Source organism: Lipophrys pholis, assembly GCF_963383615.2.
Source record: "Lipophrys pholis genome assembly, chromosome: 5".
NCBI lineage: Eukaryota > Metazoa > Chordata > Actinopteri > Blenniiformes > Blenniidae > Lipophrys > Lipophrys pholis.
In genome coordinates, this window is record NC_137628.1 from 27505638 (window position 1) to 27649816 (window position 144179).

The 144179-nt window shown below is 42.4% G+C and overlaps 1 protein-coding gene across 1 annotated transcript; it reads left to right on the top strand.

The window, feature by feature from the left end:
• Positions 1 to 11309: 11309 nt before the first annotated feature.
• Positions 11310 to 120516, top strand: grin2ab (glutamate receptor, ionotropic, N-methyl D-aspartate 2A, b; the record flags this gene model as incomplete). Its single annotated transcript, XM_080464618.1, has 20 exons — positions 11310 to 11327; positions 12120 to 12326; positions 38379 to 38606; positions 38718 to 38876; positions 89150 to 89316; positions 89433 to 89567; positions 89669 to 89768; positions 91870 to 92075; positions 97211 to 97325; positions 97406 to 97608; positions 103930 to 104098; positions 105995 to 106148; positions 107883 to 108008; positions 111657 to 111886; positions 112650 to 112810; positions 115147 to 115334; positions 116108 to 116346; positions 118099 to 118282; positions 118649 to 119429; positions 119520 to 120516. The coding sequence occupies 20 exons, from the start codon at positions 11310 to 11312 to the stop codon at positions 120514 to 120516; spliced, it is 4767 nt and encodes a 1588-aa protein (XP_080320744.1).
• Positions 120517 to 144179: the final 23663 nt, after the last annotated feature.

Genomic DNA, 144179 nt, shown 5'->3' on the forward strand with positions numbered 1-144179 from the left:
CCGGCAGCGGCTCGAATAACTTTGAGTCGAAACTTCATAAAAGTTTCAGTTTTCTTCTTAAATGTTAAAAGAATAATTGAGCATTCAGGAAAACAATTTTTTTTTTGCAGGAAACAGGTGTTCTGGCTTTATCCAAAAAGATAACTAAACCCGCTGACCAGCACTTGTACCATTTACCAGAGCTTGTTTTGGAGGGAGGCTGTGTTGCGTTGCTAGGCAACCATTACAAATGCAAACAGCAGGGTTTAAAAAAAAAAATAAAAAATTTTATTAAGTAGGTCTATGCTCAAAATTTGGAGTCACTTCCCTTTTTTTTAACGATAGGATTCAGATTACATGCACAGGCAGAACCCTAACATAACCCTAACCCATGCAAATGCAAACTTCAAAGCAACCCCGGATTTGACCTGGGGATAGCTACCAGCCAAGTTCTAACCACTATATCCCACTATACGGCCTTCATTTAGACATCACAGTCACAATTTTACAATGCTTTTATGATCAATATACAAGTACAATGAAATTCAAAATATTTTTTCCTGTGTTCGTGCAGACTTTTTGTGTTGGTTTGGTTTTAGTTTAATAAAAAGTATGGCTGGTGTGTCAGAGTTCTGACTCTGTGCCTCTGTGGGGGAACCTGGTGGTGGCGGCGTGCTCAAATGCCACAGTGACCCCATTGGTTTATGAAATGAAGACAACCTACTCTTCTGTTGAAGTCAGGATATTTAAATGTGAAGGAACAAAAAATTAAAGCAAAATATTAAAAGTATCATGTAAAAGTAATGCCACGCCCTTCCGTCAAGCCTCCATGCCGCCACTTGTTGAAATAATATTGATGGTAATAACTTTATATGACAAATTTTAAAACAAAGTCACAAAGAGCAGAATTAATATGACATAAAACCACATAAAACCCTCGGTTTGAGACGGAAGAAAGCAGATTATAAAAAGAAAAAGATCACGATCTCGAAATGTGTGTTTTCTAAAGAGATTTGGAAGCGGACAGAGATGAGGCCTAATTTCCTCTGGCAGGTCATTCCAGAGTGACGGGGCTCTGACAGAAACGGCCCTGTCGCCCCATTTTAATCTTATTCCGGGTATCATTAACAGAGACCTGTCAGAGGACCTCAGGCTGCGTTTTGGGACATATTGAGTGAAACACTCAGTGGTGTGCCCGGGGTCCAGTCCCAGCTTCACCTTCAACGTAATAACTTCAATCTTTACATCACTTCTCCACTGTACTGGGAGCCAGAGCAGCGGTGCTAAAGATTGGGCGATGTATTAGGTTTTCTTTTTTGTTTTTTTTCAGCACTAGTGAATTATCTAGAGTTTGTTCATATTTGACAAACTGGAGCACAGGGAATTGCAATAATCTAAACATAATGGATGCAGCAGTTTCCAGGGTTTGTGGTGACAGAAGATTGTGGATCTTAGAAATTTTAAGTAGCTGCAAAACCATTAAAAAAACCTTCATATACAAGCTTTGGCTTATTAACTTTATGCAGTTTTTTATTTTCTCCACCAATTTGCAAGTTTATGTAAGGTGCATTGCTGATAAGGTTTCAGGCAGCGGGCTCAGGCAAAGTGGACCTCCAACTAAGCTAAGCTTCTGATACAGCTGCTTTCTGCTAACTCGGCAGTAAATATATTCCAGGAAGACTCGTGGTCCCGTCCAGAGAGGTGGTTCAACCTCTGGCTCTGCTCGTCACCTTGAGCAAAAAACCTGTGGTACACCGATGAAGGATACCATCACCATCACTGTGTGAATGTGACTGACCACGTGAAGCACTTTGGATTTGTCTGGTATTAACCACTTCAGCAGTGTCAAAGTGTGTCATCCATTTACCGCACGGATTCCCAATCAATGATAGCTTTTGATTTATTGACTGCTCTGCCAAAGGTCTGCTTTAAAAATCCATAGCAAATATGTTTTGACAACACAAACCACAGCTCTAATAAAAACAACCAACACACACTGCTATTGAAAGAAAACTTCAGCTCACTGAAGGAAATAAGTAGAGGTTGTTACATTTCTGAAGCCGTGAGGCCAAATACAGTGAGAGGTCTCCCCAATGTGTTGCATCAGTGTCTCCACAGCCAGAGACACAAGTCTAACAGCAACAACGCAGCAATAATTTGAAGCCAACTTGCTGGACCCAACTGACTGTGCTCACGTTCATGTTGTTTATTTCATACTAAATGAAGAAATTGCGTGTGGATAAAAGAACATTCAAGTTTGAACAATTTCGTTAAACAGCGACAATGACCCACTCTGACACGTCTTCCTTTCCTGCCTCCTTGCAAGTGACGGCAGTGAATTTCTGTCTATTGGAAGTCAGGACACAAGAGAGGTTTGGGATTTACAGTCAGTTTTAAAGTATGATGTGTTCAGGTTTTACCTTGAATTAGAAGTCTTATATTTCGCCAAACATTGTCTTAACTATTTTTACTACATTCACTTATAAGTACATGTTTTATTGTCATTGTTTCCTTTTCGTATGATTTATTTCCAATAATTAAAACTCATGAGGAAGAAGGCATGCTGATAAATGCCCTGTGTTGAACCCCCTGGCATTGAATTAGCATTTCTAGAAAGCAGTGTGATTAGCTGCATCTGCCATATTTTATTCCTTTAAGCCGAGACCTTTGCATGGATGGACTTTTTTTTTTTTTCACTGGAAGTCATGCAATATAAAAATCACCTTAACTGTGCAGTTGTTTTAATATGACTCTATATATGAGTTCTAAATGGATTCAGACTATGAATTATTCAAATTCCTGGACTTAGCCTGTGCCAAATAACTTAACTCCACTTCATAAAATAGTAAAATTGTGTACCTAAGTAATGAGGAGATTTTCTCATTTATGCATATTCAGCACACCTGCTTTTTTTTTTTTTTAATGGTTGACGCTATTTTTTTTGCAATGAAAATTAGGGAAGATTATTTTCACGCAGACAGGTCTAGCTTGAACTTAAAAACTTTCTAAATCCTTATTCGCAATTAATTATTTAATTATTGACTGACCTTTGAGAGTTTGGGATAATTGCTGATGTAGCCAAGTGAAAAAGACACAGCAGTGCATCACTCCCAACTAATTGATTTGGCCGCTGCACTCGTGAACTTTTCAGTGTGATCAGCACTGTGACAGGAAGTAATCAGCCATCAATTTCTGAGATGAGTGGCTTTCAAAGGCGCCCATAAATTTGAATGGTTGATGATGGCGCAGAGGCAGACAGACGAGAAGCGGCCCTGAAGCTCTCCTGAGATCCGAACGCCGCACACTGCCCCTCTCCGGCTGGAAGCAGAGTCGACTGTGGGAGAGCTCATTCCAGGTCACCCACTCACTCTCTGTGGGCGAGAGAGGGTGGAGAGTGCAAGAGGGGGAGGGAGACAAAGTGAAAAAGACAGACTAGAGAGCGATAGAGAGAGGGTGAGAAAATATCCATAACTCAGTAAATGCCAGATCTCACATCGTTCTGTTCCAGATAGAGGGCCTTGAATAAATTTCACTTTATTTTGTTGCCATTTATTGACGGAGTGATTCATTTCCTGAGTCTATATAAAGCCGTGTACTGTAGCTACAATGCGGTGCGTTCGCAGTGGCAGTGCCTCGTCTGAGAGGAAAAATGATGAGCAGTCATTGTATAAAAGAGAAGTTGGTCTTGTGGGCTTGCCTCTCCTCTGAGCTCATCGTGCAGCCGTGAGGCTGAACGCAGCCCACCTACTTTCTTTACCAACCAGCTAACTGCCGGTTGCCTCGAAGTTTACCAGTGAATCATGCCTTTGTGTTTTTCCGACAATCAAAGTCCTGATGAGTGTCACTTAATCTCCCGTTTCTCATGGCGCGAAGTGCATTTTTAGAAACGAGGCAACTCTCTTCAGATGATGGGATTTGGGGGTCAGCTGTGTACCTCGCCCTGGGTTGCTGATTGGCTCATATATTGTTTTTATGTGTGTCAATGTGAATGGACAGAACACTGAGAAAAAGTGTCATCTCGCACGGTTAAACAGTGAATGGGCTTCACTTATATAGCACATACTGTATTAATGCTTCAGCAGTCTCAATGCATTTTACATGATCAGTCAAATTCACCCACTCACACACACTCACCCACCCATGGCGTCAGCAGCCAGGCATAGGCACCAGTACACCAGTGGAGTCTTTGACACATATATAGTGTAGGATGGGGGATCAAACTGCCAATCTTGACATTGAAAGAAGACCCGCTCCACACAATCCGAGCCACAGCTGCCCCAGTCGATTGATTTTTCATGTCCACAAATTACAGAAAGCAAATTTACAGATGGATACCCTATACTCTCTCCAAAGGCATTCTGGGTAAATACATTCCAGTAGTCGTGGTGAGCCAGTGCATATTCTACTAGCAGAATGGTCGAACATGTGAAGGAGCTGCCTAAACCTGTTAGAATCAACAATCCTTAAAAACGCAGTGTGTCTCCATCAGTGGATCCCGAGGCATCGCCAGGCTAACTGGGCGATATGATTCCTCCATCTGGGTCAGGTTCTCTCCTTATACCCTTAAATGGGAATCGGAAAAGCTGAACCTTTACACCCCTATTGGCTCCAAAAGTATTTGTAATATCACCAATCTCACTTGCAGGTAAATTCCTTCAACTCAGACAGTGTGGATCGGCAGGGAAAAAAAGTGTGCAGACTTTCCAGCACAAAAACGGTCAACTATTCGACAGGAGTTGTCTATCACTGATTTACCTGCATCAATCGCAGGACTGTTAATAATGAAATTAAGCCTGGATGAATTTTTCATGTAGCTCCTTTCATCTCGGCACGCTGGGATGAAAGGAGCTACACATTTACTCACTGTCACACTCAGAGTCACTGTTGATGTTATTAGTAACACCTGTCCTGATAAGACAAGTGAAAATGTCTAGTGAAAAAAGATCATTGATCAAGACAGAAGATGATTTCGTGGTGGCAGAGTGCGTGTCGGATAATCGGAGTGAAGGTGCTGCCCAAATATGTACGGAAAAGGCCATGGAATCCACAATACTCGTCCAAAAAGCCAGTTGCAGGGTGATAGTAAAAATATAACCAAATGTGTGCCAATAGGTCTTGTTGTCATGGAAACAATGCATTTTTTACTAGAAAGATTTTTAAGCAAACTTGACAGTTACAGGCTTTTATGGAGGGGGGTTCAGTTAGTGATGCAGCTAATTAGCAGGGTGGGCTTTAAAAGATTTCCATATTAGTTGCATCAGCAAGCGGGGTGTGTGTGTGTGTGTGTGTGTGTGTGTGTGTGTGTGTGTGTGTGTGTGTGTGTGTGTGTGTGTGTGTGTGTGTGTGTGTGTGTGTGTGTGTGTGTGTGTGTGTGTGTGTGTGTGTGTGTGTGTGTGTGTGTGTGTGTGTGTGTGTGTGTGGGTGTGGTGAGGGTGGGGGAATGGGGGGGGCTTCTTGACACATGGCTAATTTTTCACAGTGGTAATGTTTCATTATTGGCGAGGAAGAGAGTCCTAAAAGTGGAGTAGTTTTGTGCCTCTGCATGGTCTGATGTCATGTCTTATCCAGGAAAAAGAAGCAAAGCACCCCATTAACTGAAGTGAGCAAAAAAAAAAGCCCAAAAACATTTTCACATTAAAAAGTAACAAAAATCTACTTCAAAGCTTTTGTGATAATTTTCTTCTCGGATCCGAGCGATTCACCCAGAAGCTGTCCTCTGTAATCCGGAGCAGATGCATTCTCAGAGGGAGCGCTGGGTGTTTGTGTGTCCAAACCAAAAAGAATTAGTTGGTATCACTGACATATATCCAACCTTCTTCTTCATGTCTTCCAGCTACAACCACAATCGGCAGAACAACATCATTTCGACTTTAAACGTAAACAAGCAAATCGTCACTCAACTCCTTTATTATTATTTGACAGAAGTCACCAAAACGTGACTCAACCTTGTATCTCTCTCACTTTCCCACCAAACTATCCAACATGAACTGTCCATCTAATATGATTTGATCCTCTCAGTGAAAACCTCATCATCCTGAGCTTTGCCACCTCCAGGCCAGCCTCCTGCCTTTTGGTCAGTGCCAGCATTTTATTTTTTTTATTTTTTTTATTTTTTTTAACCGACAAAGTCTCACTATGGTCCTACTGACCTTTTCCTTCAACCAAGCTGGGACCCCTTCAGTCGCAAATCATCCCTGACACTTGTCTTCTTTTCAGTTCATGTCCTCCTTTGAGGTAATTGTAAGACGTTGTGAACATTATCTGTCATCTAAGACATGATTTAAAAGACAGCCGAACTGTACAATGTGCATTTGTTAGTTTCCAGGGGAGTCGTTTAACACACGGTTCTTCATTATAAGATATCAGCGTTTGGGGCAACTTGTCTCATACAGGTGTGCAGAGTTTGGATTGTCTCCCTGAGCGTGTCTTGGGTTTCATTGAGAAGTCCCACTTTCCACAACAGACATGTGATTTTAAAGATCATATGCTGTACACTACCTCAAAGTGATGAGCCTCACCAGTTAAGATTTGCACCAGTTAAATTGATTTAAATGACATGTTTCTGCACTTGTATTTGAGCACAGCAATTACATTTTTTTACTTGGACTGCAAAAACTGTGTTACACACGCTCTACATGCAGTTTTAGTAATTTTGCTACCACGATAAGCCCATACTTAACAATTTTCACTTGAAAGTCACATTTTAGGATCAATTCAAGTGACGTGTGAGCGACCTTTTAAAAAGTGAAAGCTATAAAGTTGGGAGAAGGTACAATTATTCCATTCCTGGAGGACTGAAAGGGAAACAAATAGTAAAATGCAAAAAAACAAAACAAAAGGAAAAACATAAAATGCACCTTTTTCCGATGAAGATGAGTGTCTCTGCTCTGACTGTATGGAAACATTCACTATCAGTAAATCCAAGAGAGACTTGAATCCAGGTTATGTTTGACATTTCCGAAGTTGGCGTGAAATGATTCCCAATTGGGACTCATTTATTGGCCACATGCCACAATTTATTAAAGTTTGATGATTAGTCTTTGCTAAATTTAATGAGATATTGAGGCCGAAGAAATGGCTCTTATTTGTTACTATTCATCCACTGTTGGGACAGCATGTGACCAATTCCCAGTCCCTTTTTAAATTCCCATACATCTGAATAGATCTGAATTGAAATAAGATGTGAAGATGAAACGAAGATGACATGGTGCAAAGGTATTCTGCAGATATACTATAAGGCTACTTATCCAACTTGTGTCATCAGTAGAAATACAATTCATTGGCTCCAAGTTCATTCTGCAGAAATAAGAACACCTCAAGCATCCAGCCAGGGTTTATTGTACTTTAAGGATAAACAACAGTTCCTGAAAATGATGGCGTGGCTAATATAGTAAAGCCTGCTTGGACTTATCAAGAGACCGAATGATTTAAATTAGTTTAATAAAATGTTTTAAAACAACCTCTGTGCAGGTTTGCTGAGAACTGATGCTGCCTTGAAAGCGGAGGGTGCTCAGACCAAATGGTGATTCATCCAATGCCTTTTCACTTTGCAGCGTGCATTAAGTGATTAAAAACAGTAAACTATTAACACATCTTTTGTGAAAGCACTCTTGCAGATGCCGTCCGAAACTTTTACATAATTGTACAAACAGTCTATACCTGAGACTTTAATCTTTCATTTGCTGCACCTGGATCCATGTAATGTTAATTCTGAGATATAAGGACTCTGGATGGTATGACAACAGGCCTCACTCTGTCAGCCTGAATGAGTGGCTGGCATCCCGGAGCAGTCAGCGTGGCCAGTTGTTTATGAATGGGGGCTCTGAAGTGCAGCACCGTTTGCAAAACAGAAGCCATGTGTATCTGGGTTGCTGCCTCTGCCATAACAAAAGTGGTGACACTGAAAAAGTCAGTTACCATGGATACAAATATTGCCCACATCATTTTTTTTTCTTCTTCTTCTTTTTTTGGGTCCTTGTGTAATCATTTTCTCTTCCCCGTAATTTATTTATTTATTCCTATTAATCTATTTATCAGTATGTTAGTGTGCCTGCCTGCTGATTTCGTAGTTGGAGCCACTTTAATTGGACTTCTGTTCCTTTCTTCTGATTCATTTCAGGAATATTAAAGTACTGGGCTTCCACTGTTAGCCAAAGAACATTAGAGGAATAAGCTTATGTCGTGAATAATTATACAGAGTAATAACAAAATAGTTAGCACTCTGTCGACACACTACGCAGTGATAATAGGTCTCCCTTGTTTTGCAAATATTTCATAATTACACTCTGCTACGACCTGCTTGCAACAGCCTTGTGAAATTTATACCGGGGAGTGAAAATGAAGAGGTGAAGCCAGCTCATTAGGGCGCCTGGATGTCGAGAGCCAGATCGGAACCTGAGCTAAGTGTCTGCATGTTGTGTCCAGCGTTGTCTCCGCAGCACGACATGCCCGGATAACTTCTGTTCAATGGGCTGTTGGTCCATGAAAGATGCATGGCGACTGAGACCAGCAGTTATAAATCAATTATAAAATTGGGGACGCATGTTCAGACAGTTCCAGCGCCACTGACTCCTCTTCTGTCTAAAAACCTACAATACAGACAAGGCAGCGCTGACTCACTATGCTGTCCAAGTGTTTGTGCTACTGTGCTCCAGATGAATGCATACTAAATGAGAGAGGGAGAGAGAGAGAGAACGAAGGAGAGATCCTCAGCTCTCTGCACAGAACCCTGACAAAAAGGTCGTGTCCCAGAAATTACTATAGGGAGGTCTGCAGGCATGCATATCCTTTTTCTTTTTTCTTTTTAAAGGACAACTTTTAAATGCTTACTTATGGTAGCCTCGGAAAATCTATGATTGCATTTCCTTGGCAACAGCTTAGTGTTTAAATATAGAATGAAATAAGCTTAGTCCTGCTCCATTGAGGCTAATTTCTGGTGAGGCGACTAAGAATGAAAGTTATTCTTAATGGCATCACACAACATCTCTCCACTTCCCCCCAGAGGAGTGTCCTGGACCTGGCCTGTCCCAACAGGATGCCTCTAATGGGTAAATAGCAGGGGGGAAACTGTGGTGGGCGGGATGGGAACAAAACAGGTTTATTATATTTGGAACCCCAGGATTTTTTTTTTCCTCAAAAGAAAAGTAGACCATTATCCACTCTTCCTGTGGTCTTTCTCCACATTCCTTTAATGTCCACGTTATGCAATCGTGTGTTTCTTTTATTCCAAGCCTCAGACGTTGAGGAAGATAGTCTTCAACAGGTGGAGATTTTTTTAAATTCATTATTCCTGGGATGGAGAAGGAAGTGGTGGTGGAGGCAGAGGAAGAGGGCAGCGAAGTGTTTCTTAATAATAAGTCCTCTGATCTGATTACACCACTGTGTTTGTTGCCTCAGAGGGTAAGTCAGCTGATGGCAGCCAGTCCTAGCAGAGCCCCGGCCTGCTAACATGACCCCATGCTGTATCTACACCATCTGTCTGCAATGGGACTCCAAGGCAACACTCAGAGGGAGACGCAGGAAAGGGAGGAGAGGGGGAGAGGGGGAGAGGGGGAGGGGGGTGAGGGCAGAGTTTTGTCAGCGTTCCCTAAGGACCCCATGTACTGCAGTTTTGATCTGCTAATTATGTTTAATTGAAGCTGTGTAATTCAGGAGACTTGCTTCTATTTTCCCTTATCTTACTCGTAGCTTTTAACAAACTCCGGAGCTGACGCGTTAACATGACACATCAGCAATAAGCATTTCAGTGCAGTCTTTTTCTTCTTTTTTTTTTTATGGGATTGGCGTTTTAATTTTGAGGAAGAGTCGGGTATCTGCAGGAGGACCACTAGATTGGGTTACAACAGTTGAGCGGATATTGAAATGTTTTATCTGTGCGCAGTTGAGGAGGAGCGGAGGCGCGAGGCGGCGACTTTGACGCTGAGACCGTCGTCACAGCGCGCGCAAACACACGCACGCAAACACGCGGATGCTCACTCGCACGCACGCCAAAACACGCAACAGTGACAAAGACGCGCCTGCCTGCCTGAGCACACGCGCGCGCGCGCGCGGCTCCGTTTGGCGATGTGGCACCAGGTGATGCCACAAGACGACGGGTGATGCTTTGCGCCTTTCTTGTTTTGTGGAGAGTCGGGGAGACGACAGCGCCAGGACAGGCGACAGTCAGCAGAGCCGACAAGGACAGACAAGGAAGCGACGCGTCAGTTTTAACGAGCTGTGAAGTTGGAGGCGCTTTTTTGGGGGGGGGGAATGGGGGGGGTAGACATGGCGAAATTCACCTAGCACGCGCGTCCTCTTAACGCGCCACGCATCTTTCTGATATTTTATTATGGGATTATGAAGTCACTCAAGTCTACACCCCCCAGAGACCCCCATCCTCCTCCTCCTCCTCCTCCTCCCTCATCGCTACCTCCTAGACCCCTTATATGTTTAATTAACCAGGCTGATGTGTAAGTACCTTCAGCCAGCTAAGCGTGGGCGGGTGGGCTGCGGGGTAAAGAGGCTGCTGGAGAATATTTCCTGATTCCTCTCCGTCCGGGCGCTCGGTCGGGCTGCCGCGCGCCACCTCAGCCGTGCAGCGTGAGGCAGCTACAAAAATAAACTCGACCCGTTTAAACTTGTTCCGAATTGTTTTGGGGTGCTTTGGAGCGTGTGGCAAAGGCAGAAGCGGAGAGAGGGTGAACGAGGAAACAGAGGGAGAGAGAGGGGGGGGTGAGAGAGCGAGAGAGAGAGGGGGTGAGAGAGGAGTGCGCGCGTGTGTGTGGATAAATCTGCGTGTGTGTGTTTTGATGTTATTTGAGACGGAATCCCCCCTTCAGTCTCCAAGAATCCGCGAGCGGCGCGAGGAGGAGGAGGACAGGAGAGGAGGAGGAGGAGGAGGAGGAGGCGCGCGGACCTGTCCACGAGCCCTCACTGCGGAACGCGCGGGGCTGCCGCTGGAGATTCCAAACCAACGGGTATTTTGGATGCTGGAGTCTTGACTGATCCCCCGCGCGTCAGCGGCCGCTTTTCTCTCCCCCGTTTCCCCGCGCCGTTCAATGGACGGCGTTTGACATCTTCACCGAGAGGAATACTATCCAACAACCGGAGAGGGGGAGAGAGAGGTGGCGGTGGAGTGAAGGGGGAAGGAAGGTCTTCAGAACCAGACAGGTGGATTTATCCTTGTGGCTGTGCCTCTTTTTTGGGGGGGTGGGGGGTGGGATTGGATGGAGGAGAAATTGATGGATTAATCTGAGCCAGGAGGAGAGTCGAATGTGAGTCCCCACTCCTGCCGAGGGCACCCGAATGGAGTAACAGGCTGCAATGTCATCTCCACCTGGCTGCCTGGAGAGATGTGTCACGGGAATGGGGTGAGCTTAATTAGTGTTTTTTGGGGGGGGGGGGGGGGGGGTGGGGGGGGAGTTGCTCAGAAGTAACTCTCTCCTCTCCGGAGGTGACGCGGTTTCAGTAGGTTTTTAAAAATATCTGCTGCGCGCGCGCACACACACACACACACACACACACACACCTTAAAGTGGAGCAGAGGCATGGTGGCGGTGGTGGAAGGCTGGTTTGTGCTCCTCTCCGCTCCTCCATTCGTCCGAGTCCTCGACACACAACCTGCTGCATGCCCTACATAGAGGAGCCCGGAACCGGAGCGAGGAGCGTGAGGGGAATATTCGCAAATGAGCCACAGGCTGTTTTTACTCTCCCCATAACGCACAGACTGTGTGTGTGTGTGTGTGTGTGTGTGGGGGGGGGGGGGGGTCCAAATTTATCTTTCACCTGCACACCTTTGAATTTAACTTGTGTATTCCTCACACAAGCTCTACCTCCAATAATCCCCAAAATACGCACAGACACGCGCGCGCACTTGCGCTCGGACGCATAGCAGTGGGCTCGAACCCAGGCACGCACGCACACACACACACACACACACGCGTGAGCTGGCATTTGATGCCATCCAAAACTGTTAAAATGCTAATGAGTCACGAGGAATATAATGACATCGGGTAATAATGTTTGGAGCTCATATTCAGCCTGTAGGCGCGCGCGTCCATTTGTAGAAAACAGTCAAAGTCAACAAGTCTGCGCAGTTGAGAGCTGCGGCGCAATAAAGCAGTGATATTTCTCCTCTGTTTGTTCCCACTTCACCCCTCCAGACCAAGTTTGAACACTTTTCTTCTGGTTTCACTGACGCTGTGAGAAGGAATCAAGATGCCAGTGAACGGACGGGTCACGGTGTCGGCCTGCGCGGGCCCGCACACCGCGACGGCACAACTCAACATTCATCGCACGGACTCCGCAGAAGAAGGCGCAAAAGCTCCGCGACCGCAAACCTGCAGCAGCCGCGTTTTGTGACACCGAAGGTAAGAGGACAGAGGATGGAAACTGCGATCAGGAGGAGGAGGAGGAGGAGGATGAAGAGGGGCACGGTGGTGTGGGGGTGGAGAAGACACACACACACACACACACACACACACACACACACACACACACACACACACACACACACACACACACACACACACACACACTGGAGAGAGTCAGAGAGAGAAGAACCTGCAACGCTAAGCGGCGCTGTTGCATCACATTATCCACGGCTGCTGATGAGAGGCCCGTGTAATGAATTCATATCTCAAATTACAGTTTTCAGCCTTTGAATGCAGTCACGTTGTAGAAACACATTTTCTTCCGTTTTTGCTCCCGCTTCCCGTGCCAAGTCTGACACAGGAAGTGTCTCTCCTCCTCCTCCCAGGGACACAGAAGCCTACACAAACACGCACGCACGCACACATGCGCACACACAGATGTTTCACAGGAGTAACTATAAAAGAGTATGGCCGTCTAACATGCCACAATATACAGCTTGCCCTGAATCCCATAAATCTCCATCATGATCTCTCCACCCACACCTCCGTTTTTTTTTTACTACTTAATTTTGAGTGTGAATGAAGCAGCATCTATCATGATCATTTAGGGCAAATTATCATTCATGCCTTAGCAGACTCTATTGTGGTGTTGGAGGGAACAGAGGAGCGAGGGAGAGGGAGAGAGACTGATGATGTGCTCAGCAGTAGCCTATTTTCTTGAATAGTGGGATGACACAAAAGGAGATCAACTCTGTAGGGCATAAACGCAATAGAGTGGGGAGCAGTGAATGTCTAGAGCTGTTGCTATCTTCATTAATATAAATATCTTTTGCAAAGCTGCAGTGAATTCTGGGTGCGATGTCATAACACCTTTAAAACCTCAACAGTATTTTAGAGTGGGCCTACTTTTTTTTTGTTGCCATCACTCCAGAGAGCCTTTCCTGCTCAGCTGGGCCTTGTATTTTCATCTCTCGCAGTCGGCTATTAAGCAACTTATGAAACAAAGCTAAACGGGAGATGCAGAAAAATGCATGAAGAAAATTAATAAAATAAAAAACTCAGTGATGTGATGCTTACCATATTTGGAGTCCCATTCTGGCTCCAGCATGACACAGTGTTGAAATGATGTGTCGAGATGCATCTCGCTGAGCTGAACCAACTCTATTATTGGCAAAGCAGGTAAAGTACTTCAGAACCCACTGTGTCGAAGCCGCCTGTCAGTGTTGTCAAAAGACGACTGTGTTTTTCTGTTTGTTCGCCGTTTAATCCATTTAATTTCTTACACTGGATGTGTCAAAACATTTCCTTTAACAAGGCGCCTTGAGAGCATTGTGGACCCCGAAGCAAAAATAAGTGATATCCACGCCGAGGTTAAGCTCTTGTACCTGAAGATTGACTGGTAGTGTTGTGCCGAGGAGGACACATCTTTACGCAGGAGAGTCATTTTGAGGTTTCCAGCAGAGAAAAGTGTGTGTTCTCACTCCTCTGTGTCATCTTGGCCTCCGTGTTTTGGTTTTTAATATTGTGAGAGACATTTTTAGAGTCGGTGCCCAAAATTAGCCTCAAAATCTACATATGCCTGCGGGGGGGTTCGGGAAGCAATCATGCACAAGTTTGTTTCTTTTTCATGAAACATACATGGGGGATTTTTATTTTGTACCTCTGCTGAACCAACTTCAGAAATGTTACAACCAGTTTTTGCACATTTGCTGTGACGGAGGCGCATCAATGTCTCTTTGGTCATGAAAGATATTTCCCGGGTCACAGAACTATTGCTGTCACATGTACTTGAGGTTACTCTGTGGTATTAGACGCGTTGTTCGCATAGTCAAGTGGTGAAAGGCTTTAGAGTCACAAACATGGGGATAAAGCCTACTAAGAATCTTCACATTCTCCCCTTTTCTCTTCTCCTTTGTGCAGGATTTTTACATATTGAGGATTTTAGGTGGGAGTACAAACACAAGATTGCAAGCTGGAGCTTATGAAGAATGATTATAAAGATGCTTAGAAAAAAAATAAAAAGCAGAGGTGGAATATGCCCCTTTCTGTCCCGCATTGTAGCTGCATTTGTCCTGAAGGAGGAATTGACATATCCTGTGATAAGGGCTACAGCAAATAATCCCCTTATCTGCACAGTTTTTGGTTGGAGCTCAGAATTCACGTCGCTGACAAGCTGCGGGTTTGAAAATATCCACTCGCTGTTGGGGTCTCGCCTGAAACTTTACCAGCCCAGCCAGTCACCGAGCCTCCGGCGCGGCCTTCAGCTGTCATCTTCTGTGTGAGGGATGTTTTTTTTCTCAAAGTCAAATAAACCTGCTACTGCCCTGTTTGTCTTTTGCTGCTGGAAATAATCTCTTAGCAACAACAACCATCTCCAAAAATGTCATCGCACGTGTGGCTGACAAATTTAGCCCACATATCCGTTCACTGGTTTTCAAACGTGGAGTCCGGTGCCGTGCTCTCACAGCTGCTTTGTTTCTACATGCAATCACAGGTCAAATGCTGCTGACGCGCTTCTGGAGAGGATGAAAATGAGTGTTTTCCTTCTTCATTTTCCCGGGAATCACCAGTAAAGAAGGACTGAGTGACATATGATAATGAGTCATTTGAACCCCGCTGATCTTCTGTATGTTGATGTGTGATAGTGCCATCTCAGACGCAAGCTAATAACCCAAAAGCCTCTTACAAATGTGCACTGTTTAATCATTTAATCAAAACACAGTCGGTGTTCTCATTTAATGAGTTAGTGAGCCATAGTGATTTTAAGTAGGGTTTGACTAATTCACATTTTTAAACTGATCTTTTCAGAATATAAGTTGACAGTATATAGGCTGTTTTATGAAAACCCTTTCGTCTCTCTTTTCTCTATATATTGTAAACATCCCATTTTTGTTTTGGGATTAAGGAGGAGTCGCGCAAATTCTCTAGTTTAACGTGAAGCCATAATGAAACTACCTGAGCTCACGATGAACCGCAGGACCTTCTTTGGATTTACTGAAATTTTAATCAAAAGAGAAGTTGGTTTAACATTTGTAAGAAACATTTAAACAACAATAGCGATCTCGTGGAAGTGTTTTACTTTATGAGCAGCAGCTGCTGCTTTAACACCAACACTGAATCTGTTGGCGGTTTGACCTGCATATGGGCCACTGACTAAATGGCTCTAGCTTGTGCACACCTGCTTGGGTGAATTTTTAATGGTTTTAAAGTGTTTCCATCTGCTTCAGATTTCAGATAAATCGCATCCAGTTCCAGCATAGTCTCTCAAAACTTTATGGATTGGATTCAAGTAATCGGATTGGAATAAATCTAGAACAAAACTGATAAATGATATTCCCATTGCTCTCATTGGAGCAATGATATTCTCATTGCTCAGGCACGGATTTGGATTTGAAAGAAAGAAAAAATAAAAGTAAACCTGACTTTAATCGATCTCAAAAGTTGTATTTTTTCAGGACTTGAAGGCAGATAGTTTAGATGCTGAAAATCAGGATAATCTTCATCCTACTTGAGAGGCGGTTTCAGGGAGGATTTAGAGACATGACAAGCATAATGGAGCTGTAACCAGCAAATTGCAATCTATGCGTATTGGGTATGAATTAGCATTTCATGTTTCTATTTTAATCAAGAAATCTGTCAAAACAGTTTCATCCCAAATGCCTCAGTTACAGATGGAGGAACCAGCTGGGCGCCTGACAAAATGGTCCTCCAATTTCATTCTCCTTTTAAAATAGATGTCTCATAATTCATCTTCCTATAGCATTGTGTTTTACTTTTGGATTGTGGCTGTCATTCAGGAGCAGCTCGCATCCATCAAAGACGCAAACTCAGAAACAGTGTTTTATTCAGCATTTCTATTCGGCCCGCAGACAGCTGATTGGCTATAGAGAGGGCTGTTATTGCTGACATCATCAGTTTAATTTACAGCGAGATGAAGGTTAAAGGGATGTGAAGCAATTTTCATTGATCTGTATTGACGGACTGATGACAACATCCAAAGGTCTCAGTGGGCAATGATTGAGCCAAATGAAATGGGCAAATTTTGCCGGTGAATAGCAAAAGCTATCAAGTTTAGGGAATGACTCAATAGAAATATCACCAAGACGTTAAAAAAAAAAAAAAATGTAATTACATTTCTGTCATGAGCTTTATTGACTCAAAATTGAGAAACGTGGTCAGCATTGCTTGTAACTTCCTGTTATTGAAAGCTAAAGTTGCATGGAAAAATACATTATTCATGTAGATCCAGTCAATGGTGATTTGTTTTTGCCACTTTGCTGTACCCTACTGTAACTCCCTTAAATGTCACTGGCATGAGCTATAATGGTTACCGATTACCAAGTGTTTTTTTGTATTGTAGCTCCTCTTTTGGTCTCTACCACTCTAGAGATGTTGTCTGTCTCTCTTTAGTTGGCAAATACTCCTCACTAAGCACAGGCTCATAAAAATCTTTAATATAGCTGCTAAATTGTTCAAAAAGCACATCATTTTAAAGGCTTTTACCTCCTTTATATCTTTGTAAGAACTCCCATTTTCTAAGTTAGCATCTAAGTTAAGTCTGAATTTATTTCCAGGCGTCATACAATGGGGAAAAAAAAAAAAACATTTCAAGATTTTTAAACAAAATAAAATTTTGCTCTGTTGTGCCTATATTTTGGATTCATAGTGCAGGGTCGCACTAAAATCACAATGAAAATGTTCACGTTGCTCCTGAACAAATCTAATAGACCAATGGATCAACATAAGGATTTATTTTCAGAGGTGCCTCAAGCAACTTAATGAAGTAAGTCTAGTATGCACTGATTCTAATGACTGTTTTGGACTCCAGGGACTCCCTCAGTGAAATATATGGCACTTGTTAGAGTCACTAACTGCCAGGCAAATAGCACACTTTGGATTGATCAGAGGTTGTTGTTGTTTTTTTCCCTCCACCGAACAGCTGCCTGTTGTGGCTGGAACTGAGCTTGATGAGAATGGAGGGACCGGATCAAAACAGCACAGTTGCAGGAAGGAAAACCAAAACAACGGATTGCACTGAAATACTCTAAAGCAACTGTAAAGCCACGACATTAGTCTGTGCAGATGTATCGCCTTTTTTAAAATCTGTAACATCGAACGGGGCCATAATGCTCAATATTGTGGTGGGAATATTTACCAGAGCTGCTTTATATCCTGAGCAAGTCGTTTGACATCGTTGACCAAAGATGCCATGTGCTCTCCTTTGGTATCAGTCTTTTCCTCTCTGTGGCAAACTCAAGGCTTTCAAGATGGTGGGTGTTTCATTTTGGATGGTCACCCCCCACTGTGTCTATCTGAATACTGTGCTTTTGAATTAGCTTGATTAGTATTTAGCACAACATGTGGCTTTGAGAGTGAAAACATTTCCAGCATCCTGGGAGGCTTAGTTGTTACCTTAAATGATGCCTTTCACACTTTGTCAGTCTGAGTTTTTTTTTTTTTTTTTTTTATCCGAGCACAAAAAGAGGCTTAGGAGTTACCCGAGTGCAGCCGCACTGGCCTTGTCACTTTGGCCAACTTAGCACCCAAACCCATATTCCAATTTTCTGCTTTCACAGACACCAGATTTGGGTTCAGACCAATATAACGCTGTCCTAGTTAAGACACTCTTTAGCTTTTTAAATCCAATTTGAGTCAGTTTTCCATGGGTATGAGGAGCAGATCAGTCACGTAAAAGCATCAGTATTATTTCACCACAATGTGTCCAACAGGGATCATTGTGAGGGGCTGAAGTCTCGCTGAGTCCATGAAACGTGGCCTCTGCTCTCACATTTCCATGTATCACATATGTCATGGCACAATTAGCACAGTGTGTGACTGGGATGATTAATGCATTTTTTTTTTAACAATGAATCAGACGTTATTATACGTAGCAGTGGAGATAAGGCGTGCACAGTAGGGTTTTCTTTAAACAATGGCATTATGGAGCTGCAGAGTCTTTTTTTTTGTTATTTTTTCACTGTCGCACCATCACTCTGTTGGCAAAAGAGGGTGCAAAAAGAATAGTAAATGTAATTCTCTTGATAACCCAGCAGCTATTACGAAAAGGAAAGGCTGGCAGTGTGTGCAGAGTACTAAGTGTGCCAATGATGTTAAGTCTATAAGGAATTTCATCAGTCAGCTTTAGCCCAAGTAACATGGCTTAGTTTGTTTTTTTTCCGTAGTTTTTTTTTTTTCCCCTCAAGTTCACATTGAATATATTTTTGCTTTAAAAGGAGAGCTGACAATTGGGGGTTTTCACTTTCAACTGTGATGTGTGTACAAGAAAAACCTGTTCAAGGATTACAGCCTCTTTTGTTTGGCTACCTAACATTTTTACTGGAATCAACTGTGGAAGCCTTTCTTTTTTTCCCCCTGTGTCAAAAAACTAAGTTCATATTTATGGTCTGATTATCTCCAAGATCTTGTGACATACATTGGCCTTAATTTGACACAGCTCCTCTCTGGGGTCGTGCACGGGAGGCTCATGAGCCGCATGTTTGACTCTGCACAAGCTTCAGAGCTGATGCAAGGGTGTCAAAGTCATTTCAGTTCTGGCGTCACAGACAATATCCACATACACAACCTAATCTCAAGTGGGCCTGACCAGTAAAACAACTGCATAATATTTTTTACATAACCACAACTTCAAATGTATCCCCCTTTGTTTTGGTACAATTCAAAAATAAGTACAATATGGATTTTTTTTTAACGACGTCTCCTGATAAAATGGTGAAAAAAGCTTGAACTATTATTTGCAGAGGGCATTAAAAGAAAAAAAGAGGTTCCAACTAAAAATCCAACAAATGGTTCAAAATGATTTTTGCAGTCTAGCGCATACATGTTTTACAACTTCGCTCTCACAGTATTTTAATTGCTGGTCGTAAGAAAGCTCGTTTTTACGTCTGCTCCTCTTCCCAAAACTGTGAACCAGAAACTGCAGTAATTACTATTCTGAGCTGAAAAACGTTTTCTTTGTAATTTTAACACTTTGAGAAGCCATCCCGTGGACTGGAACGGACCAATTTTAGCCCCCAGGTCTTATGTGTGACACCCCTTCCTTAGAACAATTGGGGCAATGCGATTCAAACTCCCACTTCCAAATCACAGACTTTCTCTGCAATTGTATAAACTACCAACATTTTTGTCAGGGGCCATTTGGTCTGGTTGTGTCTCGTGAGGCCAAACTTGGTCCCGTCTTCTCCAACAAATCACTGTTTCACATTAAATATACTTGCGTTCACAAAATACATATTTAACAATCAATTAATGTAATGTTGGTCAGTAATGTAATATATTTGACAATTTCAAATGCAATCAAGCCAGTGTAATAACTTGGCAATGGTGCAATTGGATATTTGAGCAAATATTGTATACTCATTTTGTCAATAATCAAATACATTATTATATGATGGAATATCATTAAAAAAAATCCTTGCAAAATGGAGCCATTGTTATCATGATACATTAATAGGGCTGTATATCTTAGAAACAAAATTGTTTTATTTTTCAGTTTTGTGCAGTTTGCCTATCAAAAATAGGCATAGTGGATAGAATCCATTCATTGAGGATATATACTATGTGGCACTCTATTGGCAAGTTTGTATTACTTAATTGGCTTCATTCCATTTAAACTGTGACATTGTTCCGTTATTGGAAATGTCATTGACCATTATTACATTATTGGTTGTTTCATCATACAAAACCTTCATGGTTCCAATCAGTTCAGCCTCATCCTGGAGGAATCCTAACATGACATGGTCCCACTTCATGCTCATCCTCCAATGTTGAATTCATAATTAAAGCAGCCACTAGAGGGAGCCCTCCCGTATTATATTTGAATCAGATGATGTTAACTTTTTTTTTTTCCTGGAGAATTACCGGGTAATTTCGGGTAAATTACATTTATTTGTGACCAGCAAGGTTGAATAAAAATCTGCCTCACGAGACGAATCTAGTGTTATTATAAAAAATAAAAAAAAGTAAGTGATGGACTATTCTCCTTTCAACCCAACAATAATCTCTTTCTAAACCTTTTTGGCCTGAGCCTCACAGATCCTCTAGAAAACAGTTCATATCTCAGGTACAACAAAGAGCTTTGACCAAACAACAGTATTTGAAGGCCTGGAATGAAAACGCCACCTGTGACAAATTACAAACAGACTATAAACCAACATTTCTTTGCCATTGCATCTATTACTTCTGTAAAAGGCAGAAAATACATAATTTAGAACACAGTTTAATTGTATGTAGATGCAATTTTTAGCAGACAGGGTTGCTTGTTAAGTGTCACTTCTGTGATTATGCAAATTGGGAAATTATGTAAATGGGTTAGGTGGAGCTTGCAGATTTGTCAACCAAAATGGCCCTTTCCATATGAGGGGAAGCGATGCTGTATGGCTCCTGCTTCTTGTTTTTTTTTTTTTTGCTTCACCGAGAAAGCAGTGAGCTTCAGCTTCATTTCATTGGAGGGATTGAATTAAATATCCATAAAAAGTCAGAAATAAAATGCCTTTCAACTTATTGCAGAAGTATTTGTCTATAGAGATGCGGTAATCTATAACTTGCATGCATATCTGTCGGTGGTTCAACCACAGATTGAGCTCCACCACCTGCAGATATGATCTGTAGTCACACATTGCAAGATTAAGAAGGTTAAATAGAAAAAGAAGAAAAAAAAAGCGATATCTTTTCTGTAAGCCAGTTACAGTCAAATGGCTAAGTAGCTGTCGACACATCTGGCCATGTTCTGGTAATATGCGCCGTCCAGCAAGCCAGAGTGTCAGAATATGTGATTCTACACGAGGACGTCATGACCTGCAATCTGTGGTCCGCTGCCATATCCGTGTGATTTCTCTCCTTTTCTTGTCAGTGCGATAGCCCGCCCTGTCAGCCCGTCTGTCAAAGTCACTGTCAACCTCCCGACACAAGAGTGACTTTACTGCTTGATGCAAATGAAGTTTTAGATGAAATGTTTTTTTTGTTTTTTTTTCGCTGGTTGTACAACCAAGAACAAAACCACAAGTAGATGATGAGCTCGGGGAGATAAAGAGGATGACCATGATCATGTCTTTATCGTGGCGTCTGTTAGTGGGGAAGAGACTGATCGGTGTATTTTAGCATCAGTTATACATTTTGTTGTTTTGGACATGGCTTCTTTTAAAAATCTTGTCCAAAAAAGAACTTCTGCAAAATTAGACTCATTAATCCACTATTGATTAGCTTTAAGTAATCCATGCCTCCATTGTACTCACAAATGGTGTAACTTTGTGTTTTTTCCTGCATCAGAGGTCTCTCTTGCCTCCAATTTGTAAAAACACAGCACCTTGGAGCCTTCCTGGGGCACTGACTCCTGTTTTATTGATTCTGCCCTTGTTGTTTTTTTCTTTTTTTAATGTTATTTAACCCGTTTGTGAAGCGCAGTATGGCTGTGAATGTGCCTTGCCGAAATAATTATTACTTTAATTATATAATTGCAGAAGCACTCGTAAATCTGTTCGGCAGTAATTGCATTTTTATAAAGCCCAGGACTTGATTTAAACGCTGCGCTGTGGTGCTTAGGTAGATTTTTACTCTCACGCCAGTGCACCAGGATATGCTGCTTACCTCAGAGATACACACACCGATTTGATAAATCCGTAAACAAACAGATATCTGCACTGCGTGGCTGCTTCCCTATTTCCAAATCACAAGCGTGTACTAATGGAAGCCCATAAAAATATGACATGGTGATCAAACATTGTGGAATATGACAACATTAAAACAACTAAATGCGCTGCGATTGACTCTGCCCTCCCGATTAAGTGGTGTATTTAAAACAAACCGTCAGTAAAGCAACCGAGACGTACAAGCAGTCGGGTTTTTACTGCTCATCAATCTTTGTTGATTTGGGCCAGATTTCCACATGAATAGGACCTTGATCACTCAATGATTTAGTGTGTCAGCGTCGAGTCGGTTTAATTTTGTTTCCCCCCTTGACGTGATCTTGTTGGAGCCTCTGGCAGGCGGCGAGATGTGGACGGCCAAAAATATTCCCCAAATAAGCACAAGTCATCCAAAATATATCACGGCAGGTATGACGCTGCCCTCCGCCCGGGCGACAGGTGCCGCCTCAGCCAGACGGCGCTGGCGGGGATGTGGGACTTTCTGAAGCCTCTGTCTTCTTCTGCCAAGCGTACTTTTTAACCGCAGTGAGCGTCACATCAGAAAACATATGTTGACCTGCCACTGGTGCTCAAAGACGCATGATCAAGCTTTAATCTCACGTCACAGACTTCTGAAGAGCAGCCACGGTATACGTACGCGCTCCCGTCACATATGTGAATTATTTCACAGTCAGTGGGTCTGTAGCATTGCTGCCCGTTGAATTGACAACTTCATTGCATTTAAACAGGCGGTGGGTCTTCTTAATGTAAATGTTTGGCAATTACTTAAAAAAAAAAAAGAAGAAAGAAAGAAACATGACAGGACAATTATATAAAGAGCCATGATAGGGTGTCACTACACTGATGAGATGGAAATAATAATTGCGCCCCCTCAGCTCTCTCGCAGCCTTCAGCGCTGATGGATTTCCAAACTTATTCCATTGAAGTCCTAATTAATAGTCGTTGTTAGCTTGAAGGATGCTCCCCGCCGCTCCTCGGCTGCAGATCCTAATATGGTTTCACATAACTTTCGCAATTTATTGAATTTTTGCTGTTTTTGTAATGTTTAATAACACCCAAGTAGAGAATGACCAGATATTAAGTTCTGCCTATAATTTCATCATTCTCTGTCCCATCAGGAAGAAGTTGATAATATGATAATTTGATCTTACGAGACGACAGAAGTTTGCGATGATTTAAAGCCGTGATCACGAAACCATTTGCAAATGTCAAAGAAAGTTATAATTAGAGAGTTTGTAGAATCTACTACTAATTTATTTATAATTGTTGTATATCTCCAAGCTGGATTTATTGACTCTGCATGCATTTGACATTTGTCACAATGACGTACATTTGACATTAGCCTGCAGTAATTGTGATTAATATCCCTTGTGAAGGTGGTAAATATGATCTACCTCCACACATCACCTTCTTACCTTAGAGGCAATCTGGAGGGCATTTTCTATGCACTTAATTTTAATTAAATCATCCGGTTGTAAATCTTAATTGTCATTTCATGTTTCATATCTGTCAATTTTTAGAAAATATTCATATATACAGTATTTGTTTTAGGGCTTGGAAAAAAATTTATTCAATGGATTTATCGAATTTGAAGCTAAAAACAATGCATATTATGCAAATTCAAGTCCCCCCCCCCCCCCCCCCCCCCCAACAGTTTTGACATTTTTTGCATTCCATTCTACAATTCCTCGTGGGTTTCCGTAGTTGCTGTTGCGCTTTTGCTTTAACCTGGATTAAAGCTTGAATTTATTGAACGACAGAGCCTCATTTAATTTTTATTTTGTAATTGTTTAGATGAATTTTAACTCTGAAGACAATATATGTGATGTCTGTGGTCATTTTTAAGTACATTGAGAAAAAAAATTGGAAAAAGAATCAAATCAATTCTTTAAAAAAATCTTGGATTAATCTTGAGTTTATGTTTTTTAGGCCAAATCGCCCAGCCCTAATGTGTTTTAGATTGTATTGTTCACAAAAGACCTAATTTTAGTGGAAAGGGGTGGACGTGGGAATAAAAATGTCCACAATATATTTATAGAGCGTGCTATCACAAGACAAATCTTTGCAGGAGACGTTAGGTCATTCCCAATCAGGTCGTGTGGTTTATTGATTTAGTTCTCTTTGTATCTAAGAGATGATGATTTAACCTTGCGCCTTCAGCTTTTTTGTGACTCGCACAGCTTATAAGATTACTGTCGTGACTTCCTCCTCGAGAAGTGATTCTGGACTGGAGCTCATTCAAACATGAGACCGACATGTCAAATTGGCAGCACATTTACATTATGATGTGCATGTCTAAAAGGGGCTCGAGCGCAGAGGCATGAAAGGAAACAGAACATAGCACATGGACGCACATTTTTATGGTGGAAAGAGGAGGATTTTCAATGCAGCTTCTGCACACATCAAGCTCAAATATCACGTGACATAAATGAATGTGACCAGCCGGGAGGACTCTGATTTAAATCACAAACAAGATAGAATATGATGATCTTTTTTAATCTTGCAGCAATATGAAGGCTCTTCAAAATTGTGGTGGGTTATTAAATGTCTCCGCTGTAATCAATAATAGATTGCTGAAAAGATCGGTACACTTGTCATGCACCGAAATGGGAACAAATTCAGTTTTTGGTTAAAAATTCAAAAGGGGGTGAATTTATTCCATCATTACATCAGATTGTCTAAAAAGGCTCACCAATGATTGTCTACAACCGCCCTGTGTCACTTTAATGTTTCAGGTCCTCTCAATAATTGAAGGCTAGAAAAATCCCATCGCGTATTCATAAGGATGGCCCAGTCTCCACTCTGCATACAGCACAGTGCTCTCATCCGCGTGGCGCTCATCCAGTTTGGGATCAGCTGTACGTTTAACATGCACATTTAAATGCATTAACTTACATGTGAGCTTTGCTACAACAAACGGCTCTTTAAGAAATGTATAAAGAGTGCTACCTTGATGTCGATGCAGCAAACAGTCCTTGGACTAATCTGGGTTACGCCGTTATTATACATGCAAACATTCACAAGTTAGACTTCTGCCTCCAAAGTTCAGCATCGGGTAGTGCAACTCTGATGTAAAATGAAGAGGAGCTTATTAAATTGCTATTTGCATCTTGAAAGACTATATACTTTCCTACCTTTGCACAACTGCATGATATCTTTACTCCCACCCCCACCCCCCACCCCTCGGTTACCTCTTGTCTTTGAGTCTCCTCATAAACTGCATCTTTCTTGCTACTGTTTGACATCCTGCTACAAAAACAAAGTCAAGTACACACACACACACACACACACACACACACACACACACACACACACACACACACACACACACACACACACACACACACACACACCCACAGTCTCCGGATGAATAGAGAAACATGTCCTTTCTGCTTTTTTGGCTTTGTCCTTATTTATTTCCATTGAAATATAAATGACGTGACTCTTGTGGATATTTTCTCTGCGCATTACTATACATCATACCACCAGCCAAGCAAAAGGGAGAGATGGAATTGGCCAAAAGTCCCCCCCCCCACCACCACCACCACCACCAACACATCTACACACAGTCCTCTGCATTGCTGAAATTTTGATGTGGAAAAAGGCTGTTGGGATGTTAAAAGTCTGTGTCAAGGGGAGCAGCGAGTCGCAGGCCTTTTTCTTTTTTTCTCCTCCTTTTTCTTCTTTTTCATCGTAGACAAGCAGGGAGACACTCGGAACTTACGTCAATCTTGAACAAATGAAAATGTGATATTTCAAACAAGCCCTTTTCACCAGATTCGCTGTTGAATCAAGACAACAAACATTTGTGTTTCGCAATTCACTGTCTGGGTGGGTGGATAATGATACACAGTGTGCCTCAGTAAATGCAGAGCAATCTCTCGGATTATAAGCCTCGGCACTCCCAGGTCAGAAAAGAGGCGTAACTAAGTATGTGACTTGAAAGTGAACCTGCATTAAGATTATTCGAGGCCATGGACTGCAGCTTTATTCAACTAAAAACATTTTTTTTATGGTATCCATTTGTGGATTTTATTTCAGGTTGTTTTTGTTTTTTTAACCCACTTTTGATTATAATTCTATTTAGCTTCCTGGATTTATTTTGATTCATGTGTTTAGAATTGTAAAAAAATACAAAAAAAACCACACAACAAATAAAACTTTCTGTTTCGTTTTTCATAATAACATGCAGTTTTTCCATTTTCTAGTTTGCATGTTCTCCTAGTGTGTGCCAACTTTCCCTTGCAGTCCAAAAACCCACGTTTGAGGTTACCGAGTCACTCTTTATGGCTTGTAGGTGTGAGTGTCTGTCAGCTGGGCTCAGCCCCAGCACCTCATGACCCTGAAATGGATAAAGCAGTGAAGAAAATGGATGGAAGGATATCATAAACGGTCTGGGATATGAGATTTAATGGCGCGTCCAGTAAAAAGGTGGCTAACTAACCTGTATAAATCACAGTGGTTCCCTTCAGATTTACGTCTGCAAAGGTCTGTACTGGCACAACAAAGCTGACTTTCACCGCAGCGTCTCGCTGCAATTGACTGTTTATTTCTAGATCTCAGTGTTGAGTTATAACTGTCTGCAGATACATTATCAAAAATAGAGAAATGAGGAGTTACGGTTACATTTATTGAAAAATTGCTGTTAATGTTATGAGATTGGGTGTATTGGACCCACTTATTAGCCGGTTTTTGGCCTGTGTGTTGTATATTTGACAGCCTCTCTGGAAGTTTGTATGAATTTCAATCGTGATTCAATCAATTTTATTTTTAATGAATACAAAATGAACTGATCAATAAACATCCCTCATGCCATTTTATTGATATATCTACACCAATTACTGATTTCCAAAGGATTTCTAACAGTAATAATCGACCCCATACTTGGAATGACGTCCCAGAAGTGAAGACAGTCTGTCCTCTCTCTCCCTGGCTTGTTTCAGGTTTTAAAAAGTGTGTTGCTCCAACCAGCCAATCAGAGATCAAACCCTATATAGTGTCATCGGGGGTTTAGCCAATCCCAATCAAGGTAGGCCCTCCCTTTGACCCTCCCACAATTAGGCAGCTTTGCTCTGGCACATGGCACCACGAGAGGAAGTACTTCCTCCTCTTCTCAAGATGGGCATGTGTGGGCGGAGCCAGTCCAGCTCACACAGATACAGCAGATTCTGAATGCAGCTCCTATGATCCAATATTCAAATGGAGGAAAATCGAGGAGAAGCTGGATTTGGTGAAAAAAACTTTGAATACAACGGTTTTGCACCAACAAGACCAAGTGAAAGTGTTGAAAAGCTGGATAATATGAGCTCTTTAAAGTCTTTTTCTCATGTGATCACCAACTTGATTGAATCATTTCCAAATTGATCTTCTGAAACATATAATGTCTTTGAAGTTTAATAGTAAACTCTTTAAACTTCAAGTTAACGTTTAAGTTTTTAATGTCTCCATTTGTGTGACAGTTTTAATAAAGAAACAAGATTTAATTCAAACCTCTTGTTTTTTAGTTGTTTGTTTCCTTTTAGCATCATTGTTCTTGCGTTCTTGGCCAGGCCTCCCTTTAATAAGAGATCTATCATCTCAACAGTATTTACATGGTTAAATAAAAGCTTGGAGATTAAAAAAACAAACAAAAAATCCTGTTATCATGATTAATTAGATAATATGAAATGAAATGGCAAAAAATTATATGGTTCATGCAACGAAAGGATTAAATATCACATTTCACTAAACAAATACCAGTTATCATTAAATAGAAACAACAATAAAAAGAGAAAGATCCTATTAGAGAACTTCATGTGGTCCTCTCCTATCTGCTTGAAATAATAGTGAAATTGGCTGGGTGCGCCTCCGTGTACAGCTCTATTTAATTAAATATGACATGCTCAGTCCCCCACTGGAAGCCAGTGAAGCTGTAAGAAGTGACAGTTGCCGACATGACTGTGAGCTTTAAGTGACTCTAACCAGTTGTTGGCCTTTTTTCCTCCTCCGCTGCTTTAAATTTATGTTGTAGATGTTTTCTTATGAGTCCAGCACATGGATTAACGGCGTCAAATCAAAACAGCACAGGATCAATAAAAGTATCCTGTTCACTCGTTAAACCGCAAAGTCTTGTCTGCACATGTTAAGAGCGCAAACGTGTGGGTGTGGATGATTTGGAGTTGTTTGTCAGATAATTACTTTTTCAATGAGCAGCGTACAATGAGTAATTGATTGCATTTTTCAAGTAAATGACCCAGCACTGGAAGCAGCGTCCTGCCAATGCCGTTTTCATTTGACGAACCGATACGTTGATTTCGGAGTCGTTGGGTCTGTATGTTGACTTTCAGCGGCTTCGAACTTCATTGATCTCATTCACGCTTGTCACCATATTTGTCTGCCGTGTTATTTTGCAAACGCATTATGTGTGGCTGTGTAGGTAGATGAGCTCCCCCGGTATTTATCTGGCACTGCTTTTATACATATATATAAATTATTTTTTTTTCCCCAATTCAAAGAAAATTTGAGGATAAATGCATCGGCTCATTTTCAAAAGGGGGCTGACCTCGGTGTCAGTTGAGTTTCCAGCTGGCAGAAGTCGTTGAGCATAAAACCAACCTTTCTAAATCACTGAGCAAATCTGCGATGTGGGCAGAGAATCAGAGGTCTGCAGGCAGGCTTTGCTGTAGCAGCACCTCATTACCAGATCATTGTAAAGAATGCAGCCATTCAAAATACCTCCTGTTCTCACGTCCAGGTCGGGGCCCTCGCTGAGTCCCATCTTTGATCTAGACAGGATGGATTTGCTCCTGCTGCCTGACAAACAGGTTCTTCTTCTGTTTAATTCAACCAAATGTCTCCGGCATCTCCTCCATTTGCTGTTTCCAGTTGTTGCGCGACGTGCGGCACACACGTATCTGATATGTTCTTGGAATTTAAACACATTGATTGTATAGGCGGCAGGCACTCAGTGAGATACTGATTTTCTATAAGGTTGATACAAGTCTTGTAAGTATTTGTGTACCTATGATGCGTGCAGTAATCATTTTTGTTTAGATGCTGAGATCACGGTTTTGTTTTTATTTATAAAACATCTGCAGATATTGAACTGCACACACTGCTGGTGTAGAAGACGAATGGAGGCGGCAATACAAAGCATTTTGTTCTCGTCAGATTCTTTTAATTTGAAATACCTGTTAGCCCTTTATTTTTAATCTGCAATTGTCGTAACATGTGGTTCATCTCATTATTTCAATTGGACTTTATTACACTTTCAATACATTCTTTTAAAAAAAAAAAGATCACCACGTATTTCTATCTTAATGCTTTCTTCTTGAAGAGATAAAACCACTTCAGTTCCACAAGGGCTTGTTGGAGCCCGATTCAACAATGACCCAAAATGTATGAACTACCCGAATTGCTATAAAATATAATGGAATAAACCCCAAAATGTAAGAACTGGTCAATAATGTAACAAAAGTACTGAGGACAAAATGGAATTTTAAAAAAAAAATGAAGAAAGCCCAAAATGGAATAATTGTCAATAATGTTAAAAGTTTTTATAAGAACTTATACGTGATCTTAATATGTTTAATGCTTATCCATTACTTTGTACTGAGGATTGGAGACATAGATTACAGATTATAGAGAACTGAAGACTATTAATTACTTGGGCAACAGCAATCATACATAAATACCATAAACTGTATAGAGATATACGTATAAACAAATAGTCCAAACTTTTACAACTCATTTGTTCAGTGTTAATCAAATGGAAGCAGTTCAAGTTTAAGTCCAAACTATTAATCCTTGACTCATTGACGCTAGTTTCTATTCTCGTGAATGGATGGCGCATGCTTATGACGTTTCATTCTTGAGGGATCACGTCGACCCATGTAAATCACAGGCTGCAATTTTAATCGTGCAATCTGCACACGGCAGACTTCAAGTCGTGTCCAGACTTCATTAGATTCATGTCACACAGTGTGACCAGCTGTGAACTTAACTGAATTCACGTCCCAGTAGAAACTGCTCATGGCTGTTAACGTCAGCTGCCAGTGCAACATAATATATCTGGTGACTTTTTATTTTTAAATTTCAACTTCATCATCTAAAATTGATTACGTGCTAAATGACAGCTGGATGAATGTTTAGCTGTCAATGGCTGAGCCATTATTCAAGTGTATTAAATGTTGCTCCTGTGTGTGTGTGTGTGTGTGTGTGTGTGTGTGTGTGTGTGTGTGTGTGTGTGTGTGTGTGTGTGTGTGTGTGTGTGTGTGTGTGTGTGTGTGTGTGTGTGCCTACTCTCAGCACTTAGTACTTGTCTGCCAGCTTTCTCCCCGTGTCTCTCTTCCTTTAAGCCTCACAGTTCGAAATCTTTGCTCCAAGGTTTCTATACGTATCACAAACCCCTCCACACACAAACAAGCACATTCAAGGTAGATTTTGTACTCTCCCTGTAATCTGCTCGACTCCTTTTATCCTTTGTTGTGCCTCTCTTAGCATTGTCTCCGAGGAGTCCATCACTGATGATACGCTGGTTCTGCACACATGTATTTTCTAGTTAAAATCTTTGAACCTTACATTGCAATGTCTAATGATGCGCCTTCAATCCATTACAATATTCACACTCGTAAATCTTCCAAACACACATAAAGTACATACAGCAACGTGAAGGTACTGTGGATGTCATTGTTCACCACCTGCTGCTTCACCTCCTCCAGGCCCCATTGCAGGCAGTTTGTGACTTGCCCACCCCAGGCAGACGCCACTGTTGCTTTTCCACGACATTAGTGACTCTGGACAGCTGCTCTGCTCCCATCGTTCACACATCAGTGCTGCGGTGTGAGGTCGTGAACACCACACGTTATTCTCACACCATGTCCAGACTCCATACCGTCGTGATCTTGCGTGTCAGTGATTTGAACTGTGTATCCGTGGCGATGCGCTGCCGTTGCTGTTAAACTACAAGTTTGTTAGACTGAATCAAGTTTTTTGTTGGCAAATGCCAATCAGGTAGAGTTTGTAAAACTACAGTCAGTTTTAATGCACAGAAATTTTTTTGATCTGGATGCTTCTTTTTTTTTTTTTCTTCGATTCCACACCTTTTTAAACATTTTCCTGAAATATGCCCCCGAAGACGTCACACCGCCATCTGCAACTTGTTTTAATTATTTATTTATTTTTTATTTTCTGAGCACAGACTGCGCAGTAATGTGCCGAGCATGGTTAGCTTCTCACAGCACTGTTGCAGCCAAAGAAAACTAAAGAAACAATAAAGGTGGGTGGCCAACTCTTCTTTTTAACTTCTGTACTCTGAATCTTTCCAGAGACTTAACACTGAACTGCTCTCCTCCAAAAAGAGACACACAGTTCTGATCTTCAGCACACAGAAGACTCTCTAAATATGCAGTTTATGCAATTTGCTCTAAGAAATGGATACGTTTACCTTTTGGGGTGCATATTTCTGATACAATCACATGCAAATCATGCATTTGTACGAGCCCTGGCCTGAACACAGATTATGCACTGGCTGGCAGTTTCTCAGGACAACGCTGCTGACTTGACGTTGTCAAGTAAAAAGTGACAAGACCATTAATTTATCCCGATGAGCATGTTATTTATCAAACAGATGCACCGGCCTGGAAACACAGTTTGCCTGTCATCTGAGAGGCAGCTTGCATGCATCTAGTCAAGTATGCTGTCCCTCTTCATGCAAATGCATTTAGCATTTAAAGGACTGCACAAATACAAGAGGGGAGATTGGATAAAACGTGACTGGCTGCACACCCCGGCACATTTATTAAGGCTGAACCAATATTCAGGGGGCCACTTTTACTGGATGAGCACAACTCTTAGATTTGAAATGGTGCGATTAAGGGCAGTTATAGTGAGGTGAACAAAATTAATAACTGTGCATTCAACAAAAAACACCATGACAGCAGAAATGTGGTGAAAGCAAAACTGAATTACTTCCATATAAGAATGACAGAGAGTGCAGTAACCATGTCGCCTCTTTTAATAAGAAAGATTGAATGGAGAGTTATGGCTTTCTCATTTAACCAGAACCCAACATTTTCTGATTAAAATTCTGACACCCCCCACCACACGCTCCCACCCCACCCAGATTATCCCATGACAGCAGCCACTTGGTTTTACCTGGGACCTGTGTAGTTAAATGTGATTCTGTTGCATACCAGTAGTGCCACATTTTATGGAGTTTTCCTCAATGGCGTATTTGCCACATTGCCTTTTCATTTCACCACCAAACTGCATCTTTGGAGATCTTGTTTACATGCAGAATGCACCTAAAAGACAGTCCCAGTTACTGATAATTAGCTGCTGCCTTCTTAAATCAGACACTAATTTCATGCAGATTGCCAGTTCAAATATGTACATAAATCTGGCCCTGACACCCAGAGTTTGGAGCTGGGTATTATGGGGATTAACAAACCAAATGGAAAGAAAACAAAGAAAAGACATGTGATTGGGGAAGGGGGGGGGGGGGGTCACTAAGGGAAGAAAATGGGCTGGAACGATGTTAATGTTTGCGTGGCTTTTGTGATCCACTGCTACCACAGTGGCTGTGTACGAGTATAATGCTGGATCATACCAGCATTATTGTTGTTCAGCCCTGTGACTGTAGAGAGCTTACAGCCAGCTGTTTGCTCATATAACACAGAAGACGCACAGGTGTGGGATTATTGGGAATGTTTGTGTTGACTTTTCGTCTTGTGTTCCTACATGCACCCCAATAGGCTCAAGTTCAACACCGTAAAAGCTCCTGTAACTAGAGGATGATGAAGAGGAGTGTCGTGCGTTGCCTGAATAGTTTTACTGGTTTGTTATTGTATCGGCCTTGTCTTCCCTCTGGAGGATCCCATTCCGTTTTGATTTTTGCTTGCAACTGCGCAACCACAATCAAAAGGCGTTATAGAACTAACCTATATAATCCAATGTTCAGCTCATATCTCGCAATAAAGATTTGTTTAGCTCAGCTTGTACGGAGATAGAATCATGGATGTGGGGCGTAAAAAAAGAATCCGATTAAAATGTGATGTGAAACTGTAATAGTAGACAAATCAATGCTGGCTGAGTCTTACAGAATTTATTATCATCTCCATATCAACATATTTGGCCATAATTTGTGCACCTGAACAGTCACACAGTTACTTATGTAGGTTTGAACTTGATTCACTGTTTTTTAAAAGCCTTTAGACATGAAAAGAAAAGCTTTGAGAAGAGTATCACTTTAAAACAGAGGTGCAAAGCCCATTTCAATCAATGGGTCTGGACCAAAGAAAAAGTCAGCCAAATAACCCATGAATAATATCCACTTTACATTTGTTTTAGTGTATAGGGAAAGTGTTAGCATTTAATGCTATTGAAATGTATTTTTCAAAAGTGAAATTTAAAATCGAGTCACTTTTCATGCTTGTTTTCACAAACTCACATTTCAGATTTAATGCTAATGCTCCTTTCACTTGCAAAAAGGTATCGAGATTTCTCTGCAGCACCTTGCTGGATTCGGCAGATGTGGGTGTCGGTGTTGTGTTATGTTTTCTGAGACAATGTGTTTCAGCTTCAGTTTGATTGGGTATTTTCTTGGTAGTTTGATGCCAGACGCTCTTACACAAGCAGCACGGTCGACTCACAGTTGACAAATCAGGAGGAGCAATGAATTTTGTCAAAAAATTAAAAAAAAATTGCAGTTAAAGTCTTTGTAATTTTTTTCTGCTTTGCACTGTTATCCATTGGGCTGTTTTGGGCCCTCGGGCCATATGTTTGACATCCCTGCTTTAAAGTATTTTGCATATACAACCCAATAACGTGAGCCTAACTTGTGTTGTCATCCAGAGACGCTACGCGGAGTCGCTTCATTGACGGCGAACGAAAGAACGAAAGTGTGGACTGATAGATTTAAGCAATTACACCCACATGAGCTTTATTTAATGGGAGTTAGGGCTAACATTGTTGAACCAAAAAATGCGTTCACATCCGAGGAAAATCACTCTGGGTTGTGCTACAGTGTGCACAAAGACTTCCTCTGATTCATTGTCACTGAAGCCGCTTGAGGGCCTCTTAATGCGAGCCTCCACTTGAGCATGGGGTATGTTGTCTCCAGCTTTGACAGATATTGTTTTCCACAAATGTAGATTTAACTTTAGCCACAATGGTAAGAAACACTTCTTGCGCAAGGCTCACAACTGGCCACAAAAGCTCATTTTTACTTTCTTTTATGTCAGTAAATTAGCTCCTGGGCAAGAAACAAGTTCCATTCTTCATTTTAGTAACTACTGTTCCCTGCTATATTTTCAACATTTGGCACGGTTCAGTATCATGGCATTAGTCACCAGATGTGATTTTAAATGCAAATCCTGCGAGACAACAGGAACCCTTGGTGACCGAAAGTTTTATTGTTTTTATTTTTTTTAAAGCTATGTTGGCCATTTTGGAAACTGGCAAACCGCATTCTGGCTCCTAGTTATGTTAGCTCTGATGCTAACTCCAGGGAAAGTTAGTGTAATCTTGTCCCATTGGTTGGGGCTGACGTTAATTCCCTGGGACAGGAGTGTAGCGGTGTGTGATTTAGCGGCGTATGCTAAGTGCTGCTGGAGCTGCAGGCTAGTCTGTGGGCACCAGGGCAGAGAGAGCAAGCTGGGAAAGTACTGACTTGACTAACTGGCCTGATTAGACCGGGTGTGAGATGACATGGATAAGATACACACACACACACACAGACACACACACTAACCCAGCCCGGAAAGACAGATTGGCAGAATTAAAGAAACCGTGTAAAAAAATAAATTTAAAAAAATAAAATCATGGAAAAATAACAATGGAAAAGATCAAGAGGAAATGAAGGGGTGAAGGAGTGTCGGCTCGCACGGATGCAAAGTTTGAAAAGGGGCAGAAGTGAGGATGAAAAGATGTAGAGACAGTAGGTTAATTTTGTGGACGTGATGTTTCCTCCTGGGGTGTTTTTCAGCTCTGCTGGACTGTGGTGGTGTAAGAAATTGGCTGAGATGCAACGTAGCATTCGCATCATGGTTTCATTAGCTCTCATTCAGCCTCAGGCATTTCACACTGCATTTCCTCTACTCATCTGCTCCTCTCAGATCCGCTCACATTACAGGAAAAGGTAAGACAGAGTACGCTGAGACTGGAAACAGGAGCTTTGACTCCTCTGAATTAGACTGGAAATTGGTGAGGATATAAAGTTGAAACAAATGCTGTTTTTCATCTTTGGAAATGGTGTTGATTGATGTAGACACTTGTGTGCCTTCAGCGATCTGGGATGCCCCCCCCTTTCTATAACCCCCATGAATGAGGTAAAATCAGATTACATTTATTTCAGGGTTATTTTATCCATTAATAGCTGGCACTTTACTGTGAACACTGCCTACAGGCAGAGATTATGTTCAAATAAAGGCAGACAGTGGAAGAGAGATTTGGGGCATCTCATGAAGCCCGATTAGAGGTTTAGCTGGAATAAAGTTCAGTTTAACTCCGGTGTCCTAACGATCGCCCACTCTGAGACTGAATTGAGTGATTTTTGAATGGTAGCGGACAGAGAGAGAGAGGACAGCGGGATCGCGGGCCCAGAAGTTCATGCCTATCATGTAATCTTTGCTTTTGCACTTGCGACTTGTGCCAATAATTAAATTCAACTCTCATATCTTCGTCACACTTTTTTTTTCCAGAGATAAATACAAGCCAATCTTTGAGAAACCCGGCGCTTAATTTTACCGCACTGTGTGTTTTTGAAGACATGCTCTGCATACGCAAGTCTCTCATATGCCGCTGGTTTGAAATGTAATCTGTCAACGACAAGGTAAGGTCTTTTTTTTTTCACGGCGTGTGATTCAATTTCTCTCCAACAAAACATTGACGGCGGGAATCATCATCTCTTCCCTGTCTTACACATGCGAAACACGAGCGTGTAAATTTCATACAGCTGCAAAAGGAGTCGGACAATAAAATGTAAATAAGAACAAGATTCGGGTCTGCAAATCTCATAAACATACATTTTATTCAGTACGGATCAAAGATAACATGTGAGATGAAGGAAATTTTGAATATTTGATGTAAAATGTCAGCTCTTGTCTGACGTGACGTTCAGGCTGCCGACAGTCTTGGTATTTCTCGGACACAAGGTTCCTGTACGTTGTATTTCTTGTGTAAAGGCAGTTTAGCACCCAGACTCTTTTACTGTTATGTTGCTGGTTCAGCATTGTTAAATAAGGCTTCCAGTGTCATCTCAATGGGAACAGATGCTCTGAAATCTTTTTATAGAATTGATGGTGCTTTTAAAGTGTACGCTGCCCACGCCATAGGCACTAATGCAACCCCACCCCAAGTTGTTGCTCAGCTATTGGTTCTTGTATATTTTCTATTTTTGTATCATAATTATTAAAAATAATTTGATAAATTTGACAGGATAACAGTTTTATATTGTGTCTGATTCCATTTTAAGTAGGTTTTGGCCAAGATCTGATCCTGGTGTATTGTGTTCAATTCCATCTTCGTCTGTGAATAATACAACTTTATCTTTTATTTATGGGTAACCCGATGGTCTGTGTTTGGCGAAAATGACTTCTGGGCGTGTCCATGACTTCATTTCGTGGTTTCCTGAAGAGTCATTGCAGTGTTTTCTCAGTGCTTTTTCCGATCATCACTCTGTAATAGCCTGAAGCTTTGCCCCTTCCCAACATACTCTGATTCATTTGATGACCTCACCTCTCCAACACATCATCAAAGTCTTCAACTTCACAGTTTAGCACTGCTGGTCTTTGTTCTGGCCGCATGCAATGTTGGCCTTGTTTTGAAAAGATTGATAAACCTCTGCTTAAGTTTACTTCTCTTACCCGAAAAAGCTTTTTTATACTGTATGTCCAGTCATGCAACTTCCTTGCTTCTAATTAATGTATTTGCTTACAAAGTGCTCCTCCAGCTGTTTGTAATTGGTACTACGTCCTTTTCCTGCCTTTTGCTGCCCTCATCCCAACCCAACATCAAATGAAAAGATATTGACATGAAATGAAATGCAATGAAATTGCATTCTGTTTATTAACATTTCACACATCATCGGCACCTTTTTAATTAGTGTTGTAGTTAGAAATAATACAAAAAATATCAAAATGATTTAAGATTTCTGGAAGAGTTCACTTGGATTATTTGACTTCGTTTTGTCTCCACTTTCTTTGCGCCGCTGCCGTCCTGTTTATTAAGTATCGACCGACTCTTTGTGCCATCTGTCGCCACACATTTTAGTTGAACAAATCCTGAGACACTTACTGTGTGACAGTGCATGGTAGGCTGCTGAGAACAGAGAGAAACTTTTGAGGTAAAGAAGCTTTGTTTCTAAGCAATGGGCTGCAAAAGGAGAAACAGCTTGGTGTGGCCTGATAAAAGAAAGAGAGACGGCTGGAGAGTTTTGAAAATTCAAGAAGGAAACATAACTTAGGAGAACTTGATTTTTTTACAGATATCTTCAACTAAGGGACTGTCATACTGAGGGAATCGAGCCAGATTCTTCCGGAGGTTTTAAATGATGTAATTCAAATGCTGACGTGATCATATCATCACTTTAAAAAGGACTGAATTCATGTGTCAAACACACAAATAAATACAGCATATTACAGCACAATGTGAAAGTGAGCATCAAGTAGAAATTACAGATTAAGATTGGTCCAATACGTGGAAAACAAACAACTCATCCACCAACTACGAAATCTAGAGGGGATTCTCCTGGAACAATCTTTATCACTCTAACATTAAAAAGTAAACGGCAACATGCACAATGGGTCTGCTGGCAAAACTGTAGAATTTAGTTCTTTGGAAGTGACAATTTCTCTGGGCACTTGTGTGAGTGAAAAATTAAGACAAATATTAAGATAGGAACACCCCAAGAGTTGTTTGGTCCTATATCTTTGTAAAAATGAAGGAATTGTCTGACAGAATGACAAAAATCGGGTAAAATTATTGTTGGTCGCAAGCAAGAAAGCAATCATGAGAAATTGTGGGAAGGAAGCACCTCCAACAAAGGATAAAGCTTGTGAGAGACATGATGGAAAAGCTAACACACAAACTCAGAACACAAGAAGCACAACTGGAAAACAAAATTGAGGAAATTTGCTAAAAAAAGCCAATACTGGATTCGGAACAATGAGCCACGTATAAACGAGTCTTTAAGGATAGTATAACATGAAAGTGGAATTGATTCTTTGCCTTCAAGTTTGTATTTATGTTTGTATATGAAAAAGTTGTTTGAGAATAAAGATTTAAGTGGGAAAAAAAGAAGCTTCGTTTCAGCTTTATGCGAGTTTGTAAGAGCGTAGTAATAAATAATTGGTGTTTCCACGTCTTTGCATTCATTTCTGTTTCTAATTTCATATGTGTGTTTTCACAGGGTATGATGGGTGTAGTGGGCTGGATGCTGCTCCTACTCTCTCAAATTATGGTGCCTCCTGTGGCATCCCAGAAGCCCCCGGGGCTCAGCGTGGGTGTGATCATGGGCCAGACGCGTCTCGTCACCGATCAAGAAGTCCGGCCGCCTCGACGCCCCGATGACGCCCTTGATATCAACGTGGTCAGCCTGAGGATCAACCAGACGGACCCAAAGTCTGTGATCACACAGGTGACTAATGCACATCCTCCCTGTCCAGCGGTGTGACACACACACACACACATACCTGCCAACTGTCTGACCTTTGTTTGACACGCCAGTTTGTTTTTGTTGTGCCCCAAGGTGTGCGAGCTTCTGTCCCGCACTCGTCTCCACGGCATCGTGTTCGCTGATGGCACCGATCAGGAGGCCATCGCCCAGATCCTTGACTTCCTGTCCGCTCAAACACAACTTCCAGTCCTGGGGGTCCATGGGGGCTCCTCTATGATTATGGCTGACAAGGTGAGCGACATAAAACGAGCAAAGACTGATTCAGGAGCACACGTACATGAATACTCAGAGAAAACATACTCCCACGTCACTGTGTTCCTGGTGTTTGTTGTTCAGAAGTGAAATTAAGGAGCTGAAATCTGTCCTCTGAGACGGCTTTAACTTTTGAAGGGTGATGCTTTTCACCCGTTTTCAGATGGCTTGATGGCAATTAGCGCAGACACTTATATTGCGTTGACAGATGTGGTATTTAGCAGCTCACTCCACCTGAAATGCAGCTAATATTTCAATGTGATCCACAAGGTTACGTCATGATATAAATAATCCACTCAACACAACATATATTATTGTATTATTGTTTCCACTCTATAGATGATTCTGCTATTATGATATAATGAAACAACTTCTGCCTCTCATGGATGTTTGGAGTTTGTGTCATGAGTGGATGTTGCAGATTAGAAAATCGGCGCAATGGGAGGTTTTTGAAGTTTTGCTTGTGCAAAGTTGGCGACTGCATCAGATTCCTATTTGTTTGAACTTCATTCGTATTTGTTCTGTTCTTGTGAGCTACACAGAATTTAAATCAGCCCCCGATTTGATGGCTGCTATCACCCTACGCAATTTTATGTTAATTAGCACTTTTACAAGGTCATAAAGTGCACGAATAAAAGTAAAGTATTCACAAGGTTAGTAGAAGTCTTTGCACAGAACATACAGCATTCTCTGGTACATAATATTTTTTTAGTAGATGATCAAGCATTGTTTAAATATGAGAGAGAGAGAGAGAGAGAGAGAGAGAGAGAGAGAGAGAGAGAGAGAGAGAGAGAGAGAGAGAGAGAGAGAGAGAGAGAGAGAGAGAGAGAGAGAGAGAGAGAGAGAGAGAGAGAGAGAGAGAGAGAGAGAGAGAGAGAGAGAGAGAGAGAGAGAGAGAGAGAGAGAGAGAGAGAGAGAGAGAGAGATCCTGAGCTGCCTTATGTCTCAAGCTCAGTGGGATGCCGCAGAAGTAGATTCCTGATTTTTAAAAGAAGAAGAAGAAGAAGAAGAAGAAAAAAAGAGATATCCTTTAAGATTTGGGTCTCTGTTTTATTTTGCTGTGATGCTCAGCACAAAGTTGGGGATGTACATCTCATTCTGAGCTGAATTCTCTCCCTGGTACTGACTCTGTAGACCTCGCTGACTGACAGACGGACTGGAGTAACTCTGATAAAAACACAACTGGTTCTTTAGCTTTCAAATCTCTCCGGGCGCAGCAGCCGAAACACAGGAACCAATAACTGCTTCAATGCAGTGCCCGTTTGAAGTATAGTTGATGTGTGTGTGTGTTTGCAGGGAGACAGAAAAAGACTGGGAGGATGTGAGGTAAAGGCGACAGTGGGAATTGGCTTGAAGGTTATGGGAGTGCGTTTGCAGCGTGAAGGTCACTGACTCGGGCGCCCCTCTGAGCATATAATGACAGGCAAAATAAATAATGTTTTTCTTGGCCTTCAATCACTGCTGTTAATGTGCCATTAAACCAGGTACTTGACCCCCGACTGCTCTAATTGAGGAGCTCGGTGCCCAAAAGTACAAGAATATGGTCATTCTGAGCAGCTCCCAGGTGTGAGTTTGAGTGCATGTAGCCTGTAACTAACCAGTCCCCCGCAACTGCTCCTGCAGGGCTGTACTGTAAATAAGAGGGGAAAAAAAAATCTGTCTCTCTGCCTACCTGCAGCAAATTAAGGGCAGCAGCGGCCCACTGGCAGGCAGGTATGAGAGCTCAGTGAGTCAGCAAATCATTGCTTTGTTGGTAGTTTGTCTGAAATTGTGACGTGTCTGGTTGGTGGAGTTCATCTTTACCTGGAAGGAGTTCAACTGTGTGGGAGAAAATGTGCAAGGGGACAGTGTTGATAACCCTCATCCTCCTCCGGGCTCCAAATGTGAATAATTCCCTCTTCTTTTTTTTTTGTTTTTCTGGTGAATTTATGATCAGGACCAAAGCCAAGCATAAGCCTCGTTTTCTGTTGATTCATTGGAATAAAAATGTCATAAACCTCAAACATTTTTAATCAATCCCACAGAAGCACTGAGGGGAAAGAGTTATCTTTTTGCTGTAGTTGTAAAACTGACACGGATTGGCACGATTTAAGACGTCACACATTCACATTAGTGCGCAGAAGACAATGAGGTTTTACACTGAATACAGTCAGTAAAGAGTTGTTGGTTTGAATCCTTGCAGTAGAACACAACACAGAACAGTTGTGAAGTCAATATAGTTTGGAGTTTGAAGGATAGTTGGATGACAAACCTGCAACGTTATCCAGTGCTTTCTTTTCAAGGCTTCTATTCTTACATGTTGGTGAAAGTGGCTTTGTTTTTCAGTTTGGCTTCACCATGGCTTTTCAGCAAATCAGGAGTGGGAGATGGAGCCATAGCCTCTGTTGAAGTCAATCTGTGGGGCCCCCGGGGAAAGAAATGTTGGAACCCACTGACCTAGACGACCGTGGTTCGGGTTCTTGATGGATTGAAAAGAAAAGTTTAGTTTACATCATGTTTAAATGCTTCAAAAAAGTTACATATTTTTAGTTTCCTTTTATTAAAAAGTGATTTTACACCTCAGATGTTTTCCAATAATACACATGATGCGTTAGTAGATGTTTGTTTGGCTGTTTTATACCAGTCTAACAACTTAATACTTATTAAGAAATAATATATTGACTAGAATAATAATAAATACTTCACAAAAATCTTTGAAAAAGAAAGAATGTATTTTCCAAACAGACTTTAAAGACATACATAAATACTAAAGTATTGCGGGGAAATAAAGTGGTTGCCTGAGCTGGGTATGATTTGAGACTGTCACGGCTTATTAGCGACTAAGGTGGCCTGCGCAAAAAAAATAGCCATAGCGCAAATTCTGTGACAAGACATTTATCAAGATGTGGCAGCCAGTGGCTGTGTAGATGCAGCACACCGCTCTGAGCTGGATTTCCTTCTGCCAAACTAACAACATCTGAACTGACTCATTAATTCTACTGTAGTCCTATTGCGCCCTGGCAGGGTTTATTTTTCTTTTGGGGACAGGTGTGCATGTTTTCTTTTGTGGATTTATTACAACAATAGGCATATTTTCTTACAATCTCAATAAACACCTAAAGATACAAAATAGGTTGGATATTTTTACTTGATAAATGACCGAATTGCTATAGTTTTTCATGAACTTTCCGTGACGTACTGTGTCGTGGCCCTATCTAATCTGGTAATAGTGCCAGAAATCAAGATTATTATGGAGGTGATGAGGCCTGTCACTGATGTTGACACGTGCTTTGCACTCGACTCGCAGTCTGTGTTGGTGACAACATCACAATAACCTCGCTCCCGCACCTCTCTCGGCTCTATTAGCTCCCTAATAATGTTACAACATCAAACACCTTTAAACATCAAATGGTGTGAATTCTGACAAAAATAAATTGGGAGCCGATCCCCAACAAATATAATTTGTGAAAGAAATTCTGGCTCTATGTGATACATCTTGGCCGTGTGAGTTGCTTTCGTACCTGCTGTCACTTGGTGCAGCGATAATCTGTAGGATCGAAATAAATCCCAGTGGGCTGATTGCAATTCCGCTTGTTTACAGCGGACGAACAGACAATATTGTGCTTTTTGCAGCCTAAGCGGGTACAGTTTTGCGACCACACACACACACACATTCACTCTTCTAAAGTTTATACTCAAGGAGTGAAAAAAAAAAAGAAGCCTCTCATCCCATGGTACCTTCAGTATCCTTGCTAGGCTCAGTACTATTCCAGACAACAGGTTTCAGATGAAGAGCAAAAAACAGAAGGAAGAAGAGGATGCCAAGAAAGAAAAAAAAAAAAAAAAAACTTCTGTAGGCAGGCAAGTGCTCTAAAATAATAGATATATGTGGAGGTGGGCAGTGCAAGTGTGAAATTCTTGGTGTTAAAGCAGTGTTAAGCTGCCAAAATGCAAACTTAACTGTCAAGATTATGTCATATTTTAAGTAAAGGCTTTCTCTAGTTGTCATTCTTATTTGCTCTATAGTCGCCCTCATTGCCGTCACCAACAGGAACAGGCACAACAGACATGCCCCAAGAACTGATACACAAGGTTGTAGAAAACCAGTAGGGAACTGCAAAGACTACTTGTTTTAAAAAAAGGTTTTTCTTTTCTTTACTCTCAGAGTTCCATTGTCTGACCTCAGGAACGGTTTCACTGTTCATGCCAGCTATTTTTTGCTTTTGTTGTTAAGTTGTTTCTGCCAGTTGCCACTTTTTGTTGTCCTTGTCAGAATTTTGCTTTGAGGTCTTTTTTTTTTTTTTTCCTAATCTAATACACCAAAAACAGATCCCCTTGCTTTGCTTTGTTATCATAAAAACTAACAGAAGAACTTTTGGTCCTTGATGTTAGTGTTTTGAAAGCAAGCTGAAATCACTCGGCCTGCAAGGTCTAAACACTGAGATCCTCAAACCTAAAGTTTTATTCCCATTACCGCTGTGTGAGACGCTGTTGAATTTACAGGGCGGGTGACGTCGCAGTGAACTGCACAAATTCACTCAGGTTTTTCACTCCAAGCGACTACGTTTCATCCATCAACCTATTTTCTCGGGTACAACAGAGCGCTTACAGTATGTAACGTGCGATATTAGAACAGTTTCATCCAATACACCAGTTCCAGTTGAGTTTTGTTTTGGACACAAACAGCAGAGTCTCCTGAGTAAAAGTCTTCCTTACTCAGGCTTCCTCTTCTCCACGTCTCCAGACGTCCTCCTTTGGTCTTGTCACCGGTGCCAAAAGGCACCTGGTGCGTATCTCCCAGGCGCCAGCGGCTTTAACAAAACAACAGCGTGTGACGCCCTGGGAGGAAGACTGGGCTGCAGTCAAGTTGGGTATTTTTGGTTCTTGGGTCCCTGCGCTTTTCTATATTCACTTTGAACTAAAATGATGTTAAATTATCTGCAAGCGTGCAAAAACATCGGGTAGCCTGCATGCATACGCAATCAGAAAAAAAATAAATGAGCGTACCTTTAGGAGCACTACTCTTGTCACTGGGATGGTACCGTGAGCTGATGTTTCTGTCCTTCACACTGAATACTCAGTGTCTATTTGCACCCGAAGAGTAAGAAGCAACATTACATGAATGCAGAGTTTAATTCTGGGGCAGTGGTGAGCTACATGGTAATGCTGCTGGTGACCCTCAGGTTCAATCCTACTGGCCCCATTGATAAACAAAACTTGTTTCGAGTGGCGGTTTGCTATTGTGACCTTGGAAGAAAACAGCCTAAAAAACATCATATTATGGAGGCGCATTGTTTAAGTCGCGACCTGGGGTGAATTCCAATGACTCGTTGTGGTGACCTCTAATATTCACTTTAACTTTTTGGGAACAGATGTGTAAAGCTTTGGCTCTTAAAATTTTACTTATACTTAATCTGAGATCAAATATTTGCCCTAAAACAGTATATTTGAGACTCTATTCGGATGGATGTTTGTAAAAGTATAAATCATAAGTCATTTTAACCTTTTTTTTCTAATTCGTTTCAGTTTGTAATAAACCCTTTTATTCCTCTCCGATCACTATTTCGAGGATTTGACATCCATGGTTCCTGTATTCCTCCTCTGTACATTCCATAACCAGCGTGTTCATATTTCTAACATGAGCTTCTGAATACCATACAGAACATAGTAATATTGAAACTCTAAACACAGAAAGCTGAAGTTGTTGTAGTAAGGGCAGAATTACTCACCCTAAAGGGTTAAAATCACAATAAATCCAATCAATTAAATTATAAGATGCCTAAAGTAAAAAAAAATTAAAGTAATTTACGAACCTCTCATAGTTACTTTTACAAAATTTTGTTTTTCAGTTTTTTAAAAGGATTCAGTTGCTACACCTCATATTTAACTTCTAAATTTGAACTTTTAAGAAGTAATAAAGCCCCCCTGCAGCCAGCCACAGACTACTTCCCCATCCTGGAAGAGAAACAGCTGGATTAATATCACCACAGACTTGTCTCCTGTCCTTCTCAACGTCCTCTCCGGCCTCTGGCCGCTCCACGTCACTTACAGCGCACGTGGGAGTGTAACAATCAAACGTAATCTACAGATTGTGATGAGAGAACCATGTATAGGGAACACGAAGTCAACGTGGAGTGAAGGGTATGTGAAAGCCCAGGAGAGGAGTGGGATTAGTTTGGAATGTTGTACTTCCATTATGGCGGCTGCTTTGGGAAATAAGAAATGTTGTTGGCTTTAGCTCAGCCCCGTATGTGCTCCCTCGTCTTCTCGCCAGCCACGCTCATCTCCTCGTTTGCCTTCCTGGTTTCTCAGTGTGTGGGGGATAGAATGTGGGAGTTGGGGGGGTGGGGTGGGGTGGGGGTGGGGGGGTCACAGTGTGTAGCATAAGAACACGAACACGCTGAAATGGAAGGTTGTGAATTAAACATGCATGTTCTTTCTGCTTTGCTCTGCCACTGTGGTGGGATGCTGGCCTCGGTGTCTGTGTATTTGCGTGTGCGTGTGCGCGTGCGCGTGCGCGTGCGCGTGCGCGTGCGCGTGCGTGTGCGTGTGCGTGTGTGTGTGTGTGTGTGTGTGTGTGTGTGTGTGTGTGTGTGTGTGTGTGTGTGTGTGTTCCAGCCTGGGATGTCCCATATCAGTAGGGGCCATTTGCCTAGGATCCTCTGCTGAGTCGCTTTAATATTTAACACCTGCTCCCCTCACCTGCTGTCACTTACAGGAGTTACACTGCTGTGTCACTCACTCACACGGTCTCTCCACACTTTCGCCTCTAATTTTTTTCCCGCTCTTGTGCTGCCTTTTATTCCCTTCATGTCATCCTGTCTCCTGGATTCTCCGCCTGGTCCTCCTCCGCATCTTTCTCCTTCTCCCCCACGTTTCCATTTGCGCCGCCACCACATCCTTCTTTTCTGTCTTTTCATTTCACAGTGCCTCTCAGTCTCCTTGTGTGTGTGCACTCTTGCGGCCATGGTTGTTATTCTCTGGCGGCTCGGGTTTGCGAGAGGAACAGCCGACCATGTTAGAAAGGCTTTAGGAAGTCTTGCTGGCCTTGAACCCCTGTGAAGCATGATGGGATGATGGGTCTGTGTGTGTGTGTGTGTGTGTGTGTGTGTGTGTGTGTGTGTGTGTGTGTGTGTGTGTGTGTGTGTGTGTGTGTGTGTGTGTGTGTGTGTGTGTGTGTGTGTGTGTGTGTGTGTGTGTGTGTGTGTGTGTGTGTGTGTGTGTGTGTGTGTGTGTGTGTGTGTGTGTGTGTGTGTGTGAGGGAAATATAAAGGGAAAAGGAGGCAGAGAAGGAGTGGGAGACAGAGAAAGTAGCTGGGTTAATATGGTTACTGCTGGCTGCTGAGGTTCCTCTGGCTGCGTTCACGCCACAGGTCTCGGAGCCCAGCTCCTTCCAGCTTGGCTGCGCACCACACTGAACACAACTGGCTGTCAACGTTAAGCCCATGAGGGATCATTCCCTCGCCCATGCACTATAGCACCTCCAGCTCCGGCCAAATGTTTCTGTTTACATGTGAAAATTATGTGTGTCCGCACAGCAGAGGTCACTTTTGCAAAGATGCTTTTGTCACTTTCCTTTGGCTTGCAAACGGTTCCATAGAGTGCCAGCATCTGCCGAGGAGAGACGAACCCTTCGCTCAATCTCCAGTACTTCAATTATTTTCTGAGTTATTAGTTGCTATTCACACTGGTTTTTAGTTTGCCTCTAAAACATAATTTTATTTCAACACTGAAGCAGAAAATGATGATTTGATTGCTGATTGCTGGTTAGTTAATCACAGGGATCAATCCAATATTTTCTTTCATCACCCTGGCGTCGTCCTTTTCAAAACCTGCCTACTTAGTTGGATATTTTTGGGAAAGAGCTTATTTACCTTTGAATGGATGAATCAGAGGAGAGGATTGATTCAGATTCACAGATGGGTGACAAACTAAAGGAAAAACAAAGTGTCTCTGTAAGTTGGGCCACCAGAACAACATGATTTCTCTTTAGCATTGATAATTCTCCTGTTCAGATGAGCACAGTAGTTTTTCCCCCAAAAAAGATCCCTCTTTGTCTTACGCATGTTAACGTAGAAGCTGAAAGGTCATAGCATGTGATTCTTACCATTTCCACAAGGGTATTGTCTTTCTGATTGAAACCACTCCCATCAGGAGGAAATGTTTCATCACAAATTAAAGGCTGCAAACAACCTTGCATTGATTTTCACTGACCTTTTCCTCAGTGGGGACATATGGACCCAGAAAAAGCCCCCACAGCTATAAAAGGAGTTTCCAGTTTCCCTGACTACTACAAGGTTCAACATCAAGTTTTATCTCTAACTTGTCAGTCGTCTGCATGTATCGCCTCAACGCTAAAAGTGTAAAAAGTTGTTGAAAAGTTGCAGAGAAGCTCCTAGAATCACTCATTCTTCAGAACTTATGTCCTGTGTGAAAATGCTAAATATCCTATATGATTTATACAGTATTGTATTTCACAGAATCTCTGCCTGCACTGCACCCACAGCTGGAGTTTTTCAGATCACCCTGGAGTTTAATTTTAAATATCTGTTCAATGACTTTTGAAACTTCACTTTAGTGAACATCCGAAGCCAAAAACAGAGAGAGGAAAATGTCAGATTTTGGCCCACTGAGGACTGAAAATTCAGAAAATGCCATTAAAAACCGGCTGCATCATGTGCATGATTTTAAGATCGCCCTTGAAATAACCTGCATTATCATATGTATATGCATATGACACAGACTTGATGAACAGACTTTGACTCAACCTAAATGCACAATGAAATGTCCATCTGCGGTGGAAGCAAACATCTGCCAAGTTATCTCTCAGCTGACTGGAGCAGCACATCAAGGAGCATCATTAATGTAATACTATACATCCTCCTTTAAAATATAATTACAATAATTACTCTCTGCCAGATAATCATTCAATTATGTTTCACTGCTTCATTACAATTCAATCTATGGAAGTGTATTTATTTCTCAGTGCACTATTTTCTTTTATTGTCTGCAGAATACATGTGAATTCAGCTAGATTAAAAGAAAATCTTCATCTCACAGTAAATCATGTATTAAATATGAACCAGTAAACACAAATGTTTGTTTTTTTTTCTTTCTTAAAGCTCTCAAGGAATTCTAAACCGACTTTTTTGTGTTTCCCTCCTTTTTACATCGTCATGCTGTACGTTCAATCTGTTCCATAGAAAAAGGAAAAGTGGGTCACTTTTACTCGGCAGTGTAAACGAGGATTTAGTGGGCGTAACTCAGACAGAAAGTCTGAAACCTAAGTTTGAATTTTATGAATCAGACAAGTGACTTGACACACACACACACACACACACACACACACACACACACACACACACACACACACACACACACACACACACACACACACACACACACACACACACACACACACACACACACACGCACACAAAACAGCTAATAAAGAAACTAAAAGCAGTGAAAGTGGAGGAAGTTTGAGCCTGATTGCATCATGAGGAATAGGACTCGAGTATGCGTTCTGATGAGGTCGCCTCTCCCAACGCAGAGCGAGCTGCAGGATCGCTCCTCATCATGTTTTCTTGTCTTGGAGTTGTTTTCGTCTTCAGAGGGCAATTGAAATATTTGGTGTAGATTTCAGACAGTCACTCCTCATTGCTCGCTTTTAAGTCAGAGTGCTTTTCATCTCTGTACAGTGATGCTCTCTCTTCCTCCTCTTTGCTCACAGATGATCATTTTCCCTTCCAGCAGCCTTCCCTCCTTCCCCTGTCCTTGAATTTTCTGATGTTGGAGTTTGAATTTCTGTAGGCTGCCTCAAATAAGCCTGCAACGAACTGACAAATGATTGACAAGACCTTCCCGATTTAAAAATCAATGTGGGATATAGCAGCTGAAAACATGCAAACGCATTGAAGTGTTTTGTTTTGTGTGTTTTGGGGGGAAACTACTGCTTTGAAAGGATTGAAAATATATAGTTATGCCTGTAAGTCTGATTGGTAGACTTAATGAGGCTTTTTACGTTGTATTAAATGGCAAAAGAAATACAGATGGAAGCCGGAGGAAACTTGATGCAGCACCAAAAGAGCAAAACCAACAACAACAACAAAAAACCATTGTGAAAAATAATACTGCTGTACTGGCACTGCGGCCCCGCGATTTGTGTTGTGTTTTTTCCGGTTCTTGACTGCATTCAGTGATCTTTTAATATCTGCAGTCATTTCTCTGCAGTTATTCTTGCCATAGTGCTCCTCTTATTATTGAAATGTAGCTGCAAGCAAAAGAGAAATATGTCAGGAAACCTCGCCTCGGCCTACAGCGGGAGGGTCGGAGAGACAGGCGGAGAACTAAAATTGCTTTGCATTGTGTCTGAACGCAGGTGAATGGATTGAACATTGTCTTGATAAAGTTGTGGCGTTTCTAATTTTAAAGAAAGCTGCTTCAATCAAACACTGCACTCCAGTCTGCACATACAGTAACCTGCTATCCATTAGTGCTGCTTTGAGTGAAATCATTTGCATCTCATGATATGGACATCCAGTCTCAAAGGTCAACTCAGTCCATGAAAGGTGGTACTACCTTTGAGGCACCGGCGAGATACCAGTTTAGATAAACAGAGAGCCTTCCTACATGTATCAGTATTCATGATTATAGCCATTGGAAATACTGTTAAGAGAAGAAGAGTTTAGGAGGGAGAGTGTACCTGGCTGTCACTCTGAACTCTGAATCATGTCGCCCTGCGGGAAACATGTATTCATACTGTTAATGCATGCTTTATGACCTCGTATACAGCAACCAAACGGCAGCTGCTGTTTTGGCTTGTGGGACTTGTCACGTGGAACGACAGTTCCCTTCACTGTTTGCTGTTTCTTCCTATGACAAACACATCATGAAAAAATAAGTTTAACAGAGGTACAGTACAGAGCTTCTCTAAAGCTTAATCACACAAATGTTTTATACAGGGGGAAACGATAAAGATGGACATGGTAGAAGTTGTTTCTGATTAAATTTGCTTCAGTTAAACATCAGGTGTCTTCTTGGGACATCAAACAATGACAAGTATGTCATTGGAATATTTTTTCGTCAGGTCTTTCATTGGCAAACCTGTTACTGATTTTATTCTCATTCAGTCGCTCTATATTGAATTCAGTGATGTACAATTCCAAGTAGAAAATGTCAGTAAATGTCTCGGCACAAAGAGAATGAAAAGATTCTGGCAGATCTATTGTAACGGACGAGCTCCAGACTATTCAGCAACCATCTTGTGTGATCCTGTTTAATTCCCCCGCATTAACCCAGTTTCTGGTTAAAAACAACCCCAACCTATCTTTGTACATTTCTGCAAATCACAAATAAAGTGCATTTTCTGCATTTGTGAGGTGAAAATGTGTTTCATATTTGAATTTACAGGATCCTGCAACCAGCTCAAATTTAACTGTCGATGTTACAGTAATAATCAATTCTCCTTTTTTTTGTTTGTTTGTTTCGAATAACAAAAAAAAGCACCAATGCTGATTGGATGTTTTCTTCATTAGATTGGTGCAGGAGTGCAACAAAACCTCACATACAAATGAAAGAATGGACCATTTCACAAAACAATTTGAATATTGCAAAGTACCAACAACAGACAAATAGGTCTTTTATCTAACCTGCAGTGGGCATGTTGTCCACAACCATCTTTCTTTATTCCATTGAGCTGCTAATTTTTTTGATTCGCAATGTAGTTTCAAATGGGCATCCTGGTCTTTGTCATCTGTTGTGCTGAAATGCTAGACCCGAAATGAAAAGAAGATTGGAAAAAGAAAAATTGAATAGCCAGTTTCCCCTCGAGTATCCAGAGGTTATATTGTGTCTGGAGTAAGCACATGGTTAATCTTGTATCATGGTTTCCTTTTGAGTAAGTTTAGGTTGGGCTGCACCATATTTTTTTTAAATCCATCATCATTGTGTACCATGAACATGAACCATTGTGTATACAGTATGTTACAGTGTAAATATAGATAGATAGATAGATAGATAGATAGATAGATAGATAGATAGATAGATAGATAGATAGATAGATAGATAACTTTTATTGTCATTCTCACAATTTACATTAGAGATGCACTGCAGAACAAAATTTCGATGCAGGGTCAACGATAAAACACACACCAAAAATAAAAATGTAAACTTAATTGTTCCCATTACAACTACTAAAACTGGCTGATCTCCATCCATCCATCCATCAACTGACTGAAAGACGAGTTCATCACAGGACACACAGAGAAACACACACAAATCCCCTTATTCATGATTACAGCCAATACATATTGTAATGGTTGATCCAGCAAACATACAAACATTTGTACTATTGGAAGCATCTAGAGTAATTGATGGATACATTTAAATGTTTATTTGTACAGGGACACATTTGTGGCGTAAACAAATGCCAAGCGCTACACGATTTCTTGCCTAAAAGCTCATTTACAATGCCATGCCACAGCTGGGGCTCAAAACACAAAAGCCTCAGCAATAACATCACTAACAATGCAAAATGGAATCAATAAAAAAAACAACACAACAACACAACAATCCAGTCTGAGTGCTCTAGGTAGAGGAAAAAAGTAGACTTACATATTTTGGGAAGGCTAAAATTCTCACTGAAGGAGTTACTGAGCTTGAAGCAATACATTGTAATTCCACTAACACCTGGAGATTCATGTGGGCATTTACTCGACTTTAAGATTGAAAAACATCATGAAATTGTCATAATTCCACATATTAAGCTTATGAAGAATGTGAGAATGACGTGATAATATTGATTTGCTTTCCAAACCCTGGAGAAAAACCCCCACAAGCCCAGGGAGACCATGCAAACAACAGTATATGGTGCTTGGTTAATACAGGACGCTTTATTTGAGCAACGAGCTCAGAGAGTAATGCTGGGTTTTTTTTCAACTTGTTATCTGTCGTAAAAAGACATTGCATCTCAAAAACGCTCTTTTGTGTCTTTGTTGCTCTCCAGACCCACAAACAAAAACAGCCCATGGTAAAATCTCACAGCATCATAGTGAGTTGGTTTATGTTGACATTGACTGGGCAACTGGAGCAAAAATGCTGTCAGTCGCAGCTGATATCTGACAGCTCAGTGTTCATGGTCCTCCTGGCTCCCGCTGCCCGGCCACAGCAGCCTCGGACTGAGCTCCGCTCCCACAGTGGTGACTGCGGCTCACACGAGGCAGCTTTGACACTGACAACCAGTGGCGTTCATGGGGGCAGGAATAGGTTGCCCTTTTTCCTCTTGGGTGGAAATTGCCCTTTTCATCTAGCAATCAAAACTTTTCAGGCCTTGCTCTGGCCCTTCCATAGGGCATGACCTTCTCTGGCTCTGTTGAGTTAGAGTTAAGGTCTTTATTTATTTTTACCCATGCCCCCTGAAAGCTGTCTGAGCAAGGCAATGCTGACAACGTTTTATCAAATTTGAAATAATCCATGGCGTCATCTGTGTGCCTATAGAGGGGAGTCATTTTGCCCGTCCGAAATGCCGACGTCAACACCGGTTCCCTGAAGTCATCAGAGCTGAAGCGAGTGTTGTCTCCAAAAACTCCACCCTCCAGTTTTGTTTTGTTTTCCACCATCAGCTGGTGTTAGAATATGTCAGTGGATGTGCGTTAGTCTGGCCAAAGTGATAACAGGTAAAAGATGTGTCGTCCTTTTGATGCAGGAAGTTGAAGTCCAAACGATACTGACACCGCGGGTAATCTGCTTCACTTGGATTCATTGTCAAAATACAACCCAACACAACTGAGGGCTTCGTCATGTGAAGCCGCTCAAAATGTTGTGACTTAACTGACGTTCTTTGTTAAAAATCGGAGACAGAGGCGGCTCACGCTCAATGCTGCCGACGGATCATCAGTGCAATGTGGTGACTTGTGTGAAGAGCAGAGAGATTACAGGTTTCATTTAGGAAGTGAAGCACTGACGGAGAACTGTAAGTGTCTGGTGCTGTAAGAGATGTCCGGACTCGACATGAAAGGGAGGAGATAATCAGATTCATAATGAGATGCCCTGATTAACCTGCAGATTGATCTTGGTCGCCTTGATCTATCAAACAAAAACTTTCAATAGGACTTCACTGAAGTAAAGCTTGGTTTGTTTTACGTGACAATTAATGATTCAGAGTCGGACAGTATATTGTTATAAATACCTCGTCCATGCTGTACCTCAGTGGCCCTCGAAGTGAGACATTGATGAACACCAGTCAGCCTTCATTAAAGAACTAACGAGATATTGAAATACGAAAAACAGTCATCAAAATCCACCCAATAGAAAGCAGACACCAAATAATAGAAAGCAATAAAAACATCAATGGAGCTTGAAAAAAAAAAAAATAAGAGTTGCTTTCAGAAATGATCGAGAAGCAGACATATTCATGTGCCCAAAATATTATTTAGTCTGTTTAATCAAAACTGTGTACGGCATCTTCCAGGCAGGTCAGTACAATTGAAAGTGCTCAGACACGACAAGCGGGGACAAGAAAAGAAAACAAAGAAGAATAAAAAGCTCGTCAGGACGGCATATGAAGGGCGATAATCCAGTCAACTAAAGATCACATTAGAAGTATTAGCACTGAATAGTATTTGCAACTTAAATCGGATTTTGACACGTACAAACCTGTGTTTAATTGAAAGCCAAACTGAAAAGAAAGGTTTTTTAAGCTTTCATAGAAATGTTGGAGGATATCCTCGGGTAGACTGCTGCTCACAGCGCAGACCTGAAGAACAGCTCTGCAAGAAGTCATGTCCGAGGATATCAGAAGTCACACCGGCTCACAGACTGTGAACATTTGGGTCAAACCATGAAGTGCTTAAAGATCCAATAAAATGACTTTGAAATGAAAATGATTCAGAGTTCTTCTGTCGAGATTGTCCATAATCTACTTTGTTCAACACCAAGACCAATCTGTTTCATTCAGAATATATTCTCAGTCCCTAGATTGTCTTAGTAAAGGGATGTGTCATAATTGTTTTCTTAGATAGGTAGAAACAATGGTTAACAACCTGAGAGCGGGTCTCCGTCCACACATAATCCCCGGGTCAGTTAAAACTCACGAAGCCCTTTGGATGAGAAGTGAAAAATCTTTACTTTAATATATAATCTGCTTTAGGTTTTCAGTCCTTCCACCCTCGTTTGGATCTCTGACATAGCTGTGTACGAAGGCTGAGTCTCTGGTCAGCACTGCAGCCTCGGTTTCCCTCAGCGTGACTTGAACTCGTGTCCAACTAGATTCATGTCCCCTCTGTTCGCACGTCGACGGTACGGGAAAGCAACAAGATTCCGGCTTGATTTTTCTCAGCAAAACCTTGTTGAGGTTGTGTGTGAGCGTCGGTATGAGTGTGTGTGTTTACGTGTCCGTGCATTCTGTTCCTCTGTCTGTGTTGGCAGTGACTCTCCGTTACTGTTGTTTAGTCTGTTGCAAACGGCTGCTGAAGATGTCAATCTTTTCACGGCAGAGCTGCTGCAGCTGTTCAGCATACATCAGGGGCCGTGTCGGCGCGTCCCGTCGTCTGTCTGCTCCGTGTGATGGAGCGGCGCCGCGGCGCTGTATCAGCGCCAACAGGTCCCTCCATCTCGCCGCGCGGAGATGGATTCACCTTGGGCCGGACCCGCCGCCTTTTGCACCTGTGTTTGAACGCGTGTTTATGAAGACAAGTGTGCGCGCATGAGTGTTCATCGCTCAGATCTGTCGGCAGTCTGCTCAACCTCGAACGCAGCCGCGTTCCCACACAATCCGGCCTCTATTCTTCAACATCCTTCTTCGTTTATTTATTTATTTATTTATTTGCTCCTGCTCACTGCGGTCATCCCTCACACACTGTGTGCTTTCCATGTCCTCTCTGCATCACTCTCTCATAACCGCTTATTTTTCAGTCACCCTCTGCATCCTCTTCCTCACTCCCTTTCTTCCCGTCACATCTTGCCAACCTTATCCCCTTTTCCTTTTTCTCCTGCTCGCCCCCCCCCCCCCCCCCCCCCCCCCCTCTCCTGCTCTCCTCCTTCTCTCACGCCCCAGTTGGGGAGTACAATGAGATGGCAATGGCAGGGTTGCAGTGTGGTGTGGTGTGTTTGTCTGTGTGATGTCACACTACAGCGCCTCTATAGTAGCTCTCTCTTTTTTTAATCCCTGTGCTCACAGACCACACTGCTATTTTAAGATTCTATAAACCTTTTCAAAGAAGCTTCAAGGGGAAAGCTCGTCCATGTACTGTGTACCCAGTGTGTGTGAGGGAGAGAGTATTTAAGTGTATTTGCATGAGTGTGTTTATTTTTCAGTCGCACCAGCTGATCACACAATTCCTCGCCGTTACAGTGTTTATGTCTAATTCGTTTTGAGTCACGCAGACATGAATTTAAAGCCTCTTCTGATATAGAAGATTTGTATAGCTGGAAAACAAAAAAGTCCGCTGTGACTGTACAAGCATGAATTGAATCTTTTTAATATTTTTTCTATCTTTTATATATTCAGTATAATATGATTTTTTTATTTTCATTTTTTTGAGACTCCCATCTGCACACTTGCCTTTCTGCTGGGTCAGATAACTGCTCGCGTCTACAGAAAAAAAACCAAAAAAACCCAAAAGAGTCAAGTTGAATATTTAGAGGCACAGCTGATGTCGTGTTAATAAAACAGGCAGCCTCTCTAGACAATAAACCTGGCAGTAAACCTGTATATTGCAGTATATTGCACACTCATTATTGCCACTGCAATATAATATCTCCTGTCCTGAACTGTTTGATCTCTTGTCTTTCATCTTAAGCCTGTTACTGCCACAGCTGTCTCTATTCAGCAGCGCTTGGTCTGTGATTGCTGAGTGGATTTCTCCTCTTAAACTTATGAAACATAAAACGGGAGGTGCCAGCCCTGGCTCTGAGCCTGTACCTGGACTCTTCGGAGGGAAAAGGTGTGAAAAGGGAAACATTTTCACTTATTTAATAGACTGCTGAGAAACATAAGGAGACTGTCAAGGTCATGACAGAAATAAACTTTCGCGACCTCTCAGTAAAAAGCCCAGTGGTGGATATTCCAAAACAGTGAAAGCATTGCATAAATGTTTCACCAGAGCAGTGGTTCTCGCAGTGTGGGGCGGCATCCACTGGGGGAGCTTAAAGTGACCCACCTTCAGTCAAATGTAAAGGGTCAGGGGTTTGCCTTTTCCTGGCTGGATATTTGTCCTTTTAATTTTGTAATATAATAATGATGAACAAATAACTACTGAATATTTGATTGAAGTACAGTTTTCCAATGGAATGTAAAACCACAGGTATAACAAGTATTACATAGAAATACTTCAAAAGCATCTAATTAGCGGTTAGATGATAAAAACATCCAAAATTGTAACCAAAAGTTGTAATCTGCAGTGAGACAAAGCATGTATAACGTTTAGTGGATTAGGTGTGATTCAAGTTCTGTTAGAGGGAAAAAACAAATTCTGCATTAGAGTGAAAATAGTGGGACGTCATGTGCCAAAATGCATTACCTCATTAGAAAAATGGATCATAATAATCATTCTGTGTGGATTGGCTCCTGTCAGGGTTATATCATCTCAAGGTAAGCGTATAATAGGTATGCATTACCATTTAGTCCTCACACGGAATTTCAAATATTGTCGCTGATTGGTTTGGAACTCATTAAAACCAATTGACTTCATGCTGTAATGATGTCAAACCTAATCATGTTTTATAAACTCATCATCATTTACCAGTCAGCTCGTTGAAGAAGGGCTTTTCCCCCACCTGGTTACTCCACCACCTTGCAGCGTCCTGTGTAGAAATGTGCAATGCAGGTTTGTGAGGTTTCTGGTAGCAGCAGAAAAAAAGCGAAGCATTAAATAAAGCACAAGTACCTCCAAACCTGCAGAGCTTGAATAAATGCATGTGGTCGTGTTTGACCGCGGCTTCAGCGTTGAGGATTAAAACAGGCTGTTTTAAGCTATTTAAACAAACAGTCAGTACTGCAGTTTTCTGGAGTGGACGGTCTCGTGGGTCCTGTTCCACACTAATAAATGTGTTGCACCAGCGCTGCCCTACAACTGTCCCCGGCACTTTTATTTGGCTGGGAAATTCAGCTGTCCCGAATTGCTTTCTGCTCCTCCTCTTCTTAATAGAGACTGCTTCCTACATGAAATCCACAACCTGCCTCTTGACATCAACCCCGCGAGCCTTCTTCAGGGGTTTCTTGATATTGTCGGCCCGAGTGTCATCTCTGCTGTAAATAACTCTCTGGCCACTGGGGCTGTTCCGTCCTGTTTCATACATGCAGCGGGCCTGCCTCTCGTGATAACGACACAGTTTTGTGCCATTCAGAGCCATTTCCATAATGCTGCCTTGGAACAATGCACTATGTGTGTCTTTTAAACAGCAACATTTCTCAGGTGAATGTGTATCCTTGCAGTTTCAAAACAACCATGTCCTCTTGCTTATCACTTCTGACAGTGCTATTTTTTTTCATAGATACACCTTTGTGCTCACTGTCACTATTGTAAATCATGCTCATAGAATTGGCTGTCTTGAGCACAGGGCTGGTGTGAACAAGACAGTCTTGGCTCAGCTTATAAGCAAGCAGAACCATTTAGGCAATTTTTCACCTGCCTTGTCTGGGATCTCTCCCGGGGTTCCTCAGGGTTCAATTCAAAATGCATTCTTCTCCTGCTTCAGTTTGCCGCATCATTGAGTCATACTACAAGACTTACATTTCCTGTCAGTGTTTTTGTAGGCAACACCCAGCAGTAGGTCCTGCTCCGGTGGATTGATTTAAAAACAAAAAGAAAGAAAAGAAAATTCAAAGTGTGCTTTTCTGACATTGAAACCTTGAGGTTTTGAATATTTCATTAACGTTGACCAGGTAGACATTTGTGCTAAACTTTAAGAACTTTGAAAAGTTTTTGTTCTCGTCTGTCCGGGGGGACTTGCAACCATAATTTAATTACAACAAAGGTGATTTCATTGTTCTGAATCATTCTGTGTAGGGGTTTTACTTTAAAAAAAGAAAAGAAAAAAAAAACTATTGTGAAAGCTGTTCACCACACTAGTTCTCTATTCAGCATTTGACAGTAGTCTTTGAAAACAACTTAATTAAAGTCAAACTTTAGTGATCCCTGAGCAGTTGACCCATCTTAACTATTCAGGAGGAGCAAGCTGCTGTGTGCCGCCTCAGCTCCGAACTGAAACAAGGTCAAAGCCAGGACCTTATTCCTGTGAGGCCGCCATGTTCACTCAGCCACCACGCTTCAAGTTTTTCAAGTATTTTCAAGTTCAAAAGTCGAGGGTTGACATGTTTTAAAACTAAAAGTGCATTTGCTGATTAATGTATTTTGATCCTTTGAACCAACATTGTCCACTCCTTTACCATCCTCAAATCTGCAGCCGCTCTACGTCTGGATTGTTGTGGACGAACGTTCCTACGTAGCTGAAGTCTGCTGTTTTGGCATTTGGAAACTTGCTTGTGTTTCATCAATACTGAACATAAACAACAGTCCTCTCAAGTTTAAGATATGTGTTTATTTTGTAGGCCAGTTGCCCCACAAAAACACCCCCAAAGTTAAACTCTGCACATACATCATTCAGCACAGTGTAGGTCAAACACTCAATTGAATCTATCCAAGTGCAGAGAGGCTTTAATTAACATTTTAGCTACTCTCATGAGAAAACACTATTTTGCATTTGACCTATTGCAACTTTTTAGGAGCAGTGGGCATGTGCAGCACATCATCTAGAGCCCATCTCCACTCCTGATTTCACTGCCTTTTATCTCTTTCCAACCGGATTACTGTAATTACTCGCACATACGGATTGGTCTGTCCTCCATGCCCTGCGTGATGCTGGAATAGTACATTGCTGCCAGTCTTATTAGTGCATCCAGAAAGGTAGACCACATTTCCCTGTTGGCTTGTCTTAACCTTTCTCCTGTGCAGCTGTAGCACTGAGGTCTGTGAGGTCTGACATTCCAGGACAAACTCTTGTTGTTTGTCGAGTCTCTAAATGGATTTTACATCTTCAAATTTTTACTCCCTCTGCATTCGCAGCTCTCACTTCATACCACATTGTATGTAATGATAATAGTAATGATAATGATTATCATAGTTCTTAGAAACTTTTTTTCTTTTTTTATGTAATTTCATCTATTTTCCAAAACAGCAAGTTGGTGTAGACACATGTATATGAGACTAAGTAGACTTTATTTTTCAGTTACTCTTTTAACATTATATATACTCATACACAGAATCAAGCAGAATGAATTGAAATAAAAACACATTGTATATGTACTATATGCACACAAGCGTGCGTATTATGCAAAAGAGGGAGAAAAGAAAGAAAATAATTGCATATTTTACATGTGCAAGCACATGCATGCACACACATTCATACATGAAAATACATTACTTACACACATTACTATCTCCACTGTAATACAAGTCATTAATCGCCTTTTACAGCTGAAGCACGTCTGGACGAGGGACCACTCACGTAGTATTTTTAATGTGACACACATGAGTGCTTCTTTAACCGAGCTTGGCCTGAATTATTGAATTATCCTTTTACACAGAATTAAGACGGACCTTTTCAGTTGCCCATAGCGAAACGCATGTCTGTGCTTTAAACTTAGACTTTAGAGGATGTTTATTGTACAGATTTGAGATACCTTGTGCAATTGTGCTCTGGACTTTAGTATTTCCTCTCCACACCAGCAGAAAGCCTGATAACATACCACTGACACCGGGTATCAGGACAAAGAACCTAATTGCCTTTTATGTCAAAGTAATCCAACTGTTCGACTTATGGACCCGTATTTCTGAGCCGCAGCTGTAGTTGATAATAATAGTGATGTCAAAGACGATAATGACGATGATGACAGCGATGATGGCAACAGTGACAAGGATGATGATGAGTAGTGAAGTCCCCGTGACGACCAGAGAGGCTCTTTTTTATCGCCGATGTGGAGAAACAGGATGCTGTAATCAACAAGGCAGCACGGAGGTCATTTTCTGTAATTACGCCTTTATTAAAAAGGCTTTTATACGTCTTCATGCAATATTCAAAAAACTTGTAAACATACTAATGAACAGTAAACACAGGTACAGGAAAATAACATCTGCATTAATAATGTAGACATCTGCTAGATAATTAAAGTGTCTCTTCCCTGAAAAACAAAGCTGTCCTCTGCAGCGTAGAGCTGCAATATTTGTTTCACATCCACAATGTAAATTGTGTTGTTGTTGTTTGAGTATTTTGTCATTTGTTGCAAACAATATTTGTTTTCATGTTTACTTGTGATTAGTACCTCAGACTCAAAACACCCAAATCGTCGGTGTAGGCCCGTGGCGATAATGAGCCACTCGTAGAGGGCGCAAGAGGGTTCAATCCAGCCTACATACTGTTCTAATCTGAGTGGAGGACATAATGTGACACTGAGATCCATAATTGAACAACTGATAGCAACAATGCTCTGAGATTGCATGAGCGAATGAGACAGAGAAAGAATGAGAAGCTTTTTACGAAGTCTGAAGGGAATCATGTTGGCAGGTTGGAGTTTACATTTTTCCCTATTTTGTGAAAGAATATCTGAGATTTTCTCAATAGACTTTTGCAAAATATACATGAAATGTTAACATCTTCAGGATGAACTTTCATACTTTGCATTGAAACTTAAGGGAAATTTCAGAGTTGTCAGTGTTTCTGAGTTTTTAATCATTACTTTGGTCTGGCCCAGCTCAGGTCAAATTGGGCTGCAGGTTACGTGGCCTCTGGACTAAACTGAGTTTGGCGCCCGTGGCGTAGGGGAAAGTCCATCTTCCAAGTACATTTTTAGTCTGTAAAGTGGAGTAATCCTGAGAATTTAAATCAAGACTAACCCAATTAAATATTCACGAAACTCCTAAACACTAAAGCCTCAGCATCTATCTATTCCTGATATTCTTTGATATTCATTCACACAACTGTTTAATCATAAAGTCAACACAGTCGCTCCTCTGGGACAAAACTTTAGCGTGAAAATTGAAAAAGGAGAAACCCATTACAAATTAGGCCTAAAGTGACCATGAATGAATCAAGTTATTGTTTAGTTTTTTTGCCCAGTGATTCTTCAGTGCTGATCATTGAGCCACGCCCTAACTAGGGGTCTTTATCCCGGCACTGATGTTTTCCTGGGTGGGGATTAAAGATTTAGTTTGGATTAAATGACTGGCTAATCACTGCCAAATGACTGAGCACTGATTACTTAATGCTTTGTGAAGGATAGGCCAATAACTTGCAGCAATATTGACCTGGTATCACTATTTCATGTGCTTCTTTTTTTTTTAAGCATTTTTAATGCCTCTGTCATAGAAATTGCAGTGAACTGGAGACAGTAAACTACAGGAAGGGATGAGAAAAGACAACGGCCACGTTGGATGCAAACCAGGGACGATGAGGTCCATTAGAAATTCCTAAAAGCCTAAACCATAAGGGTCTGCACTGCTCATTTGAAGTAATGAGTATTAAAACCATTTTTTGAAGTTCAAGGCTCAGAGTGACACATTTGCTGGCTGTTGGTTCTTGCCTGAGTTTGGGCTTGAATAAAGTAGGATTTGTGTGTGTGTGTGTGTGTGTGTGTGTGTGTGTGTGTGTGTGTGTGTGTGTGTGTGTGTGTGTGTGTGTGTGTGTGTGTGTGTGTGTGTGTGTGTGTGTGTGTGTGTGTGTGTGTGTGTGTGTGTGTGTGTGTGTGTGTGTGAGAGAGAGAGAGAGAGAAGCTTGGCCTCATGCTGTATTCATTAAACTTTGCAAGTAGGCAGCTCATTCTTTCTTCCACCAGAAAGCATGACAGCTAATCGAGAATTAGGACTGGACTGCATGCAAAGACTCAATGGAGTCCAAAGTAACATCAAAATGTTCCAAACATATTTAGGGTGGGGGGTTGAGCATCTCTCCTGCCCCCTGGCCAGAACTTCACTTGTTTCCAGAATGTTATGAGTATTTTCCACAAAGCAGTGGTTCAAAACCTCGGGTCCAGAGCCCCGTTGGGGGCAGCGCCAGAGATTACAATGGGGGGCCCTCTGAAGTCATCAAAATTGGATTTTCACATAAAACACAATAATAACAAGATACTTTCTAACAGCTAGAGCAGGTCTGAAAACTCTGCATTGTGGGGTTTATTTTTAAGGCTCCTGGCTTTGTATGTTTGTGGGAATGGGTGAAAGGCACAGTGGGGCAGTGTACGGTCCAGTGCCTTTCTGTGTGGAGTTTGCATGTTCTGCCCATGTGTATGTGGGTTTTCTCACAGTCCAAAAACATGCATGTAAGGTTAATAGGTGACCGTATATTGGCCCGAGGTGTGACTGTGTGTGTGTGGGTGTGTGTCTCTGAGTGTTTGCCAGACTGGAGACACAAAGTTTTAATCCAACCCAAACTTAATCTACTACCTTGAGGATAAAACTTTATTATTTCCCGTAGAAGATAATAAACTTGCCCATAATCACAAGGAATAGAAATCCTGTGCTCACGTAGCTTGTTTCAGCGGCGACTCATAGCAGGGAGATTGTTCACTATTTCTGTAACTCTCTGAAACAATAAATAGGAAGCAGACTAAAACTTTTGTAATTCTTGATACATCTTCAGACCTACTGCTGAAATACTCACTCACTGTAATTGGTTTGTGAACAAAAGGATGCAATCTCCAGAGCAAAATACTCTCTGTAGGTACAGTCGCCGCTGCCGAACTTTTCAATTGCCTAATAAGCCAATTACTGCGACTGGCATACAGCCCAATCAATCATAGTTAGGATGCTGTTTGACAAAGTTGCTGGACTTCAGGGACCGGGAGCTATCGCCATGTTGCTGTCTCGCATCAATCATTGCTCAAGTGGAAACAAGTACAAAATGCAGGGGAGGACTGATTTTGGCGTCACGTTTTTCTCTCTCGCTCTCTCTCTATACTGTAGCCGTAGGTGGATGAAAAAGCTTAATCAATTTTTTAAGGACAGCTCTCAAAGTTTAGCTGTCAGCTTTGATTTATCACATACATTGTTTCTATGACATCAGTCTGTCTTTCCCTGTTATTTTATCCACAAGGAAAATACTAACATGGCTCTTGTGCTCAGCTAAGCAGGGATGTGCCACTGATTATTGAGAAGACCCGTCTTTATCAGGGGGTTGAGATTCAATCTGATGTAAAATTGACTCTACACATTTATAGTGATGGCATCTCTGTGTCTGTGAATTATGTACACTAAATATAAATGAATACATTTGTTTTTGTCACCTTACGATTGCCTTTAACTTTAAAATATTTAAGGTAAAATGTGGTGTTTTTAGAAGCTGATTTGTGAAACACCAGTTGCATATGTCTGGTTCAGCATAAGTCTATAATATTAGGTTACATTTTTTTAAGAATGACATTGTTTGCCAATGTTTTACACATGTAAGTTATCATTAACTACTCTCTCAGTACAATAACAGACGTAGTTAAGCAAGCATGTATAATATTGACGAAGGCACTCACACGTTTGCGCCGTTATGTCACTCTGCATAATGGACGGATACAATAAGTAATTCACCTACATGCCGTGTCGTAGTATTTCTCACCCCATCTATTGTACAGACAGGCAGCCATATGTGCTCAGAGGAGCAGCTCGTGCCTCGGGGCGTCCGCCATGCATGTGCTTCATGTGTCCTAGTGGGAGAACGGGAGAGTGCGGAGCCGAGGGGAAGGGAGCAAGGAGAGGGAAACGGGCAAAGGCAAGGTGGAGGAAAAAGGAGATTTGAGTGAAGCTTGTGTCATGTTGGTGTCAGTTCCACTCCTCTTCCTCCATGTTAAGAAGTTTCTCTCTCCCTCAGAGAAAAGAAACACACTACAACACACACACACACACACACACACACACACACACACACACACACACACACACACACACACACACACACACACACACACACACACACACACACACACACACACACACACACACACACACACACACACACACACACACACACACACCAAGTGGTCCCAAGATAGAGGGAGTCTGCGAGAAAGAAAGAAAGAAAGAAAGAAAGAACGAGAGACACGAAGGAGATGTGAGTAATAGAAATAATAGCGAGTACAAGAGGAGATGGCAAAACAAAAGCGGAGTGATAGATTTGTTAACACAACGCTACATGCAGCTGTGATGTCCAATTATATGCCTTGGAGAGCCGCGCTCTGTATGTGCAGCACTTCCATTCAAGCCAACAACAGAGCTCTTTCTCAATATTTGTTCTCGTGTCCCCGGTGACATTTTTTGTTTAGTCTGTAGCTTACAGTGCACAGGGAGAGTGGAAATGGCAAGTAATTGATCTGGTATAATATGAACCTCACAGCCCAGCTTTAAATGTATGAATGGATTCTATGCTTGTTGGGATGGAGACAATCTCTGCAGCACATTTGACAGATAACTCTTTCCCGCACTGGAAGTTTTGTTTGGCATTGTGATTTTATAGTAGCTTCGCAGCAGCGATAATCGCTGGTTCTCCACCTTCAAGCTGAGCTCGCGAGAGAAAGCATGTGAACTAATGAGGTGGAGGTGCTGCCTGGATCTGCACTTATTCTACGTATACCCGCAACAGTTTGTAAAATTATTTGTTTTGGCTCATTTATCAACATACTCTGGTAGTTGTTGTCGGAATTCAATATTCAGTGCCTGGCCATCACATTATTAATGTTAGTGGAGAGACGAGCTCACACTTTTGGATGGTCAGGTTAGACATTAGAGATTCTACCTGGTGTCTGTAGTTTCCTCCACCGGAGTTGGATAAGCAACAAGAAAGCTTCTGTCTTGTGGCCCGTCCACCCAGGATTTAGCACAGAGGTGTCACTGGCACAGGCACAACGAGCCCTCTGAGGTACCGCTGCTCCTAAAATGAACCATTCGGTTCTTGTATATCAATTTGAAAGCTTGGTGTTTATAGCTGCCATTAGGTATAACGTGTCCGAGACAAGGTTGTGCATTATCACCCTCTCTCCTGTTCTTGACTTTTATGAGAAGGGCAGTGACTTGCAGCTGCAGCGGGGAAATGCTCCAGCTCTGTATTCCTCTCAAATCACAGATGGTGCTGTCGTTCCAGCTTCATCAGATCTTGACCTTTGATGCACAGCTGAGCTTTTTACTGCTGAGTGTCAAGCACTTGGGAAACGCGTGAGCACCTCCAAATCAGAGGTTGTGGTTCTTCTTTAAACACGGGGGCAAAGGATCTGCAGCAGGCGAGGGGATCAGGATTTCTCTGGGTCAATGTTCAGTGTGAGGCTGACGAGAACTGTTGCCTTATTAGAGAGGATGCTGTAGCAGAATTTGGTGGTGAAGGCAGAGGTCATTATAAAAAAAGGGGGAAATAAAGGGAAATTCTGATCCGTGAACAGTTCAGTCAACATTTATACTGTTTAGAAACAAAAAATACGGGAGGAATCCTCTCACGAAAACCTCCCAAGGTACATCCATCCATCTTCTATATCCACAGATTCAACTGAGAGTCACAAGGAGCTGGAGCTTATTGCATCTTTCAATAAGTGAAAAGCAAGGTACACCTTGAGAAATGTGAGCTGTCTATCACAGGGCTAACACAGAGAAACACATAATAGAGCCATCCATCCATCCATCCATCCGTCCATCCATCCATCCATCCATCGGTGTTCAAGGTCACAAGGTACTGAAGCCTGTCCCTGCTAATTACGTGGGAAGGCAGAGTACAGCCTGGGCAGGGTGTCATTCCCTCACAAACCAATAACACCGCAGTGAAGTGTTATAACAAGCATTTCTTTGGATTGTTGGAAGACGCCACAGTGCCCACAGAAAACCCACACATGCACAGAGAGAATATGCAAATTCACCCCCCACCCTCCCATGAACATACATGCAGGCCATTACTGCCAGAGGATTCAATTTGGGCTTTTTCAGCAATACAGCATTTCCATGAAAACCATGCGTAGGGCCAGTTTACACAACGTTTTCAAGTGAAAAAGCCAAGCTTTGGTTGCATTTGGGGGTCTGTTTACACAACAGCAATGCAACATTTTGAGTGGGAACGTTTCAAAAATGCTCAAATCGTGTAAATGGCGGAGACACTGCTACCTGCACATGCTCACCACGGATGTAGACAATATCTCTGCAAATGCACAACTATATGGGCAAGATCAACAATGTGTGCCATGACTCCCATTCCATATTCTCCTGGGATTTGGGAGTTTTATAGTTGACAGTCACCCGGAATGTCAATCCAATTTGGTCATCTGTCCATAGGAATGTCCATATACTAGCCATTGTTAAAGTTTACAGCGTATTGGTCTCTGCCATGTGTGTGGTTTCATTACAAAAACAACCAACAGCACACACTAGTGGCTCAACAGAGAAACTACATTGTTTTCAGCGTCTCTGCTGTTTCCGTGAAAATGGACATCGTTTTCATAAATTTCTGTGTAAAGACCAAACTTTTCTCAAACAAAAAAGTTTTCAATTGAAACGTTGTCGCGTTGAAGGCTTCAAAGACCGTGTTGGCAAGAAAACGACTGGCTTTGAGAATGCATATTCTTACGAGAAAGTTCAGATCGTTCATATTAGCCTCGAAAAAAATCGAACTCGATTAAAATTCTGTAAATGTATTTATTAGTTATTGCTGTCTTTTGCTGCTCTGGCCCATTGAGATCAAACTGTGTTGAATGTGTGTGATTTGATAACCTTGTTTTATACAAATGTTTTTCTTACATTTTGGTTTTAATTAGAAAATGTCAGAACAGTTAGCACAGGAATAACTGGTTGTGTCACCATGTTTTTGATCCTTTATTGTCTCATAGTTTGTTGAAATACAGAATTCAGCAAGCGCTGGATTTATTCACCCACTAGAAAAGGAAACATGCCTTTTTGTGAGACGATCATTATCAATAGTAATCCTGAGGATTGACAGACCTTACTGTAACCATGAGTGTCTTATTAAGAATCAAAATCTGGGTTTAATTATGTACTTTTTGTTCTAAATATTATTTATTGATTATGTTGGATCTTAAGTTGTAGCTTTGCTTATTCATTTGGGATTTTAACATGTAGGTTGTGAAAGTAGCTTTCAGTGTATCTGTGCGGTTCAGGTGTGTATCGGCTCTGGAGTTGGTGCGTGAAGGGGATTGTCTGTGTAAAGAGCTTTGTGAGTTCTCTGGTGAAAACCTGCCGCAATCTGAAGGCTGTCAAAAGGCAAATGGAAATCTCTATATGGGATTGTAAAGTTGGATCTTTTTAACACCAGGGTAAGTAAGTACCAGCCTCGTGGCTAACATGTTTAAAATTATACAGATCTGGAATATAAGCAGGAGATTTGCAAGATTTGCACTTTGCAAAAACAGCCAGCAAGGCGTTTGTACATAAGGTGTCCTTGTCATTTCCAACCGGACATGTCACATTGAAAAGGTTCCTCATAAAACAATGTAAAGCTGAACATGTATTTCTTCATATTTGCTGGACAATGTCACTGTATCCTTGAAGAGTAGCAGTTTCCTCAAATAATGTCTCAGACTGACTGGGTTTACTCAACATAAAAAACAACCCACGATATAAACTAACAGCTCTGGAAAACAGATACTTGTGTGAGCAGTGAGCTTTAACAGGACAGCCACCCAAGCTGGAGATTGTTAGTCAATAAATCGATAGTTCAGTAAAAAGGTGAATGGATCCTCAACAACTGGGATAATGGAAGAATTCCTCCGTGACTGTAGGATCTGTAACTGTTTTTCCTTCTTATTTTGTAAGGTTTTGAGGTTATTTGGTAACATATTCTTCATTCAGCTTTGGGAGATTTTAGATTCTTTATCACTTTGAAAACATAATTTCCTATTGACTCCTGACAGACTGGCTTTGGAAAGAAGATTAATAGTTGATGCATTCATTAAATGTTAAACTTGTGAATAAAAGCTGATAAATGGCTTCTGCTCGAGGTTTCTCAAGGTGAGCAATGACCCTTTCTAGGAGTTTGTGTGACGTGGTAAATGAGGTGAATACCCCCAACAAAGAGGAGTGTAGTCGAGAAGCGAAGTGCAGGGAAGCCGCGTCAGGCAGATTAGACACTGGTGTTTATTTTTCTATTTTTATCCAGGTAAAGTTGAGCGAGTATGTTGTTTTTCATTAGATTTTTCCCAGCCAGTCAATTATTCACACCAGCAACTTCCGTACAGCGCTGTGACTCACGCCACATAATATGGTATCTCAATATCCAAATCAGGAAAATGTGCTGCAGAAACATGTTCACAAAGGCGCTCTTCTTTGAATAACAGGGCAGCTTTCAACATACTCTCTTTAATATCGGTGTAAAATGCATTCCTCGTTTTACGTTTCGGGAATGTGAAGGGAGTTTAACACATCTTGTCGAACGTGGTACATTTCATGTTTGCATTTCTCATCCCCTTTTGCAGTATATCTGCGACTGATGCAACCACTCTCCGGCAGTGCCGCTGCCCTTATACTGTTAAATATTTTGTGCACAGCCTCAAAAAGAAAGTATGAAGTGCAAAGTTGCGATGAGATGAAGAGATGAAAACGGAGTGGTGGAAGGATAGATGGGAGTAGAGGAAAGAAGAGTTTTGTTGTTTCTGAGGTGATGCCCACTTTGGCAAGTCAAACTCCCTTCACTGCTCTGTTCTGCTCTGCTCCACTCTGCGTGGGTTGTTGCTGTATAAATAACACTCTCAGAGCAGATCAGAGAGAGAGGGAGAGAGAGAGAGAGGAGAGAGAGGATGAGGGAGGCAATAACAGCGGAGCGAGCGATGGCAGAGGGAGACAGGGGAGGAGTTGGGGGGGATGCATGGGGGAAGCAGAGAGCGAGATAGTTAGGGAAAGAGAAGGATGGAGTTGATCAGAGTGATATTAGATGTTCAAGAGGAAGAGTGAGCAAAGAGAAAAGAACTGTTGGGAGAGAGAGAGGAAGAGAGAGAGAGAGAGAGAGAGAAAGAGGAGATTGAGAGGGCTTGAAGAATAATTGAACCATATATGGTAACAGTTAAGTACGAGGCGATTTGAGAGGATGGGAGAGAGAAAGAACAAGTGTGAGAGAGAAATGGATGTGAAGATGTACAGTAGGAGCCCTTCAGAGCAAAAAAGTGAGTTTGGTGTGCGTGTGCACGTGTGTGTGGTCTCATAAGATGGCCTGTCTTAGACGGTACTTGTATGACACCATGAGCATTAGTCATGGGGAAGATGATTAATAGTGTAAAGATACTGCAGCAGCTCGTCGCTGCTAAACAACAGATCTCAGATCAGCTTGCTGACATGCACAACAGCTGATTCTGTCAGACTTTTAAAAAAAAAATTTAATATTCAATCCGACCTCCATTATATAGAACACACACATATACAGTGAGGCCCACATGCCCTTCTCTGTCCTCACTTCCCGGCACGTCAGCCAAAGTCTTCATACACTGCAAATCACCACCCAGAAATTGCAGCTCCCAGATCTGCAGGCTTGATTGACTTGTCGATTCGTCTGAGCAACACAATGACTGAGTGACTGAAGACGTTTAATGAAGTGGCAAATCAATCCTATTTTCAGATCTTTTTTTTTTTTCTTATGGATTCATCATAAGCTAATCAAAAAAAAGAAAAGTGTCCCTCCATCACCCCTGGGATGACAGAGCCGCCGCGAGATTTCCAAATAATTAAGTCGGCATTGTCACAGTGACACAGTAATTAAACTTAGTTAGATCACACGGCGCCTCTTGCACAGAAAATTATAATAGAAATGATCTAAAAGTGGAAAATGAAACACTCCAGGCAGCAGAAACAGGTTGTAATAGTCTCATGAAGTAAGAGCAGCTAATAATTAACATAATGAGAAAAAGAAGTAGGAAACCCAGTGTGAAGATTATTTTGTTATTGTGAAGTCATCAGGTAAGTGTTCAATAAATTCTATTCTCTCCTAAAGAAGGCTGTAAATGTCTCTCTTAAACCCAACATGATCAGATTCAGATCCAGCAAATACAATGACGTCTGAAGAAAGGAAGACACAAAGAAAGTAGAAGAAATTAAATTAGGTAACTTGACATAATTCATACATCTGTACGTCGTTGTTTAAGTCTTAAGTATGCAATTTTACAATCTGCAGATCTATTTTCCAATTAGCTAATATCATAGTCTTTAGGTCTGTGGGATGTTATTGGGCTAAAACAATTGATAAATACATTTTACAGTAAATTTGGATTAATATCAAACAATCATGTCTGGAGTCCCTGAAAATCATTTTTGATATATTTAATATAAAAGATTTAAAAGAAAACCTTTGAAAGAGACAAAGGTACAAACAAAAAACAGCTTTTTTTTTAGCGTCCAACAACACAATCACTATAACTCGATAGTTATGATGATTTTTTTGTTGTTGTGGAAAATGTAACTACACCCTTTGTTCCAGAAACTGTGAGGGGGAATAACTTTATGTAGATGTTTGCTTGTTTTTCCTTTGTCATATTTTTAACCACTTTTTCTCTCAAAATGCTTCAGTTGCGGGACTTTGAGATTAGCTTCCTGTTAAAAGTCACAACACACTTTAATCTTTTTCGACTCCACAACCTTGTTTATTTTCTTCTTTTTGAGAGATTCTGTGGTGGATTTGTTTGCGTTTCTTTTGATTGTCGTAACTTTTCAGACAGATGTTCTCACATTGTCTTCAGGCTCTCCTTGATGTGATGCAGAAATCTGTGTTGACTCAATGGCAGCGAGCAGCGCAGTCCCCGCGGCGGCGAAGTAATCTCAAACCAGAACGTTTCCACCACCACGCTTCACATCTGAGATGAGGTCACAGTTATCCACAACCCTTTTTTTTTTTTTTCTTCCTTTCTGGAGGCTTTTAGAGAGCTCTTTAGATCTTGGCTTGGAGATGACACTGTTTATTCTCAAACATGACACAAGAGCCTAAACGTCAGAAGATCTGGCTTAATCATTTGTATTTCATCTGAAACTTGTGGTTGTAATTTTATAGGTTCAAGTGTGATATATATATATATATATATATAAATGTGTGTGTGTGTGTGTGTGTGTGTGTGTGTGTGTGTGTGTGTGTGTGTGTGTGTGTGTGTGTGTGTGTGTGTGTGTGTGTGTGTGTGTGTGTGTGTGTGTGTGTGTGTGTGTGTGTGTGTGTGTGTGTGTGTGTGTGTGTGTGTATAATGCTAATTTATTTATGTGAAGTACATTTGTTTGTCCACAAACTAGAACTAAAGAAAAAAAACAATCACACTCATGTAAACACGCAAGGTTGAAAACAAAAATTAAGCCATTATTAATTGCGCCTCGGCAGATTGTGTGTGTGTGTGTGTGTGTGTGTGTGTGTGTGTGTGGTGAGGTAATGAGCAATATGAAACAAAATGGCCTACCTCGCTGCGGCGGTTTAATGATGGCCAGAGGTGTTGCTGGGCTCTGCTGATGGTGATGCATCCTAGAACATTGTTCTCCAGACCAGTACTAATCAGCTGCTATTGGGACGAGGCTAGATAGCAGAGGATCTGAATCGAAGTCGTTTCGCAGAGACACACATCACTGAGGCCAGCTAATGATGGCCAGCGGTGCTGCAAGCCCGACACGTTTGAAAAGATCGCAGATCAGCTCAGTCCAGATGCTCCCATCACAAGTCTATCAGGCGTTATGTAGATTATTTTAAGCTCTATTTGCATTTTACTAGTCTCACTACAAGATGCTGGAAGAGGAAATATCCTGTTGTTTAAATCAGCAGTTCTCAAAAATGTCATGACCATCATCCTCAACTTTAGGCATGGAGCACCTCTCAAAAACAATGTACAGTGCTTTGGAAATAACATTCATAATGGGATTAACAATAGGAAATTCAAACGCAGGTATTACAAAAAAACAACAACATTATCACCTAAAAGCACATCTGTCAAAGTAAGTTTTGAAGATTTTTGAAGTCCAGGGTTCCTGACGGACAGAGGTGTGTCAAACATAAAGTCTAAAACCAGCATGCAAGAGGCTCCAAACCGGCCGGCCAAACTGCCAAAGAAACGGTGAAAAGTTTCCCCCAAATAAAGATTGGATTTTTTAAACTAGATTTCCTTAGAGTAGCAGACACAACACAGAGACGCTGAGATCAGTGTGAGAAAAGTTTGTTTGTAACAACAAGGTTTTTTGATATTTTACTGTATTTTTCACCAGAAGGTTTCATTTTACTGTATTTTTGTTGAGATCGTAGTCATTTTTGATCATACTTGTTTATTTTTGGTGAAAATAGACATTTTCCTCACATATACTCTACGGCACAACAAAAAAACCCTAGAAGTTTAAATTTAAAGGTTATTACGGCACTATTTTACCTGTCCGGCCCACCCAAGATGAAATTGTGCAGAATGTGGCCCCTGAAATAAAATGTACCAAACTTTATGTCACGTTTACGCGTACCCAGGTATTTAAAAAAACTGTGATATTTCTCTGCGTTTGGGCCTTGTATGTACACATAAACACAGGTATGAGTCACCACAAACGATGATTCCTGAAAACTCTGGCCACAGTGGAGATCTGGAAAAACTCTTTTCTCCGTTTGTACCTGAAGGCGTGTAGGTGGAGATTTGTCCCATTTTGTGACGTCATGTTATTTACAGGATTCTGATTGACTATCATACGGGTCAGAGTCAGTGAAGAATCCGTTTTGGTAAAAACCGGGCTACGTGTAGCCGTGGCTTCAGAGTGGGAGAAGATGCTTCATCTCACGTCAAGTAGTATTTAATTTGATCACAGACTTTCTAGTGTTTTTCAAATTATGTTATATTATTGATGACCGTTTAGACCCTTGGACAATGAAAAAGAAAAACTATTAGAATGTCTCGCAGCAAGTCTTTCTATTGAGTCTACAACTGCTGTTACTGTTACACTTGTTTTGCTCTAACAGTTTTATTTCAATAAATTCTGTTCTGCTAATTTGTAATTTCATGAAAGAATTCATTGGTCTCGCCCTTATTCATTTGTTTTTATCAGGATTCCTTCTCAGAAATTAAAAGAAAAGACTCAAAATGACCCCCAGATTTTTCCTGCTGCTGTACTTTAAGTCTGCGGCACTCCTCTGGGAAAGGCCCCGCTCGCACTTTGAAAAAACCACTGGTCCAAATCCTGTGTGGATGTATCGGGTCTGTTTCTAAGTTTATTCTTGACCTTTCGGGACACTACATTTAACAAAATAATCGAAGTCTGAAAGTCCACTTACCAGCTCTTTGGAGGATGTCTGGCGGTCTTCCCTCTGTCTCGTCTGTGTTTTATTTTTTTATCAGTTTGGGGAAAGAGTGGAACAACCAACTCAAATGTCATCTGATAATAGCAATCCAGTTTGAAGTGACACCTCTATAATCTCAATAATGGGTTTCCTGTGTAGCAGCCAGCAGATTGTCAATGCTGGAGGGGGCAAGTCTTCATTTTTTTTCTGTTCACAAAGACGATGTCTTCGTCAAAGGCGTCTCTTCGCTGAATTTTTCTAGGTTTGTTTTTTAAAGTTGTGCTTTTTTTTTTTTTTTTTTTTACTTTTTTTTGGGTGGCAGACTACAAACGATTTTACATCAAGGCTGCAAGCAGAGATTCTTTATCCTGCATGAATGATCCGTGAAATTACGCACAGAGTAAAACTAATCCAGTTTGAATAGTGGCATAGTTTGAACAGCCATCTCGGCTCTTCTGCCGGGGCCGATTCAGTGTGAACACGAGTAAATACTGGCAGATTGGCGCTATGCAAGGGTAATGCAGGTGCCAAGTGGAGTGTTAAGTGCTATCCATGTGACGCAGGCCTATGGCTCCTGTTGCTGTAATGAGAGTGACTCGCTCTCGGTCTCACCCGGCTGCTGCTAATTGCCTTAATTGAGAGAGTGACCTACATCTGAGGGAGGCTTCGGCGGATCAGCTGAACAGCTGGCAAACCTTCACAAGGAAACTGAGTGAAGGGAAGGGAGCTGGACAAAAAAAAAGATGAAATGGAACGAATGAGGAAGAAATTTGTAGAAACAGAAGGGAGAGCAGAAAATAATACCAAATATATATGCATGGCCTGACTCGGACCAGAGTTTCGAAAGAAACTTTTAAAAGCATGACATCTCCAACTACCGCCTAAACTTCATTTATTTAATTTTTTTTATGTGCACACATACACGCTTACACGCATTGTGATTTTTGGACACAATTAAGCATCAAATGTTCCATCAAGGCAAAATGTAACTGGCGGAATAAAAGTGAAGGGAAGGGAGGGGGGGGGGGGTCGACGAGATGAAAAAGAAGGAGCAAAGGGACAGGATGATGAGAAAGCTGGCAGTGACATCATGCTTTTAGAGCAGAGGCCGGCCCTCAGGCCAGCGCTGAATACACTCCTAACAGTCTTGTGTACTTTCCTTAGACTGAATTATTCAGGACACTCCTGATGGAGAGACTGACTGTGTGTGTGTGAGTGCGTGCGTGTGTGCATGTGTGTGCATGCGTGCGTGTGTGTCTAGGTCCTGCTGCAGTCATGGATATGAGTGCATTTGTCTCTAAAGCGGAATAAAAGAATATAAGTTGCATGCATACATGTGTTTGAATACAACTTTTCTTCATGTGTGTGCTAGAAAGAGTGCAAGGGAAAGACTGCTCACAGGCATTCAATGGGCTTTGCAGTGTGTGGGTGGCTGCTCAGTTTGCGTGCACGTGGAGAAGTGCGTGCGCACGCACGTCTGTCAAGTCCACTGAAGTAAATGTGTATTTTCTGTGCTCAGCGAGATTTTTGTTCTTCTTCAAAAGCCAAATAGTGCTCAATCAATCCTCTTTCTTTTCTTCATCTCACTAAGACTGTGTGTTCATGTTCTGTTCACACACACACACACGCACGCACACGCACACACACACACAGTCTTTCTCATTTTGGGTTTAAAGCTGTAGTTCTCGTCTGTGTGCCCCCATTTCTTGTTTTTGTACATGTGAGTGTGTGGTCTGGGTGTTTTTTCTCGTGTGTGTGTGTGTGTGTGTGTGTGTGTGTGTGTGTGTGTGTGTGTGTGTGTGTGTGTGTGTGTGTGTGTGTGTGTGTGTGTGTGTGTGTGTGTGTGTGTGTGTGTGTGTGTGTGTGTGTGTGTGTGTGTGTGTGTGTGTGTGGACAGTGAGTGTCGGGATTTGATCCTGTGCTAATGATCTCCCAGTGGCTCAAACTTCTGTAAAGTGTGTTGAGCAGGAAGGGAGAAAGAGGGAGGCACAGAGAGGAGAAGCGGGGGGGTAGAAGATGTGGAAGCGAACAGAACAGTGTCTGATAATCATCAACATCGTCATCAACATCATCACTGTGTTCCTCTTTAAGAGTTACCCCCAAGTCTCCTGCACCGAGGTAGCGCACTCATCGGGCTCCGTCTGCACGGAGAGCTGCGGCATCAAACCTGCTGGTAACAGAAGGATGGAAGGAGGGGTGGATGGATAGACAGATGGATATAGAGAGCCAGCATGCAATGTGTGTCATACTCGCACTCGACTCAGCGCGCACATGCACATGAGGAAACGTCAGCTGCAGACAGTCGAAGATTAGAACTGAGGTTTCTCTCTTGTTTCTCTTTATTGAACGTCACACTGAGGGGCTTTCTTGCATATCGCTCTCTTCTTCTGTCACTCTCTTCTTCTGTCACTCTTGTCTTCCTCTTCACCTCCCTGTCAAATCTCAGCTCATCTTGCTTACCTGGACTGTAATGCACTTTTGTTTTCTGAATGTGAGAGCACTTCCTCCACTTCCTCCCAAGTCTCGCCTCACCTCTCTCCGGCTCTCCTCCCCATCAGGAAAAGATCTGTCTCACTAATAGGGGGGCTGGTAAATTAGCGGTTCTATTCTTCCTCTCTATTGGTCCTGTCTCCTCCCTTCTTCTCTCATCTATCTCTCTGAGCGTGCGCTGCCCAATAGAGCGCACGTTCCCACCCACAGTACAGGCATAAAAATACACGAGCGCACGCACAAGTACCGATTTGCCCCATTTGTGTGTCTGTCTGTTTGTCTCCAGGTTGGGTACTGGCTAATAGGGCGTAGTAGGTAATGGCAGCCATAGCCTATTATCTCTGCTCTGCTGTCTAATAGCCACTGCTTTAAGCATCTGCCATGTAGCTCTGCTCTAACTCCCCCAATGGACACTTAACAACTTTAGCGCACACACTGATAGACACGCACACACATCAACACGCACACACATCAACACGCATACAATCTACCCCTACAGATGCACAGCAGCAATTATATACACACAGCCAAGAGTAATTTGTGCATGTTTGACTATGTCTGTGCGCGTGTGGGTGCTTGCAGAAAAGTGTTTTGTGTGTGTGTTTATGGCTATCGCCACATCTAATGCACCGTGCCGTAGCATTCGGTATGCTTTCTTTTCCTTGAGGAGCACAGCCTGCCTTTAATTAGTAAAGGAAATAGATTTACTTATCTGATCCCTGACACATTGGCCACACACACACACACACACATATACACACATCTGCCCGTGCCGCGCTCAACCGTGTTACATATCGACACCTATCCGTTACCAGTGTGATGGAATGCCAGAGTGGGAAGCAAACACATCGTGCGTGTGCGTGTGCGTGTGCGTGTGCGTGTGCGAGTGCGTGTGCGTGTGCGAGTGCGAGTACGTGCCAGAGAGAGAAATGAATCTGCGGCCCATCTGTAGAGTGGCCATTGATTTGCCATGGTAACAGTGGCTGGTGACTGTCGTGTGAACAAAAGCGATGAGAACAAGTGGCAGGATTGGAAAGGGGGAGCGAGAAGGGAGAAGTGGGAGACGGGAAACCAGGGGGGAGCAGTCACGGTGTAAAACGAGAGAGCGAGTGGACCCACATGGGGACAGACTCGACGAGGGCTGGAAAGGGAGGATTAACTTGTGCTTTAGCCTGTTGCTGGTTCAAACTAAATGTAGCGACAAGATTTTTACGTGTGCATATCAGAAATAGTGTTGAGGGAGTGTTTTTGGTATAAAAGGGTTTGCACAAACCTGAGTAAGGCTAATATATAATGAATGAATCCCCCTTCAGCTACCGTTTTTTCTTTCCTCTGCAGAATTAGTGATTTGTCGAAACCCCCTCTCTCCTCTCCCTGCAAACAATCCCTGCAAAAACCTCCTCGCGACTTTCCAGCGTTTCTCCCAGAATCCACTCCGCACCCATCCGACATGCCCTCTGGTTGCCTGTGTTGTTGTATAAACTTATTTGGTGGTATTTAGCAAACTTCATGCCGGAGCTGTCAACAAGTCACTTAAGAAGCACTGGGTTAATGTAATTTTAACCAAAACAGGGATAAAGCAATGTTTTCTCATTCACCGGGGCCTGCGGCTCTTCTCTAAAAGCAGAAAGACTAACACTCTTTGTGAATTGTCTAATTAATCCTCTGGCTTGTGGTATTCCTACACCAGCCAGATCTGTTTGCATTGCAGCGGCGCTGGACGTGTGCCCTGACCCCCCACAACCCCGCCTGGCCGTCCTGTTCTCATACCTGCGGCACTCGGGCCTGCTTCGCATGGTCCAGCAATCAGCACTGAGGTAGTCAGCTGGATGGGCTGACTCACTGCTTACTGCCATTTTTACACCAGGCCTAAGGTTTCTAAAGTCCAACGGAGTCACCATCAGTGGGCCGAGAGAGAGAGAGAGAGAGAGAGAGAGAGAGAGAGAGAGAGAGAGAGAGAGAGAGAGAGAGAGAGAGAGAGAGAGAGAGAGAGAGAGAGAGAGAGAGAGAGAGAGAGAGAGAGAGAGAGAGAGAGAGAGAGAGAGAGAGAGAGAGAGAGAGAGAGAGAGAGAGAGAGAGAGAGAGAGAATTTTTTTTCACCCTAAGGCACTTCAGCTATAAATATCAAACTGGCAATTCTTTGATTTGCCAATGGAGGCTGCCAGAGGAGGGAGGAGGATGCAGGGTCTTGCTCAGTTCTTGATCTGTTTTAAATTCATTCACCAATGGGGGGAGCGAGAGAAACCGAGGGAGGAATAGGCCTGGCACAGTCATTTATTTTCCATGTAGGGTGATGAAATAACATTAACATCTCTTTCTCTCTGACGCTCTATAAGTCAAACAGCTATTATTACTCCAACACAGACACACACCGCATGTAGACGTGCGCGCCATCCTTCTCGCGCTAAACGTGTGCCCGTGTGGACGCGGCTGTCACCGCCTGGACAGACACTTCGGTTTTAATAAAGCAGGGGCTCTTCAGTACTCTGGCAGATCCTGCTGTAATCTCTCCTAAACAGGTGTTGTGATTAGCCTCTGCCGTGAGCAGCATTCTGACACTTGGATAGGCAGGGCCAACCATGCACACGGCCATCGGCTACCACTCAGGAGACAGATTTAACCGGCGGTGCTTGGCAAGTGCACTTCTGCCCTCCAGTACAATGTGCTTTGTCAAAGTCCTGCTAGAAATTAATTTTCCTCTCCTCTGCCAAATAATTATGGCACTTCTTTGCAATTTTCTTGTTGACTCCTTGCATGCTGATGCAGCAACACGTGCGACAGAGTCAGCGCTGCACACCGTCTCTTGATTTACCGAGGACAGCTGACGAATTATCCCTGAGACTATTTTTATGACGCCACGAGACACCCCGGCGTGTGCCCATTTTATCAATGAACTGCATTTCAGAATTCATGAATTAACCTGAATTATTAGATCACAAGTATGGCATTCATAAAAGTACACGTTTTGATTAATCCGCACAAAAACAACTACACTGCCTGCTTCAGCCTCCAACTAGGACATTTCACAGTGAAGAACATCAGTGTTAGAAAGTTTTACTAATTAAATCAAAATGTTGTAAGAGCCTGTTTGTGTTTCACAGCCTCAACTTCAAAAGTAGTTTTTCTGCATGCATTATTGTTTTTTCAATAAGTACAATAAGGGGTGATTCAAATGTGGCTCACAATGTGTGCAAGGGTATTTTTAAACTCAAGTAATCCAACTTAATTCAAAGACAAATTATTTAAGCATCACCCATTTTGTTATTTACTGGCAACTCTCCAGTAACACTTTCCCATCTGTAAATATAAATCAAATTGAAGCGCAGGCCTCGGGCATCACCTGATAATACACAGCAAACTGCTGCGGTACAGTATTGTCATGCAAATAGAACATGTATAAATAGCAGTGTGGAAAAGAGATATAATTCCTCCTTCAATCATTGTCTGTTTCTCTGGCACGTTACTGGAAGTGTGCCACTGGATTGATAAATCATAGATCTCCTAATCTCATCAAGCATTAACGGCTGATAATTTATTTTTTGATCCACCTTAAAGTCCCAATAAAACTGTAAAAGAAAAAACCAGGACTGACATGTTGTCAGGATGGAAATACATTACACGGCCGTGATGGATGGAGATGCATTCTAAAAAGCTGCGATATGTCTGTGAGCTGCTCTTAATGGATTTTTGAAAACAAATGTGAGTTTATGACTTCCCTGAGATAATTAAGGTAAACCTGTAGGAGAACAGTGCCTTAGTTTTCTGACTACAGTGGATACAGTGGCAGCTTCTGAGCTTTTCTGGCCATTAATGACAATGAGAAGAAGGCAGAATGACTGAATTCAACCAAAAAAGCATTAAAATGCTTGAGGCAGGACATCTGGTTTAAGTTAAATGTGAGATGAAATGCAAAACACCAAAACAAAAAGATGGAAAAAGAACTGTATGATTTGTACTTCTGGCCACACAGATGGGTAGTGGTTAGTACTCTCGCCTCTCAGTGAGAAACCCAAAGTTTGAGGCCACGTTTACGTGTACCCGGGTTTTTAAAAAAACCTGATATCTCTTTGCATTTTGGCCGTGCATTTACACATAAACGCAGCTTCCACTTACCACAAACGATGATTCCTGAAAACTCCGACCACAGTGGAGATTTAGAAAACTTTGCCTCCGTTAGCATCTAAAGGGGGGTAGAGCAGGTTTACATCCCAATTCGTGACGTTATGTTTTTTCCAGTATTCTGATGGACTATAATGGCTTCATGCTTCCCGTTACACTGCCCCCTCCAGGTTTGGCATGCTCATTGTAGCTCTGATCCAGGTGCATATGTGGGTCAGTGTAAATTAAGATTTTTTTTTTTTTATTACGTAGAGGGGGGAAATATCTGCTTTTCTAAAAACCAGGGTAAGTGTAAACATGGCCTGAGTTTGCATGTTGTCCCTTTGTGTGTGCAGTTTCACTCTCACTGTCACATGGACAGGACGAGACGTGGTGCAGACCATCAAACTTCCGGTTTGAAGACAGCCTGCTCTACTCACTGAACCACAGCCACCACAACTGTTTGTCTCTATGTGTTTGCGATGTACCCTGCCTTTGCACATCATCAGCTTGACTCCAGTGCTGCACAATAAATTACATAAAGCATTGAAGATGTAAAGTATTGAAGATGAATGAATGCCTGGATTTGTACCTGACGAGCAGCTGAAGACTTTTGAATTGGCCTGTGGCAAATTTGCTATTTCTTCCTTTGTGAAACAATCTGATTTGATGTGGTTAAAATTCCCAGCTATGACTTTTTACGATTAATAATTCATAGTTGTGCATTCCCAAAAACCCAAGCAATACTTTTCTGAGGCTGGAGGCATGTATTACACACTGGACACCTTTAAAAATATGTTCAAATATGAGATGGTGGCATTTTGTAGCCAAACAGTGCAAGTTTAGTCACTCAATCACGCGTATCCGCACGTAACGCTGGTCATGCAAAAAAAAAAAAAAGGAGAGAGATGGTTTTTTGACTTTGTTCAAGGGTTACATTGGTGAAATTTATAGTCGAGTTCATCCTGACTCCGAAACGTCAACATGAAAAATTCAAACTTGCACTGTCAGGCCCGTGTTGAATTGATCAGACAGAGGAGAACATATTTTTTGCCCCTGTAATTTGTGATATTTCACTTCCTAAAATAAGGTTTTTCAAATTTCAATAAGGGTATATTAAACCATAGAATCTTTTTGAAAATCTGGCACACAGAAATATTTGTCTTTTTTGGGGGAATTTAGATTTCAACTTTTTATTCAGTAGTTGTTCTATATCTAACTTAAGTGCAATGCATGTTTCTCATGTTTACATAGTTTACTATAAAATCTCTGATCCCACCGCATCAAGCTCATTTTAATGAATAATGTCAAGGAAGAGTGACACTATTCTTTGTCTTACATCAGCGAAATCATCCCCCTACAAGTAATGCTAGTTAAATTCTGGACAACTAGGAAGTAAAATAATGTCAAACCATTTAAACTTTTTGGTGCAACAGTAATAAGTGTTTGGTCGGAGGAGGAGGAAAATGTGTTTCAAGTGTCAGGAGACACGCTGTGTTGCAGGCCCATATTACATTCTGAGGTTTTGCAGTAATGCGGCGCCGCTTTGTCGGTCCGACGTTGTGCTGCTGTCCATTACATGCTTGTCTGAGTTAGTGGTAAGCCCTAATGCTTCACTACTCGGAGCTAGGCTATGCTAGCTCTGGGGCTCTGCGCCGTGTTAAATGCTATTCTGTGTTTGCCTGGGGAATGAGAGACTGTTAAATACTACAGTAGACGTCAGCGTTGGGATTCACCCCTTGTTAAATACTAAAGTAGGCTTTGTTAGCAATGGGAGCCAACGTCTGCAAGCTAAATGCTATAGTTCTCTGTCAATCTTGGGACCGCAGAAAGTCTATGTTTCGGTTAGTGGTTGTGGGCTTTGGGACCTGTCTTTCTCTGTTCTAAAACTGAAGAGCTTTCAGAGCTTAAGAGACTGCTGCTTGTTAGCTATTGAGGGACCAGCCTTTACGTTCTTTTAGTGTCAGGAGAATTTCTTATGCTACGTTTGTGCTACAGAGGTTCTCGACTTTGCTGTCCCCCTTCACAGCCTTCAACTACGTGCCAGAGATGGCGTCTGACTGTACATGTGTCACTGTTCGGGTTATGAATTTGCTATTTTGAGATTTTCCTGAAACCCAAAGTGCTGTTCGTGGAGCAGAAACAGCCATTTGTGTCATAAAGAGCCTCCTATGAGTGGATGCTGCTTTGGCTGCGTTTCCTCCATCGCTGGTCAAGTGAGAACTTCCTCTCCGGGTCTGGCCTGGGTGTTTGTTTGTGAGTGGATTTTTGGAGCTAAATCTTTGTTAGCGTATGGATTTAGAGAGATGGTTGTTAGCACTTGGGTTTGCAGAACATCTGCTGAGCGTTTGCAGAGAATTAGACCAGCAAAACGGAACGTGCCTTGTTTACCAGCGTAGCTCTTCAGTGCAGTTTGAAATGTCTCCGTCTCATCCGCCTGACATGGTAACCTGCACTGTTTAATTACTCCCAATTACACTGATAACATATGACATGACAGGTAGCTTATGTGGAAAAATCCACTGTCGTACCCGAGGTGACCTTCTTTTGCTTGGATTGTGATTGGGTTATTTTGTTTTGTTTTTTTAAACGGGGCCACACATGGTGGAGAAGATGTTCTCAGTCTCTCTTACACTCCACACACAGAGTGGGTCTTTTTCACAGCAGATCCATCAACCCCTTAAATCAGGACGAGAACAGGTGTAATAAATTATTCCTACAATGGCTCCATTGCATTTAAATGTTCCCGTAATCAGCCCCAGTGTACCAGCGAGAGTGACATGAGGGATGTGGCACTTTTAGCCCGCATCAAGAGGCAGAAACTTGTTAATGTGACTTTTTTATTTTATTTTATATTTTCCTGCTTTGACATGTCAAATGCCTGCTTTAGAAAAACAGAGGCACAGTGGCAACGTATTTGGCTCTTAAGAGTAACCCTGAGTCGTGCATAGAGAAGGGATGAACTAGGGATATGACAGACCCCTTTAAAAGCTGTACTTCTGCATTTTTTTTCACAGGAGATTCTTCGTCTAATTATTTGGACAGCTAATTATGTGAATTATTATTACTCAAATATCATCTTAAAATTGTCCCATTAGAATATTCACTCCGCTTCCTGCATGGTGAACGAGACGACCACGAGCCAAAGTTCAAGTAGGGTTTTATTATTTTATGTTCATTTCGGTGGAAGCACATTCACATCACTTTCATTTAGCGCGGGGCTCTGCTATAAATTACTGCAGTGTTGTCCTCAAATGTGCTCAGTGATCCCAGCTCATCTACAGCACCCACCCACAAATATAATTGATATGCAGAGATTGTTTTTGGTGTTTTTGACGACTACCTCGGACCTCTGGGAAATAGGGGCATTTCTGCATGCGTAAGCCGCAAAATATTAATGTGGGGGTTTTTTTGTTTGTTTTTTTAGCAGACTGATGCAGGCATGTGTTTTCTGCTTTTGTATCAAATGGTCTGAACACAAATCTTCATCCCTGTTGTTTTCCTCCACATGTGACCCTTGAATCGGCAGTGAGCTCCACTCTGTTGACGCAATTTATTTCGCGAGGCGAGTTTGTTTGCACTTTTGTGCAGACTTCAGTGGGATGGTACTTAGCAGCATCTGGGGGCCGTACCTTGTCAAGCCAACTTAATGTAGCTGCTCCATCCTAACTGACCTACTGCATTAAATATGAATAAAGCACATCGCTGGCCCCATCCTCATCGTCACCATCATCATCCTCCTCCTCACCCCCATCTATATCTCATTATTCTGCATTCTTGCTCGGGCCTCCCCCTTTGTGCTGCCCGTTGTCATGTGTGCTTCACCTTCCCCATTATTGTTCCTAATCATTCCGTTGCTCATTTCTTGCTTCATTCACCTTTGCTGTGTGTAGCCCAACGACCCCCCCCCCCCCCCCCCCCCCCCAAACCCCCCCTCACTTCTTCTCTGTCTCCGAGCAATTTGCTAGAAGTCTGTCAGTCGTCCCTCATTAGCTGGAATCCATTCAGCTCCCACCATACTTTCGCATTTTCATAATCCATTTGCTTTTAACAAAAATGGATTTTGACATGAAATATGACGTGTGTGTGTGTGTGTGTGTGTGTGTGTGTGTGTGTGTGTGTGTGTGTGTGTGTGTGTGTGTGTGTGTGTGTGTGTGTGTGTGTGTGTGTGTGTGTGTGTGTGTGTGTGTGTGTGTGTGTGTGTGTGTGGTCATGGATGGATGTGCAACTCTACATGAAGTTCACTATATTTGTATAATTGATGCACAGTGTCATCAGTAAATCTCTAGGTATGTGGGTTATAATGTGAAAATACATTTGTGTGTGTGTATGTGTGTGTGTGTGTGCATTATTCATAGATGAGCTTCTTGGTGGACTTGTGTGATTTGATGAGAAGATGCAGGTCTGTGTCAACGTCTCTTTTTATCGTTTATAATTCAGCAACCGCACCAGCAACTATCATCATCCTCCCCTTTCACCCTTCAGTCTTTCTAAAAAGACTTTCACCTCATTCATTCTAAATTTCCTCACATCCCCTCCAGCCACCTTTCCTCTCCAATCTCCTCTCCTCTTTGGATCGTGAAGGTATTTAAAAGAAAAAATGTGAGGCATTGACCACCATGACAGATGTAAATATTAGATATGTTAAAAGCATGGTATGAACATATATGACATGTAGCACCGCGTCAGCTGCCTTATCATATTATCTTTATTTGTGCACCTTGGTGTATGTGCCGCATTTGATTGCTCGAAAATGATTGAGTTAAAAACTAGGTTTTATTAATTTATTTGGTTTTATTATATCTTAACAGTCCAACAGACATTGGAAAACAAGAATAAGGAAAGAAAAATTGCAACCAATCATCACATCACAAGAATATATTTTTTTTGCTCAATAAATACAAATTGTGTGGATGAAAAAACAAAGATGAAGGACAACATAATCATCCAGTCGGACATAAAAACCAGCCACAGTTCACAGTCCTGCATCCTCACAGAATTGTGTTTGATCATTTTGTGTGCATTTGCTTTTATGTAATTGCAGATAATGCCGCGACTTTATATACACTCAGCTTGTTTACAGACTGTCTGAGCAATGTTGTTGGGGATTATTGCAGCGCATTAACTCCACAGCGTTTGGGAATTACAATTGCTTTGATTTGTACAATAAGATGTAGTGTTTTATATTGGCTTGTTGAATTTGACCAGAGCTCTTTTGACCGTCAAATCTCTGGGGCTCAGTCTAGGGTGGACTGTCTTCCAGTTTCACGGATTAGCATGAAGATCCTGCTGTTCTCTTATGCTGCGAGCAGAGCAAATATCTTTGCGGCAAGGGACACGACTTTCTATTAACATTTATGTTACTGTTCATGAAAAAACCCAAATCTTATGTCTGCTGCTTCAATAAAGCATATGTAATCATAAAGGATCTTAGGACTGCAGTTCAAATTCCTAAAAGCTTGGGACGGTCTGTAAGATATGAATATGTTGCATTGATTTGCAGTCCTAGTAAACCTATCTGCAACATATCACATGTTGAAAGCAAGATGTTTTACAGTCTCAGCTGATTTTATAGAGTACGTTGTCTTCCAGCCCAAAAGTAAGTGGTTTGATGTGTTGAAGTGTCCTCAGGCATTGAACCCCGAGTGCGTGTTTGAATAAGTTGAAGTGACTGATCATGTAAAGTGCACTGAGACTGCTGGAGTGGAGGGATGCGCTATTTACCATTTCCATTTTTAATTCACTTACCAGTCAAACCAATGTGCAATACTACAAACACATCCAACCATTTTACGACTGGAGGTTTTGCTGACTGACCACCGATTCGGACGGATTTAAACATTTATGTCTACTTTGGAACAGTACCTGCGTGTACACAACCACAATGCAGACAACATTTTCAATCATTTATTCAACAAAAATATCAACAAATGTGGCATTACACTGAGGAAAGAAACAACTCTTTCGCAAGATTCAGCAGAACGACGCTTCTTGTCGACGTAATGCTTGACATCGGCTTGTTGCAGACACATTTCTGATGCCATCACATTGACCTCGCGCTTCCTCTTTGAACTCATGCTTCCTTCCGTATGTTAATTTCATCACTGAATCAATGACTGCAAGCTGTCCAGTCAATGAAGCAGCCATGATGTGATTTTACAAAACCAGAAGGTCGGCGATTGTTCAAGACTTTTCCCAGCATGCTTTATTCTCCGTAATTTTCAGGGGGGAAAAAAAATATTCCGGGTGAAAAGGAAAAATGTAGAGTCGTTAAAGAGTCGTTAAAAGGCACACTTTGACAGAATCTATAGTAAACGTGATAAATTAAATACAACTCTAAAAATGTATGGTTGCACAAACAAAGTGCCCAACAGCTGCAGGCATCTATAAAGACAAAGCTTGACCCTTTTACAGTAGAAACTTTCACCAGACTTTCTATTGTCTCCAGGCCCAATAACATTTAAAGAAATACTGGAAGTCCGCAACTAGTTAACATAATGCAAAGTATGTGCAGCTTGTGAATTTATTCAGTGAGCATAGTCGCTGTAGTTAAATTCTAAATCCATTCATTTCATGTCCGTTGGTCCCAGTCTGCTGGGGGCAGAGTTTTGATCGCTATAATCATTTTTAACCCTCTCTATAGTGAAAATAATAATAATAATGATGATGATGATGTAGGAGACGAGCTTTCAGTGGAGTTTGGATTACATGCTTCCATCCCTCCCAGCAACTGGCATCCTGAAGGCAACACGGGAACTACGGTTGGTTTGTAGTTTCCTCCAGTGACAAGTGTCCTTTGGTTTGTTCTGAACATGCTTTTTGTCATTGTCGCTATCGTTTATTTATAAGTGAAAACCGCATCATTCTATATAGCTCTGTTTTTTTCCCCATACTTCTGCAGGCCAAATACACAGAGGCTGACGTTGTGTTGTGGTTAGCACTTTCGCCTCACAGAGAAACTCTTCCCGATTTTGGGGCAAAGTCCTTTCTGTGGGAAGTTTACACTACTTGCCTGTGCGTATCTGCTCCAGTTTTATCTCAGAAAATATGTATTTGATGTTATTTGGTGAAGCAAAATTACCTGTAGATGTAACTGTAAGTGTGTGTCGATGTCTTTCTGTTTTGCTTTGTGTATAGAAACTGAAGGAATCTTTAACACGTTCATATATTACCTTCTGATTTGAGATTACGACTCTTACAAGATTGATCCGCACATCCTGCGAGGATGTTTTGTTGCACTTGAAAACATCTTTTTGCATCAGTCGCTCTGCTCTTCAGCAGAATTTGCTGTGGTGGTCAGTAAATTACTTTGAAACCACAACCAGATGTTTGTTTCCCACCAATAAAATGATGGATTTCACATGGTTCAGATGTCCTTTTAATTTTGATGTGCGCTTCACAGCCACTGTAAAGCTTTTCCCCTGGCAGCCTGGTCTTTACATCGTGAAACGATGGCACGGCACACTGAGCTCGGAGGCAGCAGGCAGGGCACGAATGGCACAAGCTTGAATCGGACAAGATCAACTTGTGACTCCAAAAACAGCTTCTGATCATTTGGACCTGAGCTGGAAACCTCTGTTCTAAATGTGAGAGTTTTGAAACTGTACTCTTTCCATTTCCTTCCATATGACTGACCAGTTTTTAAAACATTTTTTGTTAATTGATTTCCTTGGGTCATTTGTTTTGAGTCACCTTTTTTTTTTTCTCGGCACTCCTAAGGAGAGACTCAAATGTTCCGTTATGTCCACAAAGCCGGTGATTTCCATGGGATGAACCGATTTTCTCACATGACTATATGCGAGTGTGCTGCTGTACACTTCTTTGTATGGGGTGGTTGTGTGTGTGCGTGTGTGCGTGCGTGCGTGCGTGTGTGTGTGGCTGTTATCTGGGCTGGCGATGAGCCTGTTGTCACACAGAGAGATTTCTCTTTCCTTTTTTTCCCCTCTCTTTTCTAAACCTGAGTGGAGAATAAAGCCACGCACACACCTACAGTCACGCACAGACAGATGAAAACGGTGAGATAGATCTTTTTGAAGTACAATTTCATCCTCTCTCCTTTCCACTTTTCTTCTTTTTTTGTAAAAGCGCAGGGAGGGAGGACTCTAACCTCTGCAAGGGGCTGCTTTATGTGCTGAGAGGTTTTTGTTAAAGCTGAGTGACAAAAGTAGATCCGGGTTGACGTGGCTGTGCAGGACACACAGTTGAAGACAGCTGATGCGACATGTAAGTTCATGAGGGCTTTGGTGTTTGGTGTCTCACGCTCTCTGATGGCCTCAGCTGAAGGAGCGCCTGCATGTGGTCCGAAGCGGCTGCACAGAGCATCGCTGGTGTCGCCGTCTCTCCATCTGTCTGTTCGGTTTCTCTCCCAAGGCTCTCACTCTTTTCCCACCTCTTTCTGCGGCAGGTATCTCAATCTCACTCACAACATGACGGGAACATTTTTCTCTCCTCAGCCTTCCTCTTTTTCACCCCCTGTCTGCGCCCTCTCCTCCTCCTCCTCCTCCTCTTCTCTCTCTCTCTGCTGCTGTCTATTTTGTTTCGTCCCAAGGGGGAATCTCAGATTACACTTTATGCAAACATACATTCTGCAATCATTAGCAACGTGTTTCACAGTCACTCTGGGTTTCTTTCTGCTTAATGGCTGCTTTGGTTTTGGTGTCGCTTTCTGCTGCCTCGTATCTTTGCAGCAGCCTTCAGTTTCCTTTCCGTCTCTGAGGCGAAGTGATTAAACTGTCAAAAGCAAAGCATTGTGACTTAATGCCCTAAAATCAACATTTGGCTGTAGAGTTGACCCAGGGCGATGTATGATTTCAAAGGAGCCTGCAATAACATGACTCAATATTTATTTTTCTTTTTTTTGCAGGACAGTAAAATTTATGTTCAACACAATGACTCAGATTTTTTTTTTTTTTTTTTTAACTCAAATTGCTGATACAGCTCCAGTGAATGTGTGTTAACAAGTACATGGCAGGCATCAGCATTTGACTCAATTACCTTTCAAGACAATGCACGGCTGTTTGCTATATTGGCCACTGAGTGCAGAAGTGAGTCATACCTGTGAGTTATGAGGCAGTTATCTGCGACCATTAGGCCCCCCCTCAGTTGCCAGCAGTCACTCTCTTGCAGTGTAGTCTCACTTGTTGACTGAATCTTCCTCTCTCAGTATCTCTTCCTCTCTCAGTATCTCTTCCTCTCTTTCTCATTTTCCCCTCTCTGCCTGTCGTTCCTCCAGCACTTACACTCTCTCTTATCTCGCCTCCTCTCCCGCTCTGTCTCACTGATTGCAAAATTGAAAAAAAAGAAAGTTCTTATTCTATCACATTTTCTGAGCTTGGTTTGGTCGCACGGACTCCAGCTCTTGTTTTACTTTTTTTCTTATTTTTTATGCTTTCAGCAATTAATTCAGTTCCTTGAGAAAAATCTGCTGACCGTCTCCGCTGCTGTCTTGTGTGTGGCTGCAGGATGAAAAGTCCACGTTCTTCCAGTTTGGCGCGGCCCTGCAGCAAGAGGCTCTGCTCATGCTCGCTATCATGGAGGAGTACGACTGGCACGTTTTTTCTATCGTCACTTCCAAGTTCCCCGGGTACCAGGACTTCATCAGCACGCTGAGGGTAACAGTGGATCACAGGTAATGCATACAAAGTCCCACACACACTTATCCATGCACACTTTCATCCTTAACCTTAATTTACAGCCGCTGACAAGATTAAATACCGTGTATTGTTTCATGGCGTGTCGTTGCAGCTTTGTGCGCTGGGACATGCAGAGTGTTGTGACTCTCGATGCTGTGGATGGCGACCCAAACTCTAAATCACACATTGCTCTCAAGAGGATTCAGAGCCCTGTTATACTGCTGTACTGCTCCAAGGATGAGGCTATGTGAGTGTTTTTTTTATTTTTTATTTTTTTTTCTGTGCCACGTCTGCCTCTTTGTCACTCTGACAGACTTTACCGGTGGCTCTGCCTCGTCCCTTTGACAGGTACATACTGGAGGAAGCTCGGTCCTTGGGTCTGATAGGAGCCGGTTACATCTGGATCGTGTCCAGTCTCACTACTGGCAACCCAGACTTTACCCCTGAGGTATTGTAGCCCCATATGTACTAACAGGTGGCCACTTCTGACTGATTTGACAAAACAAGCAGGGTTTTCAGTCCAGGCTGGTGCAGCTCCTCTATTACCTGTCATGAAGTCCTCGTATTTTTTCCGCACCGCTCACGGGGAAACATCTCCATTATTGGATAGAGAGCCAGGCTTCGGGGGAAAATAGATGAGGAAAAAGTAGAGATCTCATATCTTTTAATTAAAACCTGGTTCATTTTGTACAAAAGATAAAGACAGTCTGTCAAACAGCACCACCAGTGGTTTAAGAGTCATTCAGACCCTGTGCCAGTACAGTAAATCCATGAAAATCGCACTGAAGTATAAGCAAATACATGTTAAATTCAGGTAAATATTAATCACATTATTATAGTACATATTATATTAGATAATAAAAAATAGATATCAATTTAATTGAGGTGTTGCTATATTAATATGAATGCAAAATGGGATAGTAACCCGTTGGGAAGGTTCCATTTCCAGGCATCCATGGCCACTTCTTTCTATCAGCTGTTAATTCTTTCTATAAGTCCCTATGTAGCTCCTAACAGCAAATCTAATACACTGAAGTGGTGGGAGGCGTTCTTCTGGTTTATGTACAGAGTGAACTGTTTTACTAAAACCACCACCATGATCAATGACTTCAGCCCTGCTTATGGGAGCTCCCCCAAAAAGAAAACTTTCCCAGTGGGAATTTCCCAGTTTGACTGCTCAGAGTTCCTAAACAGTCAGAAGATAGAAAACCTTAACAAAACATGCTTGTTTGATAATTAGTCAGAGCTTGTGTGATTTTGTCCTCTGTTGCCAATTATGAAATGGAAAAAGTCAAACAAAGCATAATATGGTAGAAGGTGTGTAAATTACCTCTGCTCTACGGTGCAGTGGAACCACAATGTAGGATCACATAAAATGATCATTCAATTAAAAGCACTTCAAAAAATATCTTTACAAATGTTCCCTTCAGTGCTGGATTGATTTTTTTTGTGTCCATGTGTTTGTCGACAACCTCCAAATGACAGCAAGACTCCACAAAGTCAGCGCCTCCAGCCAAGAAACAGTTTGGCACACAAACCCTTTGAACGCTGCAATATGGTTTTTCTACCTGCTCTGTTTTATGGAGCAGATTGGACGAATTAGCTCTGAACTGTTCATTTATGATCTTGATCACTTTTAAAATGGGCCTTTATTTCACACTAAGCTCCGCTGACAGTTTTTGGGCTCTCATCTCACATTTATTCGACGGAGCAGAAAGTGACATGAATCTTCTCATTTTCTCGAGCAGAAATGTCAATATTTTGTTAAATTACGATTCTGCAATGAATGACTGTTTCCGCCCAACTATAAGTCATAGCATATCTTTTTTTGTATACTTTCATTCTCCATGTGCTTATCAATATTTGCTCTTATACGGTACATTCACTTATGTGGAAATGTCACATGTAACACAAATAGCATAGAAATTTGCAACTACTGAATTCAAAATACAATCAGCTCAACTGTTTTTCTCGTAGCATTAAATCTATTGTTTGCTTACTTTTTACAAAAGCCTCCTGAATGTTTGTTTCGTCTGTTTTCTCCATCATTTCCTTGACTTGAATGTTCCTGTTGTGGTAGATTTTATGCCTCTCGTCTTTCTTTGAGAGAACAGATTGAATTCTGCTGCTTGTGTCAAAGGGAAATGTAAAAACAAAGTATTGTCACATTGACTGACAGATTACCTCACCGGCACTTTTTGATGTTTGCTGAATCCGTCTGGCAGAGATAAACTTTCAGCCGTTTAGTTTGTCAGATTTTTTATTTTTTTTATTTTTTTATTTTTTTTCTATTATGGCAGTGGCAAGATGTTGGCGACACCTGAGCAAGCAATTCCGTTTATGGACATACAGTCTGTTCACACTTGTTTAATAGCCAGTTATGAAATATTTCAGGGATGGCACTCGGATCCAATAAATCATCTGCTTGACACCTCTGAGAGATGCATATGGATGTTTAAAATTGGGGGAATAACTGTCGAATTGAAGTCAAATTGAATCTCGCAGGCGGCGCGTGGCACTTCTGAGGTCTCTTCTCTCCTCCCTCTCAGGTGTTTCCCTTGGGAATGATCTCTGTGTCCTATGACGACTGGGAGTACCCGCTGGAGACGCGGGTGCGGGACGGGGTGGGCATCATTTCCTCTGCAGCCACCGCCATGCTGCGGGAGAAAGGGGAGCTGCCGGAGGCCCAGAGCAGCTGCTACAGCACACCGTCAGACAGGAGCCCGGGGAAGCTCCCACCTAGTGCCCTGCGCAGGTTTGTGTGTGTGTGTGTGTGTGTGTGTGTGTGTGTGTGTGTGTGTGTGTGTGTGTGTGTGTGTGTGTGTGTGTGTGTGTGTGTGTGTGTGTGTGTGTGTGTGTGTGTGTGTGTGTGTGTGTGTGTGTGTGTGTGTGTGTGTGTGTGTGATGAGTGCAAAAAGATCAAGGTCTAGGGACTTGCATAACTGTTTGCCTTTGTAGGTGAGTGTACAGCAGGCTTACATAACACTTTTTTTTTAAACGTACTAATGAGAGAGAGAGAGAGGTGGAGGAAGGAGAGAGGAGGGAGCGCGCAGAGATGACAGCAGAGTTAAACACTGTGCTTTCTAATGACATTGAACAGTGTTAGCTGTTATGTACACGGCTGCTTGTTGTGTGAGCGCTCGGCGCCTCCTCGGCAGAGAGACAAAGGAGTGAACGTCAGTCAACCCACCGCGGCTCCGCGTTAACTTGCGCCCCAGCGTGAGTTGGGGCTGCGCGTGCGCCTCGCCTCGCATCACGCCCGGACTCACTGTCATTAAGTCAGGATTAAAGTAGAATTTATGAGCTTTGTTCTCGCTTGCTCTAGCTTTCTTCTTACGTGGCTCTGTGGGTGGCACATATATGTTAGTAGGTATGTGTGTGTGTGTCGACGTGCACACATGCAAGCATATGTAGCCTTCTGTGAAGTCCCTGTGATGGGGATATAGTCAATTCCTTCAAACAAGAAGGGAGGACAAAGGGGCCTGTGCATGCAGATACGAGCTGAACATCCACAGATGGAAATGTAGAGCTTCAGGACTGTCGCAGAGTTTTTAGTTTTTTTCTTTCCTGCTGCAATAATGTGGCTGCATTTTGCATATGAGGCACACAGTGGCTAAATTATGGTTATGAATTCAGAAGTCTAAATAAAACTAACTAAAAACATGAAGGTCATGTTGCTAGGCTCTGCTCATCGGAGATGACTTATGAGCTGCCTCATTAGAATGAGAGCCACACTGTGATTTTCACCATTATGGTGTTATAATCCCATTTTTCTCTCTTATTCGCCCATTAGGATATATATCAAAGTGTATGCAATGCTGCTGTTGTTGACAGGTTGATCCAATATAACTCAAAGCTCGATTGTAACTTAAACCTTTTTTTCTGAGCAGTCTTTATTCTCTCTGTCAGAGGTACCTTGTTTGTCTCGCTAACTTATTAGATGGAATTTGCATTTTTGTCAAAACAAATGCAGCCAATTTTTTGTGATAATAAACTGACAGGTTGGATTTCCCAACCCTGATATGGGAAGTGGTGGGGCTGTGATCAGAATTCTGCATACATTAGTCTAGATACAATCTTGCCGCAGTGTGCATATAAACAGTGTGAGGTGGAGAGGAACGGGACAACATAATCTGGCATTTAAAAGACTGGATCAAACCCATCGAACTCCCTGCCATTCTTGCCTGACGGGAATTAATATCTCTAACTCAAGTTCAGCATGTTTGCTCTCCACAACAGTGCAGGTTTTTGACTAAGGTTTGTCCTTGTAGAAAAATTCAAAAGGTTATTCTTTTTGATGGAACCAGTGTACCATGCAAACCCCCCCAAGCTGTCACTTTTTCTTTGAAAAGATGCTCCTTGCCATCATACAGAATTTGGAAAAAGCCTTTCCTTCTTTTCTTCAGTCAAACATTAAGAAAAGTGGCCACACAATGGCCATTCGAGTTATTAGGCTAATAGCTGTGAGAGAAACGCTCTGCTGTAGTTGCAGGATCAGACTGTCAGAGGATAATTGTATGTTGCAACTCACAGTGAAAACTTTACTGAATTTCAAACAAATGTAAATAATTTTGACGACGGTTATTCCCAGCTCACCAAACCCCTCGATGATGGAGCTGTTTATTTAAAAGTCACTTGGGATCACATAATACCATGACGTCTCTACATATTCATGTCAACATGGAGTGATATAAAATAATTTTCTGCAAATTCTACATGTCGCAAAAACATGCCAGCCTCATCCATTTAGATCAAAAAGTTGTTTTTTTTTGTTTTTTTCTAAAAACAGTAACAAACCTGAAATAGGAGGAGACAGCAGTTTCCCAGAATAGACCGCAACAGTGTTTCCGCTGTATGTAGTCAGCCGAAGCAATGCACTGTGACAAGGGCATCACCTGCTACGCCGTGAAGATTTTTCAAACGCAAAAGTGTATATTTGCCCTGACGTGCCACTAATAGTAAGAACCACTGTGATCTATGACAAAGGCAGGTTCAACGATAGAGCACAGAAATGTCGCCTATGTGTAACTTTGCAGGTTTATATTTAATTATGTGTGTTTGCTGAGAGAGAGAGAAGGTATGCCCACAGCAGGGCTGTTTGGTATTTCTGCAGTGCCTGCATGCGAGGGAAACAGGGACCTTTTATTTACTATCTCCTCGCTGCTTTGAAACAGCTCAAGCCCGCGTTTCCCAGTCTACGTACAAATCAGATGATTAATGTAGCTCTTTGTAATCCAAAGTCCAACAACAATAATCATGTGTGTTGAATCCATTACATCGCCTGCAGAAAGTAAAAACCCCACCTGTTTGAAGCGCAGTGTAACTACCAGAGGTTTCACCTCCGGGGTGCATGCTAAACAGGCCTGTAATCAAGCCCTACATGCGCCGTGACTTCATGTTGCAATACTTGCATTTATGCGCGACTCCTTCAGCACATCTTATAATCAAAACTCTGCTCTTACTTTCAGAATATTAATTTGAATCTGCAACTTGTTGCACCTTTAAGTAAATGATAAAGTATTAGTTGGGTGCAGCAGTGGTTTGCTCTGTCTTCATTTGCACAAATATTGCTGGTTCATCTGTGCTGCTCAACTCAACCCAAGATCATTTCAATAGCACTTTGAAAACAACCACAGCTAAAACAAACAACGGTAAAAACATTAAAAAATAAAATCAAAAGCAAAGTCGCATGCTGGGTTGAAAGCCAAGGTGTAATAATGGGTTTTAAGAATAGTTTTAAAAACTGACAGTGAAGCAGCCGATCTAATTACAGAGGTAAGTTGTTCCATGTTAGCGTCAACAAAGACAGTTCTCCTCTGAGATTCAGCTTCAAGCTCGGCTTCCTTTCACAATTCAAAGATGTGCATGTTAGGTTAACTTTACATCCATCCATCTTCAATAGCACTTTATCACAATCAGGGATGCTGGAGCTCAGATGAATACGTACGGAGTACACTGAGTGACACACACTTCACACTCACATTCACACCGACAGACAATTTATGGCCACCAGTTTATCTCCAATGCGTGTTTATGGCATGTTCATGGACTCTTGGGAGGATACCGGAGTACTCTGTAGATAAACTGTGCCTCTCCAGGGAAACTACAATCCTGCTCACCATTCTTGGCACCCCGTAATTTTTCTTCAGAAATAAATAGACTTGCATATTGTGATTCCAAAGAAGAAACAGGAAACCTGGCTTGTGCTGCACCCTTCTTTAATACTTGGTTACGCACCCTTTTGCAATTAGTTCAGACTCTTTTCCCCAATGGCAGATTCCCTCGAAGGCTTCATTGGGCCATCTGTAAACAAAATGTTGGTGTGCATTGACATAAAGTAAAATTTCTGTTTAATCTGCCCACAGAACATTTTCCCAGAAGGATTGCATTTTGTCCAGGTACTCTCTGGCACAGATCAGCCATTCCTTTTGATGTCCTTTAATCAGCGATGGTGTTTTCCTTGGCCTTCACCCGTAAAGCCCTGTTCTTGTTGAAATTAAGACCCCAGACTGTTCCAGGTTTGCCCTTCAGGTTTTTGGGTGTTTTTTTCCACCAACCTTCGACGACTTCTCTCATCAACTATTCTCATCCACTCACATCCAGGGAAATTTGACAGTTCCACGCTTAGCAAACTCCTTATTAATTACTCCAACCGTGATAGCAAGGTCTTTAGACGTGGTTTTACATAGTGGCTTGCAGAAGGAAACAATAAATACAGGTGGAGTTCTAAAGTCCTCATTCATTGGCTGATTCACGTCACATGGGAAAAGACAATTTATCACATGTAATTCTCATTTTTGATGTCCCACAGGTGAGTTATGATGCGTTTGCATACACAGCAAGCTTAAACGTTTTAAAAAAAAAAATTTACTACCATTATTTATAGTTTAGAATTACTGTTTGTTATTTGCTCCTTTGTATGAAAGACAAGTTCTCAATAGAAAAAAAAAAAGGTTTTCAGGTGATTAAGTTTTTTTCACATTATATTTCTTGTTATTGACTGAAACTTCATGGGTGCCAATAACGGTGTTCAGGACTGTATGCAGAATGTCCAACAAGCCTTAGGACTCCAACTGGATGGATGGATGGAGGGATAATGGTCTTTGCATCTATCTAAATTAGATTTTTGGCTTTTGAAATATTCTCTTGCTGTCAGATCTTATTTCAGCTGCATAACATCATCCGATAAACAGTGTTTGACACGGTGTCAAAATGAATCCAACCATTTCTAATAAAACAGAGCACAAGGCATCGATGAAAAAGTGTTGTCTTTTTCGTGCAGCTGCGGTCCCTCCTGTGATTTTTTTTTTTTCCATTAAACTTCCTTAGACATCCCCTCCCCCCACCCCTTGCCCCCTCCCAAAGGGAATTCATGCTATTATGTCAGTCTTAACACTCAGAACACCCTCGCCTTCTGAAAATTGTTTTACTGGAGTGGAGTGTATTTCTAATCCCATATCACTGCATGCGATACTGGCTCATTTACTCGTCTCTACTGCCTCACTTTAGTGAGTGTGTAAATGTTTCAGTAAAGGATCTGTTTGCGTATGCAGGATAGCTTTAGTGAGTAACAGAGTGAGGGCAGCCTTGTTGCACCAGTGACTTGTCTCTCAGGCGTATATCTGTGGAGAAATCAATGCAGAATGTTGATGGGTGAGATATGTGGCCTCTGACTCTTTCCCTCCTACACACAAATAGTTGCGCACACACACGTAGGGATGCATGTACACACTGTGGGTGAAGACAGCATTTATTTGAAGTGGATACTCTTCCAGTGATTACAGAGTGCTTAACTTGTTGTTTCAAATGTAGCTGCTCTTGCGCACACATGCAAACACGAACAGATGCAAAACAACAGCTTCCCACTTTTTCTTGTCCCTTGTGTTTCAGACATATGATGCACGTGTGGAACGATGGCCGAGATTTGTCCTTTACCCCAGATGGTTACCAGGCCAACCCCAAATTAGTTGTCATCGTGCTGAACAGCGAAAGGAAGTGGGAGAAGGTAACAGATTTGGGCAAACGAGTGAGGAATCTCAAAAGGATTGTGATTGTGGCTGATTTTCTGTGTTTACACACGTACAGATGGGCCGCTGGGAGAATGGGACGCTGTCGCTTATGTTCCCAGTGTGGCCGAGGTACAATTCCTACGGGGACGAAGATGCAGATGAAAACCACCTCTCCATCGTCACTCTCGAGGAGAAGCCTTTCGTCATTGTTGACAATGTGGACATCCTCACTGGCACCTGTATGAGAAACTCTGTCCCGTGCCGCAAGCATGTCAAAGAGTGAGTGCACACCGTCTTCAAACACATCCTGGTTAGATATATACAAACAATGGCTTCAGGTCTGTAGTTGGAAAGGACAATGAATTCAATTAACTTTTGAAAGTCACTATGTATCTGATGGACAAGCATGTTCAAACATATTTACAATGTTATTAACACAAATATATATAAAAATAATTGTATTATTATTGTAAAAGTATTTCTGTTACCACCTACAGAAGTTTGTTAGTCGGTATTTATGTGCGTTATTAGTGTTAATATCCTTAACAAAGCTACATAATAATTATTTCTACTCTGACACACTTCCACTGATCTACAAGCAGGAAAATAGAGAAAACCTTATTCTGGATGGAGGATACGCTCTTTTTTCAGTTACAAGTGCATATGTAATGTCAAAGACACAAAGGCTTCCCTTCCCTGTGATGTTCACCTGTGTCAACTCACTGGTCAAATGAATTCAGAAGCCATTTGACAGCTGCAAATTTACTATCGCAGAAAGGTTCGCATGACCTAAACGTCAGGCGTTGAAAGAGCTGTCACATGCACTGATACGTTTTTAAAATGACTTGAATCTCTTTTTAATAACGTATGAGCTAAAAGGATTCTTAACCCCAGGAAGGCCTTTCACACCCTCATTTAGGTCCTCTGTAATCTCCACGTATTTACTTTTTAAAAAAATTTAAATTCTTTGTTGAATGATAATCCCACGTGTATAAGCAGCCTCATTCCGTCTGACAGCAAAATTGTCAATCTGATGCCCTTCACTCTTCTTTCTGTCTTATACAAGGATCTATGTTGGGCCCACTCACTTTTCACTTTATGTAACTACCATGACTCAACATTTGTTTGTTCTCCAAACCCAAATCCAAATGTTTGTAGCTTGTATCTCGCTACATGCGTTCAACACTGAGCTCACCACCTTCAATGGTGCATGTTACAGCTGTACAGGGGGAGGATACTTGCTCTACACCTCGAGGATCCACTTACGGGTAGCTGCAGTTGTGTTCTTAGTGGGTGTTGTACAAGTGTAAAACTCCTCTGTTTGGAGAGACGCAGACAAGAGTAGTTCTCATTTGGTTCATGGGTAATCAGTTCTGTCAGCATTAATAATTAATTGCTTTCTGTTGCTGTCAGCTCACTAATGCCAATCTGTCTTGATTTTTGTTCCATCTTCTACTGTTAATACAAGTGAGGCTCGCTGTGTTTTTATTGTACCATTAGTTCAATGTGATTTTGTTTTATATTTGAGATGTTATGAGCGTGTTGCACTTTGAAAATATTGCATTTACCAATTAGTAATGTTGCTCATTGTTTTCCCCTGTAATGCACATTATTTATGCGTGTTGAGATTCTTCTCATGAATGTTCTCCGTTCTCCTATCCCATTTCAATAATAGTCTGCTTTGAAAAAACATTTATGTGTTGTATAAGTTGTGCAATGTCAAGCGTCCCTCTTTGTTTATTTTTATTTTTTTAATGATTTATTATTATTTGAATCTCAGTCACTTTTCGCTGCAGCGGCAGCTAGTTGTCCCTTGGTCCCCAGACTCCGGAGACATTACACAACCTTGTTAAATGCAAAAAACGCTGATCCACAATAACAATGATACCATATTAGCATTTTCATTCCAGGCACAATGACATAAAAAACAAAGTGTCCCAGTAAGATCATTGATGCAGTAAAACTAAGATGTAGTTTATGTTCCCTTTCAAAAGGAAGATGCCGTTTAATTCTCTAATTGCTTGAGGTCATTTCTTTCATGCAGATGATTCTTGAAAAATGACTTTGAGGGGGAGGAACTGTTCATTTACAGTTAATTGAGAAATGTTTTCTGACACGATTATGTATTTGACCAGAAATTTTATCAAGTATAGGAGATAATACGGCTTGCTTCTTAAAGGGGTCATATTATGCAGCTTTTCAACACTTTCACAAGGATCTCATTGGTCCAGTGTTGCATTCAAAGTTTATTGCCCCAAATCCAGCTTTTCCTTGATTTTCCTCTATTTGAATATTGGCTCATAGGAGCTGCATTCAGAATCTGCTGTGTCTGTGTGAGCTGGACTGGCTCCGCCCACACATGCCCATCTTGGGAAGAGGAGAAAGCACTTCCTCTCGTGGTGCTATGTGCCAGAGCAGAGCTCCCTAATTGTGGGAGGAGTCACATGGAGGGCCTACCTTGATTCGGATTGGCTAAACCCCCGATGACACTATATAGGGTTTGATTTCTGATTGGCTGGTTGGAGCAACACACTTTTTAAAACTGAAACTAGCCAGGGAGAGAGGGGACAGACTTTCTTCACTTCATTCCAGGAGAAAACCATTGGACAGTGGATTTTTGCATTATATAACCCCTTAAAAAAAAATTGTCTTTAGGACTTGTTCAGAGAACCAACTACTGCTATAAATGCTTTAAATGATTGATTTGAATTTATAAATTCTACAATGACTATGGAAAGTTCAAAGGTTCTTTTTTATTGAGGATTTGCCAGTATAAATGATTCTGTGTTTTTGCCACAATAACATTTACCAGCTTAATAACTCAAGTTATATTTATGGCCAAATAGGTATACTTTAAGTGGCTCCAGTGACCAAAGAGAAAAAGTGTGAAGTGAGTGGTAAACAGAAGAAGCATGATGTTGGCTATTTGAAATGTGGATTTGATGATTAACCTCCACATGATCTAATCTGCAAAAATAATCTGAAACTGAAGGTGCTACACTTGCTGAAAAGAAACAAATGTAGAATCTTAGGAGCATCGATGCTAAGATATTCTAAAGTGTGAGAGAATTGTGTTTTGTGTTCTTTCAGAAAACCCGTGAACTGATTAACAGATTGAAATGATGATCAAATCAGGGATTTACCAGTTGCAGCTCCAACACATGAAGCTTAAAAAAGCTCTTCAAAGTCTGTTTTTTGTCTCCATACCAGTGGTGACAACCAGCATTCTGGTCAGCTCTGAAGCAACCAGGCTCATATCTGTGTCCAACTTCAGCTCAGTTCGAGTGTCACGTTTCAAAAAGTGAAACCCCGGCCTGGAGGCAGAACATAAAGAGATGCTGCATGTGGAATGCAACCCAACCTTCTGTCGTTTCCCTTCTCAGTGGCCACTGCTCACACCAAACCTGGCTCGTAAAGTATTCTGTTCAGCAGCGAGAGCTACCCTCTAGAGTGCTGCAACATGCCCTGTCATCAACCTCCCCAAGTTCTTCTTCACCCACCCCCTCCCCTCCCTGCTGGCTGCCGGTGGCTGTTCACATCAAATTCTGAATGCTGGTTCTGGCATTCAAGGCTCCTCAGGGAGCCATGCGCCCATATCTGCAGGCTACGGTCTATCCGTACTCGCCAGCTTGTGCTCTGTGTTCTGCTACAACCGGCCACTTAGCTCTGGGCTCCCTGCGGCACCTTCGTCATCGTTTCACCTGGCCTTGACTCCTCTTTCTGCTGCTCCCCAATAGTGAAATGTCCTTCCCACTCCGGGCGGGACGGCAGAATTACCCCGTGTCTTCTATTATGAAAAGGAAGAAAGCCTCTTCACTGTGAAAACCTTCACTCCCTGTACTCTCCTCACTCTGCACCTGCTGTTTGAAAAACATCTCTCGTAGTTGTTTACCTAAATTCTTCCCTTCTTATTTTTAGCACGCGTTTATCTGGCATCTTCTTTGCATCTCAGAAATGGTTCGTTATCTTTTATCAGCACTCTTGATAACGGCATCAGCTAATGGAATGGAAATGTTTCACAAATTCAGACTTTCTCTGCTGTGCTACTTCATCAGAGTGATTATTTTATTCATACAGGCAGTTGTTGGGGGTTTTTTTTCCTCTTAACCGCTCACCAACTGGCTGCATGTATTTCACTTTTTCCAAGGCAGCAACGGGCTGAATGCTTAAAAATCCTCATTTGCGTCTAATTATTGAAAATGTATTTAGCTACAAATTAACTAAATTTTCCGAATCTGCAGCTTTATTATATCTATGATTCTTTGTATTATTTACATTTTAGTTTCTGATTGGGATTGTTTTTATATCTCTGAGTGGTTCAGGGTGTTTTCTACATATATGACAGCCCATCGGAAAGCTTTAGAGCCTCCACTCAACGGCAACACGTCAAACACCACAATGGGCTCTTCTCTTTGAAAGAACTTAAAAGACATTATTGTAGAGGCTGAAATATGTTGCAGGTCTTCTTGAATGTGTAAACAATTCCTAGATATTTCACAAATCGTCAGTGAGAGTAAAAACTTTCTCAAAGAAGCTACACTTCGTATCTTTGACATCGCTCCAATTATCTACTGTATGTATGGACACTCAGTAAGAGAAAGAAAATTTTTGTTTTTTGTTTGTTTGTTTATTAAAGAAATCGATTTACTTTTTGCTAATTTCTACAATTTATTGTCTGAATTCATCTATGTGCAGCCGTTTGTTAATATCTAAACATTAATAATAGCTGCTGCAGGCTTTCTTCTCTGTATTGTGCTTCTGGTTGATTACAGTCCAACTAGGAATAAAAAACATGTTCTTTTGAAACCAGTCTCCTTGTGACTGACAGCATCGTTGCCACGGACAATTTTAAGCAGACAGCAGAAAATGAAATTTGTTCAGGACTGCCATTAGAGAAGGGTAGCAGAGGATAAAGATAGGTTAGGACCATCACCGCCAGCCACAGGGGAGGTGCAAGAAAAACGCTCATCTGTAATTACTCTCTTTGAAGATTTATTTTGCTACTTTAATGGAGAGAATGAGCTATATTAGAAGACTTTGTCTCAGACGGCCACAGAGAACGCAGGCAGGCAGGCAGGACAGAGATGCATCACAACAGGCGCCGGGATCAGCCACGCGAGGCAGGGACAATTAGATGACTAAATCACCTCCCGTGGAAAGTTGAGCTTGTGGCCTGACCCGCCGCGTCTCAGCGTTCCTCTGAAGCGGCTGTGACTGTTCAAGTCTTGAGTGGGTCACTAATGTGTTTCTGGGCCGTCGTTCATATTTCCTGTTGCTGTGTTTGTCCATCCATGTGTCCACGTGTGTTCATCCAGCCGTCCATAAAGGCTACATTTACTCAGTCACTACTTCCATTTTATTTGTTTGTTGTTACAACTGTTCAGCCAGGATCAAACAGATGTGTGCGTGTGTGTGTGTGTGTGCGTGTGTGTGCGTGTGTGTGTGTGTCTGTGTGTGTGTGTGTGTGTGTGTGTGTGTGTGTGTGTGTGTGTGTGTGTGTGTGTGTGTGTGTGTGTGTGTGTGTGTGTGTGTGTGTGTGTGTGTGTGTGTGTGTGTGTGTGTGTGTGTGTACGCAGTGACATAAGGACATAGCGAGGGCTCAGCTGGGAAGAACTAATATATATTGTATGTATGCATTAAAACACCTGGGGCACACAAATGCACACATGCTGCACTATAGATCCAGCCGACTGCTCATAAAAGCTCTTTTGTGTGTTTGATGTTTCACGTCTTTGACAGTCGATCTCTTTGCTCTCTCTTTCTCTATCCCCTAATTCCTTAGATCTTCCTAAACTTTCTCTCGAATTGGAGTCAGCTGAAATGGCAAGCAAAAAGGTCACAGAGTTACCGTTCCGATCCGATCTATACATGCCTTATCAAAGATGGCTGACATGGGAGTCGGATTAAGTTTTAATGAAAATGCTTTTGCTGGTACGGTTTAATAGATGATGAGAATCATTTGATCCAACAATTCAGTTGAGTTCACTGCTCCGGGGTCTTCTGGGACAGCTGTCAGAAAAGTTTACGTAAACATCGGATTCCGTTCTCTGCATCGTTGACGTGCGGCTGCGTTGTGTGTAGGTATGCGGTGAGTTTTGGAGGAGTAGCTCCTTACGGGCTGGAGCAAGGAGACGGAGGCAGAGAGCGAGAGAGAAAAGGACACAGAAGAGAGACGAGGAAAGGACAGCTGATATTTTAATCATGTGGGTTGGTTGTTCTGTAGAGCCGAGCTCTATTTAAAGCCCAGCAGCATCTGCTCAGTACCCCTGTGTTTTCATCTGGTTTGGTTTGCTGGCACTGAGGGAAACACACATACTCACTCGTGCACAAACACACACACACACACACACACTCTCTCTTTCTCACACTGTACAAGCTCTCTCTGCCCTTTAGCAGTATTTATGGTTACTCTGCACTGTCATAATTCTAGTTTTACAGTTTGATGGAACCAGCAGATGTGGAGCGAGGAGTCAGTCTGCGCCGTTGCAATCACACTGAACACATTCGACCTCATAACACCGAAATGTCCTCTGATGTACTGTAAAAATAAGATGTGGTCTAATTGTGTTTGTGCACGTATGTGTGTTTGTGACTTTACAGTAACAGCACTTCTGGAGGGGCCTATATTAAACAGTGCTGCAAAGGTTTCTGCATCGACATCCTGAAGAAGATAGCCAGGAACGTGAAGTTCACTTACGACCTCTACCTGGTGACCAATGGGAAGCACGGGAAGAAGATCAACAATGTCTGGAATGGCATGGTTGGAGAGGTACAGCCTTCTTTTTGTTTTGTTATGGTTAGAGTAGTTTTGCATGATGTACAGTTAGAGGCGATTATGTCTCAGTCCTTCATGCAGCTCCTCCGTTCATCCCGCAGTCCAGTATGAAAAAGCACTTCCTTTAAATGGGACATCTTCTAGGAAACCTCTGCTACAACAAACATAGCACGAGCAGACATAAAAAGACCCTTACACAAGCTGGTATCAGCTTCTACAAGCTGAGCTTTCAAAGCATTGTAAAGCCCAGCCTTTAAACTGGTTAAACTTCTTCTTTTTTTTTTTCTAATAAATTGTTCATGTTTGATATGAGCATTCCAACATTTAACCTTGTTATATGCAGTTAATAAATACCTAAATGTATTCCAATTGTTGTTCCAATACCAGTTCCAGAGAGCAATAAATTACAAAATGTATTACAATTTAATTGGCAATAAAATTCCAAATAATGCCTTACAGTGATAACAAGTTGTTGCCTTTTCTTATGTTTAACCACTTAAAGGTATTTCACATGTCTTTATGCCAAAGTTCTTTCATTTTTACTGCATATTTTCACTATAAATGTGCACTCATAGTGTCAAACGTAAAATTAATCAGAAAACGGTTCAGATCAGTGGTCCAATTATAACTTCAGGAGTTGCAGGGATCATAGGAACTCAGCTCGGGAACCACGAAGTCAGACAGAAATCAGAGATCTTTGTATTTGAATGTCCTGAACGAAAGAGCGATAGATTCCCAGGAGACTGATATTTTTTTTCACTTTGGTTTCATTACCGTGGACAAGAAGTCAACGCTCATCCAGTGACATCGGCTTACATTGACACTTTATACATGTAACAAAATTATAAAGCTGAATGTTTTCCAACATTTTGCAGCTTCTCTGCCTTATCTACTACTAAAGTAGACTCAGTAGCTTCAAGTCTTGTTGGATTTATGTACATTTGTTGCACCGCTAATTGCATCAGCAGTGTGGTTCATGTGGGATTGACTGAAAATAAACCACAGTGCCAGTGTTCACTGTCGTGAAAGGACACTGATGCCTTTCTAATAGTTTTTGGACAATGATGAAGCCCAAGGGCACAGAGGAAAATCAGGCTTTGGCCGCGCAAACAGAATAATTAGTGGGATCAGTTCATTGTAGGGACAGTCATTTCATGGGGTTTGTTAAATGAAAAATATGGAACACTGCCAGCTTTTTCCTATAAAATCCACATACAGTGACTCAAGTATCTGAAAATGTGTCGCCCCATCACCGGAGCTCAAAACACAGAGGCTGCAAGGTCTTTTTGACACCATGCAGGGAGTTCAGGTTCATTGGCAGGATAGCTGGAGGCTTACTCAATCTTTATCATTCATCTTTTCTAGAAATGAGCCATTCAGTCACGGATTAAATTAAAGCCAAGTGCTGTCACAGTAAAACCCTCAAAGGTTGAACATGAACCGTCAGATAATGGATCTTGACAATATGATCCATAGATCATGGGAATGTTTATGAGAGCGGATCGCTGGAAGCCTTTAGACAATTAGATCCAAAGACACAACGTTTTACCACATACTAAAAACGACATCCTTATGAGCGCAATGTCCATCTGTCGGAATACATTTAGACATCCAGAAATGGTGGCACTCTGAAGAAGACAGTTGAGCTTTTACTTTGCATCTGATATGGTCGGGGATGCCCTCCAACTCTGCCTGACATTCTGCGTTGTAGCCTCAGCTGCTGTGATCTTTCGCCCCCCCCCCCCCAAAAAAAAAGAAAGAAAAATGGAGGAATGAACCAAATAACATGATGCTGTTGAAATATTTACTGAGCTCACTGTATTTATTTCAGTGCGTGGTTGCAGTGTGGGTCGTGCACCAAATCTAACCGTGGTTCTCTCCACTTGCCAGGTGGTGTACAAGAAGGCAGTGATGGCCGTGGGATCGCTGACCATCAACGAGGAGAGGTCAGAGGTCATCGACTTCTCCGTGCCCTTTGTGGAGACTGGCATCAGCGTCATGGTGTCACGTAGCAACGGGACTGTCTCTCCTTCTGCCTTCCTCGGTAAATCCATCTTTTTGTTTGTGTCCCTCAAAGTGGGAGGTGCCGACATATTAGCAGAATCCTGCACATAAAATGGAATATTTTATTCAGACAATATATGCTGGCCAAATTCCACTTGTACTCTGACTTTATCTGGGCCTCAACACCCTAAGCACATTAATATTTCTACTAGAGCAGGGGAAGTGGAGCGTGCCAGCTGCTTGTGTGTGTGTGTGTGTGTGTGTGTGTGTGTGTGTGTGTGTGTGTGTGTGTGTGTGTGTGTGTGTGTGTGTGTGTGTGTGTGTGTGTGTGTGTGTGTGTGTGTGTGTGTGTGTGTGTGTGTGTGTGTGTGTGTGTGTGTGTGTGTGTGTGTGTGTGTTGTTTGGTTTTATCAAAGACAAAGCCCTCTCGATACACGCCTCCCGTTCTCCTCTTTCCTCTCCTCTCGTCCTCTCCTTCCGTCGTACAGATGACTTGAAACTGAAGCGCTTATCTGTGCTCGCCTAATGTCTCGTATTGTCATTGGAGCGAGGCGGGAAGCGAGGGGACGTATTGGACCATGCATGTGTTGGTCCCTGTGTATCAAGCCATGTGTCAGTATGCGTGCGTGCACGGATGAAGAAAAGAAATGAAAAAGAAAGTGTGTGTGATCCCGCACCGATACTTCAAGACTTTTCTGTATCGAGTCAAAGATGTGCGCAGAGCGACTGTGCTTTGGCCGCATGTACAGTATGTTAAGGGGTGAGTGCTTTGAGCGTCTGTGTTTGTATTGGAGCTTATTGTATGATTGTGTGTGTGTGTGTGTGTGTGTGTGTGTGTGTGTGTGTGTGTGTGTGTGTGTGTGTGTGTGTGTGTGTGTGTGTGTGTGTGTGTGTGTGTGTGTGTGTGTGTGTGTGTGTGTGTGTGTGTGTGTGTGTGTGTGTGTGTGTGTGTGTGTTTTGAGCCTGGGCCAGGGTATCAGTGACGGTTCAGTATCTCTCGCACTCATATTAGAGGCACCTCAGTGCACAATCTCTCAGGGTTGGCTAACCCTGGCAGTCACATACTTATACATACAGTGACACACACACACACACACACACACACACGTGTACAGTTTGTCTGGGTTCAGCGTCCCTGGCACTCATCCCTCTCTCTGAACTCCTGCCCTGCTACATACCAAACACATGCAGACTCACACAGACACCCCCCACCCTTCACACACACACACACACACACACACACACACACACACACACACACACACACACACACACACACACACCCACACACACACACACACACGCCCCACAGCAGGACACATCAGATCACTTGGAGTTTGATTCTTCTGCCGCTCTCTCTCACTCTCTTTTTCTCTCCCCCCTTCCCTCTACCATCTCCCCCGCCCCAGGCCTCTCCCTCTCTCAGCTCTCATCCAAGGGAATAATGAGAAATATGGAAATGTGCTCCGTCAAACTCTCTGTGACTAACTCCCCCTCTCCTCCTCTCTCGCTCTGTCTGTCTCCCTTTCTCCCCTCTCTCTATTTCTTCTCTGTCATGTTTTCCTTGCTTTATCCCCCCTCGTCCCTCTTGTTTTTTTTTGCTATTCCTCCTTTATTTCCTATGAGTCTGTCTCCCCTTTCTTTTCTCTGCCCCTCACTTTTTATGAGCCTCCTGCTCCTCCGCTCTCTGTCTGAAATACTCGATTCCTCTTAAACTCTCTCTCTCTCTCCCTCTTTTTTCTTTTTTTTTTTATCTCCCTCTCCCTCCTCTCAGAGCCCTTCAGTGCGTCTGTTTGGGTGATGATGTTTGTGATGCTGCTCATCGTCACAGCCATCGCCGTCTTCCTCTTTGAGTTCGTCAGTCCGCTGGGCTTCAACCGCAACTTGGCCCAAGGCAAAGGTAGACTTACACGCACGTCGTCGGGAATATCACACCAATTGTTTCTCCCAGGAGCAAGAAGCTCAAATCCAAGTTCCCCCCGAAGCAAAAGAAGTGACCTATCATTACCCCGCCTTCAGACAGTTCAGGTAATGTTCAGCGTTAGCATTTTCCCCCCTGAAGCAAGTCACCCAAACTGTAGTCTGAGGAATCGAAAATCAGCACCCGGAGCTGCCCTGCTGGCTGCGAAAGGGTGATTTATTTTGTGTTCACGCCAAATAACATTTTGATTTCATTTAACTTTTAAATAAACTAAAGGCCAATCTGTGTTTCATTCCTTTCAGCAGTTCTCAGTGATGTTCGATAAATCTTTACATTTTGCTTGGTTTACTGTTTTTCACTGATTGAACAACGAATACCAACAATGGGAAACTTTTTTTTTTTTCTTCTTTTTTGCCAATATAACTTCGTTTTTAATAAACACACACTTTCTACTTTCGGGAAAACAATGTGCCTGAGAGAAGTTGCGCAAGTAAAATGATTAACTTTCTGGCAGAAAGCTCCCTGGGTACTTGCTTATTTTTCTGAGCATCTGTAGATTATTAGCTCTTTGAAGTGTGTACCTTAAAGGGATAGTTTGTATTATTTAAAGTAGGCTTGTATGAAATATTTACCCGTGATGAGTGCGACGTTTTTGGTTGACACAAACGGTTGGCTGACTTTAAAAAGAACTGCAGGTTAATGCTGTATTTAGATTTTTTATTTTTTTATTTTACAATGTAAGATCTGTGCTGTTGCATTGCCCTCTTCAAAATCACCAGACCCGTTTACAAAATCGTCTACTTTTCCTGACAAAACAGGACTTATCTGTGTGCGACAGTCAGATTTAGAGTCAGCCAGGAGTCGGTTTGGATCATTGTGTGATTTTACTCTCTTGTCACTGTGGATATAAAAGTCACCAGCTCAAAATATAGAAGTCAGCATCTCTTAATTTAGTGCAAATCGTATACTGCTTTCCTATTCAGGTATTGTTTGGTGGATATAATCAAACATTAGATTAGCCCAGATTAGGTCGGTATACTGACAGTAAACGTTGGGCGGCTGCAAGGGAACCTGAGTTTTGTTTGCACATGACTGTGCACAGTGCGATACGTCACCATCAGTTGTATTTTAATGTAGTTTCTCATACAATGAAGCTATACTGCTGACTGTGATATTGTGATGGATGAAAGGGTCTGTTTTTATTTACAGAAAGTCATGTCAGTTTTCAACCATTATTGATGAAACATGATTCCTCTTAAAGAAGTCAACTTCTGCAGCTTCAGTAACTCTTATCATCAGCTGCTTTGATTTTTTTTCCGCTGTAACGCTGAATCATCTTCAGAGGTTAAAACATGCTGTGAGGAGCAGAGTGTACAGATATTTCTGTGAAATGCAGGAAGTAAATGTCCTCATATATACCCAAGTGAAGTACACATACTTGAAAATTCTACTTAAGGGACTAAAAACACTTAGTAAAATGCCACCTCTGGGGAAGATACTGTATATTTACACATGCTTGGATAAGTAATGGGCTGTCCTCGCCTCTGGAACTATAGCAATATAATAGTAACGTGCTATATCCTATCCAGAGTGGCTTTGAGGATTTCCTGTGTGTATTTCTCTGTGTAATGCACAGCTGTTTTAGTCCAGGCAAAGCTTTCCTCTGTCTTTTTTTCACTGACCTATGACTTTGTCTTCTACATAACATTAAAACCATAAAACTGTAAAACTATAAAAGCAGAAGCACATTCATCAGACTTATCCTGCATACTCAGCATTGTACTCTTCATTCCTTTATCAAAGTGTGCTTTGAGGTCATACGACAAAAAATACTAACTGAATAAGGAGGCACTGTTCCCAAGTTGTCTCCACCCGATCAAACTTTCGCCTTTGTTAATAAAGGCCGCGATTTTGACCAGAAAAATAAGGCATGTGGTTTTTCTTCATCAGAAACTGCTGTTTGACGAAAATATTACCTCATAAAATATTCTATTTAAAGCTCATATAGTGGGTTTTCTTTGAGACTGCTACACTGAGTTTTGCTGCTGACTCGTGTCAGTATGTTATGTTGTTTTGGAGTCAGCACAGCTGCCTCCTTCTCAAGTACGAGGATGCCTTCACTCCATTCACTGCGGGGAAAACACACTGACTACCGATTAGTACCTCATTTAACCCCACCTCCAAAAATCTGAACTCTCCCTTTAAATATGAAGCTATGCCTGTTAGTGTAGCTTAGCACGATTAGATTTAGTGGAAACATTAAGTCTGGCTCCTTCCGACGGGAAAGAAATCTGCCTGCCAGCACCTTTGAACCTGACTATTTATTTTGTTTACTGAGGCATAAACCATAGAGTGTGTTGTTATTGGGGTTGTTTACCATAGAATTTCTTCAACACTGAGCATTACCATAACACACAGTCAGCCAGGCTCGCTGTTTGCCTCTGTCTTTATTTTTTAGGCTAAGACAACAAGTTCATGACACTTGCTTTATATTAACAATATATATTTATAGGCAGTATCAGTTCTTCATCTAAAATTCAGCCCCCAAAAATAAATCAAATAAGTGTATTTTTTCTTGAAACGCCTGCAGTTACCGTCTGACTTTGCCCGCTTGCAAATATTTGCAAGGTGAAAAGCTTTACAGACATCAAATCAAAGCATCAAAACCGTTACTGACTCAAGTCTGCAGTTTGCAAATGAGTTGTTCTTGTGTTGTGCTGAACCTGCTGCCTTTGGACGCTCAATAGTCTGTAAGCAACGTCTCATTGGCTGGTAATTCTCTTCTTATCTCGTCTTATCAGTCTGAGAAACACTGTTTTACTCTGTTTTGTCTGTGAATGGAAAATCCAATCAGTCAGTCGACGTTCATTTATTCAGTACATTTGTTTATGGCTTTGATTTGGCCAGAAGAAGGGCTGGTCTCCACTTTCCAATTCATAATTCTTCTCATCTGACCAAAATGTCCATCGGCTGTAATAATAGTTCCAAAATGAGTAAGCTGTAGGCATCAATAAAAATTAAAGCCAATAATACTGTCACATTTTCTGTACAATGTCACCCCTCTGATCCCATTAAATTAAATTGCCTTTCCCTTTTTCTAATATACAGCACTTGTTGCACAAATTAACAGTTACATCAAGTGCAAAAAAAAAAATGACCGAGTCCTCACGCTGGCCAATAAAGGCTATATTTCCATTTTACTTTCAGATATATTTTTGTAGCTGTAAAAATGATGGCAAGTCTCTGACGCTCTGGTTGTGTCAGGGAGGGCACCCGGGGTAAAGCCTGTGCCAGATGAAACATGCAGATTAAACATGCAGACCTCATAGAGAAGAGGAAGCAGCGGTCTCTCTCAAAAGATGTGTGATGACTTGCAGACAGTGAAAAGATCTTAAATGAATCTTTCAAGCTTCTTTCAGTCCGTAGTCGGCTGAAGTAAGGACGGAATTTCAGGGAGTAAAGAGTAGAATTTATACGAAATTGCCATCCTCTCAGTATCAGCTGAAAAAGTCAGTCTCAGGGTCTCTTCACCTTATTCAGTTCTGCAGCTCATAATCCTTTTTCTCCTCCTCTGTCTTATCGCTCCCGCTGCTCCTCTACCCCCGTTTCTCTCTCGCTCTCCCTCAGACCCTCACGGCCCATCATTCACCATCGGAAAGGCCATATGGCTGCTGTGGGGTCTGGTCTTCAACAACTCTGTGCCTGTTCAGAACCCGAAGGGCACCACCAGTAAGTTCATCGTCTCAGTGTGGGCCTTCTTCGCTGTCATCTTCCTCGCCTCCTACACTGCCAACCTGGCCGCCTTCATGATCCAGGAAGAGTTTGTGGACCAAGTCACCGGACTTTCTGACAAGAAGGTGGGATTACACGCATGTGGACACGCGCACACACGCATACACGCACGCACACACACACACACACACACACACACACACACACACACACACACACACACACACACACACACACACACACACACACACGGATGCAAACAGAAGAAACTTAACACATTCAGAGTCAGGGTTGCTCTTGTAATGGATGCTAGCCCTGCGGCCAGACAGGACTCTCCGGAGAGCGCCCTTGGGTTTCAACAGTGCAAACCCTCTGGTCGTAGCTGTCACCGCACTAACACTGCCAGCACAGCGCGCGCTCACACACACACACAAGGTTCATAGATCAAAGACGTCTGTCTGTGTGTGTGTGTGCATGCATGTATTTTTCTTCCGTGCCTGTGTGTGTGTGTGGAGCTCGCAGATGCTGGCAGTGTCAGCAGAACACCAGCCAGTCTTACGCTAGACTGGACACACAATGATGATGACTGATGAGTCCACTCCACTGTCTCCCCCTTTCTCCTCCGTCTCCTCCTGTTACTCTCCTTTCTTACCTCCCCTCTCCTCCCAATGTATTCCTCCTTCACTCTTCACACTCTTGCTCCGTTCCTTGCTTGGACTTCTCTTCCTCTCTTGACTCTGTCCTTACTTCCCTTCTCTCATTCAAACTCTTTTGAGCTGTTTGTGTCGTGGTTTTTTTTTGTTTTCTTTGTTTTTGGTACGTTCTTGTGAGTTCCTCTGTTCCTCTTTCCTCATCTGATTTTTGCGATTTTCACTTTTCTCGATACAGTTCCAGAGTCCATACTCATATTCTCCTCCCTTTCGCTTCGGGACGGTCCCCAACGGCAGCACTGAGCGCAACATCAGGAAGAACTATCCAGATATGCATCAGTACATGACCAAATATCATCAGACCGGTGTCGTGGATGCGCTGGTCAGCCTCAAGACTGGGTACGCTAAACTAGTCAAGCTGAATCACATCAAGTTGAGCTTTATCACACCTGAGGGGGTGCTTCTGTTTGCAAACAGCACGTATGCCGAGGAACATGTGAAAACCAACAACAACAACAAAGAGCCCTTGCATCGCACAGAAGCCCGGCCCCATGGGGCCCGGCACAAGCTTATGCTAAAATGCTGCTGTAACGGTCCTGAGTGTGTCTCTGTCACTGACGGTAAAACGCAGACGCTGTCTGCTCGAGCTCATTACAGAGTCTTGTTGCTGCTGGAAAGAGGAAGCTGCCAAACTAGGGAGAGCGTAATTTGTTGTGGAGTTTTCTACCTTTATTCCTCCTGCTGCACACACACACACACACTAATGGAAGGATGGTTGCAGTTCTTTTATTTGTTCATTAGTTTTGTGCGCTTTGATCTTTTGGGTATTTTCTTCAAACATAATTTTACTTTTTGCTTTTCCCCCTTTCCGCAATAATTACTTTATTGATACTACATTTCAAATGGATAGGTGGTTTTCTCCCATCTCATATATTAGGCTTTGTTTACACAACATCAAAACGCTATAATGAATGTGCTCAGCAGAATCATCAGTACTTCGGCTGCATTCTTTAGCAAAACTGGCTGGTCCTGAAGAAACAATAAACACAAATCTATGCAAGTTGTTTTGACAGAAAAATGCAAAATGGCCGTACGTTGGAGAAAAAAAAAGTTTCTGTCCAGTCGTGAAATACGTTGAGATGTGAGATGCACGGTAAAAATGCAATACATCTTTTCATGAATTTGTATTACTCTGTAATGCTATGCATAGTGTAATGAATTAAGGCTGGCTTGAAATACTCTGAGCAGCAACGAAATTCATCCCATCACAGCAACAGGCCGTAGATTCACTTCATATGTGCCCTTTGGTGAACAGTTAAATTCAGTGTGTTTTAGATTTATGGACACATATCTGACATGGGGGCCACTGGGGTGTATTAATCTCATTATATAAAACCATTTTGTCTTCCTATTGAAGTTTAAAATGGAATTTCCTGGTATCAAGCATCCATGTAGGATGGTGGTTGCAGTTCTTGGTAGCATTGTGTTTCATTCACCATTCATCAATTGCTTTTTCTACTGACCTCAGATGTTGCCGCCTCACTTTGGGGGATTTCTGTGTCAGATACAAATTGTTGCCCCCTTCAGTCTGAATGCAACATGTCTTGGCGGAAAAATTACAAAACCTGCGAGTGGGGGAAAAAAAAAATACAGAGAGAGAATCACGACCCTGCATGTGTGGGAATATGGACTGATCTGGCAAAATGACTGCAGAGGACTCTCAGGCACAGCACAACTCCATATCTGTTTTGCATGAGAAATATTAGCTCCAAGAAAGACAAGAGATTTGATTAATACAAAGAGGCTGTTTGTGGATCTGGGTAATACTGTTACATCACATATACATATTCAAAATATCGATGTTTCCAATGGCAATACAGCATGTGTACAATAGCAGCACTGTAACTCCACCTCTGTTTGCAGAAGAACAGAAGTGACTGATCACTTGGATAAATTTAGCAACATGATCGTTGACATTTCGACTCCTTATTTATGTTCTATGTGAAAACAGTTAGAGAGCTGCAGAGCTGCTGCCGCTTTAGTGCTAATGCGCTGACTGTGTGATTACAGTTTCACTAAACTCCTGTTTACTGGATAGGTAAAGTTCTCGCTCTTTCTGAGCTCACTGAGTCCAGCGACATGACCGATGTCCTTCTTTAACTTACATTATCTTGTATCCTCAGTACTTGTGATGTGTTAGCAGCTTTGAATTAACACCAGTTTAGCTTCAGTTTTATTTGTGTTGTTGTTGCTATTTCTTCCTGTAAAATCTTTTTTTTTTTTTTTTTTTTTTTTATAAGAACAGCTAACATACAAATATTAGAGTATCTCACTCCAACCAACTGATGTGTGAGTAAGTCATAAGACTGACCTACAGGGTGCTCGGTGCATGTAAATAATACAGGCCTGAGCTTTTTCAGACTTACAGAAACAAACGTTTTATATTTCATCTGCATCTGAGTTGAATTTGAATAGAAAAGTTGTCAAAATGTCAACCTTTCCCACCAAATCAGATTGGATTTTTGTGTTGAAAACTATTTACGTAAAGTTCAAGAGAGGCCTGAGTTTGTAAAACCCTTTACCTTTTTTCTGTGCATGTTGATCTTATTGTGAGATTTAGTTTGTCACCGTTTGATGAGTTCTGACCACCAGGCTAAAACAAAAAATTATATTTTAATTTTAATAAATAAAAAAAAACCTGGTCTCCATAACAACACTGTGTACTTGTCAAACAGAAAACTGGACGCGTTCATCTACGATGCTGCAGTCCTGAACTACATGGCGGGCAGAGATGACGGCTGTAAGCTGGTGACCATCGGTAGCGGCTACATCTTCGCCACCACAGGTTATGGCATCGCTCTGCAGAAGGGGTCTTATTGGAAGCGCCTCGTGGATCTGGCCATCCTAGGAATCATAGGAGACGGTAAGATGTTTTTATGTTTCTGCTCCATCACATCACACTGAAAGTCGTAGGTTTTTAACTCTTGTCGGCCCTTCACATTAGACCTACTGCCCCCCCCCCCCCCCCACTCACCACTCAACACTCACCCTCTCTCCTTCTTCCCTTTGTCAGAAAGCTATCAGGGGCTAGTCTTTAACACACAATTTCATCATCATTACCCTCTGTGGGTTTGTGTGTGTGCGTGTCCACCGTGCCCTGTTATGTTTACTCCTCCAGATTGTTCTGTATAATAAGCTGTGAGATGCTGCGAATGGAAGGGGGAGAATGAGCCAGGCTGAAATCAAACTGCTGAAGCCACTAAAGCGCTTCACTTCACACCCAGTCTTTTTATTCAGGGCAAACACTCTCATGCGCAAGCACACAGGACACACGAACACACTCGATCTGATAATAATTCCTCCCATCTTTCCTTATCACTCCATCACTATCAGTTCTTTCCCCCTCACGTTCCGCAGCCCCCTTTTTTCACTCCACCTCCTGTCTCCTTTCCATTACAATCTATTTACCACTTCACCTCTCGAACCCTCCTCCTCCTCATTTTCCCCTCCATCCTCCCACACAATGATACGGCCTCTTACCCGCCACAGCTCTCTCTCTCTCTCTCTCTCTCTCTCTCTCTCTCTCTCTCTCTCTTCCATTTTGTCCTTCTCTTCTCCCTCTTTTCCTCCTTGCACATTTCTTCTAATACTACTTTCTTGGTCCTTCACCCTTCCTTTTGTCCACCTGCTCAACAGGTGAGATGGAGGAGCTGGAGGCCCAGTGGCTGACTGGAATCTGCCACAATGAGAAGAACGAGGTGATGTCCAGCCAGCTGGATATTGACAACATGGCCGGTGTGTTCTACATGCTCGCCACAGCTATGGGTCTCTCAATACTCACTTTCATCTCGGAGCATCTCTTCTACTGGAGGCTGAGATACTGTTTCACTGGCGTCTGCTCTGGGAGGCCGGGTCTGCTCTTCACCATCAGCAGGGTGAGCCATGCTCAGTAACTGAATCAGCACTTTGACAGCAGGAAGTAGCTCCTGCTTTGGTTTCCTGAGTTTTTGCCTCTGTCGCCTGTTTTGTCATCCTGTGAGCTATTGCTGTTACAATATATAGTGCTGAACTCCGCTCACTGATCAAACGCTGTCCCCCAGAGTGCCACATACCCGATGTGCAGAATTGATTGCGACTGGAATAAAGCACTTGTTGTTGAAATATCAATATCAGGACCGGGGATTGGAATATCTTGTAATGTCATTGATGTTTAATACTATAGCTGGCAAATGAGTGGGTTTAAACACACAGAGAATCAGGAAGGGGGGTGACAACCTTGAACATATTTGCAAAATGTTTGAATGCCGTTACATGCTGAGGTAGAAAAATGGGCCAGAGTTAAAACGGCACATTACTGTGACTTTGAAGACAGGCGACAAGCCTTTGTGTTGTTTAACAACATCAGTTCAAACACCACAGTAATTTAAAAAAAAAAAGATTTGTCTGTGGATGTCTTGTGCAAAAATCTCATCTCAAACAAAGCAGTCAAGGTTTAATCCATTATCTGTCTGATTTACCTAATCTTCATAGTTCTTCAGATGTGGCGCAAATGCCAACAAAGGTGTACAGAAAATACTCACAGCAGTAGGCAGACAAGCAAAATATGTAGCATTATTCTTACTGAAAAATATGCCTATGTGTGCCTCGACATCTGAAACAAATGCCCTCGTCACTGCAAATGCAAGGGAATCTAAGTGTGCATGTGTTTGATAAAAGTGTGAAGAAATGAGGGGGGGGGTATTATAAAGCCCGGCTGAGACAGAGATGGATTTATGCACATATGGATACGAGGATGGAGGAATCAAACAGCTAAGAGGATGGAGACGTGGACATAAACTCATATACATACACCATATACACAACCCACTCATATGTACATACACTATGCATTTTCTTTTTAAGTCACCCACACAAACACACACAATCACACCTATACAGACACACACAGGAGTGCATCTATCAAAAGCTGAAATGGTTCCACACTCAGGTAGAGTGAGGTGAGGTGACGGGCAGGCCTGACCGCATGCAGACAGACGGCCGGACAAGGACACACACACACAGGCACACACACACAAACCTAAATATACACACACAGAAAACACAAATGGGCACACCCAGACAGACCATTCTTTCATTATTCATATGTCATGTCTCTGTGTTAGGCAGGGCTTTTATTCCAGACGAGCGGCATTTCACACATTAAGTGTTTTACAAAGAGAGTGCGATGTGTGTCTGGGCGGGCGTGCGTTTGCGTGTGTGCGTCTCCCTGTGCACACACGCCGTTTGAGCAGCGATGCTGGAGGTTAAGTGGCTCCAGGAAGAACATCTCCTTGCACTCAGAGGCCCCCCTCCAGTGACATCATCGCCTAAATTTAATTTTGCAGGCGCCTCTGGAAGCAGTTCAGCTAAAAAGAAGTGGCGATTATCTCTTCTAGCCGTGTTGCAAAACAAAATGAGGTTAAGGTTTGCAGTAAACGCACAAGAGCAAGGATACAGAGGTCTCTGCTAATTTACCTCACGAGGAAATGAGTCTTTCGCACGTCTGAACCTTTTTTGTTAAGTCACTAGATTGTGAATTACACTAACTCTTCAATTATCTCTCTCCTCTTTCTGCCCCTGTCCCTCATTTTCTTTTTTTTTCCAATTTCCTGCTCCCCTCTTGTTTCCTTTCCTCTCCTCTCCTTTAGGGGATTTGGAGCTGTATCCACGGTGTTCACATCGACATGAAGAAAAAGGCGCCGGAGCTGGACTTCAGTCCTCAAGCCAACATGCTGCACCTGCTTAAGTCTGCCAAATCCATGGCTCTGTCTTCACCCAAACGCAACACTGTCGTTGTGCAGCCCAGCATTATGGACGTGATGTCAGGGAAAGGTAGGTTTATGCACCTTAATAATTTGTGGAACACGCGTTTAATAGTTTGTACCATGACAGATGTTTGTATTCAAATGAATTTTACGGAACAAGTCAAACCTGTAAGAAGATGGCTGACTTTGCCCTTCCTTTTTCCATATAGTCTTTGTGTGCATAGGTAGAGGTGACTCCCTTCACCTTGTTGTGGTCTCAACAATCTAATTGAATTGAGAGTCATGTGAAAGCTCAGCTCATGATTAGAAAAGCATTAGATGGCACACTGCATGCCAGGGCAATAGATAATGACTTAGCTAACTGGCTCAGCATCCATCCAAACATTCATTTGTTGCATACACTGTCTGAGGTGCATCTCTTCTTGTCTCCTAGGTAACTCACTCCATAGTCTGCCTCAGAAGGGTCCTGGTCTCTATAGCAACGCCGCGGGTCCACAGGGTTTCATGTCTTTGTCCGGGCGACACAAAAACCTCCTTAACAATGCTGCGCCATTTCCCGTGCAGCAGAAAGCCCCCCCTATTCAGACCAGTCCCAACAAGCCCCAGCTGTCAATCACCAATGACAACGGCAAGACCCGCCTAGCCGGGCCAGCCTGCCCGGCTTCGAAGCCCCGAGCTCTGTGGAAGAAAAGCGTGGAAACGCTGAAGACTCAGCCCACTGTCGTATCTCCGGGCACGAGCCCCGCCCCGACATCTGGGCCCGGGCCTCCTACAATGAAGAGCCAGCGATACCTGCCGGAAGAGCCACAGCACTCTGACATCTCTGAGTGCTCCAGTCGGCCACCGTCCCACAAAGATTCTGACTCCATGGCCACAAGAGGGGGATTTAAGCCCATCAATCAGTTGAGGAAAAGAGGGGGAGGTGGGGGAGGAGGTAGTGCAGGAGGTGGAGGATCAAAAATCTACTCCATTGATTCAGATCAGGCCAGTCTCCAATCCGCTCCCCCATACCAGAGAGACAGCCAGGGAGGTGATGACCACAGCTACACTCCTGACCTGTTTCCACCTGACAGCACATACTCACACGCTCACACACTCCAGGCAGACACTCCCATTTTGCAGCTGAGTGCCAGCCTTCTGCACCACAGTCACAGTGCTGAGGCCGACCTGCACTCCCTGAAGGACAAGAAATACAGCACCTACACGCACAGCAGGTACCATGTCCAGCAAAAAATACTTCACAAACGCCTGATTCATTACTTGCTTTGTTCTTAGAAAATAACCGTTGTTTTCTCTGCTTCCAGTGTGAAGGACAAATCCGGGGGTTCATTTGACGCTACAGGTGGGACTACAGGGACGCAAAGCGTCAGGCCCGGACACTGTCGCTCCTGCCTGACGAAGCTCACTGGATACTCTGGCCTTTACACTGTTCGCTCCCCACAAGCTCGCTGCGATGCCTGCGCCCACCTGGGGAACCTGTATGACATCAGCGAAGATCACCTGCACTCACACTACTCCCACACACACCCACACAGCGGGGACATGTTTACACACTACCTTCCGCAGACCGAGCTGGGCCTGGTGGGCGAGGGGGACGGCCTTGTCAGCCACTTCGAGCCCTCACCATCCTCCCCGTCTCCTCTCCCCTCCTCCTCGTCGGCTCAGCACCTCCAGCTGAGTCGCCAGCATTCCTACGAGAACGTGCTTCCGGACGGCATCCCGGAGCGGCAGTCTCAGCCGCACCCGCAACTGCGGGGACTGAGTCTGCCTGACCGAGATAGGGATCGGGAGCTCACCCTGGACGAGGGGGCCTATGCTAACGTTCTCACGATGCGCTCTGATCGACCGTTTAGCAGCCGCAGCCCCCCTTCCCCGTCACCGTCACACCACCACAGCCTGGACGCCCCGATGCCTATGCCCCGACGCTCAAAGAGCCTCTTCCCCGACCGGCCATCTCACAACCCTTTCCTCCAGTCAGCCCCTGGCACGGTTCAACGAGATCCCGCCTCCCAGGCTGCCACACGCATTCCACAGAGAAATTCTGCCCACGAGCTCTATAAGCAGCGAATGCCGCTATCGCTTACTCTCGGTAACCATGGCAGCCATCAGATCAACCAGCTTGGCGGCCATATCGACCAACAGGTGTTCTACCCTCAGCAGGAGCCTCCCATGGTGGCCTACATGGTTCCACCTGCTGCCGCTCAGCCAATGAGCTATGTGACAGCACCGCGAGCTTCGAGTGCGGGTGGTAACCGACCCCGGCTCTATCGGCGCATGCCAAGCATCGAATCTGACGTCTGAGAGTCGCACGCAGCACACTTAACGCTCACTGAAACACACTCACACACACGCATGCAAGAAAGAGGTGTGTGTGACCGGACCCGGCAGCTCTGATTCTAAGCACGCACACACACATAAACACACACACATACACACACACACACAACCACAAACAGGTGATAGACGGTTAGGTCTGCTCCGAACTCAAAGGTTAACAGTGATGCTGAGTAAATAAATCATTGTTTTCTTCATCACGCCCTCTAAAGGGCAGGGATGAGTCCACAGAGACACCTGGAGGCACAAGACAAGATGAAGAGTGTGTGTGAGTGTCGGTGTGTGTTTACCAGCCTCAAGCCGTGGGCATCGAGGCACAAACTGACAATACGTCTGACAAGACACATCAAAATCCGGGTGGGACAAGAAGGACACTGTACACGGGGCCTAAACGCCGGCAGTGAGAAGCGAAGGAAGACGTGAACCCATTGTTTGGAAGATGAGCAACCCGTCCCACCCTCTCACCAGCCTCTTGGAGAAAAAGGGGATAAGGAAACCCCCTTTTCTTTCTGAGAATACACACCAACACACAAAACTTCACACGTTTTACCTGAACACACAGAGCCCCCGCCCCTCCAGGACTCTCCTGTTGCACTATGATTTCTACAGTCAACCTGCCTATGTTGTCTGAGCCTCCAAACTGCACTGCCGGCATGGCTTAAAGAGTAGTAAACTACACTAGAGTAATCCTTGACTTGAACGGAGAGTACTATCTATGTAATTGACTAGTCTGGGAGGCGGGCATGCTGGTCAGGTAACAGGTCTGAGAAGTGGGTCAGCTTCCTGCCCACAGATGTACAAACACTTGAACACACACACGCGCGCTGCGTCAGTTTTCCAAGCGGGTGGGGGTGGGGGGGGGTGCAAAACGACAGACTGTTTGCTATTGTTGATGTCAGTTAATTGAACATTCCAAAAAGTGGACCACACTCGGCCACCAGTAAACGCCTCTCAGGATGAGAGTGTGTGTTCTAGTGTTTATAGATCTAGAGACATACAGTATAGCATCTTTGCTTCCTCTCTTAGCTAGCCTTCAGGTCATACTGCATGCTTCCTACTGCCCTGTGTTACAGTTAAACTCCTATACAGGGTCATATATGCACACACACACACACACAAGCCCACATACACATTCATGCACATATTAACACACACACACATACGCAGTAGTCTAGGATAGTAGATTAGGGTGGGTGTGTGTGTCGAGGCTGTCGAGATAGCTTCTCTTTGTGCACTTTGTAGATTTTATACCCTACCACCTACACAGACGTTTGACCAAAAACACTTTTATACTGAAAAATATGAATATTCTTGATCATTCGCTGGATAGATATTTTCTTTTCTCTTTTTTCTCTTTGAAGTTCATTGACTTTTAGGGCACCGTCAAGGGCAAAGCTCTGTCAGTTTCCATTGTGAGGTCAGAAGTTTAACAGTGTTAGACAATGGGTACAGCATCATACATACGGCATACACAACGCCAACTCTTGATCTTTCTCTTCTTTATTTGAAACTGTGCTCAACCTTCCCTCCAGCCTTTCCTCCTCCTTTCATCAGGCTGTTTTCTGTTTCCTCTTCGCAAATTACTCCTTTGTGTTTTTGCTACTTCCCTGTTTCCTTCCTTCCTTCCTTCTATAGAGTAGATTGACTTTCAGAAGAGTGAAAGTTCAGTGGTGGTGTTTTGAAAACTCAACATATTTGCTGGAAATCTCTTACTATCGGTAGTTGTGAGAACTCATTCAACACAGCGTCAACTCTCGTAGGATTACGGTACAGTTTTTTCTAATAACTTTCTATGTTAAGCAAAAGAATTTGAGGCCCTTTTCAATGTTCCTGTAGTGAATTTTAGAAGCCGAGTGCAACGCCGTGGCAGATTTTTCTCATCAGATTCATCCTCCTGGACGAGCGTCAGAGTAGCAGTAACTGGTACTTGTATGGCTCTCTGTTGGCGAGAACACAGCAGAGGGAGAGGGAGAGTCACGTGGCAACATGGAGAGTTTGCAAAGTGACTCGTTACAGAGGCAACACTCACTTACGCACACGCACACACACACACACACACATACACACACACACACACACACACACACACACTCGACAAGCTGGCAATGTGTGTATGAGTGTTCTAGAAATCCATAATCTACTGAGTACGGGCATTGATTTTTGAGCACAAGGATTTTGATGGAAAAAGGACTTGATGCCCCATTAGCTGAGCGTCTGTCTCTATTCTCTTTCTTTCTATTCTCTACTCTCTCTTTCTCTCTCACACACATGCAGACACACTCACATATATCTATATATCCTGGCTGCAACGACCGCAAGACAGTTTGAAACAAAAAAAACCAACAAAAAAAGCACCTTTTGACGGTGAACGCTGCCCCTCTTTTGGTAATCCTAACAGGTATGGTGTGTGAGTTATATGCACAATATCAGGTTGCAATATTATACTTCTGTAAAAAGAAATATTTGTTTTAAATGTTAGAAACTAATTTCATTTGTTTGATTTGAATGGTATTAAGTGTTTAATTCATTTCAATAACAACGTGGCTTTTTTATTCTGCTTCTTTAAAAAAAAAAACGACTGGCATGTTTTAGATTCTTGTGTGAGATTTTTTTTTTCACTCTGTCTCTTGCTCTCTCTCTTTCTCTCTCTCTCTCTCTCTCTCTCTCTCTCTCTCTCCCTCTTTCTCTCTCTGGTGTGTTGTTGGTTGGGACCTCACTGTACAGTTGTCACTGCTGGGTTAACAGGCTAGTTAACTGTGTAACTGGTTAACTCGCCACACGTAGCTGGGTCTCGCATCTAAATCATGCTCGATGAATAATGGCAGTCCGGCCTGTGTGGTTTATACAGAACCCCTCTTCCTCCCACATAGTTCTGTGTGTGTGTGTGTGTGTGTGTGTGTGTGTGTGTGTGTGTGTGTGTGTGTGTGTGTGTGTGTGTGTGTGTGTGTGTGTGTGTGTGTGTGTGTGTGTGTGTGTGTGTGTGTGTGTGTGTGTGTGTGTGTGTGTTTCACAATGTTACAAGCATTTATATAAAACCAGATGAATACGTGCGCTTCGAGCTTGTTAGTCGTGTATGTGTGCACGTGTGCATGCGTGTATTTCCGAACCCCCCCCCCCATCCTTCTTCCTTCACATAACATCTGACCTGGCTCTTACTCATAAAACAAAAATAGCTGCTCGCACACACATACACACACACACACATGTTGCGTCTGTACTGTTGTGGTAAAGACTGGGGTTTGTACGTCCATCACAGAGATTTTTACACCAACCTTTTGTTCTACTTTTTTGATTTTTTGATTTTTATTTTTTTTCCTTTTCCTTTTTTCAATTGCATGAAGTGCTTGTGTTTCTGGTGGTACATATTTTGCTACAACACCTAAGTTCTCCCTGAGTTAGACCCGCTGGGCTCCGCGTACCAACACACGCCACTTCCACTCCGTCTGCCGGTGCACCGCCTCTGGCCGGAGCGCTGGACGTCTGACGCGTCCCGGCTCCCGGCCTGTGATGTCAGCAGCACGGCTCCCCGCACAATGCCGGCCTCCGTCGAGGAACACGTCTAGACGCGTGCTCCCTGCTCAGCACAGATTTGTTCCAGGTGTTCACACACATTTGTACAGTAGTGGTTGGAAGGAGTGTGCTGGTGTGCAGTCCTGTGGGTCTCCCTGCTGTGTATCTCACTTGTGTATAAGTTCAGGGGTTTCTAAGCTACTAGTTGTGTTGTAAATACTACCTTGTCACTCAGTACCTCTGTACAATCTGTAAATAAGTAAAGGTTACATTTTTCTACTTGTCTGGGTCTCGTTGATTCATCTATTAATGCACAGATGGCAAAGAAAGCACCGACCTTTCAAAAACTTTTACTTGAAAATCACTCACTGTAAAAGTATGGATTCAACTTTTTTATTTAGGTAAAAGTCAAACGTGACAGGCTTTGAACTTCACTCAATCTAAATGTGAAAAGTACCTCTTTGAAGGACAGTTTCTATCTGAGCTGACTAGTTCAAACATTTCCTCTCATCCATTTCGACCAGAGGCAGAAATTTGTGCCAATTGCTCGCTTCTCACTGTGGAGCTGGATGTGATCATCATCTCTCGCATGCAAGTCTTCAGATCAAAATGGAGCTCATAAGATTCCTCCGCGGTCACGTTTACACAAACCTGGGTTTTTCCAAAAACTGATATTTCGCCCTCTCCTTTTACAAAAAAATCTTGATAGACATGGAGCCGCATATACACCTGGTTCAGAGCTGCTATGAGCAGCCAAACCTGTAGGGGGCAGTGTAACGAGACGCATGAAGCCATAATAGCCAATCACAATCCTGAGGGAAAAAAAACATGACATCACAAATTGTGTTTCCTCCGGGTACTCCGGTTTCCCCCATAGTCCAAAAAACATGCACTGGAGCTCCCTTTTAATATCCGGGTACGTGTAAACATGGCCTGAAAGGGGGATTACATATAGGTTACAAGACCAGGTGGACCCTCGGCACGTCACCAGCCCTACGCAGGGAAACAGGCAATAACACAAACATATTCACACCAACACACAATTTAGAGTAACCAATTATTCTCAAATGCATGTTTTTTTTCACTGTGAGAGAAAACAAGGGTAACCGCTGAAAACCCACTCATGCAAACTGCACAGAAAGGCCCTAAGGTTGGACTTGGAATTATCTCACTGTGTCGTAAGAGTGCTAACCTTTATGTGACTGTGCAGCCCTCACTCCATCTCACTATGTCTAATTTATCTTTTTACATATGCTGTGCATAAAGTCTACTGCACTGAAAGATACGCAGTCTTGATTGTTATCCAAGTGTTAATATCTCATGCACTGAATTTCAAAGAGTCTCGAAAGGAAAAATCTTTTTTACTTAAAGTAGTTTGACAACTCTTTATAAGTGCACTAACAAATTAGTGACCTATCTTTTGGATATGTAAAGAAATGGCATAGGTAGGTCCTTGAAATCACCTTCTATTGTTTTGATTTATGAAGACACTTCATCAAAGTTATTAGTAGAGTGAGTCAGTCTATGTGTCAGCGTATGGATCTGCCTCCATCTCGGCTGAATGCTGTAAAAAAAAGGGCTTTTGGGGATTCTGTTGCAAAAGGGCTCTCTCAGCTCCTCTCTCTAAAGGCTTTATTACGTACCCTTAGAGAGAGAGTGTGTGTGTGTGTGTGTGTGTGTGTGTGTGTGTGTGTGTGTGTGTGTGTGTGTGTGTGTGTGTGTGTGTGTGTGTGTGTGTGTGTGTGTGTGTGTGTGTGTGTGTGTGTGTGTGTGTGTGTTCAGATCACTGTTCTGGTAAAAAAGCTTTATTTTTATATTTTTGTCTCCCCCAGGAGACAGACGCTCTAATCTAGGCTGAAGTGGGACAGGAGAGGGGAGCAGAGAAGCGCACACACACACGCACACACGCACACACACACACACACACACACACACACACACACACACACACACACACACACACACACACACACACACACACACACACACACACACACACACACTTCTGCATCCTGCAAATCAGCACACCGAGGCTGGAGGATCTGTCACAAGCCATAGACCAGCTGCAGCCAGAGGAAAGAGAAGTGGGGAGAACAAAGACGCAAGGAGTCCCACAGCAGCCGTCCAGACTTTCTTTGAAAACGGCCTGCACAGGGAAAACATCACAAAAGCCATCACAGAACGTCTACACAGGCACATGAGAGGGTGTGATTATGTGCATAAGTACGTATGAGTGCATGTATGTGTGTGTGTGTGTGTGGGGGGGGGGTTCAGTCTGTGTGTCGCTTCCTCTGAGACAGGGTGTAAGGACCACGGCGGCCTAATTCTTCTTGACATGATCCATATGCTCCCATCTAATGGACAGAGTAACAACACACACTCAGACACAACCCTCTGCCTCTTATTTAATTAATAGAATTGAGCCAGCCCACATGTCAGGATGTAATGCAATTACTGTAACACACAGGAGCAGAATACATGTTCCTTGTACCCCTGCAGTAATGTACAACATATAACACACTCATGAATGCATGTGCGTGCTCCTGCAGAAACAGAAACTCAACACCAGAGCTGCATGCACACTCGCGCACACATCAGATTGGCCGTTCTACCACATATAGCCACACTCTAGGGGTGTGAGATGAAGCAGATAAATGAAGATAATTAATTTCCTGGATTAAGAACGTCTCCATCTGAGCAACCCCGCGGCTGGAGAGGAGTCAGAAGGAAAACAAGGGGAGCAAGTCAGAGAGAAGTGGATGATGGAGGACGATGAGTGTGATAGCACTGACTTTGACAGGCCTGCTGTAGGCTGTTGGCTCTTCCCAAGACTCCAAACATCCTCATTAACCAGCAGTCAGCCTACACACTTAACACGTGTGTGTGTGTGTGTGTGTGTGGGTGTGTGTGTGTGTGTGTGTGTGTGTGTGTGTGTGTGTGTGTGTGTGTGTGTGTGTGTGTGTGTGTGTGTGTGTGTGTGTGTGTGTGTGTGTGTGTGTGTGTGTGTGTGTGTGTGTGTGTGTGTTTGCATGTACTCTTGTGTTCTTATGTTCTTAAACTGCTGTGATTGTGTGTTTGCGAGAGAGAGAGAGAGAGAGAGAGAGAGAGAGAGAGAGAGAGAGAGAGAGAGAGAGAGAGAGAGAGAGAGAGAGAGAGAGAGAGATAGAAGTCGAGAGAGATAGAAGTAGAGAGAGAGAGAGCAGCGTGTCAGCCTACACACTAAACAAACCCATGAAAATTCATAAGGACCTGGCGACGCCTACTCACAAATACTAAAAATACTGGAGTGAGTTGAGCCTAGTCAGAGGAGAGGAAAGGGGAGGAAGGAGAGTGAGAGAGAGCGAGAGAGAGATGAATAGAGAGGAATGAGAAAGCAGCAGCAGAGGAGGAGGAGGGAGAGAAGACAAGATAGGTGTAACATGAACCAGAGAGGAGAGCAGAAAGAGAGGAGAAATAATAGTTACATCAACTGCATCCAACTTGGAACATCTATTCTCAGCTTCCAGCGGTCATCACTCACTTTGTGTGTGTGTGTGTGTGTGTGTGTGTGTGTGTGTGTGTGTGTGTGTGTGTGTGTGTGTGTGTGTGTGTGTGTGTGTGTGTGTGTGTGTGTGTGTATGAGAGAGAGAGAGAGAGAGAGAGAGAGAGAGAGAGAGAGAGAGAGAGAGAGAGAGAGAGAGAGAGTCTGTTTCAGCGGAAAAATGTTTTGCTATGATATTGAGAGCTTGAGGAGAAATAGAAAAAGAAAAACCACCACATTTTTCTCAGCATGTCGACATTCGGGCCTGTGTGTGTGTGTGTGTGTGTGTGTGTGTGTGTGTGTGTGTGTGCGTGTGTGTGTGTGTGTCCTGGTTCATACTGATTTGATAGGGATTGACAGCGTTTTATCGTCAAAGTCCTCTATCCGGCAGGAGAGGGAGGGTGGGAGGGACGGGCAGTTTTGATTTTGATTTTTGCCTTTAGGACTGATATATAGTCAAAGAAGACTTTTTGTTCTGCGTGCCTGAATCAGGGCAAAGCGGCTCCTTTTACAGCTGCAATAGAAGACTTTATACAGGCCTGGGTGAATGTTGACAGATGACGTTTGATTGACAGCACAGCTTTATATGCAGCTCTTTTCACATGTGTTGAGTGAAATTTCTTTGAAAAATTTTTTTTAAACATGTTTTATCCTTGTGCACCTTCTTTTTTTGAACTGATCTCGACACAGAGACATAAAACCACACACACTCACATTCACACCAATAGGGACAATTAGGGTCACCGAACCTCGCAATCATTATTTAAAACACCTGAATTCATTGACCTACATCAGACCTAGACTGTACTTATTATCATTTGTTATTGTTTTTGTTATTTACTTGGCGAACCACACCAGGATTCTTTCAACCTAAACTTAGCCTGAAATATAAAACAAATGTATTCATAATTATGAACAAGTCCAAATGAAGGACATCAGCATTAAAGCAATTATCATTTATCAAAGACCGTCAAACAGATCAACATGTGAAAATTTAATGTAAACTCTTGTACTAACTACATTAAAAACCTCAGATAACTTTGATTTGTATACATCCCAAAATATCCTGAATACACATCCCCTTATGTGTTGTCGTTTTCATGAGCTTATCTTCCTTTTTCTTTTAGTTTGGGGGCTTTTAAACAATATTTTTCTTCTTTCAGTTCCAGTCTCTCAGCCAGAAAGAAAGACAGTATTTATAAAGACTAATATTGAGCGCTCAGGCTCTTGTCAGAAACAGTGTAACAGGGACTGCAGAATATCCTAATTCAAAATAATTACAACCCAGGAATTGTTTTTGATTTGTTTTATCTTAGACATCCTTCCTGGGGCAACCTGAGCATTTGGGGGTTAAAAGCCTTGGACAAGGACCCAAAGCATTCACCTATCAGTCTCTGTGTCTGCCCCCGTGTGTCTCACCTCACGTTTCCAATTAACCAATTCTCCCTCTGTGTGCTCCCTTCATTATGAGTTCCACCTGTGTCCACCCTTTCCCTTTGTGTTTAAACCCCTCTCCCTCTCTTGTCTTGTCAACATCTTGCTCCTCTTGTCGCCCGGCGTTCCTGAGTCCCTGTGGTTTTTTTTTTTTTTTGTGTTCCCTGGACACTTTCTACAATAAACTCTGGTTTTCATGGAACTCTGTGAGTCTGCGCTTGGGTCCATCTGCACACCACCTGACAATCAGCAGTGGGATTTAAACCAGCAACTCTCCAGTCCCAAGATTGCTATTCTAACCTTCCGGCTGCATCTTATGCCATATGTTTAAAGAAAGAATATATATATTTTGAATTTTATGAATGCACATTGGCAGAAGTTGACAATGTTTAGTTTTATTTGAAAATAGTTTGACATCTGTGGAGTGAAGTTGCTAAAGTTTTGTTCTGTTTTGTTTTTACAGGAATGTGGTCCTATTACTTGCTGATGTTGGTTTATAGCTGCTCAACTGTCCTGCAAATGTTTGGTCCGTGAATATTTGATGTAATGTGTCGACTCTTCTGCTGTGATGCCACGTTATTGCGATGAAGAGAGTATCCAGTGTAGCACTGCCTCTCTGAAATATGCACCTCCTTCTTGTGAGAAACATCTCAATTGTTCTTAAATTGTAGTTTTCAAACACTAATAGTTTTCTTGAATGTGTGAACTGTTCACAACACTAATGCGACCTCATACGATCCGAGATGCACACAAGCTGGAAGGTCCTTCTCCGCTTCAGCCTGCAGGACACGGTGTTTAAAAGAAGAAAAAATCCCATTTTTATTCGGCTGACCTTGGTGCAGTTTTGTCCTCGGACACTTTTAACGAGGTTTGTCTCAGAGAAGACGGTGGTGGCGCTTCCTGATCGTATTCACGTTTGTTTCCACCTTTTGCACAATGCAGAGTTAAACTTTTTCTTCCGACGAATCCTCTGAGAAATGGCGTTGACAGACAATGACCTCTATTAGTTTTCTTGGGCTCACGCAATGCTTTCTAATACAGAACCTGGTCTGTTCTTGATGCAGTTTCACCTGAGTAACTATTAACACATGTTTTCTTGGACTATATTACCCGTAAATAGTGAGAACTTGCAAACTCAACACAGAAAAGTCTCCAAGCTTGAACTCAGACTTGGAATATTCGGACACTGCACCACTTTGTTTCAACATTTTTCTAATATCTGATATGTTATCTTCGTTCTCTTATGAAGAAAAAATATGACTTTTTTTTTAAATAACTGCTTTTTGTTCCATTCCCACATTTCAGCTGAGTCCGATCACATACTATAGAAAATTCAGCGGAAGTCCTTTTCAGTGAATGGCTTAATGGTATTACCATTTATTGATATTTTTAATGTTATGAAATTTAATTCTCCCTGGTCGCTATCAAATAGTGTGTGTGTGTTTCTGCTTGTTTGTGTTTGGTGCTGGGCAAGTGCAGTCAAGACTCTTCACACAGCAGCTGTTGGAAACTGCTGATCAGAGAAAATTAGCAGTGAATTAAAACAGTGGGGTGAAAAATTCCAAAGTGCACTTTATAGCAGGTGGGAAATCCTCAGCTTGAGAGTCCCGCTTTACTTGTTTCCTCACGGGTACTGAGAGGCACAGAAAGGAAGAAACCTGGTGAAGAACGTACAGAATTCAAATGGACAGCAGGGTCATTTAAACTTGTACTTAAGTTTATTCTAGAATCTGAACGTTTTGGGCTGGATTCTTGCAGAAGTAATTTCAACTCTCCTTTGTCTCCGTCTGTCAGTGCGCACACGTCTGAGGTTCCCACAGCTCTCGGAGGGACTCCCCTCCTCTGCTGAACGCTGATATATGCTGTGGTCACGTCACGTAGGAGAGAAGGTAACGCTGCGAAAGATTCCCATATTTACCACTTATGAAGTCATGACAGCAGCTCCAGTCCTCGCTTGGGCCGCAGTTTTTATTTTTTACCAACAAACACAAACGTTCTCCTTGTTTTTTGAAAGTACACAAATGACCAGTGATTCCCAGAAACGGAGAAAGATAACATTTGACTTCGACTCTCTGCATTTCAACACAAATACCTGTACTTTCTACTTCTTACAGTCAGTTAAAACAACTTCTTGTTATCTGTGTTCATTAATGACCACTGGCAACTCTTCCTTCGAACAGTTTCATTGACCACCACATTCCCAAAGTCAGTCCCACTTTCATTCAATCCTCTTTCCAGTTTCCTGCCACTTATGACCAGAACTCTGTGCCACAATCACTAAAACTCAACTCATACGTATTGCTCTCATCATTCAAAACTTGTTCTACAAGTATTTTGTTTTGTAATACTGTGTGATTTGCTGTACATGCATCTTGTTTTGTTGTCCATCTTTCTGGATGCCGCCTCTTGACCATGATTTTTGAAAATGAGAATCAGTTCTCAACTACCTTACCTGGTAAAATAAAAGTTAACTGAATAAATAAAACAGGATCAAAGTAGCCGATGGTAACAGTTGCTCATACTGAAGCTGCAGGAGGTGATCAAGTTACTTCAGTAATGATTAAATGTTAAGACTTCCAGTCCTGAAAGTCTTTAAAAAAAAGTGGAATTATTAGTGTTTTGGTTAGGTCATTACCAGTTTGGTTTGTTTTGTTGATCATTCATTTTCTGAATCAAAATTATAATATACGTTGAATCATAATTTTTATGATAAACAATTTTACAATAACCATAGTTAGTATCTGTAGTATTTGTAGTACTACTGAAGTGAAGAATGAGTATTTCTTTCCCTCTTTGAAAACAAGTCACGTTGCAGGGTTGTGATGCTGAAAACAATTCATCTGTTGTTTCACAGCTGCAGCTGTTTTCGTGGAGTAGTGACATAAATACAGGTTTTTGTAATTATTCTCTGAGGGAAGAGGGAGACGAACGTGCACTGCAGGTTTATTGTCCTTACTTTGAACAGGAATCTCAAGCATCTGGGCTGGATTCACAAAACATGAACTCTCTTGGCATCACGACATTAAAAAGAAAATAAAAATTCAAAAAAAAAAAACCACTCATTTCCATTTGGCACGAACTTCTCCTCTCATTGACTTCACAAAACCCTCGTGAGCAGCGGCAGGTGATGGGTTTATGGAGACGTGGTTGTAATGCCAACTGGTCCAGCCTGGATGGAAAGAACTGCATTAAGTTGTAGTCAAACACGGCGCCTGCAGGCCAAAATCACTCAATGGCGCTGCAAAGTCCAGAAAGGGTGACGAGTAGAACTCTGTATTTTTTATTCAGGCTGTGTCTAAAAGTTCCGATGAGTTTTGTCCGTTTTGTGTATCGATTAATTATTATTAAGGATTATGTAATTGTGTAACTTTTCAGAAAAGGTTACTGCTGTTGGCCACTGTGAGTCTACTGCTTTGGTAAAATAAGCAGAGGTCACATATCACTGAGATCCAGATTTAAACAGCTGTAATCCTGTGGCCAGAGAAGTTGCCAATTTAAGGCCCCGTTTCCACGACTACGCTTGAAGTTAACCCTCATAATTTTTTTCATTTTTGTTTGAGAAAGGTTTTGTGTTTACACAGTAATGTTTTGAAAACAACGTCCATTGACACAGAAACTGCAGAAACGCCGAAAAGATATAGTTCTCATGTTGGGCCACAAGTGGGTGCTGTTGTTTGGTTTTGTAATTTAACCACCCCCCCGTGCAGAGAACAATATGCTATAAACATAAACAATAAGGAGTAAACTGACATTTGCATGGACAGATGACCAAGTTGGATTGTTATTACGCCGACTCTCAACTATAAAACCATCAAGTCCGAGGAGAATATGGACTGGGAGACATGACACGCTGGATGCCGCCATTGTTGTTATTGTCCATCTACCCAGGAATTTGCAAAAGAACTATTTACAACAGCCATGGTGCGCATGCGCAGTACTGCTGTCATGTAAACTGATGTTAAAAATGCCACTAAAGTTTCTGTTTTCGCTTGAGAATGTCCTGTAAACCGGGCCTGAGTTTGAAGAGAAACACTGTAAAGATTCCCGAATGATTTTCTTTCAAAGAACCTCCTGGCTATTGATGATATATTTTGTAAACCATTTTCAAAATGGACTCATAATTCTTTCCATTGAGACAAGAAAGACTTCAGAGTTACCATACCGAACACCAAGGTTTTGTGGCTCCTATACTAAAATGTGTTTGACACCCCTGATATACAGTAGTTGATCACAAAAGGCACGGTTCACATCACACCATTATTTCAAGTCACGGATCAGAAAACAACAGACTGGCTGGGCTGAGTATGAAACACATTCAGAGTCTTCTGCAGCTTGAGTAGCCATGGTGCCGCATCTGCAGCTTGGAAACATCGCCGCATCCAAATTAAAAGAATTAGTACTTTAACAAGTAACAATCACAGTAAAACTCTTTCACAATGCTGCTGTTAAACTGTGAAAGGCCTCGCTGGTCAACATGCATCTCAAACTGTGAGTGGTGATTCACAAGAATCAATGTGATCCGGTCCACTCATAGCTGTCTCCAGAAATAAAAATTTATGTTGCAGTAATGACTAAAGCATAACTGGGTGATTTTAATGCTATTTGCTTGTGGGAAACTGGTAATTCTGATGAGACACCTGGGTCTTGAGGGACATAGATTTTAAATTAACAATGATTTTAGATAGTTTAGGAAGATCTGGTCCCCTTTTTAAAGTAAAAACACATCGAGCAATTCCCCTGATGCTGTTGAGAAAGACTGCTTCGAGGCTGTATGTTTAGTTCATTGCACATTGTAAATGTCAATGTGATTTTCACTGAGGTTTTCTTACTGCGGTTTCTCTTGGGCTCTCTATGCCGGCCACTAAAAGAATTTCTCTCCCAGCCTCAGCTGCCTCCGTTTGGACCATCCATTTTTAATCTAGAGTCTCACAAGTCCGACAACCTTACGTAAGGCCAGCGCTAAATCACTGTAGTCCTTTAATATCTGCAATAAACGGGTCCCTTTCACAGCTCCGATGGCGGTCTTTCTGCTGGCTTCAGTGAACGCTGACAGATGACATTTGATTGGCACCGCAGTCTCTGTCATTCGGCTCAGTTTGAGTAACAAAAGCAGCACGGCCTCTCTGGTAGGAGGCTATAAATCTCAAAGTACTGAGTGGAGAGGTGTCATGCATGACTGATGACAACTAGTCCTACCTCACATTCTTACACACACACACACACAGTTAAATGGCTCTTTCAGGCCACGCTTATGCTAATAGCTGTATGCTAATCAGGATACTTCCAGGTGCAGGAATAGACGCAGAACATTTAGAGTAAATTTAGCTGTAATAACCTGCCTAATCACACCATTAATGTTACATTCAGTCTGATGCACACGTACACAGTGTGTAGCATTGTTGTTATTCTAATAGAGGGTTTCCACCTGACTGCTGCTTGGTGAGGGATGCTGGGAGGCAGGAACAGGGCGTTGGGAAAACTCTGCTCTGTGTGCGTCTTTTGCCGCACATGTGACGGCGCATGTATGTGGGAGCCGCGGCTCTCAGACTTCACGCCGTTTTGTTGTGTTTGTTTTATTTTGTCTCTTCTATAAATTATGAAGCTCCAGGCGGGAGAGAGAGAGAAGCACTCAGCCCTCCCCAGGGGGAAAGCGCTTGCCGCTGGGCATCGTCCCCTCAGCATCACCCACCTCCCTCCACAACCCCATGACAGAAGAACGAGGACAGCCTCAGCATGCACGTGGCTGAAATGAACAATGACATGATTCAGCTTCACTGCGTTTTTCAGTGTTGTATTTTTTTATTGATGGTATTGACTTTGCCATGTATAAAAAGGTTATGTATTAGTCATAACGCAGCATAAGAGCTGATATTAACTTTCAGTGTTTGTACCCTTAAGATCATTTTGTTCAGGCTCTGCCTTGTAATTCACCTGCAGTGGTATTTCCTCACAAAGTGATAATTACATTAACCATCCTTGTGAGTGACCAGCATCGGCCATTGGTGAAAATATTTACCGTTCTTGTCATCCGCATGCGAAGAGAAAATCAAAATGATAGGAATAACTTGCAGCCCAGAGCAGGAAAATCTCTCTGTCACTTTCAATCTGACTCTGCAAGGTAAAGAGAGGAGGGTACTAGAAGCTTCAGTTAAACTCTGTTTATGGGATAAGTCACAAACAAGCACACTAACGTGTAGTAAAGTGGTATTATATAGTGCAAGGCATGCAGGCGGTGTGTGAAGGGGAAGAAGTGCAGACAACATACATTCATTCATTCATTTTCTTCCGCTTATCCGTTTCCGGGTCACGGGGGTGACAGTCTGAGCACCGTCTGAGCACCATTTAAGAACCTTCCTGCAGGTGGTGAGCCCACGGGAAGGTGGCGCCCAGCGTGGGACACGAACCCACTACCCTGAGATTGTGAGTCTCATGCTCTACCAACTGAGCTAGCCGGGGTGCAGACAACATACAACAATTTAATGATTAGATTAAAATCTGAAAAAAAAATCCACTGATTATTCTACTTAAACCCTTCCTGAACATGTTCTACACTGTGACTGCTAAGAGAGGCCATCTGGTAATTCTGTCACTATGATGGAGTCTATGTAGGCCCTAAACGGCAGGACTCAAACTTCACATAAGTCCAAATGACGTGAAAACTGCTCATTTGCATAATCACAGCGACTTACTCAGCTATGTAAGCTCACTCACTTTATCAAGAAGTGTTCAGGAAGTTAAGGGACATCTGTGGTTTGAACAGGTCGTCATCCAGGTGTAAGGTTGGTGGTGCGATCTTGCCCTGTCGGAATATTGAAGTGTCCTTGGGCAAGATCCTATGGCAGCTGTCACCATTGGTGTGCGATCGCGTGTGAATGGACGAATGTGTCTGCAGAAGCATTCCTACAAATGACATCAAATACAAGTAAAAACAAGTTTAACCAGTCAGAGACAGAAGTCCTGCTTCTGGAATCCAAGCAGTCAGAAAAGTAACAGGCGCTGTGAATGCTGCATCTCGTTGCACTGTTACAGAAGTGAAAAAGAAATGGATTGATTTGAAAATGGAGTCAAAGCAAGTCAATCAAAAAGCTCCAGTAGTTTATCGAACGTAACAATGATTTTAGGCTATATGAATAATATTATATTCGGACTGCAGATTTAAACAGGATGCCTTACAATGATGTTCAATTCATGATCCACATTCAGACTCCAGATTGTTCTCAATACAATCCTTCAGTGGACAACGCCAGACTAAATGTGCAAGACTCCTACGTCAAATCTGGAGCGCTCCAAAATTTTGTTGGTGTCTGAGAGAAGATTAAAAATGCGAAAAAAATTGTTAAATGCCCCAAATTCTCATCAACGATCACTCGTATGAACCATTTGAGAACAAATCTGTTTGTATGCGTGCTTTTGGAATGAGGCTCAATATCCAGAACTTCACACCCTCCTCTTGTGGGAGCGATCTCTGGTAAACAAAGGTCAACATGAAAACTGGGACCAGTTGATTACTACACAAAGGCACAAACACTGCAAGCTGCAGGGCATTGTGCGCCCCAACTCATTTCCAACACAGTCAGTGATGATGTTTTTCCAAGCTGTGCTACAGTACCTCTCCTTGGTAGATAAGGACTACTGCCAGGATGACATTAACAGACATGTAGGTATGGAAATACTGTAACCAAGTCATCTGGGAAACGCTATTACCTCGAAATTTCTCCAATAATCATCTAGAACTGACTTTACTTTCTTCCTTATATGATATTCTACTTCCAGGTGCCATGTCCTACTGTAACCTGATAATCAACATTAGTTCTTTCACACGACTTCACAAAAAATATTTTTTTATCTTTCAGAGCAACTCCAGGGAACAAGCATGCATGTTAAAGGAAGCGTTTTATGTTTTGGGAAGGTGCTTATTCTCGGTACAGAGTGAGATTAGATTACAGATACCACTCTCAGACATGAAAGTGAGACTAGTTTTGTAATCACAACTTTCATCAATTCAAATCTTTAAAGCACTCATCAGCAACAAAGCCGCTTGTCTGGTGATCATGAGTCCCCCCAACACTGTGAAGCTGCAAGACACTCGGGGGGGGGGGGGTCTGATATTTGATGACAGGGTGATTAAAAAAATTGATCTTTTCCCCTTATTGTTGTCGACTATATTTTTGTCAAAGATGGAGTCTGAGATTCTGGAGAAAGATGGCCGATATCTGATACACAAATTCTCCACTTCCCCCTTCGAACCCATCAAATGCATGGCTGTGAGCTGCGAAGGTAGCAACAATAACAAAGCTGGTCCAACTTTATACAGCATGGGTTTCTCTTGATTACACGTCAAACAAATCAAATTAAACACTAAATGGTTCCAAATGAATGACAAACAAACTCTCGAACAGAGTTGTTGCCTCTTCCATATAAATAGACAGAGTGGACACAGCAGGTACCCCGATCCCACACCTGATGATGGATAATCTACAAACTGCACCAAATGTTTCAGGGTGAGGAATGTGACATTAACAGTAACTGAGAATTACATTTAAAACTGTAAAAACACCACCAGTAACAACCAAACAGAAAAAGAAGTAACACAACTTTCTCCAGTTAATTCAGTCTCTGCAGCTCGTCTGAATCGCATCATGTAAACAGACAGTAAACAATCTGACATCCAGCTGCAGAGGTGATGAATCCTGGATTTATGGGGCCATGGTTCCTGTATGCTTTCATTGTCTACCTGCTCCAACACACCTGAATCTCATGAATGTGCAAGTTACCCGAGCTCTGCAGAAAACCTGGCAATGAGCGGCACAGTATAATCAGTACACACATGACGCGGCCCTACAGGACCAGAATACGACACCGGACTCACAGGAATCTAGTCACACAGTTCTGCTTTTCTTACTAACTCCACTGAAGGTCATGTTTTGCTTGAGGCACTTTTTATTTTTTAAGTGCTTTTAATTGATCAAATGGTCTCCGTTGTCTTTTATGTAACATCTTTTTTTGGTGGTTTAATTTTTTGTTTTTGTTCTATTGTTCTTTTTGTTTTTAGCTTGTTTCTACATTTGTTCCTCTTATTGCTCTTGTTCTTGTTGTTCCTCCTCTTGTTAATCTTTTTGTTTATTTTCTTCCTGACCCTGTTTTACTTCTTGTTTTACTTGTTTGTTTTTTGTCTTGTTCTTTTTCATCTTGTTCTTCTTATTGTTTTCTTATTGTGTCTGGCTGATATGTTTTTGCCCTCTTGATTTTTGGATTACATGAGTTCTATGTTCATCGTCTGATCCTGTGAGTGAATTCTTGTTTCGGTTGTGAAGCATTTGGGTAATTACCTCACAGAATCTATGCAAACACACAGTCCAATTATCATTACATGTGATTTCCACATTCATGGGCTCACAGTGAATTATGTTCCCTGATGTGAAATGGGAGACATCCGCTTGTCATGTGCACGGCACGTTTCCTGCTGTGTTTATGGGCACATGCAGAGTAAACATATTGGCTTTGTATGCAGACACAGAACATCTGTCCTGCCTTTCTGGGCTGAGCTCGAACACGGATGATCCTTGTTACTGATTGGCAGGCTTTATCTGAACCTCTTGGCTTTTTCATGAAGATTTTCTTGTTTTATTTTTTATTTTTCAACAGATGAATATTCAACTGAAAAGAGACAACTATTCTCTTGCCAATCGTGATTCATATGACACATACAGAGTGGCAACTGAGGTCAATAATATTCAGGCAACCCATCATTGATTCAGGTGACATGAAAGCACATCGTTAAGAAATAACAGAACAAGAAGGAACAAAGGTCTGCTTTGTTTTAGAAGGGAGTTGTGCAACTAGTTCTGGTGTTGCAAAAAAAAAAACAGAAACATAAATGAACAGTCTTAATAGTCCTCTAAGCCGGTGACGGGCAAACTTGGGTGGGGGACCCTACTGGAGTCCATTAGACATAACAGAATGTCAATTAGATTTGAACATCAATGTCAAAGAAGACTACAAACCACTTTTCAGCAGGTAGAGCAGGACATACGTATCCTGTCTTTTGAAGGCTCCTGTTTTGGTGAGATGGGAATGTTTGCCTGTGTTTGGCTTCACTGTAATGTTTGAGAGGCTGCCAGTGGGGAATCCAAAATGGACGACAATATGGCTGCTTCCTTGAGATCGCCGTCATATTGTTCCGCCATTTTGTTCCGAATCACCACCCCAGCGCCACTGTCGGTGGGAGGCAAGAGTACATGATCCGCAGTGCAACGTTGCTTCTCCAGAATTGAACAAGAGATGCCAGTGGGGAAAACCAAGATGGCAGTGTTGCAGGCGCCGCCATAATTATTTCTAGGTCGCCGCCATCTTGAAATGGTGCTATGCGGAAGCATGGACGGAAATGACGCAAAATGACGCGCCGGAAGTGACGTATGTAGAAGCCGACCCACCGGATGTGACGAAATGGACTGACCGTGAAGGAAGATACGTACACGAAAGCCGACCCACAGGAACTAACGTGCGGACCAAACATGCAGGAAGTTACGTAGACGACACGCAAATGCCGGAAGTGACGTGGCGAGACCCACTCTACCTAAATTAAATCGGCGCACATTTGTTTTTTCGTCTTTGGATTCTTCACACGTGTACTCGAAGCTCAACGGAGTAAAGGATTTTCTTCTGTTAAGGTAAACAATTGCTTTCTTGTCTATGTAGAACATATCAGCCTGCACTAATAAGAATGAAATGGTAGCTGTAGTTATATCAGTATTAATGAGAGTAGGAATAGTTTTATAGTTTTGTTAGGAGCAATGCACGTAAGATCAGCTCGAATGTTTATGTTGCTCTTTCTATCTTTGTCCCATGTGTTGGTTTATTAAAAACCTCTTTTATTACCACAAGAAAACTTGCTAAAGTAAATGTGGGTTGAAAAGCTGTTTGTTGAAATGAAAAGAAATGGCAAAAGGACCTTCTCACTCCTTCAACCGCATCACTCAGGCTGCCAGCATGGAGCCAGACTCTGCTCAGCCTTGTTGGCTTTTAGTTTGAACTAACAACATGTAACACACATGAACCATCACTCATCCACCTACATATCTACTGATAAAAAGATCACACCTAATCCATCTGATTCCTCAGCCTCTGCCTCGTGAAAAAATGTTAGAGTATTGCTTTGTCTCCAGCCATTGGTTCTGTGTGTGTGTGTGTGTGTGTGTGTGTGTGTGTGTGTGTGTGTGTGTGTGTGTGTGTGTGTGTGTGTGTGTGTGTGTGTGTGTGTGTGTGTGTGTGTGTGTGTGTGTGTGTGTGTGTGTGTAGGATTCAGATAATTCATATTCCGTTTTTTTTCTCTGATTCTTTATTTATAAGACATAAAGGAAATGATTTTATGTTTGTTTTGCAGGATTTTATATCTACATGTTTACATTCTGGAATGGGTGGAGTGCACAGTTTGCAGAGGCTGGCTTCATGTCCATTGTGCTGGAAAATCCACACATTTTCCCAATGCATCATTCAGCTGTGGATGCAACACCCAAAAAGAGAGCACAGGTACTACAATAGTTGGTTCAGTTGTTCAATAGATGCAGGTGGTATGGCAGAAATGACTGAAACACCTGGCTGACATATTGAGCTGCACTCCTTTATGTTGAATAGAACAGTTTGATGATCACCTTGTGAAAGCAACATGTCAGCTGATTCAACAGTTGGCTGATTCCTTTTGTTAAATGACAGGAACAAATAAACTCCAGTAGTTTTGACTTTAATCAAAGTGTAAATGTCACAGTTGGTGCTGCTTTTTATCTCATTTTAACTCATTTTAATCTACAGGATGATTGAGGTGTTGAAGGGGGGTGATCCTGACTGTATTCTCCAGAGAGTGAGTGAAACTAACTGTGCTGTTAGTGGTTCTATTCCCGAGTGCTAATATATGTTCTCTCTTTGCTCTTTGTCTTCAGATCTTACATGATGATGTCATGGAGTCGAGGGTCCGTTCAGACAAAATAAACCTCTGGAAGATGTCGTCAGCATCACTTTCCCTGAAGCAGCAGCTCAAACTGAGGATGTTTCCTTTCAGTGAGCAGCAGGTAAGAAAACACCTCATCAATCAAGTTTGAGAGTTTTTACATAACATAAGCTTGATTTGTTTACTTTTATTCCTCTGTATTGCAGCAGATCTTGAAGATGCTGAAGGAGATGGAGGAAGTCACAGGAATCCAGAAGGAGGACCTGAGACTCATCCGTTACGTTTTGATGTTTTTCTCCCAGAAGTAAGATGATCAATGGAATGGAGGACATCATAGAAGTAGAGTGCTCAATATTTTGAGTTTTTGGAAAGCTATCTACATACACCTTGTCAATGTTTTTCAGATCATCATCAACATCCTGATGGCCGAAGGTCATACAAGGCTTGAGCCAGAGGTCGTCATAGCCAGAGGGAGAAAGTTCTAACATGCTCTCACAGGGGAACCAACCGTACATGATGAACAAGAGAGTCTGAACGCATCCGGTGATGTAGTAGTAATCCTATATCTTCCTGTGTTCATCTGATAGTAGTGTGAAGCTGCACTGCTGTTGCTCATTACCATCTTATCTACTGGAATCTGTACATTATATTTGCATAATGTCTCTAAAATCAAGAATATATTGATAGAGTGACACTGAAAAGCTAATCCATTCATTTACTTTCAGAGTAACTATTGTAACTCCCTATTATCAGGGGGTCCAAGTCACTGCTTAAAAAGTCTTCAACTAATTCAAAAGATCTTAAAGAACTGCTGGTCCCAGATCTCCCCAGAAGAACACTTGGTTCTCAGAGTGCTGGCTTACTGGAGGTTCCTAGCTTTTCTAAAAGTAGAATGGAGGCAGAGCTTTCAGCTTTCAGGTTCCTCTGATGTGGAACCAGATCCCAGTTTCAGTTAAAGAGTCTGACACAGCCTCTCATTTGAAGGTTAGGATGAAGACTTTTCTATTAAAGTTTACAGTGAGAGCTGCTTCAGGACACCTTAGACCATTTTCTAGTTTAGCTGCCAGAGGTTAAGACTGCTGGAGGACCTAAACTGAGCTTCTTTCCTTTTTTATTCACCACTATTACATGTCACTAACATTTGCCTTTCTCTCCTGTAGTCTGTGCTCTCAACCTCCCTGCCGGATGTCTGACAGTGGAGCTGAAGGTGGATTGAAGCCTCCTGTCCTGATCAGTCTTCCGGGTGGATCTCTCTCTTATCTGTCTGTCTGTCCTCTCCTCTGTCCTCTCACCCCACCCGGCCAGCAGGAAGCCTCCACTTCTGAGTCTGGTTTCTGCAGGTCTCTTCCTGTTAGAGGGAGTTCTTCCTTTCCACAGTCGCTCACGCTTGCTCATGTGGATTTGTTGGGTTTTCTCTGTTAAAGTGCCCAGTGATTGTATATATAATAAAGAACAATGACATGCTTTATGATGGTTTTATTCTTTTAAAGGTGTCATAGGTGTTTGTTGAAGGTTTGTCATGGACATTTCCTCCTTTCCTGCTGAAGAAACTACAGTTATTCTCCATTCTGGTGCTTTGTTTTGCTTCGCTTCATGCAGCACACATTGTCACTGGATGAATGAAGGAGGCAGATCAGTTTGGTAGCTGACCTCTGAGCTTCACTGTGGTTACAGCTGCAGTGTGTTGCTGAAATAGGCTCAGAGAGAGTTAGACAACTTAGTCAATCATGTACGCAGCAGGTGTATACAGTATAAACTTATGTTACATGGTTACACGACAATTTGGGATATAAAATGACACAGGTGCAGTGATGTGAAATGTAAATGTAAAGCAGAATTTAGAATAGAGCAGAGTGGACTTGGATGGGACACTTTTCTTATTTTGTCCTGAAGGTAAGGAAATATGACAAATAGACATCCTGAAATAATTCTACCTTGTTTCATTGTCAATTCATTTCTAGTCATACATTATTGCCTCAAATAGCAATGTTTTCATTTCTTTTCAGAAGGTTTGTAGTGATTCCATCTGAGCCTGGAGATCAGTCAGAGGCTGTTTTCATGATGATACTTCAATTTAAATCCTCCTCACATAAAGGTTTCATCATTTACAGTAATAAATGATTTAAAGTAATTCAGCATTTTGTTTAGAATAAGAAGAATCATACAGGTATCTAAAGAAATTCAAGATCTCCTTCACTATACTTTTTGGTTCTAAGTATTCTTCCCCATTCATCATGAGAGTGAATCTTTTCTTTCTAGGCTGAATGTGGAATATGATGGTTGCCCGGCTAGCTCAGTTGGTAGCGCATGAGACTAACTAATCTCTAGGTAGTGGGTTTGTATCCCACACCAGGCGCCACCTTCCCGTGGGCTCACCACCTGCAGAAAGGTTCTTAATTGGTGCGATGTGATCTGGGTGACAGTGCTCAGACTGTCACCCAGTGCTTCCCAGAACTAGCCATGAAGCAACTTTAGCCACTGACGTCATTCTGCCTTTTAAATATGGCGGCGACCACATACAAGTATGGCGGGGACCGTAAACAAGCATGTCGGCAACCACAAACAAGTATGACGGCGCCCTTACGCCGCCATTATTTGATACCGCACTGGCGGGGTTTCAATTTTGAGAATAGTATGGCGCTGTCCGTGTGCCATTATGGCGGCGACCGCTAACAACTATGTCAGCGCCCGCAAACAAGTATGTCAGCGGCCGTAAGCCACCATCTTGATACCGCACTGGCGGGGTTTCAATTCTGGAGAAGTACGGTCGCACTGCGGATCATGTACTCTTGCCTCCCACCGACGGTGGCGCTGTGATTGTGCTTTGCAACAAAATGGCGGCGACCTGCAGGAAGCGGCCATATTTCATGTACTACCGCCTCCCACCGAGAGTGGCGCTGTGGTGGTGATTCAGAACAAAATGGCGGAACAATGTGGCGGCGATCATAAGGAAGCAGCCATATTGTCGGCCATTTTGGATTCCCCACTGGCAGCCTCTCGACAGATCTGGTAGCCCGGTGTAGGTACCAGATCTGTCCGGGCTACCAGATCTGTCCGGGGCGGGGCTTGCGCATGCGCTTGAGCTAGCAGAGCTGTCCTGGGAAGGGCTTGAACCCGCGCAAGCCCCGCCCCGGACAGATCTGGTACCTACACCGGACAGATCTGGTACCTACACCGGAACATGGAATAGCAGTGGTTTTAGGAGCCTCATAGAGCAAGTCA